The sequence below is a fragment of the Mesocricetus auratus genome, unplaced genomic scaffold (genome assembly GCF_017639785.1).
Source record: "Mesocricetus auratus isolate SY011 unplaced genomic scaffold, BCM_Maur_2.0 Super-Scaffold_100009, whole genome shotgun sequence".
Classification (NCBI taxonomy): Eukaryota; Metazoa; Chordata; class Mammalia; order Rodentia; family Cricetidae; genus Mesocricetus; species Mesocricetus auratus.
In genome coordinates this window covers 65,130,715-65,269,369 of record NW_024429193.1, presented here as the reverse complement: position 1 = coordinate 65,269,369, position 138,655 = coordinate 65,130,715, and the positions used below count along the sequence as shown (strand labels likewise).

General features: G+C 46.5%; 5 protein-coding genes across 24 annotated transcripts; 4 read left to right on the top strand and 1 right to left on the bottom strand.

Annotated features, from left to right (window-relative positions):
- Positions 1-1,536: 1,536 nt before the first annotated feature.
- Creb3l4 (cAMP responsive element binding protein 3 like 4) lies at positions 1,537-8,790 on the bottom strand. Of its 8 annotated transcripts, none has more exons than XM_040752335.1 (10): positions 8,644-8,662; positions 7,685-7,784; positions 7,152-7,386; positions 6,882-7,003; positions 2,890-2,982; positions 2,668-2,774; positions 2,484-2,552; positions 2,311-2,395; positions 2,051-2,147; positions 1,537-1,913 (listed from the first exon to the last, which is right to left on the bottom strand). In XM_040752335.1, exons 2-10 carry the CDS (start codon positions 7,778-7,780, stop codon positions 1,723-1,725), a joined length of 1,095 nt encoding a protein of 364 aa, XP_040608269.1. In that variant the 5' UTR covers positions 7,781-7,784; positions 8,644-8,662; the 3' UTR covers positions 1,537-1,722. The 8 variants fall into 8 exon arrangements, with proteins under 8 accessions (XP_040608269.1, XP_040608275.1, XP_040608272.1 ...); XM_040752341.1 differs by lacking the exon at positions 8,644-8,662 and adding an exon at positions 8,457-8,538 and having other exon boundaries at positions 7,152-7,377; XM_040752338.1 differs by lacking the exon at positions 8,644-8,662 and adding an exon at positions 8,457-8,537.
- Positions 8,791-15,106: 6,316 nt separating this feature from the next.
- Slc39a1 (solute carrier family 39 member 1) lies at positions 15,107-20,640 on the top strand. 2 transcript variants are annotated; one of them, XM_005080220.4, is made up of 4 exons: positions 15,107-15,181; positions 15,881-16,096; positions 16,236-16,366; positions 18,745-20,640. In XM_005080220.4, exons 2-4 carry the CDS (start codon positions 15,910-15,912, stop codon positions 19,399-19,401), a joined length of 975 nt encoding a protein of 324 aa, XP_005080277.1. In that variant the 5' UTR covers positions 15,107-15,181; positions 15,881-15,909; the 3' UTR covers positions 19,402-20,640. The 2 variants fall into 2 exon arrangements, with proteins under 2 accessions (XP_005080277.1, XP_012976000.1); XM_013120546.3 differs by lacking the exon at positions 15,107-15,181 and adding an exon at positions 15,333-15,630.
- Positions 20,641-21,095: 455 nt separating this feature from the next.
- On the top strand, positions 21,096-30,787 carry Crtc2 (CREB regulated transcription coactivator 2). Of its 7 annotated transcripts, XM_040752331.1 has the most exons (14): positions 21,102-21,372; positions 24,072-24,173; positions 24,248-24,364; positions 25,198-25,259; positions 25,852-25,920; positions 26,080-26,183; positions 26,274-26,303; positions 26,460-26,524; positions 26,629-26,675; positions 26,784-27,028; positions 27,338-27,744; positions 29,147-29,410; positions 29,830-30,016; positions 30,139-30,787. In XM_040752331.1, exons 1-14 carry the CDS (start codon positions 21,220-21,222, stop codon positions 30,363-30,365), a joined length of 2,079 nt encoding a protein of 692 aa, XP_040608265.1. In that variant the 5' UTR covers positions 21,102-21,219; the 3' UTR covers positions 30,366-30,787. The 7 variants fall into 7 exon arrangements, 6 of the variants coding, with proteins under 6 accessions (XP_040608264.1, XP_040608263.1, XP_040608265.1 ...); XR_005879444.1 differs by lacking the exon at positions 30,139-30,787 and adding an exon at positions 29,602-29,667 and having other exon boundaries at positions 21,096-21,372; positions 26,080-26,303; positions 29,830-29,972; XM_040752329.1 differs by having other exon boundaries at positions 21,101-21,372; positions 26,080-26,303.
- Positions 30,788-31,956: 1,169 nt separating this feature from the next.
- Positions 31,957-48,573, top strand: Dennd4b (DENN domain containing 4B). 5 transcript variants are annotated; one of them, XM_040752327.1, is made up of 28 exons: positions 31,957-31,974; positions 34,336-34,675; positions 35,203-35,455; positions 35,696-35,765; positions 35,962-36,131; positions 36,205-36,449; positions 37,445-37,511; positions 37,608-37,666; positions 37,812-37,956; positions 38,380-38,555; positions 38,690-38,790; positions 39,506-39,721; positions 40,152-40,297; positions 40,589-40,728; positions 40,814-40,940; positions 41,717-41,923; positions 42,269-42,397; positions 43,326-43,509; positions 44,031-44,198; positions 44,698-45,086; positions 45,239-45,361; positions 45,554-45,723; positions 45,806-45,947; positions 46,147-46,383; positions 47,082-47,208; positions 47,300-47,465; positions 47,538-47,602; positions 47,695-48,573. In XM_040752327.1, the coding sequence occupies exons 2-28, from the start codon at positions 34,359-34,361 to the stop codon at positions 47,838-47,840; spliced, it is 4,485 nt and encodes a 1,494-aa protein (XP_040608261.1). In that variant the 5' UTR covers positions 31,957-31,974; positions 34,336-34,358; the 3' UTR covers positions 47,841-48,573. The 5 variants fall into 5 exon arrangements, with proteins under 5 accessions (XP_040608261.1, XP_040608260.1, XP_040608262.1 ...); XM_040752326.1 differs by lacking the exon at positions 31,957-31,974 and adding an exon at positions 32,209-32,488; XM_040752325.1 differs by lacking the exon at positions 31,957-31,974 and adding an exon at positions 32,566-33,595.
- Positions 48,574-57,472: 8,899 nt separating this feature from the next.
- On the top strand, positions 57,473-120,676 carry Gatad2b (GATA zinc finger domain containing 2B). 2 transcript variants are annotated; one of them, XM_013120671.3, is made up of 11 exons: positions 57,473-57,616; positions 100,624-100,959; positions 104,877-105,006; positions 105,642-105,773; positions 107,159-107,290; positions 109,121-109,291; positions 110,041-110,353; positions 113,532-113,734; positions 114,906-115,016; positions 115,161-115,278; positions 116,495-120,676. In XM_013120671.3, exons 2-11 carry the CDS (start codon positions 100,625-100,627, stop codon positions 116,626-116,628), a joined length of 1,779 nt encoding a protein of 592 aa, XP_012976125.1. In that variant the 5' UTR covers positions 57,473-57,616; position 100,624; the 3' UTR covers positions 116,629-120,676. The 2 variants fall into 2 exon arrangements, with proteins under 2 accessions (XP_012976125.1, XP_005080278.1); XM_005080221.4 differs by having other exon boundaries at positions 110,038-110,353.
- Positions 120,677-138,655: the final 17,979 nt, after the last annotated feature.

Here is a 138,655-nt window from a genome sequence, read left to right as displayed (position 1 = left end):
CCAAAGTCACAGAGAAACCCTGTCTCAAAAAACCAAAAGGAAAAAAAAAAGATGTATTGGGAGGGAAGAATCCAGGGTGGCAGAGGACAGCCGGGCAGCCACAAGCTGAACAGACACGGGGTTTATATAGGGATTCTTGTAGGTGGGGATTGGTCAGATTTCAATCCCTGAGTTTAGGATGGCTAGATCTTCTGCTCAGGCACTGACTAATTTTCTGCACAGGGTTAGGGTCAGATTTGGCTCTGGTTTCAGGGCTAAAACGTGTTTCTTTTTTTTTTTTTTTTGTGGTTTTTTCGAGATAGGGTTTCCCTGTGGCTTTGGAGGCTGTCCTGGAACTCACTTGGTAGACCTTGGTCTCGAACTCACAGTGATTCCCCTGCCTCTGCCTCCCGAGTGCTGGGATTAAAGGCGTGTGCCACCACTGCCCGGCTTCTTTTACTCTTAAAACAAATTGTTTTCAGATTTGTTTATCCTTTATGTGTGTGAATGGTTTACCTTTGTCATGTGCATGCCTGATGCCCTCAGGTCAGAAGAGGATGTTGGGTCCCCTAGAATTCAACTTAAAGATGGCTGTGAGTTGCTGTGCGAGTGCTAGGAATCGAACTCCTGTCTTCTGCATGAACAACAAATGTTCTTAACCACCGAGCCATCTCTCCAGTCCCCCATCTTTTACTCGTATTTAAAATGTCTGGGCTGGCAGAGTGGCTCAGGTATTAAGGTGCTTGGTGAAGTGGTTATCGAGATGGCTCTGCTGTCAAGGGAGCTTGCTGCTTTTCCAGAGGATTTGTGTTGGGTTCCAGTACCTGTGTGTGGCAGAGTTCACAACTGCCAGTTCCAGAGATCCATTGCCCTCCATGAGCCTGGGCACACATATGGTATGTATTCACAGACACATATACATTTGGCAGAGGCGGTCCATTTATAGAGGTAGGTAGGTGGATCTCTGTGAGTTTGAGGTTAGCATAGTCTACAGAGCAAGTTCCAAAATAGACAGGGCTACAAAGAAAAACCCTGTCTCAACAACTTTAAGAAGTGTTTGTATAGCCTCCAAAACAATACAGAGAAGCCCTGTCTCGAAAAACCAAAAAAAGAAAAAAAAAATGTTTGCTTCAGCTGGGTGTTGGTGGCACACGCCTTTAATCCCAGCACTTGGGAGGCAGAGGCAGGCGGATCTCTGTGAGTTCAAGAGCAGCCTGGTCTACAGAGCACCAGGACAGCCTCAAAAACAATACAGAGAAACCCTGTCTGGAAAAAACAAACAAAAAAACAAGTGTTTGTCTCATAGGCATCATCACCCGAGTTTGATCCCTAGAATGCACACTGAAAGGAAAGAAGCTAACAGCTGTTCTTTACCTCCACACGTGTCTTATGCACACAATAACACACTTACACGTCATAAACAACAGTAATAACATTTCAAAGCTGAATGTGGTACGACACACTTGTAGTCCTGTCACTTGTAGGGGAATCAGGAGTTTGAGGCCAGCTTGGCTCTATAGTAAGAACTTGTCTGAAGTAACACAATTTTCTGGGATATAATTTTAGCTAGAAAGTTTATTTCTGTGTCAAAACTTGCTTTGATCCTATCCCCAAAGAAGAAATAAAATCACAAATATACGACAGAAGTACTTGAGGTGTCCTGCCGTATAAGCAAATTTGGCCTTTATGGACAGATCTAGGGTATCCTGAGTTAGGATTCTTGTGTAATTGAAAGTGTCCAGTTTACATCTCATCTGCATGCAACATTCCCCTGCTCTGCCCAGTGGGTCCAGCCTTAGTTCCCAGCTTTAACTGTGTCTTTGTTGAGCCGTTTGCAGTTGGGACTTCAGGTAGTGCCTTCAGTTTGGACTTTGCGGCTGGGATCTCTGGGCTTTCTGTCATGTCCTTATGAGTCAGGATATTTCTGGAAATCACTGAGGAGAAAGTGTAGTGGTATAGCATTTGCTTGGGTAGGAGACTAGCCAAGAACATTCCTATTTGATTGTTTTAGAGAATAGTTTTCTGGTTCATGGGGGTAAGGTGGGGTGGCTTCTATGCCCTTGCCTCTTACCTCCATGAGGCTGGTAACCTTTAGGCCTGGCTTCTGGTTGACCCTGAAAGGGACTGAAGCTGGGCAGGATGATGAGAGCCAGCGAAAAAAGAAGAATCTGAAAGGAGCAAGAAGGCATTTGAGCTTTGGGGACAGCAGAGGAGGAAGGCAGCATTAGCAGAGGGTCTCTACAGTTATCAGGGTTTGGAAAACCGGGCTGGGCAGTGGGGTGTTAAGTGGAAGTGTGCAGGATGGCAGAGGTGTGGGGACAGAGATGGTACCAGAACACAGGTACTGGTCTGGGCAGCTCTGCTGGAGGTCTGAGCAGTGAGCTTCTGTAACTGGAGGACCTGTGCAACCAAGGAGCTGGGAGAAGAACGGGGAGTCAGCCCAAGGACAGCTTGCCTGTGGCTGCATCCTCCCTCTCCTCCCTCTGGACACCGCTTCCACTCACGTGTTCTGCCTCTCGAGCTCCTGGACTTTTCTCTGTAGCTCCTGATTCTGTGAAGAACAGGCTGCCACTCTAGGGAGTATGGAGAAGCAGAGACGGCTTAGGAGGTGGTCCCTTAACATGCTTGCCCAGGTGAGGAAGGGGGCCCAGACACTCACAGGATGCAGAAAGGTGAGCCCAAACATACCTGCTCTCCAGCCCATCTATGTATTCTTTCTTCCGCCGCCGGCTGTCCTGAGCTGACTGTTTGTTGCGGATTTTCCTCCTGATCTTCTTGAGTACTCGCTCCTCTGCCTGGAGGACCAGGGTGTTCAGTGCTGGATCCTTAGCCTCCCACAACTCCCCAACATCGTCTGCAGTCCAGGTTCTTTAGAGGTGGGATGGAGCACCCTTTGGGGGCAGTTGTTACCTTAGTGAGGGGCAGGTGAGAGGGCAGAGAAACCCCTTCTTGTCCCAGCAGATGCTTCTCTTCATCTGTAAGGAACAGGCGCTGGCAGGACAGCTGGGCGGAGTGGCGGAAGATGAGCAGGATGGAGGTCACCTGCTTCCAGCACCCAGGCTGCCCATCCAGCCCCAGCCCACCCCCAGCCTGCTCTTAGGAGAGGGCTTTCTGCTTGCACTGAGTGGTGAAGTGAGGTCAGGGGCAGAAAGTTCATTCAGCAGGCTCTGTGACATGCCAATGGGCCTTCCTGAAGCTGAGGAGGGAGAGTGAGGTTTCTGTCCACACACGCGGAATCTTGACATTATGGCCAAGTTAGAGAGGGCCTGCTCTGGTCTGTCTTTTAGCTCTCAGGGCACTCGGAAGAGAACTTGTATGATCACTATGGTGGACTTTGTTGAATTTCCTTAACAGGCAAACAATTTGGCCATTAACTTTCATCTGGTAAAATATTTGATTGCACACCTTTAATCCCAGCACTCGGGAGGCAGAGGCAGGCGGATCTCTGTGAGTTCGAGGCCAGCCTGGTCTACAGAGCGAGTGCCAGGACAGTCTCCAAAACAATACAGAGAAACCCTGACTTGAAAAACAAAACAACAACAAAAAAAAATTGACTGCCTGTCAACCACAGGGACATATGACTCATCATGTGACCCCAGGTTCTAAACTGCACCTGTCAGGTCAAGCTGCCCACTCTCAGACAAGGAGTTTTATTTATTTATTTATTTGCTTTTTTTTTTTTTTTTTTTTTTTTTTTGGTTTTTTGAGACAGGGTTTCTTTGCAGCTTTTAGAGTCTATCCTGGAACTAGCTCTGTAGACCAGGCTGGCCTCAAACTCACAGGGATCCGCCTGCCTCTGCCTCCTGAGTGCTGGGACTAAAGGTGTGCGCCACCAACGCCTGACTAGACAAGGAGTTTCTCAGAGCAGCCAGGCTGACTTCGCAGGTGAAACGTATGGGATGCATAGATGGTGTCTGGTTAAGCTGAGCCCATCGGCTGAGGACCTTCTACTGCCATTTCGTTTGTTGTGTGCGTGTCTTTGTGTTGGTCTATGTGGGTATGCTTGTGTCACAGAGCATGCGTGGAAGTCAAAAGATAATTTTCAGGACTGAGCTTTTTTCCACCATGTAGGGTCTTGGGATCAAACTGAAGTGGAAAGGCTTGGCAGTTAGTGCCTTTATCCAATAAGCCATCTTGCTGATCCTAGTATTTCTTTTTGAAAGATTTTTACTTTGAAACTTTTCTTTGAGGGGTTGGTTTTTAGAGACAGGGTCTCTCTGTGTCGTCCTTGCTGTCCTGTAACTTGCTCTGTAGACCAGGCTGGCCTTGAACTCAAGAGATCAGCCTGGCCGGGCGTTGGTGGCGCACGCCTTTAATCCCAGCACTTGGGAGGCAGAGGCAGGCGGATCTCTGTGAGTTCGAGACCAGCCTGGACTACCAAGCAAGTTCCAGGACAGCCTCTAAAGCCACAGAGAAACCCTGTCTCGAAAAACCAAAAAAAAAAAAAAAAAAAAAACCAAAAAAAAAAAAAAAAAAGAGATCAGCCTGCCTCTGCCTCCCAAGTAAGGGATGTATTACCATATATGACAATTTTTTTAATGTTTCAGGGTTTTGTTATTATTTTTTATTTTATGTGTGTGAGTGTTTGCTTGCATGCCTGGTGCTCACAGAGGCCAGAAGATGTCGGATCCCTTGGAACTGGAGTTACAGACAATTGTGAGCTGGGACTTGAATTTGGGTCCCCTGTCAAAGCAGCCAGTGCTCTTAATCACTGGGCCACAATGTAGACCAGGCTAGCTTGCAATCTGTGGTACTCTTCCTGCCTCTGCCTCCCATATGCAGAGATTTTAAGTATGTGTCACCACACCCAGCTTATGCTTCACTTTGTAATTTAAGAATAACTTCGGGCCGGGCGATGGTGGCGCACGCCTTTAATCCCAGCACTTGGGAGGCAGAAGCAGGCAGATCTCTGTGAGTTCGAGGCCAGCCTGGTCTACAAGAGCTAGTTCTAGGACAGGCTCCAAAACAATTCAGAGAAACCCTGTCTCGAAAAACCAAAAAAACAAACAAACAAAAAAGAATAACTTCGCTTGTAGCTGGTAAGATGGTTCAGCAGATAAAGCACTCAGGCTGACAGTCTGAGTTTAATCCCTGGAACCCACGTAAAGGTGGAAGGAGGGAATCAGTGCTACAAACTTGTCCTCTGACCTCCATATAAGCCATGGCTTACTTGCACTGTCCTTCTCCCTCACATAATAAGAAGTAACTTTAAGAGAATAACTTAGTCTGGCTTTTTATTGTGTGTGTTTGTATGTGTGTGTGAGAAAGAGAGACAGAGAGATGTAGTGGTACATGTGTGTCCAGGTATGGCACATGTGACCAGAGGCCAAAGGAGTAATCCAGGGTTCTGCTCCACCTTATTCCTTTGAGACTGCATTTCTTACTAACCCTGGAGCTAGACTGGTGATCAGCAAACCTCAGTGACCCTCTTATTCTAAGCCCTCAGAGCAAGGGCCTTAAGGGAGTATGTAGCTATTTACGTGGGTGCTGGGATCTGAACTCCAGCTCAGCTCCTCATGCTCATATAGCAAGTGCTCCTCATGCTCACATAGCAAGTGCTCCTCGTGCTCACATAGCAAGTGCTCCTCATGCTCACATAGCAAGTGCTCCTCATGCTCACATAGCAAGTGCTCCTCGTGCTCACATAGCAAGTGCTCCTCATGCTCACATAGCAAGTGCTCCTCATGCTCACATAGCAAGTGCTCCTCATGCTCACATAGCAAGTGCTCCTCATGCTCACATAGCAAGTGCTCCTCGTGCTCACATAGCAAGTGCTCCTCATGCTCACATAGCAAGTGCTCCTCATGCTCACATAGCAAGTGCTCCTCATGCTCACATAGCAAGTGCTCCTCGTGCTCACATAGCAAGTGCTCCTCGTGCTCACATAGCAAGTGCTCCTCGTGCTCACATAGCAAGTGCTCCTCGTGCTCACATAGCAAGTGCTCCTCGTGCTCACATAGCAAGTGCTCCTTATGCTCACATAGCAAGTGCTCCTCATGCTCACATAGCAAGTGCTCCTCGTGCTCACATAGCAAGTGTTCCTCGTGCTCACATAGCAAGTGCTCCTCATGCTCACATAGCAAGTGCTCCTCACTGACTCATCTCTCAGCCTCTGGCTTTTGCTTTTTGATGGCCTCTGGCTCTTAACTAAACCATTTCCTAACTTCTTTCGGATGTCTTCTTTTTTTCTCCAAGCACTTTAGTGGGGAGTTTCTCCCAATCTCTCTAACTGAAATCTCTGAAAATGGAGCACAGAGGACTTTATCTAAAAGTAAAACAACCACAAATCCTGTGCTGATATGCAAACCTTTAGCATGGCTTCTGGTCCCAGCTTCAAGCACATTTTTACAGGACAGCTAGGACCTGTTCTCTGCCTTCAGACCCAGGCAAGGCATACATCCCAGGGCAGAGAGAGGAATATGGCCTAAGCTTGGCCTCTCTTGGTCAAGCGTCTAGCCCACCTGGGGGAGGAACATGATAGGGTACCCCACACATCACTGCAGCACTGGCCTCAGGACAATTGTTCTAGTGCAAACACTTGCTACTGTTTCTCTGTCACCCTGTCCTCCTTGTCCAGGTGGATTCCCAGGGGTCCCGTCCCGATTCCCTTTCCTGAGTCAGAGAGCAGCTCTGAATGACTGAATGCAGATGCACACTAGCTCTGGGCTCTGGCTGCAGTGCTCTCACCCCACCTGCAGTTAAGTAAGTCATTACCACGCTGGCCCCCAAGAGCTCTCTTCCCCATGCTCTCCTGCTCTTAGAGTGGCTTGTTTCTCCTGGGCCTTCAAACCACCACCAAAAGTGGGGCACACCAGTTCCTCATTAGCTTCCCCTCCCTTTCCCGTGCACTCCCATTTCTGTGTCCCCGGGGAACACCAGCTCTAGCTGGTCTCAGGACTCACCAGGGCAGCAGGAGGTGCTGGGGCTGCGGTGCTGGTTCTTGGCAGGATGTGTCTCGGAGCATCTGAGGACAGCCCGCTGACTGTGCAGGTACCAGGCACCATAAACGCAGGACTCCACTGATCTGAAGAAGACAGACTGGGGTGAAGGGGTCAGGAGATGGTGATGACAGCAGGGCGGGGGCAGTGGCACAGTAGAACCTTCTCCCTTAGACCACATGGTCAGGCTGGGCATGAAAAGGCCATTGCCTTCTTTCCAAAAAGAACACTGACCTATCTGGATGGAGATGAGTCCGAAGGTTGGCCCTGCTTCCCGCTGAGTACGCTGCAAGGCCCCTGCCTCATAGACAACCTCATAGAGGGCAGGGGTACCGGGTGCCTGTGGGGCTGGGGAGCTAGGGTCTTCAGAGACACCGTTGTCACTACCAGGAGATGTTTCTGAGCAGTATACCATATTGGGATCAATGAAGAGGTTCAGGAAGTCATCAGGCTCGCTCTTCTGAAGGCCCTAGATAGAAGGAGGTATGAGTGTCTGAAGAAGAATTTTGAAAGTCCTACCTGATGTCAGTCATACATCCTATGTGCTTTGATTTTGGTGGTTTTCCTTCTTGGACCTAGAAATCGTTACAGGTCGTGTCTGTTTTGTGGGCTCTGTTACCAGATCTCTTTCCTTGTGGGAACTGAAGCCTCTCAGGCTTCCAGTCAGAGTTGTCTGACCCTCACCCCACTTCCATTCACCAGACTCCCTCAGCCTCAGCCCCACTGGTCTCCCAGCCCTGCAGCCCTGCTCTTGAAGCCATGAGAACCTTAGATGGAGGACTGTTGAGTCCCAGCTCCAGGAAGGATCCTGTTGAGAAGATATCTTCCGGGGGCTCCAGCAACTCAGGGCACCCGGGCTCCATGCTTCTGTGGGAAGGTAGTGGAATAGTTACAGAAGGCAGGAGGCGGTTTGTTGCTTATACACGATAAAGAAGTCTTTTGCCATGTTCCCCTTTTGGCTGGGGTACTTAAGAACGTTGAAGAATAAACTTGGAGCGTCCATTATTCACTGGATTGCCCTCCTGACTCTAAAAACAAACAAACAAACAGAAGAAAACAACAAAAAAAGAAGTCCTCACGGCTTCTGGCTCCCCCGAATTCCCCTCTGCTCACATGCAGCAGCCCCTCGAAAGAAAATCCACTTCAGGCCTTATCTTTATATAAATAGCCCCCTTGGGTATTACCTGTTTTTGTTCGGAGAGCTTTACCTTGCCAAACCAACCGAGCCCGCTGAAGGCCCAAACACTACACCTTTTCTTTCCTCCAGGATCTTGTATCCTGGTCCTGCCCAGTCAAGCCCCGCCTATGCAGTCCATGGAGTTTGGGGGTGGGGTGGGGCTGGGTTGCACCTGACCAGGAGCCACTGTCTGGGCCTGCATCTGGGGGTAGGATTAAGGCGCTGCCCATATGCAAACTGAAATAAAACAATAGGTACCCCCCGCCCTTTCTGTCAGTTTCCCCAGTGCTAGTAGATACTGCTGAGAGCTTGGTGTCTCCTCAGCGAAGAGCTGAGGGGGCAGTGACCAGCACACGGGATACCTGAGCGCTCCATTTCGAAGTCACAGTCTTTACAAGAGGCAAACCATCTCAGGGGAGAAAACCAAGCTAATTTTTGGAGGCTCCCCCGCCCGGTCCACCCCCCCTAACCGCGTGGCACTCTTCCACTCGTGAATCCTAATTGGACGTTGAAGACTTAGGGCAGGGCTTCCAGCCAATGGCGGACTACCTCGAGGCCCACGCCCTCGCGATTGGCAACAATAGACCAACAGAGAGGGGTCGCAGAAGTAATTTGGCAGAGGCTCCGGGTTCCATCGAGAAGCCACTGTAGGAAAGTTGAGTGAAAACTTCCGGGTTGAGGGTAGGAGCCGCTGGGTTTGAGTTTGTTTATCTTGTGATTCCGAGGTTCCAAGTTATTACTTTCGCAGACAGCAAATAACATGTAGCCTGTGGACCAGGCCTCCACCAGTTGCGCAATCGCGGCTATGTGGATCTGAGAACGACGCCCCACCATTGCAGCACTGTCGGGGCCCTGCGAACCCACGCAGGGACACAGAGCAGGAAAACTGCCACGCATCATCCAAACGTTTGCTTTTGGCTTGAGGTCTTATTATTTCCATAAAACTACCAGTTATATGTTTAGTTTTGCGTTTTGAAATGGGAGTGAGGAAGTCACATTGCTCAGGGTGGCCTCCTGATGCTGGGGGGTGGGGGGATGGAGCTTGAAGGCTGTTTGAGAGCTTGGTGTGGGTGTTCACGCCTGCAATCTCAGTGCTTAAGAGGAAGGTGATACAGGAGTGTCCCTGAGGTTGAGGACAGCCTGGGCTGCATAAGATCCTGTCTCAAAAACAAAAACAGTAACAAAATGCAAGAACAGTGTATCTAGTGATACGTCCAATAAATTCTATTTGTCCTCACATCACCCTTAAAGCTGACTTCTTAGGAACAGGACCTATGAGATGGTAGAACAATATAAAAGGAGAATTGAGGGATCTGGGTGAGGAGTGGGCTTGAATTTAAAACTGTTACACATGGAAGTTATTTAGCAGGAACCACCAGTGCGTGCACAGTACACACAGCATGCTACAGAAACCTTTGGATGTGTCCCTGCCCTCCAGTCTTCAGGTATGAGGGTTTGGTTCACATTTGTTAACTTTGTTACATGGGCCATCTCCTGACAAGTTGTGAGATCTTGTTTGTATTTTGTTTGAGAAAGGGTCTCACTGTGTCTTCCTGGCTTGTTTATTTGTCCAGGCAGGGTCTCACTGAACTTGTGTTTTCTTTTCCTTCCTTCTCTTCCTATGAGGGCAGGCAATCACAGGGTTGGAGGGGAGAGGGATCCCATGCCCCTGCCCAGCTATGGAGGCCGGAGGACAGCAACAAGGAGTCCGCTCTCTCTCATGATCCTGTGGCTTGGGGCTGGTCAGTTTAGGTGGTTTTACCCACTTAGCTATGCTGCCATCTATCTATCGTTTTCTACTTGTTTATTTGGTTCTTTTTGTTTGTTTGTTTGTTTGTTTTTTTGTCTTTCGTTTTGAGACAGGGTTTCTTTGTGGCTTAGGTCTTACTCTGTTACCAAAGGTAGCCTCATTTTGAAAATTCTCCTGCTTCAGCCTCCCAAGTGCTGGAATGTAAGGAGTGAGTCGCCACACCTATCTGAGGAATTTGTTTTCGACAGTATTGTCTGTCTCTGTCACGCGATGAGCAACAGCTCTCAGGTTCACGGAGCAGAGAATATTTTGTCAGTTTGGCTGATAAAGTGTCAGGTACTCTGGCTAAAAAATAGTAATTTCAAAATGTCGGGGTTTATTTGGCCTTGATCTAGGGTCTGATGGCACAGGAGTGCACCTCAAGTGAAACTACGCTAACACAGGTGAATCCTCTGAAATTATGCTTACAGAAGTATGAATCCTGTGAACCTTCCTCTCAGCGCAGAAAAATCTGGGAGGTGCATCCAGAATGTGCTAATTTTCCTTATGAATATTTGACTAAGTCATTGGTACAAACTGGAAAGGAACTGGCAGAAATCAACAGCTAGAGCAACTATGATGTATAAGCATTTTCACATCTCATATTGGTCTCATAGCAACCCAGAGAGGACAAGTTAGCTTCTTTAAGATTACTCTGGGGGAGCCGGGCGTTGGTGGCGCACGCACGCCTTTAATCCCAGCACTCGGGAGGCAGAGGCAGGCGGATCTCTGTGAGTTCGAGGCCAGCCTGGTCTACAAGAGCTAGTTCCAGGACAGCCTCCAAAGCCACAGGGAAACCCTGTCTCGAAAAACCAAAAAAATAAAAAGATTACTCTGGGGGGCTGGAGAGATGGTTCAGAGCTTAAGAGCACTGACCACTCTTCCTGATGTCCTGAGTTCAATTCCCAGCAACCTCATGGTGGCTCACGTGGGATCTGATTCTCTCTTCTGATAAAGGTGTGCACAGATCAAGTACTCATAAGCACAAATAAATAAATAAATAAATCTTAAAAAAAAAAGATTACTCTGTACTCCAGTCTGGTGGCCATGCCTTTAATCCCAGCACTAGGGGAAGCAGAGGCAGATGGATCTCTGTGAGTTCCAGACTAGCCTGGGTTACATATTGAGTTCTAGGACAATAAGGACCATATAGGGAGATCTTTTCTCAAGAAAGAAAAGAAAGAAAAGATATTGATGTCTGAACCAACATTGACTTTTTTTTTGTTTTTTGTTTTGAGACAGGGTTTCTCTGTGTAATAGCCTTGGCTGTTCTGGGATTCACTTTGTAGACCAGGCTGGCCTTAAACATGCATACGTCTGACTCCTCTGTTTCCCTGATGCTGGGATTAAAGGCCTGTGCCACCATGGCCTGGTTGCCATTCTTTTTTTTTTTCCCCCAAGACATGGCTTTGAAGCCTGTCCTGGGACTTGCTCTGTAGACCAGTCTGGCCTCGAACTCACATAACTCACAAAGATCTGCCTGCCTCTGCCTCCCAAGGGCTTAAAGGACTGCACCACTACTGCTAGGTCCTGGCTTAACATTCTTTTTTTTTTTTTTTTTTTTGGTTTTTCGAGACAGGGTTTCTCTGTGGCTTTGGAGGCTGTCCTGGAACTAACTCTTGTAGACCAGGCTGGCCTCGAACTCACAGAGATCCACCTGCTTCTGCCTCCCAAGTGCTGGGGGCTTAACATTCTTTAAAAATTTTTTTTTGTTTTGATTTTTTAGAGGATTACACTGTGGGGCCCTGTCTGGCTGGCCCTAAACGTGCAGAGATCTGTCTGTCTCTGAGTCTAGAATACTAGGATTGAAGGCATGTGTCTCCATACCCCATCCAAGATTTATTTTTTTAATTGTGTGTGTACATAAACGTCAGATCACCTGGAGCCGGAGTTACAGGTGGTTGTGAGCCCCCCCCGTGGGAACTGACACCTGAACTCAGGTCCTTTCTAAGAGCAAGAAGCACTCTTATCCTCTCCAGCCCCAAATATAAGCCAAGCTGCCTGGCTGGGCTTTCTTGAATTTCCTAAGCCTGTCTCTCCTGCTCCTGCAGTAGCTTGATGAAAGCAGATTGCTTGGGTTACTGCAGGGCACAGAAAAAAGCAGAATTATTTTTGTTGACTTCTTTGGAGCCCAAGAAAGGTGGTTAAATGCACTTCAGGGGGCTTTCCAGCTGGCTGCTACATGCAGGGGTGATGGAATGGGAAAGAGTCAGCTGCTGTTTGCGCAAGACCTGGGAGGAACTTCTGCTTCATCTCCCTTCGCTTCCCTCTTCTCCCCCATGGACCAAGTTTTGCAGAGGAAAAAAGTAACTTCTTGGTCCCGTGTCAGATGAAGGTAAAGATCAGCAGATCTGCTGTTTAACGGGGTGACTAGAGCCAGTAATGATGGATGTGTTTGTTGTCCAGCTCAAAATCATTGCGCGGGTGTTGGGTGTTCTTCCCTGGGAGATCCTCCCACTCTCAGGAATTCTGCCCAACTTTCCCTTAATCTAGCTATGTTTGATCTACTTGAAATCAATTGCTCAAAGTGCATTTTAAGAGTTCTCATTATAAATTAATATAAGTTGATTAGCTTGAGCTAGCCATTTTGCAATATGTAGATATACAAACACCATATATTTCCAAGTATTGTGTTGTATACCATAAATACATTTTTTGTTTTGTTTTGTTTTCAAGAGGGAGTTTCTCGCCAGGCGGTGGTGGCGCAAGCCTTTAATCCCAGCACTCGGGAGGCAGAGGCAGGCGGATCTCTGTGAGTTCGAGGCCAGCCTGGTCTACAAAGTGAGTTCCAGGACAGCATCCAAAGCCACAGAGAAACCCTGTCTCGAAAAACCAAAAAAAAAAAAAAAAAAAAAAAAAGAGGGAGTTTCTCTGTGTATCCCTAGCTGACCTGGAACTCACTCTGTAGACCAGGCTGGCCTCAAATTCACAGATATCTGCCTGCCTCTGCCTCCTGAGTGCTGGGATTAAAGGCATGTGCCACCACTGTGAGACCAATACAAATTTTATTTGACTTTCTTTTGTGCGGGTGGGGGGGTGTTGAGACAGGGTTTCTCTGGGTAGCACTGGGTGTTCTGGAAATTGATCTGTGAACCAGGATGGCATCAAACTTACAGAGATCCACCTGCCCCTGCCTCTGCAGTACTGGGATAAAAGGCATGTGACATCAACACTTGGCACATTTAACTTTCAAGTAAAATTTGGGCAGCATTTGGGAGGCAGAGGCAGGTAGATCTCTGTGAGTTCAAGACCAACCTGGTCTACAAGAGCTAGTTTCAGGACTGGCTGTGAAACTACACAGAGAAACGTGTCTCGAAAAACCTAAATAAATAAATAAATAATAAAAAATGAAAACAAATAAATAAAATTTGTGGCTGGAGAAATGGCTCAGTGGTTAAGATCACTGTTTGCTCTTCCGAAGGACCCTGGTTTCATCCCACCTCCCATATGGCAGCTCACAAATGTCTGTAAACCCAGTTCCAGGGGTTCTGACACCTTCTTCTGCACTCTGCAGGCATTGCATTTACATGCTGCATCGATATACATGCAGGCAAAACACCTATACACATAAAATACCTAAATAAAATTACTTTTAGTTTTGTGTAGGTGTGTCTGTCTGCATGTGGGTATGTGCACATGCGTGTACAGAGGTCAGAGGTGTTGAATGCCCTGGAGCAGGGGTTGTAGACTGATTTGATTGCTGAAAATCAAATTTGGGTTCTCTGGAAGGACAGAAAACGCTCTTAAATATTGAGGTGCTATCTCTCCAGTCTCCTATTCAACTTTTAAAAGATTTATTTTATGTTAAATGATGTGTACATGCCTGTGTGGGTAAGTACACAGCCAACAGGAGGTCAGGTTCCTTTGCTCCCTGTGGAACCAAGGTTACAAGCAGTTGTGAGCTGCGAGGCATGTGTGCTGGTGCTGGGCAAGGTACTGCAAAGAGGCCCAAGCTGGCCTTGAACTCAGATTTTCACTTGTTTCTAGTGTGTGTGTGTGTGTGTGTGTGTCTGTCTGTCTGTCTGTCTGTTTTGCCACTGGACACATATGTGGAAGTCAGAGGATAATTTGTGGGAGTTGGACCTCTTCTTCTACCTTCTTAGTTGGGGACGGGTGGAATTCAATTAAAAACCTTAGGCTTGATGCCAAATCCCTGTAACAGCTGAGCCATCTCCTCATCGGCTCAGAAGGGGATTCATAGAACATGTGTTGTGGGATCGAGAGAACTGAGCAAACAGTGAAGGTATGGAGAGAAAAATACAATGGTGAGCGGGCACCGTGGTACATGCAGTTATCTCAGCACTTGGGAGGCTGAGGCATGATTGTTCTGAGCTGGGAACAGTTTGGCCACATAGTGATTTGCAGGCCAGTGTGAACTTTAAAGTGTGAAATCTAAGACAATAAATAAATAAGCAGAAGAAACAAAGAAAAGAGAGAAAACACTGTGCATGCAAGGAACAGAAAACAGATCTTTAGGACTAGGGGGTGGGAGAGCTGGAGAACACAAAATGAAGTTGGAGAAAATCTTGGCACGATGCCCAAAGGCATGATCAATAGGAAATTGACGTATGCTACTTGATGGGGTTTCGGCAACTCCTAAACTCAGTCCCAAAATTTCTCTGCAGACTCTGGGGAGGCAGGAGGCTGCTTAGAAGTCAAATGGGCCTTAGGCAGTCTAGAAAGGATTGTTTTATTTATTTATTTTAGTTAATTAATTTTTAGAAAGGATCGCTTTTAAATCATGCCCCCATTCTTTCCCAATTCTGTCTCATCTTTTTTTGTGGGGGCTGGCTAGGCAAGCCAGGCAAAGACATTTGTCCCAAAAAGGTAATGATCCCCTCTGGCCCAGTTAAGCACTAATGCACTATTAAGAGTCGGGGCCAAGGCCAGACAGATATCTTAAGAGATGTGGGGAGAGATACTTGAGAGTAAGGATAACAGGCCTTGCTCGCAGAGTTCCCACTTTTATCAAAGTCTCTGTGACTGGCCGGCTCTGGCGGCCAGCTCCTCCGAAGATGTGTGCCAGACCCACCGCCCTCGGGTCTTCCCGCTAGTCCCCTCCCGGCTTTGGCTCGGTCTCAGCTCGCCGCCCGCCTAGCCCTCTCCTGTTCCCAGATTCTAATTGCTCTTAACGCATGTCACTCCAGGATAGGCTCCTCCCACCGAGTGCAGTCATTGGCAGCCTGGTGCGGGTACGCGGAGGCGGTGGGGGGGGAGGGGAGAGGGGAGGGGAGGGGGCGGGAATTCCCGACGCGAGGCCGGAACCCAGCGTCTGCGATGGAGCGAGACCCTCGGGAGGTGAGTGCGGCCTCCCTGGGCTCGGGGGTCTAAGTCAGCTTCTAAGGCCTCCCAGGCTAGGAGCTGGGGGTCTCCATTTTAACATTTTTCATCTGCGTCCTGCGACGCTGGCGACCTCTGACCTCGCCTTCGAGACTTCCAGACACCGCCCTCAGCTTGGTGTTAGCCTTAGCCAGTCCCAAGCCCCTCTCCTTTGGCTGTCTGCCCTTTGGCTACCTGTTATTTGGCTCTGGGGAGTGGACAGTGAGAGAGTCATCCAGCACCCAAGTTCGTCCAGTTTCAGATCGTCCGTGAAAGCACCCGGGACTTCTCTCCAAGCTCCAACCTCTTTGCTACACGCTCATGGTGGACTATGTGTGAGAGAGTGGTCTCTACCTTCGTTAGGGGGCTCCAGCTCCAGGTCTAACCTGGAGTCTGTTCCTAGTTTTTTGCGGACTCCAAGTGAAGGGGTAATGACATATCTATATTGGCCTTCTTGTGCCTCAGTTTCCTCCTTGGTGGCTCCCAGAACTGCGAGAGATAAATTCGAAGGAGGAAATGCAATGCCCCTGGTGTTGGAGTGGATGAGTCACCCCAGCTGGGAAAGGCCACAAAGTGTCTGGGCTGAGGGAAGGACATTCTGCTGACCAGCCTTCCCTTTTCCTTGACCCCCTTTTTCCTATGTGACCCTTCTCACCCATGCTGGTATTTTCTTTATAGGTCTGAGAGTCATTGATCCCACAGCCACCATGGGGCCCTGGGGGGAGCCAGAGCTCCTGGTGTGGCGCCCAGAAGCAATAGCTTCCGAGCCCTCGGTGCCAGTGGGGCTGGAGGTGAAGCTGGGGGCTCTGGTTCTGCTGCTGCTCTTGACGCTTGTCTGCAGCTTGGTGCCTGTGTGTGTGCTTCGAAGGCCAGGCGCTAGCCATGAAGCCTCCGGTGAGTCTCTGCTACTCTGGAGGTGGGAGGGGTAGCTGCGGAGGAGGGGAAGGCGGGGGTGGCCGCTGCTTCTGTTGGAGTGGGACTTTGCAGGGCTTTGAGTTGGTTATAACCCCCTTTGTACTTCACTCTTGCTCAGCCTCAGGCCAGAAAACCCTAAGCCTCGTAAGCTGCTTCGCAGGAGGCGTGTTTTTGGCTACCTGTCTTCTGGACCTGCTGCCTGACTACCTAGCTGCCATAGATGAGGCGTTGGCGGCTCTGCATGTGACGGTGAGCACTGACCTCAGCATGTGACCCACAGAATTGCTGGACTAGCTAATAGAAAACGCGGTTATAGCTTTAGGGCTCGCCCCATGACTGTGAGCTTGTGAGTTATGATTTCAGCGACAGGGCGGCATACATTTCTGTGCATTCTTTCCTGGGTACTGGGCCTGGTACGACCCCAGTGTACTCTTTCAGATAGTGTGAGGAACCTTGTCAGGTGTGGGAACCACTCTGGATTTTAGTTGCAGTTACCAGAAAGTTAACAATGTTCTAAGAATAGTGTTTCACCCATTGTCCCTTTGTCCCTCCTCTTCCTCCTCCCTTTTCGTTTTCTCCTTTTCCTTCTTTGAGATAGGTTCTCACTGTGTATTCCTGGCTGGCCTGGTACTTGTTATGTAGACTTTTTTTTTGGGTTTTCTGAGACAGGGTTTCTCTGTATTGTTTTGGAGCCTGTCCTGGAACAGGATATCAGGCTGGCCTTGAACTCACAGAGATCCACTTGCCTCTGCCTCCCGAGTGCTGGAACTAAAGGTGTGCACCACCGCCTGGCTTTGTTATGTAGACTTGCCTCAAATTTGCAGTGATCTTCCTGTCTCTGTGTCCCAAATGCCACTTCACGAAGAATATTTTCTTTCCTTTATACCTTACTTCATTTTTTCAGGGCAGGGTCTCGATTATGTAGCTCTGGCTGTCCTGGAACGCACTCTGTCGACCAGGCTGGCCTTGAACTCAGAGGTCCACCTGCCTCTGCCTCGCAAGTACTGGGGTTAAAAGAGTGTACCACCGGCCGGGCGTTGGTGGCGCACGCCTTTAATTCCAGCACTCGGGAGGCAGAGGCAGGCGGATCTCTGTGAGTTCCAGGACAGCCTCCAAAGCCACAGAGAAACCCTGTCTCCAAAAACCAAAAAAAAAAAAAAAAAAAAAAGGTGTACCACCACCTCCTGGCTAGATTTTTTTTTCATTTGCATAAATTGTGCATAGTAATTGGTTTGATTATTACATTTTCATACATAAGGTATCTTGACTATATTCACCCCATTCTTGACTCCCTCCCACTGATAGTCTTTCCAGCTACCAACTAGCCCCCACTTCTATTTCCTGTGTGTCTATGTGTGAGCATGTTACCTTGACCCCATGAGTTTAATTAGTGAGGGCTCCTTTCTCTCTCTCTCTCTCTCTCTCTCTCTCTCTCTCTCTCTCTCTCTGTCTCTGTCTCTCTCTCTCTCTCTCTCTCTTTCTGTGTAGTCCTGACTACTGAAGCTTTCAGTTCTCCTGTCTCAATTTTATGGATATAGTGTGAACTAGCACAGCTGGTGGTTTAGCATCCCTTGGAGGGCTGGAGACAGATCCCTGTAGATCAGGGAGGGTAGGAAGCCGTTTCCAGGGGTCTGGTGTTCTCAAGGAAGCAGGACAGGCATGGAAAACTCACTATAAAACTGGAAGCAGAAGTTTCAGCACTTGAAGGCTGAGGCAGGAGGATCATGAGGATTTTGAGGTCAACTTGGACTGTATAGTATTTTCCAGGCCTTTTGAGCTTCAGAGTGAGACCTGTCTCAACCCCCTCCCTGCTTCCCAAACAAAAATATCTCCCAAAAAACACAGTATAGGAAAACCTGAGGCAGATAGGTTCAGCACAGTCATCCCAAGTTCTTCTCTTTTTTCCCTGTGACTGAGGAAGTAGGAATCGCTGCCAACCTCTGTATATCTGTGACTGAGTGACCTGTGTCTCCATATGACTGCATGTCCCTGTGACATGTATGTGAACATTTGGAAAGATGGGCTCAAATGTGATCCTTTGTTTTATTTGGTTTTTCGAGACAGGATTTCTCTGTGGCTTTGGAGGCTGTCCTGAACTAGCTCTTGTAGACCAGGCTGGTCTTGAACTCACAGAAATCTGCCTGTCTCTGCCTCCTAAGTGCTGGGACTAACGGTGTGCATCTGTGTCCATGACCCTCAACCAGGGAAAATTTTTGCCCCTTAGGAAACACTAACTGGAGACAGTCTTGGTTGTCACAGCTTAGTGGTGTTGGTGGTGGTGATGCTGTGCTTGCTGATGACATCTGGTGGGTAGAAGTCAGAGGAGCTGCTCACTTAGTGTGTATGACAGTGATGACAGAATTATTTATCCCAAAACGTTATTAGCGCCAAGGTTGAGACACTTTGGTCTGCATTTAGTATGGTGTGATACCATTTCTGTCCCATATGTGTTGCTCTGTGTCAGTGGCACCAAATGACTTCATCACTGTGTGACCAGTAGGCAGTAGGGACCCTGGGCCTATGTGGGACTTCAGGTGTGTATGACTGGGCCTCTACCAGGCTCTGCGTCTGACTCCTTCCCGTTCTTGTCCTGTTTCCTGAACTCCTGTTGCCACCTTTGTCCACAGCTTCAGTTCCCTCTGCAAGAGTTCATCCTGGCCATGGGCTTCTTCCTGGTTTTGGTGATGGAGCAGATCACACTGGCTTACAAGGAGCAGTCCAGTCCACCACATCCGGAAGAGACCAGGGCTCTGCTGGGAACAGTGAATGGCGGGCCTCAACACTGGCACGATGGACCAGGGGTCCCCCAGGCCAGCGGAACTCCAGCAGCTCCCTCCGCCCTGCGTGCCTGTGTTCTGGTCTTCTCCCTAGCCTTGCACTCAGTGTTTGAGGGCCTGGCTGTGGGGCTGCAACGAGACAGGGCTCGGGCAATGGAGTTGTGCCTAGCTTTGCTGCTCCACAAGGGTATCCTGGCAGTCAGCCTGTCCCTGAGGCTGCTACAGAGCCACCTGCGGGTACAGGTGGTGGCTGGCTGTGGGATCCTCTTCTCATGTATGACACCTCTGGGTATTGGGCTGGGTGCAGCTCTGTCAGAGTCAGCTGGGCCTCTGCACCAGCTGGCCCAGTCTGTGCTGGAGGGCATGGCAGCTGGCACCTTCCTGTATATCACCTTCCTGGAGATCTTACCCCAGGAGCTGGCCACTTCCGAGCAGAGGATCCTCAAGGTCATCCTGCTCCTAGCAGGCTTTGCCCTGCTCACTGGCCTGCTCTTCATCCAAATCTAAGGTGCTTAAAGAGAAAAGGCAGGGGAGGCATCCTGTTAGGTGCCTCTGTCCTCTCTATCCTCTCTGTGCTTCCCAGTTTGTAGGAAGTAGAAAGGAAGTAGTGAGGACCAGTGAGTTCTCTGAGAGGTAGGGATGGAGCATTTGGACTATGAATCATGAGAGGGAAGAGGGCAGGTAGGAGGCTAGCTGCAGGCCCAAAGAGCAAGAAATAGCCAAGTCACTAGATCGGGCGGCATCAAGAATCAGACCAGGCACTACATCTAGAGGCACACTGACAGAAGAACTGGAGATAGGCATCCAGTGGCTTGGAGATAAGACGCAGAGGGTGTAAGTCAGTCAGTGCCCTGCTGGCTCCAGCCCATTTCAGCTCTCTGCCAGTTGAAGTGGATCCTCTTACTTTCTTCTGTGTCTCTTCTCTACCAAGGGACTAGTGCCAAATGGTCTCTTTGCCAGTTTTTATAATTTATCTGGCCTCGAGTGTCCTGCTCACTTTTGTTTGTTTGTTTGTTTTCTTTTCTTTTGAGACATGGCTTCTCTGTATATCCCTGGCCGTCCTGGCACTTGCTCTGTAGACCAGGCTGACCTCCAATTCAGAGGTTTGCATGCCTCTGCCTCACCAGTGCTGGAGTTATAGGGGTGCTATGCCACCACACCCACTCACACCTCTATTTTTAAAGTGCCAAACACCCACCTGCCCCCTCCTTTTTTAGTTGTTTTTTTTTTTTTTTCCCGAGACAGGGTTTCTCTGTGTAGCCCTGGCTGTCCTGGACCTAGCTCTGTAGACCAGGCTGGCTTTGCACTCACAGAGATCCGCCTGCCTCTGCCTCCTGAGCACTGGGATTAAAGGCGTGCGCCAACATGTATGGCTCACCTGCTCCTTCTCTCAAAGCACAGTTAGGTGGCCCTGGGCCCTGCCCAGCACCTCAGTGGAGACCTATTTGCTCGAAATTTGAGCCCCACAATTTGGGTGGGGCAGAAATGTTTGCTGAACTGAACTGCAGTAAAGAGAAAGTAGGTACAACTTTTGACACCAACCACTACAGAAGGTGCCCCATACCTAGATAATAAACATTGACCTGCCAAAACTTTTTATATCTGGGGGGGGGTGCAGATCTCCCGACCCCGCCCCAGGATTATTTTGGGGGAGGGAGGGCTGTGCATAGGGGCTTACTGTGTAGAATCTATTTTACTAACTGACCTGTTTTGGGACATGTTACCCAAATAAAAGATATTTCTATACCCCTGTACGGTACCTGGTTCATTTGGTGGGTGGGTGGGTGGGGTGTGTTGTGGCCAGCCTGAGAGGACCTGAATTCCAGATGCTTACACTTGCTTGTTTTCACTCGCCCCACTTGTCGCTTTTCCTGAGGATGACCAACTTTTTCTTTTGTCTCTTCCTTCTTCCCTTTCTGTCTCCACCCCTTCCCTTCCTCTCTGTTTTCTCCAGCTTCCTTTGCGAATCCTTTGCCCCTTCCCGTTCGTAGGCTAGGGACTGTGGTAGAACTACCTTTCCCGGCTTGCGGCGCCGCCGGGAGTAGGTGAGGGGTGGTGCGCGTGCCGGCCTCCCGGGGTCGGAAGGACTGCTGGGAAATAGAGTCCGCTTCCTCCCCTCGCTGCGTGGCTGCGGGCGCGGAGGAGGCCCGTAAACAAACTACAAGTCCCGGCAGGCAGTGCATTGCGGGTCAGGACTAGGCTGGGGCCGAGCCGCCGGGCTCGCGGAGGCAGCGGCGGCTGCTGCTACGGCTGGAGGAGCCGGGCCGGGCCCGCGGAGGCCGTGGCTGGAACTGGGAAGGTGGCGGGGAGGGACGCGGGCGTAAGATGGCGACGTCGGGGGCGAACGGGCCGGGCTCCGCTACAGCCTCAGCGTCCAATCCACGCAAGTTTAGTGAGAAGATCGCGCTGCAGAAGCAGCGTCAGGCCGAGGAGACGGCGGCCTTCGAGGAGGTGATGATGGACATCGGCTCCACACGGGTAAGGGGCCGTGCCGGGGTGCCCGAGCACAGAGGAGCGGTCGCCAAGCGGATAGGCGGGGCGGGGGCGGGAGCCGCTGGGCAGGAGGCGGAACGCGGCTGGGGCAGCGGGCGCCGCCGTCTGGGTGGCACGGGGTGAGGGCCGGTGGATCAGCTAAACGAATTTTGCCGGGAAGTCAGGAACACCGGAGAGATTGGGGGAGTAATAAAGACTGGGTTCGAGTTATTTACGTGTGAGGCAGGACTGGCGGAAGAGGGAAGATGGTCTGCCCAAGTCCAGCGCCCATGGAACGGTTCTTGTGCATCTCTGGCCGAGTCCTTTCCACTGAAGCATCCTCAGTTGTGGATTATGGGTTAGGAGCATAGTCTACTTGTTCCTAATCTGGCCCTTTGTGAGCTTGTGATAGCCAGAGTAGTGCTTGTGCTCTGTTGGGACACTGACGGCGTCTGGGTTCCTAAGGGAAAGGGCCTCTCGAGTGGTTTGATCTAGCTGTGCTGGGTATATTGGGACAGGAAGTCCCCTCCTGTGTCCCGTCCCTTTGCTTCCTTTTTCAAATATTTCGTGTGGTTTCCTGACTTGAGTCAAGGTGAGGACCATTGCTCACAGAATGGTTCCTGCTGTCTGGCCCTGGCCGCTTGGGAGGAAAGGTAAGGCTTTGAATCACCAAATTGGGTAAAGGATCACCTATATCAGCGGCGATGTGCAGAACTTTCTAGGGAGATGGTGCTACCTGTGAGTCAGTTTCTGGAGTGCTTTCTAGAGTCCGCTGTGTGTGGCAAATCTTCATTCCTAGGAAGTTCCACAAGGAATTTTCAGAATTCTGCCAAGTTGTTTTGGAAACAGCCCCCCTCACCACTCTTGGTTTCTTGCTTTCCAGAGCTAGATTGAGAGGGGTGGGGTGGGCTGGCAGGAGTTTGCAGGTAAGCAGCCCTAACTTAGGGACACGGTTAGTTTTAAAATTGAAGTGAAGATGCGGGAACATAAATAACCATGTTCCAAGGTCCTTTGGTTCTGTGTATGACTGTGACTGATTGTGTTTTGTGTGTATCTCCCTTGACTATTTGAGGTATGTGTGTGTGTGTGTGTCTGTCTGTGTCCTCTGGTTTTCTAGGAACCACATGCTCTAGTTTGTGGGAGTTCAGGAAAGATAAGTGGGGAGGCAAATCTGGTATGTATATGTGTGTCGTGCACACACTTGTATAACCTGCTCTTAGCCACCACGAGGATTATGAGCCCTTGACTGCTCCCTGTAACAGCTTTTGATCATAGTGGGGGTCAGAGACAAGCTGGAAGAGAGACTTATTTCCAGTGGAGAGCTTGAGGCTCTGTCCTCTGGACCGTGTGTCTGTCAGAACTTGTGTGTGCAAGCCAGAGCTGTGAGGAATGAAAAGCTGGGGCTTCTGTTTTGTGATGCTTCGGTTATCAAAGGCCTTTCTACCTACTTTTCTTCTGCTGATTAGCTTCCCTGATACACAGCAGCCTATAGTGAGCATACACGGCCAGAGCCGGAGATCCAAGGGTCTTGAGCTTGGAGTGCAATGCTTAGTTTGTTACCTGGGTAGCTGGGAAGGCATAGACCACCAGAGGACTTGAAGTCTCTGTCCATTAAGTCCAGAGCTCAGCATCTCCCACTGGAATCCCTGAGCCGGTCTGGAACAGAAAGTGGGTCTGATTAGTTCTGACTCTGAGCTCTCCAAATCCTCCCTTCCTTGGTTGCTCTCCCCGTTTCCATGCCCTTATCCCAGCTCTACTTATTTGGCTACAGTCAGTGTCTGAGCCTTGGAAGTAGCTACTTATCTCTCACATAGAGGGACATGAGATATATAGAGAGACTAAAACTATGGCCAGCTGAGGGTTATTTTGTCTCACTTCCTTAGCAGACATCTCAACAAACTGGCAGGAGAAGGACTAGGCTACTGTGTCCCCTCCTCCTCTGCCATCTTAGCGTTCAGTAGAAGAATACTTGGTTTGGGCACCTCTCTTTCAGCAGAAGAGTCCTCACTTTTCAGATTATATGGTTTGGGACGTGCAGACTCCATGCAGCCTGGTTCTAAAGCTGGAAAAGCAGCAGGTCCCAGAAACATCTGCTCCTCAGAGTGTGAAGGGAAGAGGCAGGCAATAATGAATCTTTGGCATCAATTCTGGCCTTCCCCTCATCTTCTAATTAGTCTTGGAGACATCTGGAAATGAAGGCAGAGGTGCCTAATAGGCTACCATCCTATGACTTGCCTCAGTGGGGATACCAACAGACAGAGACAGAGAAACAGGCCTTGCACAGTGTGAGGCCCTGCCTAGCAGGGTTCTGTCAGGCAGTCCAGAGCTCATTGGTTAGAGAGCAGCAGAAGAGCTGGTCATTTGTACCAGGTCTTCCTGATGTTTCCCACCACTGTCTTTGTACTGGCTGATAATCCTGAAAGCAGTCGTATATTCTGATGACAGAAATGACAAAGACGGCCGGGCGTTGGTGGCGCACACCTTTAATCCCAGCACTCGGGAGGCAGAGGCAGGTGGATCTCTGTGAGTTCGAGGCCAGCCTGGTCTACAGAGCGAGTTCCAGGACAAGCTCCAAAACAATACAGAGAAACCTTGTCTCGAAAAACAAAAAAGAAATGACAAAGATAAAAGAAATGACAAAGATGGCCAAAAGGAACAGTGCTCAGGACCTTCCCTGACATACCCGTTTGTGTCTTTTATCTCAGTTACAGGCCCAAAAACTGCGACTGGCTTATACAAGGAGCTCCCATTATGGTGGTTCTCTGCCCAATGTTAACCAGATTGGCTGTGGCCTGGCTGAGTTCCAGGTGAGTGGACACCAGCCAAGGAGTGTAGGCTGTTGGGCTACTCCCCCTGCTGATTCACCTGTCCTTTTTGGCAGAGCCCCCTCCATTCACCTTTGGATTCATCTCGGAGCACTAGGCACCATGGGTTGGTGGAACGGGTACAGCGAGACCCCCGCAGGATGGTGTCCCCGCTTCGCCGATACCCCCGCCACATATCCTTCACGAACGACTTCAGGGCCAGGGCAGAGAGGAAGGGGCTCCTTAGAGACTGGCGGTGGGAAGGAGCTCTCAGCTTTGTATGCTCGGTTTTGTCCTTGTCCAGTTCTTTTTCCCAGCCTTCTTGACTGTCAGCACAAGCTCCTGTGACAGACAGTTTGTGTTCTTGTGGCTGTGTCCTTTTTAGTGCTGGTCCTGGCTGGCCTTACTTCTGCTCACTTTATTGTAAAGCAGGGCTGCCTGTTACCTGGGAAGGAGATTTGGTTCCTTTTCCCATTCTGTTGTGAACTTGTTCCTAGAGACTGCTGTCCGCCATGTTTGTCTACCTAACCCTACCCAGGCATTTGCTTAGGTTGTTTCAGCTCTACTAAGCTTGGCCTGTTTTTGTTTTGTTTTCATTGTTTTGTTTTCTGAGGGGGTCTCTATGTAGTCCTGGTTGCCCTGGAGTTTGCTTGTGTAGACCAGGCTGACCTGTGTATACCAGATAGATAGATACCTGCTTGACTCTGCTTCCTGAGTGCTGAGATGAAAGATCAGCGCCAGCACCAGTCCTATTGTGTGTGTGCGTGTATGCATGTGTGTGTGCACGTGTGCGTGTGTGTAGGATGGTGGGGCGGTCATCCTGTAGTATGGGCTTTTCGCACGAGAGTGCTCCTCACTATGTATCTCTGACAGGCCTAGAGCTGAGAACTCCCATGCTTCAACCTGCCAACTGTTGAGATTACAGACATGAGCCACCAATACCCGACTTACTTGTGTAACTATCTGCTGCCTCCCTTATTTCTCCCATCCGTTCTCTCTCCTTTTTTCCTTAACCACAGCTATTTACATTGACAGTTCTCCCTATAGCCCTGCCTACTTGTCTCCTCCCCCGGAATCTGGCTGGCGAAGGTGAGTCCAGTGCAGGTGGAATTTCTCACCCATCTGGTGTTCTCGAGGGGCTGAGGTCGGCTAGGGATAGGTACTGGACTGAGTTTTCAGCAGTACCTCCTCTCCTAAGGGCCAAGCTGGGAGGGTGGGGCAGCTGGGTAGGTGGTCAGAGTCCAGTCTTGGCCATGTTGACACGAGTGGCCAAGCCTCCTAGTCCATGTAGCAGAACCAATGGAACTATAGCCAAGCTGGGCGTGTGTAAGTGAGGGGGAGGGGAGGATGGCTCCTTTCTCGTAGCAGTGGGTGCCGGGTGTAGTGCTGTAACTGTTAGATCTTTGAGCCCTCCTCTCTCTGTCTCAACTCCAATACTTGTATCCAGAGAACTTGCTAGGCTTAGCATTTCCACTCAGCTTATCTTGGCAGAGGCGTTTCTGTTTCCAGATCTCTTAGAGTGAGGAGGGATCACAGGCATTGGAAGAACCAGAAAGAAAGAGCATGATACTGTGTACCAAGGCCTTTTCATGATAGCCCTTGCTGCCATACATTGACCACCCCATGCCTTTCTTGTCCATTGCCAGCCACCTCCTTCCTCCTCATGACTTTTCTGTCCTAGGATGATGCCCTGGGGCACCCTCCCAGCTGAGAAGGGGCAGTTGTTTCGACTGCCATCTGCACTTAACAGGTGATGGTCCCTGACTTCTTTAGTCCGCATCTCTTTCCTGTACTCTCTGGGGGTCTACTCTACTTCCTCTTCTTTGCTAGCCCAGCTTCAATATCCCTCTGCTGGGCTGTTTGGTACCTAGAAGACTATTACTGCTACTCATCTCTGCTCTCCCAATAGGACGAGTTCTGACTCTGCTCTTCACACAAGTGTGATGAACCCCAACCCCCAAGACACTTATTCAGGCCCCACACCTCCCAGTGTCCTGCCCAGTCGCCGAGGAGGTAGGTGGTCCCAGGAAGTAGCCATGGAGCTTTTTACTAAAGCAGGCAAACATGTAGGCACTGCAACCAACTGCATTGCATCCTGTGCAGGTTTCCTGGATGGTGAGATAGATGCTAAAGGTATGTGCTCTTTATCAGTTGTGGGTAATGAAGGCCAAGTGTTGGGGACTTCGTATGGGGTCAAAGAATAGGAATTTCCTCTTGCTTGCCTCTGTTTCTTGTCCTGCCTACTGGCTCCTCCTCCAGCCTTCCCATCACCAGTCTTTCTCTTTCAAGTTCCTGCTATTGAGGAGAACTTGGTGGATGACAAGCATTTGCTGAAACCTTGGGATGCTAAGAAGGTAAGTAAGGGCCACTGGTTGTCTTCCAGTGTCCCTGGGACAGTCCTTCCAGGGTTCCTACTGAGATCTGTCCTTGTGTCTAAGCCTCTTCCTTCTGTCCTCAGATGTCCTCATCCTCTCGACCTCGGTCCTGTGAAGTCCCTGGAATTAAGTAAGTACCATTGCAGAGCCAGAGTGAAATTGAGGGAGGGAAGGACAGAGAGATGATTTTTGTTCCTCCCTGACCACTTTCTCTTTACATGTCTTCTGTTCCCTGTAGCATCTTTCCATCTCCTGACCAGCCTGCCAATGTGCCTATCCTCCCGCCTGCCATGAACACGGGGGGCTCCCTGCCTGACCTCACCAACCTGCACTTCCCCCCTCCGTTGCCCACTCCCTTGGACCCTGAAGAGACAGTCTACCCCAGCCTGAGCGGGGGCAACAGTACCTCCAATTTGACCCATACTATGACCCATTTGGGCATCAGTGGAGGTCTGGGTTTGGGACCCAGCTATGATGTACCAGGTAAGTGTCCTGTCTAGAAGGGTGAAGGGGAAGGAGGCTTGATCTGGGATCCCCTGACTGCCCACCAACCCCAGCACTGCGTACCCCCTCCTTGTAATCCTCATCTAGCAAGAATGGATAGGCCTGGCTTTTCCTAGGAAAAAGATGGAGATTAACCCCCAAATGGGTAGTGCCAGTCTCACTGTCAGGGACAGAGTAGGGAGGACCTTGTGTCGCCATAGTCTGGTCACTGCCACCCATTCTGGGTGGAAAGGGGCCCAGTTCCCATCAGTAATGTTGGCACCTCTGGTTTTTTGTCTGTGTCTGCAGGACTTCACTCACCTCTTAGCCACCCGTCCCTGCAGTCCTCCCTAAGTAATCCCAACCTCCAGGCTTCCCTCAACAGTCCTCAACCCCAGCTCCAGGGCTCCCATAGTCACCCATCACTGCCTGCCTCCTCCTTGGCCCACCACGCACTGCCCGCCGCCTCCCTGGGCCACCCGTCACTTAGTGCCCCAGCCCTCTCCTCCTCCTCTTCCTCTCCATCCACTTCATCTCCTGTCCTGAGCGCCCCCCCTTACCCAGCTTCTACTCCTGGGGCCTCTCCCCGCCACCGCCGTGTGCCCCTCAGCCCCCTGAGTTTGCCCGCGGGCCCAGCCGACGCCAGAAGGTCCCAACAGCAGCTGCCCAAACAGTTTTCGCCAACAATGTCACCCACCTTGTCTTCCATCACTCAGGTATGCGTGGCCACCTTCCCTCCATTTGTTTCCCTTCTTCTCCTTCCTGTCGCATCCATCCCCTTCCGTCCTCTGTCCTATCCCAATCCATCTTTTATCTATCTTGTCCCCTCTTTGCTTAAGAGTACCAACTCTGGCATTAAACCCTTTGAGTTCACATCATAGTTCTGCCTCTTGATGCTTGTCTCCATTCACAAGCTACTGAACGTCTGTGAGCCTCAGCATCTCCCTGAAAAACAAAGTTGGTTTTGTGAGCAGCAGAGACAGTGACGTACACCAAGTATTGAGCGTCCCTCCTCGCACAGGCACCAGTGTAGCTAACCCATTTGCCTTTCTCCTTTCCTTGTTCTAATCCTCCCTTTGCTAGCTCACCTTAACCCCATCACTTCTGTCCTGTGCCTTCCTTCTCCCATCCCCCTTCTTCCTTTCTAGAATTCCAAGTCCAAGAATCCCAGGCCACAAAGCCCAGTCCTTTCTCACTGTTGAGATGAAAACCTGGTGCCCGGAGTGAAAATGACATTACACAGCAAGTGAGGAAGAGGTGGCTGAGATAGGGTCTCACGTAGCTCATCTGGCCGTGAACTCGCTAAATAGTTGAGGTTGGCCTGGAGCATCTGATCCTCCGTGCCTCTGCCTCCTAAGGGCTTCGATCACAGGCATGACTACCATGCCCAGCTTTCTTTTCTTCTTTTCTTCTTTTCAGGCTTGCCTCTGTGCTAAGGGAGATCTTCCTTCCCTTTCCATCTTAAAAAAAATACCTACCCACTTTCCTTCATCCTATTCCTTCCCCCTCTGTCCTCTGTCCTGCTCCATTGCTGCCTCCTGGATGTATGTTCTGTGTTCCATCTTTACCCTTCCTATAGGGAAAGACTCTGAGCCAGCGAGGGCAGTTTGCCCTCTACATCTCTTCTCCTTCATTCCTCCCGTTCCCCGGCCTCTTCCGGGCTCTGAAGAGCAGTGCTCATCCACACTGTGGTATTAACAGTCAGTCACTTGTGAGGTGTCTTAGTACTCAGTTATTGATAGTCAAGTACCAGGGTTTAACATTGATCACTTGGGGAGTGAATTTGAGTTAACCTGCTGTTAGCCTCATTTAGCACCCACATTTTGATATGCATTTTGTGTAATTTCCACCAACTCCCAGAGTGCCCATGAAGCATAGGGTGCTCTTTTTTGGGGGAGAGTGGGGAGATAGCTCTCACTTTTAGCCTGGCAGATCCAGACTCACAGTGTCCATGCCTCAAGCTCCTGCGTGCTGAGTTTACAGACATTGCACCACTACACCGGGCTCGGAGCAATGTCATGTTTGAATTGAGGACAAGTGTAGCTTAGAGGGTGTGAAACTCTAAGAATTGTTTTGAGGAGTCACAGTAAAGAATAAATTTCCCCCCTTTTTTTTCAGGGCGTCCCCTTGGATACCAGTAAACTACCTACTGACCAGCGATTGCCCCCATACCCATATAGCCCTCCAAGTCTGGTTATACCCACCCATCCATCCACCCCAAAATCTCTACAGCAGTTGCCCTCTCAGGCCTGCTTAGTGCAGCCCTCAGGTGGACAGCCCCCGGGCAGGCCACCACACTATGGGGCACTGTACCCATCTGGGTCCAGTGGGCATGGGCAACAGCCTTACCACCGGCCAATAAATGACTTCAGCCTGGGGAACGTGAGTACACAGACTCATAGCTCTGAAGTGGGGGGGACTGAGGGTGAGCCAGGTACTTGCGTGGTGGGGGGTCCGCTGAATTGGGAGATAGGGGGTGGGGACCTCCTTTTCCCCCAGGTATCATAGCACTGCCAGCTTGGGGCTCCTGTCTTCCTGTGTTTGACCTACTCCTGCCCTCTGTTTCCGCTCAGCTTGCTCTTTGATGATCCCGCCTTGACCCGTTCTCTTCCTGGCATGCACATGCTCTGGCCCAGCAGGTACGGTGCCCACACTTAATCCGGGCCCCGTGCTCGCTTCTGTTGCTCTGCTTGCTGTCACCTCCCTCTGTCTTTGCTTCTCTTTCTGGGGTGGATGGGGCTTGCTAGGCAGGACACCTGTTCTCAAGCCCAGCTCCTCAAGGTCTGTCTGTGTGTCCCTAGCTGGAGCAGTTCAACATGGAGAGCCCATCAACCAGCCTGGTGCTGGATCCCCCGGCCTTTCCTGAAGGGCCTGGATTTTTAGGGGGTGAGGGATCAGTTAGTGGTCCCCAGGATCCTCATGTCCTCAACCACCAGAACTTGACCCACTGTTCCCGCCATGGCTCAGGACCCAATATCATACTCACAGGTGAGGGGTGTGGGTGGTGGTGGAGATTGGGGGGAAGCATTGGCAGCTTCACTGATGTCCTAGGAGACTGGGGGTTTGGAGGTGTGTGGCATGGAACCCTTACCTACCTCTTGTACACACAGGAGACTCCTCCCCAGGTTTCTCTAAGGAGATTGCAGCAGCCTTGGCTGGAGTACCTGGCTTTGAGGTGTCAGCATCTGGGTTGGAGCTGGGGCTGGGGCTGGGGCTGGAAGATGAGCTGCGCATGGAGCCGCTGGGCCTGGAAGGACTAACCATGCTGAGTGACCCCGGTGCCCTGCTGCCTGACCCTGCTGTGGAGGATTCATTCCGTAGTGACCGGCTGCAGTGAGGGGCTGCACTGCCATCCTTCTTCATGGTCCTGCCCTCGTCACTGTCCTGTCCACCCCTCCCCTGCCTAGGAGAGACTGCTCTCTGCCCCCAGATCCTTTTTCTAATATGAATGAAGGATCCTAAAAATGAGGAAATGGAAGGGGCGTGGCCCGGTGGCCCCTGAATACTGTACATCTGGTGGGCCTGGAGGAGCTCAAGGGAGGGCCTAAAGCACTTGTAACTTTGAAATGTTCCGTCTGGAGGTCAGAGCCTGTTGGGAAGCAAGGTGTAGAGGGGAATCTTGGAGGTAGGGCTTGTCCAGATAAGGGTGGGCATTATCAACCCCTCCCTATCTCTCTTCCCCTTGCAATGGAGGAGAGAGCCAGAGTGGATATTATTTTTTATTAAATATATTATATGTTAATAAAAAATCCTAACAAACCTTTTGTGTGGTTGGCTGTTTGGTAGATGACTGGGGACCTAAGGGGGTTGGGGTCCCCTGGGACCCCAAGCAGGAACAAGAAATTATAGACAGTTGTGAGGTGCTATGTGGGCACTGGGAATTGCAGTCAGTGGACTTAACCACTGAGCCATCTCTCCAGCGCCGTCCCGTGCCCCTGCTCTTTTTTTTTGGAGATAGTTTCTCTGACCAGGTTGGCCTGGAACTCAAGAGATCTACCTGCCTCTGCCTCCTGAGTGCTGGAAGTAAAGGCGTGTGCCACAACCCTGCTATTTTTTTATTTTTTGAGGCAGAATTTCTTTTGCATATTCCAGGCTACCTAGAAGTTTTATGCCTGATTTTTTCACCTGTTTCCTGAGTGCTGGCATTGTAAGCTTGTTTTCATCTTTTTGGCATTGTTATGGTTTGTGGATGGCCACCAGGCTCAGATTTGAGCCACAAATTGGACATGTCCTAGAGCCAATAAAGACTTCACCAATGGCAGCAGGAAGTCGCCTCATGTGCCCTCATGTTTGTCTAAGGCTCGGCTGCAGCATCAGGGGAGGGGGCACCCTGACTGGCCAGACAAGTTACTCTTCCTCACCCTGAGGCCTCGAGTAAGGAGATAGCTGTTGGCCCAGGTCACAGATGTTTCTGGTAGAATAACCTCAGCTCCCCTGGGGGTAGCTATTCCCAGTATTGGGGCTTCTGACCACAGAGGATTTGGTAACTATGAACTCCAAGTGAGTATCAGGTCTAGCTGTCTCCTCTGGTCATGTAAGCTTGCAGGGCCTATGCAACTCCGTGTACCTAGGATATTACTATTGTATATGAGTTTGCCCCCTTCTCTGCTCCATTTGAGTTTAACTCAACAGATCCTTGGGAGACTGCCATGTTCCACATAGGTTTTTCAGCTTTCACCCAGCACGGTAAAGGAGCGCTGCTCCTCCCCACCTCCACCATTCGGCTTTAAGCCTCTCTTCCTCTTTTTCAATGCTCTTGTCATTTTTCGAAAGGAGAACTGAGAACTTCTGGCTCCGGCGAGTGTGTTCTAAACCTGGAAGTGGGGAGTCACCTGGGCTTTCCAAGTCTAGGTCTTCAGGGCCTTCACCGTGGCACAGCGACCACATCTGACTGTAGGACGGAGGGCAGGACAGGAGCACCGGCTCTGATTTCGGGGCCACCTGGGGTCAGTGTCTCGCTCGTCCGCTGGGTGGTGGGAATTCTGCTTGGTTGCAGGGGGCCCTCCCAGCCACCAGGGGTCGCGCTGCAGGCGGCAGGGTTCTGGGCCAGCGCTAGCCAGGGTCACGGCTGCAAGCCCGGGTTGTGGGGGGGGGCGGTGAAATAGCGGCGGCGCCCGCGGCTCTTGGGGGGGGTGGGGGGGTGAGTGGAGAAAGCAGGGCGCGCAGAAGAACGCGGGGGCCCCAGCACCGCGGGAGCCGGAGGACCGCGCGCTCGGAGCTAGCGGCTCGGCAGCAGTCCCCGCGTGGCGCAGCGCGGGGACGCTGGGACCGCCCAGATCTCTCTCCACAGTGCCCGGAGCCCTCGGCCGCCTCTTCTTCCTTCAGCCCGCGGCGCGAGCGGCTCCTAAGTAGAGCGCGCCATGTCCGGGGCTGGATAGCAGCCCGGCCGCCCGCCGGCCCGCCAGCCCGCCCTCCAAGCCACCCGCCAGCGGGCCGGCTGGGGAGTCCCAGGGCAGGCAGGTAGGGGCCGGACCGGGCGGGGCGGCAGGCGGGGAAGGGCGGGCGGAGGGCGGGCGGGAGGCGCGAGGGACTGTCCCCAGCTGTTCTTCTGCGCTGCGCATCTGGTTCCGCTTCCTCCCTCCCAGGGAAGTGAAAGTGGAGGAGAGGGCGCTACACGAAGCTAGCTAGCTGTGCCCGGCACCCTACACCCTGGAGCTCCCACGGGCGCCCAAGTCAGAGCACCCTTCCTTCCTGCTACGGTCACGCGGCTGCTGGCGCTGCTGCCGTCACGTTCTCGGCAGTCTGTGCGCGCGCCTCTCTCGGCCCTCTGGCCCTTTGCTCAGCCACCTCCCCCGCGGCGCGTCCTCTGCCCCAGCCCCGACTTCCCGTCCTCCGGCATGTGGGCGTTGGGACCCAGGGTGGCTCCAGTGCCGGCGTTTTCTCCAAGGGAGAAGGGGCTTTATTCGATAGGCCTCTACTCGGACTGGGTGAGGGTAGGCCTGGATGCACAAGTTCTGCTGATCCGGAGCCAGCCACTTGCCTGTAGAGGGTGTCATCTAACGGCTTTTGCCTGTAGCCTTGGGGCACAGAGCTCCTATTGGCCTGCAGTGGATGAGAGAGGGAGATGTGTCCTGGAGTTAAATCAGGAGGCTGACGCCGACTCCTGGCTTCACCTCTCAGATGTGGAGAAGCTCAAGCTAAATATAGCTTGAGTTGGAGCATGTGTGTCCAGAGGCCAGGTTAAGAAGACAGCCCGCCTGGCTCCAGGTCTCTGAGGAACAGTGGGAGGTTAAATAGACTGTGCATCCTGGAGACATTGGGAGTTTCCCCTGCTTTGCCCAGGATCCTTAGTGTGAGGCTTGTCTTGATCTGATACAGTGCTGGCACCTTCCGACAGCGCGGCCCCCTCCCATCGCTACCGCACACTCATAGGCTGACTTATGCTGAGCGGGCAGCAGCTTCCCCTTCGCAGCCCTTTCAGGAAGTAACCTCCCTTCCCCTCTGAAGCGCTCTCCCAGCCTCCAGCCCCTTGCAAGCCACCCACCAGGCTTCTTCCCACCTGCAGCACTCTGGGCTACCTCAGGACTCTTGGGGTGCCCACTCCCCAGGGTCAGGCCATGGAGGCAGGTGAGAAAAGTTACCAACAGACTGTTGTGGGCCTGATACTGTCTGGGTCTGGGTGGCATGGGCACGGAATGGCTGGAGCTCTCTCAGCGTCCCTAAACTACAAACACCTAAAGATTCTGGAGATGGGAGAGCCCTGGTTGCTTGGCCAAGTAGGTAAAGCTAAGCTAGAGAAAAAAAAAGTTACTCGAAGTCTGAGCAGAAACTAAATATTGGGTTTTGCGGGCCTTCCCAGAAACCTGTGGGGTCTTCTAAAAATGATTTAAGAGCATTAACTGTTTCAGAAGGTTCTTGTGGTGTTGCTACTGTCAGAGCAGGAAGGTCAGAGACCTGTGAGAATGCTAAGGCTTGTATGGTGTGAATGATGACATTGCAGGCCTTTATAGAAAATACTGTGTTCTCTGAGATGTAATTGTAGAGGGTGGAGAGGGGCAGGCCTTTAAAGGAATGGGTGAGCAATGTGTCAGATGTGTGTTGTGAGTTTGGGCTCTTTGGGAAGAGAGGGCTGATATCACTAAGAAGGAGGGACCTAGTGGTCTCTAAGGAGCTATAGTGGGATCTTGAGAGTCTGGTGATGTCACAGGCAGGAGAGTTCAGGATTGGCTGATCATTTATCCTTTCCTTAGAAGAACTAGGAAGAGAAAAGAAGAGGGGTTCATGGGAACCATGGGAACACTAGCCTCCGGTTGCCATGGGAATACTAGCCTCTCTTGCTTCATCTTTTTCTCAATTAACCATTCCAGATGCCGTGAGTGAAGGGGGGGCCATGGCGGATGAGCGGCCTCCCCGGTTGGTGGATTACTTTGTGGTGGCTGGGCTTGCAGGAAATGGAGCCCCTATACCTGAGGAGACGTGGGTTCCTGAACCTACTGGGCCCCTGCGCCCTCCCCGGCCAGCTGAACCTATTACAGACGTGGCAGTCATCGCCAGAGCACTGGGCGAGGAAGTGCCCCAGGGTTATACATGCATCCAGACTTCTGCTGGTGGCCACCCCTTGGAGCTCAGTGCTGGGCTCCTGGGTGGAACTCAACCAGCCATCTGCTACCGTAGGGGGCGTGACAAGCCCCCCCTCGTTGAGCTGGGGTGTGTACCCCTGTCAGTGCTGGCGCTAGGGGAAGGTGGGAGGGACTTTTGAGTGAGCTGAGAAGAGGGGAGGATATGGGTTGAGAGGAAGAACATGGGAACGGTAGCAGAATGGACTAGAGGTCGGGGGGAGGGACATGCTGCCTGTGCTGCTGCTTTACCAGCCAGTGAATGTTTCTCCACCTGTAAAAGGGGGATAGCGACTCCTCACCGGCTGCTTCAGGACATCAAATGGGATAAGCCATGTGGGGAACTCAGCGAAGAGTCAGTCTGTTGGTTCTTGGTGCTTACTCTTGAGAACTGCGGAGGGCATGGCTTGCAGAAATGATTACTGCCTGAGAGGTAGAGCCAAGGGCAGATGAGGGCAAGGATCCTGAAGGACAGGGCTAAGCAGGAAGTGGTGGGCTGTCCTCCCAGAGTCTGACAAAGCTAAGAGAAGGTGGCCGGGTTAGGAGACCAGGTAGGCAGATCCGGTAGGACCACGTCTTTTGTGCTGACCCCTTGACGTCTTCGCTCCCTGTGCCCAGGGTGTTATATGAAGGGAAGGAACGGCCCAAACCTGGCTTCCAAGTGCTTGACACAACACCATATAGTCACTCAGCCAACCTGGCCCCTCCAGGCCCTGGACACCCCCGCACCTACCTCATGTACCGGCGGGCCGCAGACGGGGCAGGGTTGCATGCCCTGGGCATCACTGACCTTTGCCTGGTTCTGCCCAGCAAGGGTGAGGGCACTCCTCACACTTACTGCCGGCTGCCCCGCAACCTCAACCCTGGCATGGTGAGTGGTATTGAGAGCTACAGCCTGGGCCATCGGTGTGAGGGTGTAGACACGGGGAACAAAGTATATTGGGGACCGAGGCCGCTGACACAAGTGCCAGATGAGGTGGCTTGGCTGGGAGGACTGGGATCAGGGGCAGCTCTGAAGACAAAAGGCAACTGCAGGGTGGTGGAAGGAAGATGGCCCCCAGAAACCTTTGTTAGTGATGTGTCTGCCTATCTCTTGTCATTCCTGGGGCAGTGGGGCCCAGCAGTGTACCTGTGCTACAAGGTGGGCCTGGCCAAAGCCAACACACTGGTGTATGAGGCAGGTGAGTGATCCCTTTGCCCTTCCTATCCTTTGACCCTCCGTCCCTCTGCTCGGTACGTCTTGGTAACTTCAGTGATGATCCCAGAACTTATTTCCCTTCACCATCTAGCCCTTCTCTGGGATCCTCTAGTTTCTTTATCTGGAATCTAACGGACCTCTTTACTCTAATGGGTGCTTTTGATTCTACTGGAGTATAGAGCTGCTGGGCCGCTACCCAGAGGAAGACAACGAGGCATTCCCACTGCCCGAGTCAGTGCCGGTCTTCTGCCTGCCCATGGGAGCCACCATCGAGTGCTGGCCTGCTCAGACCAAGTACCCGGTGCCCGTCTTCTCCACCTTCGTGCTCACGGGTGCTGCTGGAGATAAGGTGGGCATGTGGAGTGTGGTAAGGGGGTCCACGCAATGCAGAGCCCATCTGATCAACCCTATGCCCCTGCCAGGTGTATGGTGCCGCCTTGCAGTTCTATGAAGCGTTCCCGAGGGCCAGGCTGTCAGAGAGGCAGGCACGGGCACTGGGCCTGCTGAGTGCCGTGGAACGGGGCCGGGCACTGGGGGGCCGAGCGGTGCGCAGCCGGCGAGCCATTGCTGTGCTGTCCCGCTGGCCGGCTTTCCCAGCCTTCAGAGCCTTCCTCACCTTCCTTTACCGCTACTCCGTCTCAGGCCCCCATCGTCTGCCCTTGGAAGCGTGAGCACGGCTCTCCTGACCCCGGGGAGTTACGGAGGCATTAGGGAGGATAAATGGGCGATGTCAGAATGGGATTGGGGGAGGGGCACGTACACTGAGCACCCAGAGGACGGGACTTCGGTGTATGGTTATAAAGCTTGTCCATTAAGAAAGCTACTGGCTAGCCGGGCGTTGGTGGCGCACACCTTTAATCCCAGCACTCGGAAGGCAGAGGCAGGCGGATTGCTGTGAGTTCGAGACCAGCCTGGAATACCAAGCGAGTTCCAGGACAGCCTCCAAAGCCACAGAGAAACCCTGTCTCGAAAAACCAAAAAAAAAAAAAAAAAAAAAAAAAGAAAGCTACTGGCTAGGCTGGGCGGTGGTGGCGCACGCCTTTAATCCCAGCACTCGGGAGGCAGAGGCAGGCGGATCGCTGTGAGTTCGAGGCCGGGCTGGCCTCCAAAACAATACAGAGAAACCCTGTCTCGTAAAAAAAAAAAAAAAAGCTACTGGCTAGAGGTAAGTGGATCCTGGAATCTAGCCTGCGCTTGTTAATTGGGTCTTGGCTAGGTCTATGTATGCCCAGCACAGATCTGTTTCTTATTTTTATTTGTTTATTTATTTACTTATGAGACAGGGTTTACTATATAGCCCTGGGTGGCCTAGAACTCTCCACATAGACCAGGCTGGCCTCAAAATGACAGAGGTGACTTCCTTAGTATTGGGATTAAAGGCATGTGCCACCATGCCCAGTTTTGTTATTATTATTTCTTTTAGAGAAGTTCTTATGGTAGCCTCGGTTGGCCTGGAGCTCATTGTGTAGATGAGGGGATTTCAGGCCAGGGGATCTCTTTTCTAATATATATAAGATGTGTATATAAAGCTGATCTGAGTCAAGGGGCAGGGTTCAGGGAGGAAGGAGGTTTTTGAGGCTCGGGTAAAGAGATGGGGATGTGTGGAGGGATAGGACGGGGACAGGCTGGAGAGTCTGCACCAACTTCCTCCTCTCTCCCTAGGCACATCTCCCACTTCATTCACAACGTCCCGTTCCCTTCCCCACAGAGACCGCGCATCCTAGTGCAGGTGAGAGGTGAGCCTGGGGCTGGGCTGGGCTGGATGAAAGGAGAGGAGTCGGCAGGGGCTAGCCTTGAGCATCCTGACCTGTGGTTCCTCTCTCAGATGTCTCCCTATGACAACCTGCTCCTCTGTCAACCTGTCTCCTCACCCCTGCCCCTCAGGTATGTGCCTGAATGGGGGGGTGGGACCTCGATGACATGGGGTAGGAGGTATGAGTCAGATGAGCACCTTTGCCGACTGGCCCGGTGGTGACTGTGTCCAGCTCCCAAGTCTACTGCTGACCCTGTTTTCCTTTTACGCCCTCAGTGGTGCTAGCTTTCTGCAGCTGCTGCAGAACCTGGGCCCCGAATTGGCTATTACATTGCTGCTGGCTGTGCTCACAGAGCACAAACTTCTGGTCCACTCACTGCGGCCAGATCTGCTCACCAGTGTCTGTGAGGCCCTTGTCTCCGTGAGTACTGCCTTATCTAGTCTACTTCTTCCAGGACTGCTGTCTTTTCTGGTACCTCTCCATCCAGAACTGGAGTCCTCTGCTTTTCCTTCCTTAGGAAGAGGGTCTTCAGTCTCTCTGCCTGGGTTTAGTTGTTAGAGAAAGGGTTTTTCTTCAAGCTTAGTTCGATAGCTTCTTTCTTTTCTTTTTTAAGACTTATTTATTATTTATGCAGTGTTCTTGCATGTAAACATAACAATCTCATTATAGATGGTTGTGAGCCATGTGGTTGCTGGGAATTGGACTTAGGTCCTCTGAAAGAACAGACAGTGCTCTTAACCTCTGAGCTGTCTCTCCAGTCCCCCCAATAGCTTCTTTCAATAGGCCCGCCCTCCCCAAGGCCAGGGCCCCTGTGTTCACTGGTGCTCACTCCTTGGTCTGTAGATGATCTTCCCTCTGCACTGGCAGTGCCCCTACATTCCGCTGTGCCCGCTGGTGCTGGCGGATGTGCTGAACGCCCCTGTGCCCTTCATTGTGGGTATCCACTCCAGTTATTTCGATCTGCATGATCCACCTGCTGATGTCATCTGTGTTGATCTTGATACCAACACACTCTTCCAGTACGAGGCTAAGTATCATTTGAGGGCTAGGGAGGGAAACCTGCAAGGGCTGGTGTGTGGGTTTATTATCTACTCAAAGGGATTTTAGACTTCGTAGAAGCCCTGACATCCTTTCTCCTTATGTCATCTCTTAGAACGGAGGAGAAGAAGCCCCTCTCTGCTAGGACCCTGCCCCGCAGACCATACAAGCTTTTGCTGGCCACACTGACAAATCTGTACCAGCAGCTGGATCAGAGTGAGAAGGCTGTGGGCTTGGGAGGCTGGGAGCTGTTGTTGGCCTCAAATATCCAGTTTGAGGGGAGGCCCAAGGGGCAATAGATATTCTCTGAAGTGCTTAGAGGAGTTTGGATTTGATGGAATTGAAATGAAACTAGAGGCAGGGCCAGGGGAACAGCATTCCTGAGCCTATCAAGAAAGTTGAGGGGCTGGAGAGATGGCTCAGGGGTTAAGAGCACTGGCTGCTCTTCCAGAGGATCAGGGTTCAATTCCAAGCATTCACATGGCAGCTCATAACTGTCTATAACTCTAGCTCCAGGGAATCTGACACCTTTATACAATGACAATAAAATTAATTATTTAGAAAGAAAGGAAGAAAGAAAGTTGAGCCTGGCCTGGTATTGGTGGTGCATGCCTTTAATCCCAGCACTCGTGAGGCAGAGGCAGGTGGATCTCTGTGAGTTCGAGGCCAGCCTGGTCTACAAAGCAAGTTCCAGGACAGCCAGAGCTGTTACACAGAGAAAAATCTTGTATCAAACAAAAACAAAATCAAAAAACCTGTTGAGCCTGTCACTGGAGAGGCATGGAACTGATGCCCAAATGTATGCTTTTGGTCACTCCTCATGCAAGATCTGTCAGAGGCAGATTTTGGAGATGGAGACATTTGTGTGAAAAACAGGGTGAGACAAGCCCTGTGAGTGCTAAGCTTGACTCTCAGACATATTGATTCCCAGCTTACACTGGACCAGAAGAGGAGGCCTCCCTGGAGTTCCTGCTGACAGACTACGAGGCTGTATGTGGCCGCAGGACGCGCCTGGAGCGGGAAGTCCAGGGAGCCTTCCTGCGCTTCATGGCTTGTCTGCTCAAAGGCTACAGGGACTTCCTGCGCCCTCTCACCCAGGCCCCATCTGAGGGGTCTCGAGATGTAGACAACCTCTTCAACCTTCAGGGTAAGTAACGAGGGTAAGTACTTGTAAAAGGTTTTGAGGGAGGGCATGGTTAGGGGTTTGGGCTTCATGGGGAAGAAGAGGCACTGGCTGGCAGTGGAGAGACTGCTTATAACGCCACTCTTCTGGTCTTGGAGGCAATAAGGGTACAGAGGTGAATGTGCCCTGCTATCCAGGAGCCCTTGGCATAAGGTGAACAGCACAGGGGTACAGGCCTATTGAGGGGCCTGCCTTTGGGAAATTCCCAGTCTGCAGCAGTAGACACAAGCAGATAAACGGGAGGCACTGCAGGGCTGTGGTGTTGGAGAGCTGAACTGCTCTGTGGGAAAGGCATGACTGAGAGCTGTATATCCGAATGGCGAGAGCTAAGAACTGGGTACAGATAGATGGAGAATTATGGTAACCCCCTTCTGACCCATCCTTACCCCCTCAGGTTTCCTCAAGTCTCGGGAACGCTCTAGCCACAAGCTGTACTCCCAGCTGCTGCACACGCAGATGTTCTCACAGTTCATCGAGGAATGCTCTTTTGGCTCTGCCCGGCATGCTGCCCTTGAATTCTTTGACTCTTGTGTCGATAAGGTATCGGGCATTGTCCCTTCTGTATGTACCCACTGACCACTGAGTTGCTCCTGGTCGCCTCTGTTGTCCCGAGGCGCGCCTGTGGTGGACTGACTGATGGAGTTAGACAAAGCATCGCTCGGGCAGCGATACGTGGCCAGCTTCATTTGTTTTACCGCCCCTTCATTCTTGACTCCTCCCCTCCAGATGGATCTCCAGGACTCCTCCCCCGTGAAATTGTTTTTCTGGGAAAGGCCATCTTCTGGGGACCCTGGCTCTGTTAACTCTTACTCTTTTATCATCCCGTTCCAGGTTCACCCAGAGCAGGAGAAACCTGAGCCAACGCCCTTAGTGGAGCTGGAGGAGCTATCAGGAAGTGAGCTCACTGTCTTCATCACCCCACCAGAGGAGCCCCCGCTACTAGAAGGCAGTGAATCTACTCCCCAGTACTGGTAAGAGTGATTTTTCCTTTCGCCTGTCCCAAGGCACATGCTCAGCCCTGTGGTAACTGCCTCCGTGTTGTCTCTGTCTCCCCAGTTATGATGGGTTTCCAGAGCTAAGAGCTGAACTGTTCGAGTCTCCTCAGGAACAACAGGGAGCCCTGCCTGTGCCGGGCCCATCACGGAGTGCCCCCAGCAGTCCTGCTCCTCGTCGTACCAAGCAGGTAAGCAGCAGTGGCCCCTGGGGGAACCTGGCACGCTGCTTATTGCTTAATGATCAAATGAGGATATTAATGGTGCTCATCTCATAAAGCTGCTGGGAGGTTTCATAAAAAAACCAAACAAAACAAAAAACCAAAACGTACAGCCAGACATAGTGATGCATGCTTTTGATTTCAATACTTGGGAGGCAGAGGCAGGCAGATGTCTTGAGTTCAAGGTCAGCCTGATCTATATAGTGAATTCCAGGACAGCCAAAGCTGTATAGTGAGACCCTGTCTCAAAAAAACCAAACAACAAAATGCTGCGTAAACATTAGCTTTTGTCATTTACCATCGTCTCCTGAGGTGGAGCTGAGCCGCCTCTTGCAAGGTGCCCACCTATGCTCCAGAGGCTACTCCGTCCCACTGAGGCTCCCGGGAGGGTTGTAGCTTAGGCAGTAGTGCCTCAGCCCTCGTGAGTCCCTGGAACACAGACCCTGTCTCAGGAAAAGTGTTACTTTTCACACTGTCCTATACTCAGGAGGCTGAGGCAAGATCTGGTATTTGAGTCTGGCCTCAGACTTCATCTCAGAAAAATATTTAAAAAAAGCCATCCCAGCACTCAGGAGGCAGAGGCAGGTGGATCTCTGTGAGTTCGAGGCTAGCCTGGTCTACAGAGCGAGTTCCAGGACAGCCCCCGAAACAATACAGAGAAACCCTGTCTTGAAAAAAAAGAAAAGAAAAGATCAATACTGGCCTTGGCATTGTGTTTACCTTGGTGTGTCCCTTGCCCCACCTAGGAGATGAAGGTTGCGCAGCGAATGGCACAGAAGTCAGCCACTGTGCCTGAGCTGTGGGCCCGGTGCCTACTGGGTCACTGTTATGGACTGTGGTTCCTGTGCCTGCCTGCCTATGTGCGTGCAGCACCCTCCCGAGTGCGAGCACTGCATAAAGCCTACCATGTGTTGCGTGAGATGGAGAGCCGCAAGGTGGTGCTCCCTGATGAGGTAGGCATTCACTACCCACCACCCCTAATCCCAGCGAGGATGTGCAGCTCATACCCACCCCTAATCCCAGCGAGGATGTGCAGCTCTAGGGACTATGACAGGGGAACTTGGTGGAGACCAGGTAAAGTGAATGGGCAGCCCAGAGTTGAGTAGCTGCTCCATCAACGATCACAAATCGCATGAGCATGTGCAGGGTAAAAGTGGAGACTGCAGGGCATCGGGAGCAGCAGGAAGGAACCGCCAGGAGCCAGTACGTCCTCTGAGAATTAGGAGGCTGGTGCTTGCTGAGACTTGGGGATTTGGGTCGGAGTGAATCCTTTACGTCCTGTGAATCTCTTGGCCTAGGTATGTTACCGGGTGTTAATGCAGCTCTGCTCACACTATGGGCAGCCTGTGCTGTCTGTACGAGTCATGCTGGAGATGCGGCGGGCAGGCATTGTGCCCAACACCATCACCTACGGTTACTACAACAAGGTACTTCATTTGGGGCAAGAGCAGGATGGGAGTCTGTGCTGAGGCCTGGTGCAGGGAGAATGCTGTTCTTTGACAGCTGCTGCTGTTCCTATTCCTTGGTCCTGTAGTCATTTTGTGCTTCTGAACTGTTGCTTTTGTACAGATAGAAGGTCTTTTCCTTTTGTTTGGTTTTTGTTTTTTCAGACTTAGCTACTTTGATTCTCTCTTTTTTTTTTTTTTTTGCTACTTTGCTACTTATTTATAACAACCTTAAGCTCCATGCCTGACACTGTCCTAGATACATTATACATTTTAAATCATTTTGTCTCCACTGTGCCCCATGGCATAGAATGGTCATACCCTGTATTATAGGAATTGAGGATGCAGAGAATTTGTAACTTGCCCCAGGTCCCACAGTAAGCAAGTTAGGGAGTCAGAATATAAGCAAAATTATATTTAGAATTCAGCATCTTAACCATAATACTAAACTGTCTCCTGTTTTTCAGATAAGAAAACTAAATAGTCAAGCAGTTGAGATTATTTCTTCAAAGACATTCAGTTTATCAATAGAGTCTAGCTGGGCATGACGATGCACAATTTTAACCCCAGCACTCAGGAGGCAGAAGCAGGAGGATCTCTGTGAGGTCAAGGCCATTCTGGTCTACCGAGTGAGTTCCAGGCCAGCCAGGGCTACATAGTGAGATCCTATATCAATGGATGGATGGATGGATGGATGGATGGATGGATGGATGGATGGATGGATGGATGGTAGAAGCTAGATACACTTTTCTCTATTACCCCATTATTACTGACAATGCCTCTTTGGGGCTCCTGTTTCTGGGAGAGCTATTGGCTAGATAGTCCTAGCCAGCATGTTTGGAGAAGAAGGTCATCCCTGGGGTTCAGGACAGGAGGTAAGGCATCACTAGACCAGCACTGTGATTGACAGGCTGTGCTGGAAAGCAAATGGCCATCTGGTACACCGGGTGGACGCCTACGCTGGGCCAAGCTCCGGAATGTTGTCTTGGGGGCCGCTCAGTTCCGCCAACCTTTGAAGGACAGACGGCAGCAACAGCAGCAGTGGCAGCAGCAACAGGTGGCTGTGCATCAAGAGTCGGGCAGCTCTCAGACAGGTGGGTAGGGAATGGCAAGATAGCTGTGTGCCAGACACGATGGCTCACACCTACAGTCCCAGCACTTGGGAAGCTAAGACAGGGTGAGTGCTTGTTGCAAATTCAAGGCTACCTTGAATTTAGTGAGTTCCAGGCCAGATTGGAATACATAGTGAGAATTTGTATCAAAAGAAAAAGAAGGAGAGGGGTGGTGGTGGCCCAAGCCTTTATCCCAGCACTCAAAAGGCAGAGGCAGAGGGGGGCAGATCTCTGTGCATTCTTGGCCAGCCTTGTCTACATGGTGAGTTCCAGGACAGCCAAGGCTACACAGAGAAACCCTGTCTCGAAAAACGACAAAAAAGACAGGGCTGGATAAGGTGGTTGGGTTCAGATGGGAAGAGACCCAGAAAACTAGGACTGGCAGGCCTTTCTGTGGGTAAACTGCATTTGTTGTAGCGAGGTGTAAAGTTCCACCTAGGAGAAACCCTGCAAAACCCAAGGGGCCGTTTCGGTCCGTGGCTAAATTCTTGTGCTTTCAACAGAGCCCTGTCTCGAGCGCCCCTCCCCAACACGCCCTCTTCAGCGCCAGACTACTTGGGCAGGGCGAAGCCTTCGGGAACCATCCTCACCAACTGGACGCCTGGTCAAGAGTGGCAGCCTGGGCAGTGCCCGAGGGGCACAGCCCACTGTGGAGGCTGGTGTGGCTCACAGTGAGTACCTTACCTGACCTTCCCTCCCTCTTCCTCCCATTGAGCTTTCCTGACAGCTTTTCAGCTAGAGATGGGCAGACTAGGGCCATGATCTGGTTAGCTCCATGTAATGGTTAGTGGTCCTGTAGGCCCCTGAGGCAATCTTGTTATGGTGAGTTGTGATGTTAGAGTTTGTTGGTTTATACAGTTTGCGTTCTAAAAATTTTATTTAATGTGTCTGGGTGTTTTGCCTGCATGTATGGTAGTGTATCACCTGTACCCCTGGTGCTCACGGAGGCCAGAAGAGGCTATCAGATCCCCTGAAACTGGAGTTCCACGAAGTTGTGAGCTGCCATGTGGGTGCTGGGGGTTGAACCAGATCTCAGGAAGAGCAGTGCACCTAACTGCTGAGCCATCTTTCCTGTCACTGACAGTTTTTGCTGCAAGAATTGTGTTTACTCAGGAGAAGAACACCTGGAAGAGTGCACGGCTCATCTTTCAATTCTCTTTTGACCTGCAGTGATAGAGGCCTTGGGGGTCCTCGAACCCCGTGGCTCAGCTGTGCCTTGGCAGGATGGAAGTCTCTCAGACCTGAGTCTCACAGGGGAAGAACTGGCATCTGGAGGGAGCCCAGGGGGCTCAGGCTCAGCCCTGAGTGCCCAGTCCACGGAGGCTCTAGAAGGGATAAGTGGGCGGGGTCCCAAAACTAGTGGATATCAGGAGGAGGTGGGCACCCCCAGAAAAGGGCTTGGTGCCCGCCTCCAACAGCTGCTCACCCCTTCCCGCCGCTCCTCTACCTCCCGCATCCCCCAACCTGAGTTGCCCCCTGACCTGCCTCCTGCGGCCCGCCGGAGTCCCATGGATAGCCTGCTGTGGCCCCGAGAACGGCCTGGATCTACTGCTTCTGAGGTACCCAGTGAGAGAGGGGATACCTTCCTATCAGGAGGGGAGGGGCTGCTGCCTGGGAGACGCCCCAAAGGTGACTCTGAGAGTGACTGAAACCAGCATTCTAAGTGAGAGGGACAAAGGACCAGCAGACTGTGCTTTCTCTTGTAATGCAGAGTTCTGCTTCTCTGGGCAGTGAGTGGGATCTCTCAGAGTCTTCTCTCAGTAGCCTGAGTCTTCGCCGTTCCTCCGAGCGCCTCAGTGACACCCCTGGACCTTTCCAACCACCCTCCCTGGAAGTGAGCACGCCCTCATCTGCACGATTGTGCTGGAACACACACAGCTCGTATCTCCTCCTGGAAAAGCAGGGGAAGGGGGGAGGTGAAAGGAGGTCTGGCTGGGTTTTAGAGATGGCAGGGATAAGAAAGGGCGTGGGCTTTGGGGCCCTGGAACCAGATGAGGCTCATTTCCTGGGGTCTCGTTGCCTGCAGATTCTGCTGTCCAGCTGCTCCCTGTGCCGCGCCTGCGATTCTCTGGTGTATGACGAGGAAATCATGGCTGGCTGGGCACCTGATGACTCTAACCTCAATACAACGTGCCCCTTCTGCTCCTGTCCCTTTGTGCCCCTGCTCAGTGTCCAGACCCTTGATTCTCGACCCAGGTGCTCAAAGCAGGAAAAGTGCTATGGGAGGGACAAGCAGATGGTACTCCAAGAGCTGACGCCTCCTGCTGTTCTCCTGCAGTGCCCCTAGCCCAAAGTCTGCCCTTGCTGGTGCCAGCGGCAGCAAAGATGCTCCCGTTCCCGGGGGTCCTGGCCCTGTGCTCAGTGACCGGAGGCTCTGCCTTGCCCTGGATGAACCCCAGCTCTGCAATGGGCATATGGGGGTAAGGGCTGGGCCAGAGGGATGTGAGGAAGTGGGCGTGTGTTGTCTGTTGAGGGCAGGTCAAGAGGTGCCAGGTAGATGGGCATTGGGGATGAGGGGCATGCAAGAGGCTTTGGGACTTGCTGCGTTACGGGAAGGCAAGTCTCTGGGTGGGAGCCTCTAGTGTATCTGTACCAACTCTTTCTTACTTGTGCCTATAGAGTGCTCTCCGGAGAGTTGAGAACGGGGCATGGGCATACCTGAGCCCTCTGGTGCTTCGGAAGGAGCTGGAGTCTCTGGTAGACAATGAGGGCAGCGAGGTGTTGGCATTGCCTGAGCTGCCAGCTGCCCACCCCATCATCTTCTGGAACCTCCTGTGGTATTTCCAACGGCTGCGCCTGCCCAGTATTCTGCCAGGCTTGATGTTGGCCTCCTATGATGGGCCTTCACCCCGCCAGGTCAGGGCCCTGTGTTGTCCGTCCTCGCCTCTCAGGTCTTCGTCTCCTAGTCCTCTCTGCCCTTAGCAGCGTAGAAAAGCCATTTTACCAGGCACATTTGCTACTCGGACCCTCCATTCCATCATCTCTCAGATGGCGTAAACAGTAACCTAACAGGATAGGTACTTGATTTAGTGACTAGTACCTAAAAATCGTTCATGCTTTTCTGTTTATTCTGCCAATATTTATTGCATACATTCTAGGGTCCAGGTGCTAGGTACGTAACAAAGTAAAACAGAATTCTTATTCATAAGAACTGGGAGCTCGGGAGGCAGAGGCAGGCAGATCTCTGTGAGTTTGAGGCCAACCTGGTCTACAAGAGCAAGTTCCAGGACAGCCTCCAAAACAATTCAAAGAAACCCTGTCTCAAAAAACCAAAAAAAAAAAAAAAAAAAAAAAAAAAACCAAACTGGGAGAAGAGAATTTCTTTCCTTAGGACATAGTGGCTCTAGTCTTTAATCCCAACATTTGGGAGGAGGCATGCAGGTAGATCTCTGTGAGTTCAAGGCCTGCCAATCTACATAGTGAGACCCTACAGCTAAAATAAGTTCTTTCCCTTTCTCTTTTATCATGTCCTGTAATGTCCCCTGTTTCTCTGAACATTGTCTGTCCTTCTCTTGTCCTCTGCCTCTCATTCTGAATTTTTCTTCTTATCTCAGTCCTCCCAGGGACCATCTCCTTGGCTCACCCCTGATCCAGCCTCTGTGCATGTGCGTCTGCTATGGGATGTCCTGAGCCCTGATCCCCACAGCTGCCCACCGCTCTATGTGCTCTGGAGGGTCCACAGTGAGTTGGTACTTGATCTAGGAGTGGAAGGGTTGGGCTCCTCATCTAGAGAATTTGGTGATCCTGGTAAGCCTTCTTTCCTTTCATCCAGGCCAGATCCCACAGCGAGTAGTATGGCCAGGCCCAGTACCCTCTTGTCTTAGCCTGGCATTACTGGAGTCAGTGCTGCGCCATGTTGGACTCAATGAGGTTCATAAAGCTGTCGGGCTCCTGCTGGAAACTCTAGGGCCTCCTCCCGCTGGCCTGCACCTGCAGAGGTACGATGCTCTCACCTAGGTGGCCTGTCCCTTGCACCTCTTTTCTTTGACCCTCTTCTATGTTTACTACAGGGGGATCTACCGTGAGATCTTATTCTTGACGATGGCTGCTCTGGGCAAGGACCACGTGGACATAGGTAAGGATGCAATCAGGTGCTGAAGGGATAAAGGACACGGGACCAGACATGAAAGGAGGTCCTAATGCATCAATTTCCATCCTCTCCCCTAGTGGCTTTCGACAAGAAGTACAAGTCTGCCTTTAACAAGCTGGCCAGCAGCATGGGCAAGGAGGAACTGAGGCGGCGGCGGGCGCAGATGCCTACTCCCAAGGCCATTGACTGCCGAAAATGTTTTGGAGCACCTCTGGAATGCTAGGGACCCTAAAGTTTTCCTCTCCTGCCTTGGGTAGACAGGCGAGGAAGAGTGGATTCTAGACATAGCTTGGCTCCCTATTCCCTTCATAGAGGAACTGGAAACAGGCTGTTCAGCCATAGGCTCCAAGTGGAAATAGCAGGAAGATGAACTCACTGTTAGCAAAAGTCACAATTCCCGCAGCTCCCACCTGCCCAGTTTGTTCATGCTGATGTTGGGGAGAGCTGGGGAAGTTGGCACAACTCCATTCTTTCTCCGTCCTATTCCAGGGTACCCTCAGATCTGCAGCACCCTGGTAGAATTAGAAGTTTTTGTTTTAAAAAACAACTGGAAAGATTTAGAGTTCCTGAGCCTTTGCCCTGAATGGGAGGGAGGAATTTCACTCCCCACCTCTCTTCCCTGACATTGCTAAAGGAGCCCAAGGCAATCTTAGTGTTGTATTTTATTTAGTTATTTATTCTGAGGCCACAGCTCCTATACTTATGAGATTCTCAAGGAGCACAAGAAAGAGAAGGGAATTAGGTTTGTAGCTCCTTGAGAGCCATGCACTGGGACTTAGAGGAGTCCCAAGCTTCCCTTGGGAAGAATTGGTGCCTCTTCTAGTCCCGATCCTTCTTGTCCACTCTACCTTGGGGAATGCCTCTCCTGTTCATGGCCTTGACCTGTGCAATAAGGATTGTTCTCTGCAAAGTGTTGTTGTATGTAAATATAGTAAAAGCTGCTTCTGTCTTTTTTCCTTATGCCTCCTGTTCTCTGGATTTGGGGTGATGCCTTATGTTTCCTGAGTGCACATTCTCTTTGCTGCCTTCCCATTCTTTGTAACCATCAGGTGCATCCCAGCCACTTGGTGTATAGGGAGTTGCTGGAGCAGAAGGGTGAATCCAGTGCTCGTTATGGTGGTGCCAGTCTTCGGGGCACTTCCGGCCCTCCCACACAATCACCCCCTTGTCCCTCATTTGTACCCCACACAAAGGCTCCATTCTCTGGGGGCCCTGAGCTCATCTTTGCCTTATTTCCTCTCCTCCTGTCCCCTCCCTGACCCCAGCTTCTTCTGCACCTTCACAAAGAAGATAGCTCTCCTCACTCGCTGCCATTTCCAGCCCTCTTGCATATCAGAAGCTCCGGCTATCATCCCAGCTCTCCTTAGTTGCTCAGCTCCAGACAGTGCTCCTCACTGTGATCTAAACTTGGAGGCAGCAATGGAAAGCAAGGAGTAACGGTCTCCTTGCGAATGCCAGGGAGATGGGCATCATTCTTCTCTATTTTATTTTTTAGATTATTTTTATGGGTGTGTGTGTGTGTGTTAAGAGTATATATATTGGGCTTGGGAGATGGCTCAGAGGTTAAGAGCACTGACTGCTCTTCCAGAGGTCCTGAGTTCAATTCCCAGCAACCACAAGGTGGTTTACAACCATCTATAATGAGATCTGGTGCCCTCTTCTGGTGTGGAGGAATACATTCAGGCAAAAGGCTGTATACACTCGGGAGGCAGAGGCAGGCGGATCTCTGGGAGTTAGAGACCAGCCTGGTCTACAGAGTGAGTTCCAGAACAGCCTCCAAAGCCACAGAGAAAGCCTGTCTTGAAAAAAAAAAAGTATATATGTGCACCGCATGTATGCAGTACCAACAGAAGCCAAAACAGGGTGTTGGATATTCTGGAACTGCAGTCACCATGTTGATGCTAGGAACAGAACCCAGATCCTCTGCAAGAGAAGCAAGAAGCAAGTGCTTTTAACTGATGAGCTGTATTTCTCTAGTCTCCTACTCCTTTTAAAATTGTGTGTGTGTGTGTGTGTGTGTGTGTGTGTGTGTGTGTGTGTGTGTATGCAAGTGCACCAACCAAATATACAGGTTCACACAGCAGCCAGAACAGAGGGTTGGGTCCCTTGGAGCAGGCAGTTGTGAGTTGCTGGATGTGGGTGCTGGGAACTGAATCTGAGTTCTGAAAGACCTGTAAGCACTTTTTTTTTTTTTTTGGGTTTTTCGAGACAGGGTTTCTCTGTGGTTTTGGAGGCTGTCCTGGCACTCGCTCTGTAGACCAGGCTGGCCTCGAACTCACAGAGATCCGCCTGCCTCTGCCTCCCGAGGGCTGGGATTAAAGGCGTGCGCCACCAGCGCCCGGCTGACCTGTAAGCACTCTTAACTGCTGAGTTATCTATGTCACTCCCCAGGCATCATTTTTCTAATCTCAGGCCCATCTGGAATTTTCTCTCCTTTTCTTTTATAATGAAATAAACACAGGAAACGACTCCTAGCAGAGCTACAAAACCAATTACTAAGGGGAATCAACTAACACAAATGCCTTGGGGAAGAAAGGCAGGGGTATTCATGAAGGACATGATTTACACAGAACATTAGAGCAGATTCCTAGGAGGTGGCAATCGATGGATGAAAACAATGCAGGCTAGGGGTGGTGGCACACCCTTTAATCCCAGCAAGCTGGTTAGAGGCGAGTGGTCTGTGAGCTCTGGGCCAGCTAGTCTGGTCTATATTAGGAATTATAGGCTAGCTAGGGCACTTCAGTGAGACCATGTCTTAAAAAAAATGTTACTTTTAATTATTAAGACCTTAAGACCTGAAGCAACACACCTTTAATCCCATTAAAGAAGAATTTTATAATTTGCATGAAAGCTGGACCTGGTGGTATAGACCTGTAATCTCAGCTACCCCAGAGGCTTGGTACGATTGCTAGTTTTTTTTTTTTTTTTGGTTTTTGGTTTTTTGAGACAGGGTTTCTCTGTGGCTTTGGAGGCTGTCCTGGAACTCACTTGGTAGTCCAGGCTGGTCTCGAACTCACAGAGATCCGCCTGCCTCTGCCTCCCGAGTGCTGGGATTAAAGGCGTGCGCCACCAACGCCCGGCCGCTAGTTGTTTTTTTTTTAAGATTTATTTATTTCTTATGAACACAACACCCTGCCTCCATGTACGTCTACACACCAGCAGAGGGCACCAGATCTCATTACAGATGGTTGTGAGCCACCATGTGGTTGCTGGGAATTGAACTCAGGACACCTGGAAGAGCAGTCAGTGCTCTTAACTTCTGAGCCATCTCTCCAGCCCCCGATTGCTAGTTTTTAGGGGCCTGCCTAGGCTAGTACCAGGCTAGTCTGGGCATCTTATTACCATTCCTGTCTCAAAATAAAATAAATCCATATAACAACTTTTGAGAGTTATGGCTATAGCTTAGTTCAATTCACTGTAATACAGATAATCTATATGAAATGCTAAGCGTGCTCAATAATGTTGGCTTCCTGGGGTGTAGAGATGGCATAGTGATTAAGAACACCTGCTGAGCCTGGCTGTGGTGGTGCATACCTGTAATGCCAGCAGAGGCAGGTGGATCTCAGTGAGTTCGAGGCCAGCCTGGTCTACAGAGCAAGTGCTAGAGTGAGTGCTAGGATAGGCTCCAAAGTTACACAGAGAAACTCTGTTTTGAAAAACAAAACAACAACAAAAAAATGGGCGTTGGTGGTGTATGCTTTTAATCCCAGCACTCAGGAGGCAGAGGCAGGTGGATCTCTGTGAGTTTGAGACCAGCCTGGTCTACAAGAGCTAGTTCAGGACAGCCTCCAAAGCCACAGAGAAACCCTGTCTGGAACACACACACACACACACACACACACACACACACACACACACACACACACACAAAACTTACATTTTTTTCTAGATTACAAAAAAAAAGTTGGCTTTAGGGCCTGGAGATGGTCCAGTGATTGTTGGCACTGGGCAGAGCCTGGCAAACCTGGTGGAGGAAGCGAGGAAGGGATTGCAAGAGCCCAGGGGTCCAGGGCACCACCCACAGAGTCCACTAGGCAGGGCTCATGGCAGTCATGGAGACTGAAGGGACAATCAAGGACCCTGTGTGGGTCTGGGCTGGGTCCTTTGCATTTTCTTTGTGGTTGTATAGCTGAATGGTTTGTGGGGCTCCTGGCAGTGGGAGTTGGGGGTGTTGGTAAATACCAGAACCACACCCTTTCCAGAAACATATGCTCCTCCAGCCAGCCTCAGGCAACTCAGCTCCAGCAGTCACATCATCCCCTGGAGTTGGCGGCTCTTATTTTCCAATCTTCGGGTGCCCACTACTCAGCCCCCAAATAAATACATGGAGACTTATTCTTCGTTTGTTTTTGAGACAGGATTTCTCTTTTTTAGAGGGGGTTTCCAAGACAGGGTTTTTCTGTGGCTTTGGAGGCTGTCCTAGAACTCCCTCTGTAAACCAGGTTAGTGTCAAACTCACAGAGATCCACCTGCCTCTGCCTCCTGAGTACTGGGACTAATGGCATGAGCCACCACCACCCAGTCACATATTTTTTTAAAAACTATTTTTGAAAAAGTTGTTATGCCAGCTAAGGATCTCTGTGAACTCAAGGCCAGTCTGGTCTACATAGTGAGTTCCAGACCAGCCAAACTTGCATAGTGAGACTCTTTTTAGAAAAAAGAAAAGTTGATCTCCAACAGTCTCAGGTCACAGGCAGGCCCTGTGCCCAACAGCCACAAAATGAATTCAATGATATTATTGAAGTTTTTGTTTTGTTTTGTTGTTTTTCTTATAATGCTTTGTCTGGTCATCTTCCTTCCTTCCTTCCTTTTTTTTTTTTTTTTTTTTTTTTTTTTGAGACAGGGTTTCTGTGTGTAGTCCTGGCAGTTCTAGAACTCACTATGTAGACCATGCTAGCCTTGAACTCAGAGATCTGCCTGCTTCTGCCTCTGGAGTGCTGGAATTAAAGGTGAGTGCCACCCCTGCCCAACTGCCCAGCATTTTTTAAAAACCTTTTATCTTTTGCTTATATGTTGTGATTTCTGATTTTGTGTTTTTCTGGGATTTGTGTGTGTGGGAGTGTGTTTCTTGTGTTTTCCCTTTGATTCTTTCTTTTCTGTTTGTTTGTTTTGTGCTATTCTGGCTTGTTTTTATTTTTAGATGCTTGTTTTCTAATGAGAGGAAAAGAAAGGGTGTGGATTTAGGCAAGTAGGAAGGATCTGGGAGGAGTTGGGGAAGGGGAAACCACAATTAGAATATATTGCATGAAAAAAATCTTTTTTTTTTCCAAAACAGGGTTTCTCTGTAGCCCTGGCTGTCCTGGAACTATAGAGACCAGGCTGGCCTGGAATTCAGAGATCCTTCTTCCTCTACCTCCTGAGTGCTAGAATTAGAGTGTATACCACCACTGCCTGGCCAAAAAAAAAAAAAAAAGTGTCTAGATTCAATTAAAAAAAAAAAGTCAGTTTCACAGAGAAAATAGATGTAGGCACTGGGGAAGCAGAGGCAGGAGGCTGACCACAACTCCAAGGCTAAACGGAAATATGTAAGAAGATCAAAAACAAAAACCGAAAAACTACCAAACCAAATCAAAGTCAGAGTTTATGTACAGTGTTCTGTTTGCATTATCAGAACCAGATTGCTTATAGATGGTTGTGAGCCACCTTGTGGTTGCTGGGAATTGAACTCAGGACCTCTGGAAGAGCAGTCAGTGCTCTTAACCTCTGAGCCATCTCTCCAATTTTTCAAAGTCAGAGTTTATACAGGACCATTTTGTGTCCACTACAATTACAGTTGTGGCCTCACTTACTTTTCTTCCTCAGAGCTTGATTGCTTCTACTACAAAGCCCATGGCCTGATTTTTATTTTGTTGGAAAGCATTTTCTTAGTGTTTGTGTTCCCTTCTTTAGGTTGTATCATATTCTACCATGTTTCACATGTTTTTTCAAAGCCTTAGAGGATAGCCCTTCAGACAGCAGTTAGTGATTATGAATAAAGTTTGTACTTAGCAAGTTACTCTGGATGGGGAACCTACATAAGATCAAACTAGACTCCCTTAATATAGGTGACAATGGTATGACTGGGACAATATATGAGGTCACTGGCAGTGGGTCCAAGATCTAACACTAATGCACAAACTGACTTAGTGCAGCCTCTTCTATATGGAGAGATATCTTGCTCAGCCTAGACACAGGGGAGTGGGGGATGAAGAGATGCCTTGGTCCTGCCTCAACAAGATGATGGGGCAGACTTAGTAGACTTCCTGGGGGAGGCCTTGCCCACTCTGAGGAGTAGACGGGAGGAGGGGGAGTGGAGAGAGTGAGTGGAGAGGAGGGAGGGGGAACTGGGATTGGAATGTAAAAAATAAAAAAAAAGTTCATGCCGGGCATTGGTGGCACAAGCCTTTAGTCCCAGCACTCGGATCTCTGTGAGTTCGAGGCCAGCCTGGTCTACAGCTTGAGTTCCAGGACAGGCTCCAAAACAATACAGAGAAACCCTGACTTGCAAACCGCCCCCCCCCAAAAAAAGCTCACTCTGGGTGGCAAGATGGCCCGCAGGATGAGGCCCTTGATACCAGCCTGAGGGCCTAAGTTTGATGCCCAGGATCCACATGGTAGAAGGAGGGAGTCGACTCCCAGAGTCTTCTGACCATCACATATATACTGTGACATGTTTGCCCCACCACCTATAAATTAGTAAAGAATTTACTGTGTAAGAACAATGGATTTATCTCATTTCCTGCAATACCCCCACCAGATGGAATGGCAGGAATAAGTGCCCGGCTTAGTGTAGTGTAGGACTCTCCTTTAACAACAAACACAAGATCTACAATAGGTGCCTTATCACATATGTTCAGTGACTCAAGTCAGCAAAGTCTGAAGATGATGGAGAATGTAAGCAAGCTGAATTTGGAGCTAAGATTATGAAATTGTTGAAACATTAGAAAAATTCTCCTAGTTGTCATTTACTATGAATGTCAAATATTACATTCTTTGTTGTTGGTTTTTTTCCATAAAATTTGTGTGTATGGGTGTTTTGCCTGCATGTGTGTCTGTACCATTTGTGTGTCTGGTGCCTGAGGAGGCCAGAAGAGGGCATCAGACCCCTGGATTACAGATGGTCCTGAGCAGCCATGTGGGGGCTAGGAAGTGGGTCCTCTGGAAGAACAGCCAGTGTCAACTGCTGAGCCATCTCTTCAGTCCCAAATACTACATTCTTGTTCCTGGCACTGCTCTGAACATTTAAGATGTGTTATTTTATAATCCCAACAATAACCATATGAGTTATATTCAGCATTCTTCATTGTACGGCTGGGCAAATAGGGCATACATTTTTAAAAAAGTAATTTCTACACATACAACAATCATAAAACTGGTAAGATGTAGAGCGGAGATCTAAACCTAAGGACTTTAACTCAAGGTCATATTATTTATTCATTTGGATTTCTTTGTGTAGCTTTGGAGTCTGTCCTGGAACTTGCTCTGTAGACCAGGCTGGTCTCGAATTCACAGAGATCTGCCTGCCTCTGCCTCCCGAGTGCTGGGATTAAAGGCATGTGCCCCCACCATCCAGCTCACAATTTTTAAACTATATATCCATATATTGCAGTACTACGGTTTGAACATAGTAACTAGTATTCTACCATTTAGCTATATTACCCAGTCCAACTAAAAAAATAGAAATTTTTAGGTATTTAAAAAATTATTTTGAGGTTAGGAGGTGGTGGTGCACACCTTTAATCCCAGCACTCAGGAGGCAGAGGCAGTCGGATCTCAGAGTTCAAGGCCAGCCTGGTCTACAGTGTGTGTTCCAGGACAGTCAGGGGTATACAGAGAAACTGTCTCAAAAACCAAAACAAGCCGAGCGTTGGTGGCGCACGCCTTTAATCCCAGCACTCGGGAGGCAGAGGCAGGTGGATCTCTGTGAGTTCGAGGCCAGCCTGGTCTACAAAGTGAGTTCCAGGATAGCCTCCAAAGCTACAGAGAAACCCTGTCTCGAAAAACAAAAAAAAACCAGAACAAAACAAAAAACCCAAAACAATTTTTTAAAAAGTGATTTTATGCATGCTTTTGCTTGCATGTATGTATATGCACCTGAGTGTCTGGTTCTCCGGGAAGTCCGAGGAGTGCTGTGGATCTCCTGGAACTGGAGTTAACAAACGATTGTCAGCTGCCATGTGGGTGCAGGGAACCTGGGTCTGCTGGAAGAGCAACAAGGGTTTAACCACTGAGCTGTCCCTTCAGTACCCATTTAAAGAAAGTTTGGAAACAGCATCTTCCTATCTAGCCTAGGCTAATCTGAAACCTCAGTCCCAAATCTTGTGGTTCCTCTTGTGTACGACCATGTCAGCCTTACAATTTCATTTCCACATTGATTTGAAAAATGTGTTCTAACCAGGTGGTGGTGATGATGGTGATGTTTGTCTTTAATCCCAGCACTTGGGAGGCAGAAGCAGGCAGATCTTTGAGGTCGAGGCCAACCTGTCTACAGAGCAAGTTCCAGGACAGCCAGGGCTACACAGAGAAATCCTGTCTCAAAAAGCCAAAAACAACAGCAAAAAGCTTCTACTGTCTCGGTATCTCTGGAACGAGTTATTTCTGGCTTTTAACTACTGCTTGCTTGTTAGCAGTCCACCTTTGGCAAGTTGCTTAATCTCGCTGACCCTGTTCTTTAACACACCTAGGTTTAAATGTCAACTCTGCCACAAGTGTAGTTTTGGGATGTCTTTTGATCTACACCTCATTTTCTTCTGTAAGATAGGATGACCAGTACCTACCTATCTCACCTCACAGAGAGTAAGAACTCATCTAAAGGTCTTAGCACAGTCTCTTGTTCCCCTGAAATGTTATTCCTTCAACGTGTTTATTTTTGTGATAATTAGTTCTCATCTCTAAGGCGCTCAGAAAGAATACTTATGGTTAAGTGCTCTAGAAACACTGACTGTAGGCGGGCTTAACTGCTTCGAGGAAGTAGGAGGAGGTCGCCAGGCCAGCAAGAGAAGCTGGGCCCTGACTTGGCTAGTGCAATCGGGTGGGGTGGGAAACTGTTTCCTCACCGTGAACAGAAAAAGACCAGATCCCAGAGAAGACTCCATGAACACCGTAACTTATCAGTAAATTTAACTAATTGGTAGGATTTTTTTCCCCTGCTGTTATGGTACGGTCAATTAAGGACCGACCAGGAGTAAATTAACACCAGGAGCCCAAGGCCTTTGGCAGAACCAGGCAGGCCACACCCCAGAGAGACAACAAGGCCCAAGCCCCTAAAGCTAGTTTTCCTTAAATTCATGGATTCTGTCGCGATGAAACACCACCCACCCAAACGCAGAGCCCAGCACCATTCCCAGTCTCCATCTTTAGACGTGAAAGAATGAGAGCTGGCCAAAGGAGAATCCCGGTTTTTGAGAGACTAGGTGGTACGGCGGCTGCCTGGGGACCAAAACGTCTCCAAGGTAAAGTTGCAGCCTGAAGCGATTTTTTGACCCCCGACACTTAATGGGCTGTCGAAGACCCGGATGTGTCTGGGACTGGCCGAGGTACCCATTAACGCGCCCCCGCTAGACCATCCCCCTTCTCCATATATAATTGGGTCCTCTCGACGCCAATCACTACTTCTCCAGCCACCCACTCCTCAAGGGTGGGGTGAAGTCTCGGTATCCCGCTTTCTATTGGTAGGAGCAAGAGGAGGAGGGCGGGCAGCCGGCTAAAGTCCTCCAATGGGCGTCGTGGCGTGTGGTTAAGGCGGAGTCGAGGCGCTTGGCAGCTGCCCAATCAGCGTCCTTGTTTGTGTGGTGCCGCCGCCGCCGGTGCAGCCGCCGCCGCCGCTGCTGCCCCTGTCTGTACCGCAGTGTCTGCTCCGCCCGCCCGCCCTCCCCGACCCGGCCCGCCCCCTCCCCCACCCCCGTTCCTGGACCCGCCGGTGGGCTCTGGATCCCACTGTGCCGCCGCCGCCTCTGTTTTCGACGCCTTCGCCGCCGCCTGAGGAGGCGACCTAGTCGGGAGTTCCGCCGCCGCTGCCAGGTGAGGAGCTCTGGCCTAGGCCAGCCTGGACGCCAGCCCGCCCGGGGGCGGTGAGGAGCGACGGAGGGAGCGAGGCTGCGAGGAAGCAGCGGTGGGGGAAGGGAAAGGTGGAGGGCGGGGGGAGGGGAAGCGCCCGCGAGCCGACGCCCGCCCGCGCGCCCCCGCCTGGCGTCCCCTCCCCCAGCCCGGCCCGCGCGCCCCCGCCTCGCGCTCCCCTTCACCTCTTCCCCTCCCCCTCCGCGCGCGCGCCCGGGTCTTTCACTTAGGCCTCGCGCGACCCGGCTGCTGTCCCTTCGTGTCTCCTTTTTTACTCGTCCTCCCCTCCCTCGCTCCCCGGCTCCCTCGCCATCCCCCTTTTCACTCCGTACCTCATGCCCGCCATGCTCCCCTCTTTTCCACCCGAGCGTCTTTCCCTCCGTGTTTGTAACTCTCCACCCCCCAGTGGTGCCCTCAGGGTGCGGGGGCCGCTCCCAGCGCTGTCTTGTGTTTGGCGGCGGGTAGGACGAAAGGGGGAATCCTTGAGGGTGAAGGGAACACAGGAGAATTGATCTTTATGTGGGGGAAAGGATCAGGAGTGCAGAACCTTAGCCCTTTATTTCTTCGTCCACCGTTCCCCTGCCCTCCGTAAGAAAAGGGAATTGTCTTGACTTGTGTGGGTTACTTACCTCGTAGAGCAACTAAACTGTCCATTTTCTCAGCTGGGCTTCTTGGACACAACTGGATTTGTTACCCAGTTCCGTTCCTAAGAGTTGATGGAACTAGAACTTACCTTTCCCGACCAAACCAGAACTTTGCGCCTCCTTGGCCTCAGTTTCTGAAGAAGCTCGTCACTCCTGTAACGCAGACAGAGATTTAGTGTTAACCGCTGTCCCAGGCCAGCTTCCCCACTTTATAAAGGTGTGGTGCTCTCTTTGAGTTCATCCCCGGCTCTGAATTCCCTCCAGACATGAGATGTTAGCTCCCAAGGACCGGCGCTGAGGTGGAGATGGAGGGTAGCTCGTGGATGCTGGAGTTAACAGTGTTTCTCTGTTCTCTTCTGGAGAGTGAGGTTGCTCTGAGACGCAGTTTTCTCATCTGGTAAATGATTACTTGAAGGGCTTTTGTGTGCGAGTTGGAGGTGGGAATAATAGAAATTAAAACCTGTTTTAGCAAAGAGGCAGTGTTTCCATGCCAGTGTGCAAAAGATTTGAATTCGTGCTTGATGCTGGAGTAAAAGTAGGTTTTACAAACCGTGTGGATTGGAGAAGAGTACTTTTATGACATTTTCTTTTCCAGAAATTTGTAATTTGGATAGCAAGGGATGAATGTGGTACAAAGTGGAAAGCAATGGTCTCCTCCCGTCTGCCCTTCAACCATCCAGTGTCCCTCCCACAACACATGGTGATGTTCTTTTTGGCATGTATATAGTGTCACTCGCTCCTGGCCGCCCCGAGCCAGCCTGTATATAGTGTCTATATGTAGTTGGAGCTTATCCTGTTTCAGAATTGAGTGATTTCTATATTGCTCTTTCTTTGGTACATGGACTTAAATTCTTCCTTGAATAACCACTGTGATTTATATTTTTGGTGCGGGAGAAGTGTTGGTAAGAATTGTCCCAGGAGCTCAGAGGATAAGAGTACTGGCTGCTTTTTCCAGAGGACCCAATTTCCAGCACCCACATGACTGTCTTAACTTCAGTTCCAGAGTATCTGACACGCTAAAGGAGTGAGAGAGACAGAGAATATTGTCCTAGAGAGTAACAACTTCTGGTGATAGTGAAGATAGTGGTATGGAGGGGTTAAGCTCATTTTGAGGGAAGGCTTCTATCTGTTGCCAGTGTAACTGTTGGTCCACCACAAATGCTGGGCTGGGTCAGGCATAGACTTGTCTTGGGCTTGTAAGAAGATAAGTTTATATAAATAGTTCATGGTTGTGACTATTGGTCTGGTATGACTGGTGACAGACTTTTCAGTCAGGTAGTAATGAAAGTCATCATGGAAAGAGGTAAGTATTAATCAACAGGAATCAGAAAGCTGGACCTGTGGGTTGAATGACCTAGTTTGAGAAAAGATGAGGTTTATAGACGTTTATGCTACCTATTCTTTAGTTTAGAACATTTTTAATGAGATGAGTGATTTGTGCTTGACAGCAGCATCCATCTTTATGGCACTGTGGTGTGCTTCCTCTGACTATGTCATGTCTGTTCACTTCCTGTTTAGATATTTTCTCAACAGGGTCTGAATAGAAGCTGCATAAAAACTTGTCTTAGAAAGAAAGTTATCCTGGATCCCTGAATAGCCCTTAAAAAATAAGTCCTGGAAGTAACTTTTTAATCATTTATTTGTATATATTTTGTGTGCATTGGTGTTTTGCCTGCATGTGTCTGTGTGAGGGTGTGGATCCTGGAGTTACAGAAAGTTGTGAGCTGCTATGTGTGCTGGGAAGAGCCCTCTGGAAGAGCAGTCAATGGTCTTAACTTCTGAGCCGTCTCTCCAGCCACTCATGGCAGTAACTTAAACTGTGTTTAAGGGCCACAGGGAGAGAGATGTGTGAGGAATTTTTTTCTGATCCTTGCAGCTCTAAACTTTCTAACATCTGTGTTCCCTGGGTTTATGACTGTAATCCCAACCCCTAGGAAACAGAGAGGACTGTGACAATTTGAGGCAGAATGGAGTACAAAGTAAGTTCACGGTAGTTCGGGATAGCTAGAGCTACTGAGTTAAGACCCTTTCTTTTCTTTCTTTTTTTCTGAAGTAGGGTTTCTGAACTCATCTCTGTAGATGAGGCTGGCCTGGAACTCACAGAGATCTGCCTGCCTCTGCTTCCCATGTGCTGGGATTAAAGGCGTGTGCCACCACTGCCTGACTAATACCCTTTCTTAAAAGTAGTTCAGGCCTTTTATCCTGAGCAAGGGATCAGGAGTTCAAGGTTATCCCCTGTTTCTATCAAATTGGAGACTTTGAGCTCCACCCCCCAAAATAAGGTCTGCATATGCTTTCTGAGTGCTGGGATTAAAAGCCTATGTCATCATGCCTGGCCATTTTTTTTTTCCTGTGGTATGAAATGTTCAAATTCAAGATATAAAAGAGTCATAGTAATTGTACATCTTTGATATATGAACTTTTGGGACATATGTTTTGTTTTTCCAGATAGTGTTTCTCTGTAGCTTTGGAGCCTGTCTTGGATATTACTCTATAGATCAGGGCTGGCCTCGAAATCACAGAGATCCACCTGCCTCTGCCTCCCAAGTGCTGGGATTAAAGGCATGTGCCACCAATGTCCAAGAAACCCCATCTTGAAAATACAAGAACATAAACAGAAAAAGACTGTGTAGGGAAGAGTAAAATTCATAATCTTCCAAAATGGATGGGACATGAGAAGAATTTGTATTCGGCATCAGGAATAATAAATTCTTAGTGTAATTGTGAGGGATTGCAAGTGTTAACTGGAGGGCTTATTATAGTGAACCTTTTGAGAATATACAGATGTAGAATTGTGGAAGAAGGGAATAGACTAGTAAGTGACAAAGTGATAATACTGAAGAATAAGTGTAGAGCTTTTTTTCTTAGACGAGATTTCAGAGGACCACTTGTATCTGCCTCAGCCTCCCGAATTCTGGGACTATAGGCATGCTTTTTTCCCCCCTTCTTTCTTTTTTGAAGGTATTTGGGGTAGAACTCAGGCCTGTCCCATGTTAGAGCCTACAACTGAGCTAAATCTCTAGCCTCTTACACTGTTCATCTATATGTATTTTTTATTTTTTGGTTTCTCAAGACAGGGTTTCTCTGTGTAGCTTTGGAGCCTATCCTGGAACTTGGTAGATCAGGCTGGCCTCAAATTAACTGATCTGCCTTTCTCTGCCTCCCTAGTGCTGGGATCAAAGGTGTGCATCACCACCTCTCAGCCTGTTTATCTTCTTTGCATAAACTATGGTTTGTTTATGACTTGCCACATAGTTCAGGATGACCTGTAATTCCTGATCTTCCTGCCTCAGCCTCCCAAGTGCTAAGATAAAACATTGCTGGTTTTCTACACTGAGATAATACAGCTGATTGCACATCTCTTTCAAATAATTGCTTCAATGTCATGTTTTCTTTTTATATGTGTGGGTGTCTTGCCTGCACAAATGTCTGTGTATCATTTATATGCCTGGTGCCCTTGGAGGCCAGAAGAGAGTGTCAGACCCCCCCGGAACTGGAGTTAGACAGTTGTTAGCTGCCATGTGAGTGCTAGGAATTGATAGCTTTTTTTTTTTTTTTTTTTTTTTTGGTTTTTCGTGACAGGGTTTCTCTGTGGCTTTGGAGGCTGTCCTGGAACTAGCTCTTGTAGACCAGGCTGGTCTCTGAACTCACAGAGATCCGCCTGAGTGCTAGGAATTGAACCTGGGCCCCATGCAACAAGCAGCCAGTGTTTGCAACCACTGAGCCATTTCTCTAGTCCCTTGTTTTATTTATTATTTTTGAGGCAAGCTTTCACTCTGTAACCCAAATTCACTATGTTGCCTGAGGTAGCCTTGAACTTACGATCCTATGGCTTCAGCCTCTGAGGTACTGGTATTACAGGCATGTGCCTGACTAAATGTCATCTTTTCAGTGAGGCCTATTTCAATTATTCTTATTTTTACCTTTTATTTTATGTATTTAAGTGTTTCGTCTCTTGTGTATTATTGTGAACTATGTGTACCTGATGTCTGTGGAGGCCAGACAAAGCCGTTGGGTCCCCCAAAACTAGAGTTAACAGTTAGGAGCCACAATGTAGGTGATAGGAACTGAATGCAGGTCCCCTGGAAGAACAGCCAGTGCTCATAAGTTTTGAGTTCTGTCTCTCAAACGCCTTTACTTACTGAGCCATCTCACTAGCCCATTCATTTATTTATTCGTTCTTTCATTCATTCTTGACAGGGTCTTAGCTCTCTTGGACTGGCCTTAAACTTATGGAATTGAGGATGTCCTTGGAGTTCTGATTCTCTTGACTCTATCTTGCAAATGCTGAGCTAAAATTATAGACATGCACCACCACATCAAGTTTTTCTAACTTTTGTTTGTTTGGTTTTTTTCAAGACAGGGTTTCTCTGTTCAGGATAGCTAGAGCTACTGGATTAAGACCCTTTCTTTTCTTTCTTTTTTTCCAAAATAGGGTTTCTCTGTGTAACAGCCTTAGCTATACTGGAACTTGCTCTGTAGACCAGGCTATCCTTGAACTCACAGAGATTGCTTGTCTTTGCATCTCAATTGCTGGGCTTAAAAAATTGTGCCACCATGCCCAACCTAAATATTTGTTGATCAAATTGGAATAATAAAACCTCTCTTCTTAACTAAATATAAACTTCATTTACAACAAAGCATGAAATTTCATAAATATGGAATTGCAAAATGTTTTCAAATTTTATTTTTAAAAAATGTTTATTTGTGCACCTGTGATATGCATGCAATGCCCAGAAAGACTAGAAGAGATCGTTGGATTCCGCTGGAAGGAGAGTTACAGAGTGGTTGCACAATGCCAGATGTGCGTACTGGTAACTGAATTCAGTCCTCTGGAAGAGCTGTACATGCATGTAGCCATTGAGTCATCTCTAGCTCTTGTAAAATGTTTTATAAACTTAAAGAATTAATATAGTGACAAAATGATTGCCTTCCCATTGAAATAAGTGGTTTAATCACTAAGAAAACTATTATTTATTCATATATATCATCACATCCCACCTAAAGCTATCCATATCCTGTTATTCCAAATACAATACTCCCATCAACATTATTTCCCTTTTGTAAATCATCTAAGCCAGAAATGTGAGCATCATTGTCACTTCCTTTTTTTTTTTTTTTTTTTTTGGTTTTTCGAGACAGGGTTTCTCTGTGGCTTTGGAGGCTGTCCTGGAACTCACTTTGTAGACCAGGCTGGCCTCGAACTCACAGAGATCCGCCTGCCTCTGCCTCCCGAGTGCTGGGATTAAAGGCGTGCGCCACCAACGCCCGGCGCTTTAGCCTCTTAAATGCCAGGATTGTTTAGTTTACATGTGCCCATTACTTTTATTTGTTGTTTTGTGTTTATTTCTCTATCTTTGGTTTCTTTTGAATCTTCACTGCTGGTTCACTAATTCATGTCCATCTGGCCATGCCCATCATCTGATATAGAATATTGTCACAAAGTCTTTGGTTTATGTGTGGATTTTTTTTTTTTTGAGCAGGTTTTTGAGGCATGGTTTTTCTGTGTAGACCTGGCTGTTCTGGAACTCAGATCTGCCTGCCTCTGCCTCTTCAGTGCTGGGATTAAAGGAATGAGTGTATCCACCTGTTGTCTGTCTTTTGCAAGCCCCACTGTTGTTTGTTTTTGAGACAGTCTTAACTGTGTAGCTTTGGGCCTAGAACACCTAGATATCCACCTGTCCCTGTCTCCCAAGTGTTAGGACTAAAGTCATGTACCACCATGTCTGGCCTGTTTGTGTGTGTGTGTGTGGTTGTTGGTTTTTTTGTTTGTTTGTTTGTTTTTATTTTTTGAGACAGGATTTCTGTGTAACAGCCCTGCCCTGGTTGTCCTGGAACTCACTTTGTAGCTCAGGCTGGCCTCTAACTCACAGAGATCTGCTTGCCTCTGCCTCCGGAGTGAGTGCTGGGATTAAAGGTGTGTGCCACTACTGCCGGGCAAAATTTAAATGTATTTGATCTCACTATACTTTATAGTCTCTCAGTACTCTGTTAGTATCCTAAACGCAAAATACAGTGACTGTAAAGAAGTGGTTAAAGTATTGGCAGCATTTACAGAGCACCTGAGTTTAATTGTCAGAACTCTTTTTTTTTTTTTTTTTTTGAGACATGGGTTCTCTCTGTGGCTTTGGAGGCTGTCCTGGAACTCACTCTGTAGACCAGGCTGGTCTCGAACTCACAGAGATCCTCCTGCCTCTGCCTCCCAAGTGCTGGGATTAAAGGCGTGCGCCACCAACGCCCGGCAATTGTCAACTCTTAAGGTGGTTCAGCACTGTCTGTAACTACAGTCTCAGGGTATCTGATGCCCTCTTTTGGTTTCTATGGGCACTGCATGCACAGGGAGCACAGAAGTTCATGTCCACAAAACATCCATATACATAAAATAATAAAATACAAAAATTAAAAAGCAATGTATCTTCAGTGCCTAAAATACTGTTTTCTAAAAGGATACTCAGGAACATTTGTTGCATAAATGAACATCTCTGTAGGTTTAGAACATGCTACATAAATTTAGAACATGCCCCTTCTAAAAGTGGAATATTGGTTCATCTACAATCTGTATGATCTTAGTTGAGTCACTTGATAACTTTAAGTCTTAATCTCTTCTCTTCCTTTCCCTTCCCTCCCTCCCTTCACTCCCCCCCCCCTCTTTTTCCAAGACAGGGTTTCTCTGTACCTTTAGAGGCTGTCTTGGAGTCTTGGAACTCACTCTGTAGACCGGACTGGCCTCAAACTCACAGAGGTCTGCCTGCCTCTGCCTCCCGAGTGTTGGAATTAAAGGCGTGCACCACCACCACTCAGCTAAGCCTTAATTTCTTAAATTTAGAAATTACTTTGTCTATTTTACTAAGTTTCTGTGTTAATAAAAAAGATTATGCATGTAGAGTTGTTTTGTAAACTATAACTATTTTTAGTTATATGTGTATGGTGATGGAGAAATGACTTAGCAGTTAAGAGCATTTGCTGCTCTTCCAGAGGGCCTGTGTTTGGTTCTCAGCACCTGTATTAGGTGTCTTATCATCTATAATTCAACACCAGGGGATCTGACACCTTCTTCTGACCTCTGCATATATGTGCATAAACACACATACAAACATCTTTGTTGAGAGAGAGAGAGAGAGAGAGAGAGAGAGAGAGAGAGAGAGAGAGAGAGAGAGAGAGAGAATATGTCTGTGTCTCTGTCTGCTTGTCTGCATGGGTACAGGTACCTGTGGAGGCCAGAGATGTCAAATCTCTCTGTAGCTGGAATTACAGGCACTTGTAAACTGCCTGATAGAAGTATTAGGAATCAAACTCAGGTAAGAGCAATATGAGCTGAGCCATCTCTCCAGCCTTACTTAGAACTTTTTTTGGGGGGGGGGAGCAGTTAGACAGAGTTTCTCTGTATAGGCCTGGCTGTCCCGGAACTCTCTGTAGACCAGACTGACCTCAAACTCAACAGGGATCTGCCTCCTGAGTACTGGGATTAAAGGTGTACAGTACCAAGCCTGGTATTACTTAGAACTTTTGAGTCCTTTTTTTTGTTATACATATTAAAGGTACCTTTGTGTTTGTGTATCTAGTGTATGTGTTGGTGCAGGTCTGCACATGTGTATGGTGTGGGTATGTATAACCCAGAGATCTACATTGACTGTCTTTCTCTATTGCTCTTCATGTTTTTTTCTGTTAAAAAATTTAATTAAAATTTAAAAATTTATCTCTCTTCCTGTTCCTTCCCCCCACCTCCTTTCTTTCTTTTTCTTTCTTTCTTTTTTTTTTTTCTGGTTTTTCGAGACAGGGTTTCTCTGTGGCTTTGGAGGCTGTCCTGGAACTCGCTCGGTAGACCAGGCTGGCCTCGAACTCACAGAGATCCACCTGCCTCTGCCTCCGGAGTGCTGGGATTAAAGGCGTGCGCCACCAACGCCTGGCTCCCCCCACCTCCTTTCTACCCCTTTTCCCATCCACTCCTCAGAAAGGCCTCCCTGCTCTTCATGATTTTGAGATAGGGTCTCTCATTGAACCTGCCTGGCCGATCTCCAGGGATCCCATCTATCTGTCTCACATCTTTGTTCTATGTTTCTCCCAGCCTTTCACCACCATTACTACCACGGCTAGAGTTACATATTTATATGGCAACTTCTGACCCAACTTTTAAGTTGGTGCTGTGGATCTGAACACTGGTCTTCATGTGTGTATAGTGGATGCTTAATGGTCTGTCTCTCCCCACCCCCAAAGAGAAATCCCCCTTTTTCCATGGGAATGTAGCTCAGTTAATAGAATGCTTATGTGGTGTGTTGACTAGTTTTATGTCAACTTGACACAAGCTAAAATATCTGAGAGGAGGGAACCTTGTTTGAGGAGATGCCTCCATAAGATTGGGCTGCTTACAAGCCTGTAAAACGTTTTCTTAATTAGTAATTGGTGGAGGAGGGCCCAGCTCATTGTGGGTGGTACCCCCTCTGGTTCTGTAAGAAAGCAGGTTGAGCATGCCACGAGGAGTAAGCCCGTAAGCAATAGTCCTATTTGAGTTTCTGCCCTGACTTCAATGATGAACAGTAATGTTGGAAATATAAGCCAAATAAATCCTTTTCTCTTCAACTTACTTTTGGTCATGGAGTTTCATCACAGCAATAGTAACCCTAACTAGGACAGATACTGGTACCAGGATGGTGGAGTGTTGCTGTCGAAGACCATGTGTTTTTGGAAGGACTGTGGAAGGACTTTGGAATGACTTTGGAACTTTGGCTTAAAAAAGCCATTGAGTGTTCAAAGCTTGGTGAGTTGTTCTGTGGGAGCTTGGGAGATATGAATGTTGAGAGAAATAAATGTAGTGGATGAACACCTGGCTTGGACATTTTAGAGGGAAGCAAAGGCTCTATCTGCCAAGTTATTTCTGTGAAGACTTTGTCTCTGGTCAGCAGCTGAAGACTCAGCTCTGATTAACAAGAGATCAGCATCGTTTAAGTAAAACTTGTGTTACTGGGACAATTAATGCCAGTCAGCTGGGGCTGAGACATCAACAGCGATTAAGAAGAGACCAACTTGGAAGTGTCTCCTTAGAACACAAGCTGTGTTTCAGAGGCGGCCAAGGTTGTAACTCACCTGGCAGTGGAGCTTGGTACTGTAAGAGTTACCCAGGTGGTACTGGTTTTGAAAACATAGACAGGTCATGGAGAACAGCTGAGGCTTGGCCCTGTGTGAGGCCAGGAAAGACCAGGTAAAATTTTCAGTAGCAGTCAAAGGCCCAGGATTGAAGGGATCATGTAGAGAATTTGAGATTTGGCATCATGAAAAGAGCCCAGGAGAGGCTATTGGTGAAAGTGCAGCCCATTTACTGTAAAAAAAAAAAAAAACCCAGCATTTTAGAGATGGCAGTACCACTGAATGGCTACCAAGAAAAGTGTCAGTGGTGGAGTGGAGCCTACCTGAGCTTCGAAGACAAAAGTTGTGTGTGCATCAGAGGGCAGGCAGAGCCTGGCGAGAATTTAAACTTTTAAAAAAGAGATTTAGAGATTTTGTAGTTTTACAGAGTCTCAGTCTGTCTGTCTCCCTCCCTCCCTCCCTCCTCCCTCTCTCCCCCTCTCCCCCTCTCCCCTAGTTGTCCTGGATTCTATAATAGAGCAGGCTGAGCAGGCCAGTAAGCAGCACCCCTCCATGGCCTCTGCACTAGCTCCTGCCTCCAGGTTCCTACCCTTTTTGAGTACCTGCCCTGACTTTTTTCAATGATGAACTGTGAAGTGTAAATCAAATACATCCTTTCCTCCTCAACTTGCTTTTGGCCATGCATTTTATCATAGTAATAGTAAACCTTAGGGCATCTAGCATGCATGAAGCTCTGGGTTCAATCCCCCCTATAGTGAGTGCACTTTATCAATGGAGCTGTCTCATCTCCCCATCCCTGATTCTTCCATGATTTTGTAATTTTTAAATAGGTGTCAATCTGGCCTCCACCTGTGCATATGTACTCTACTCTATAGTTTCAAAAAATAAAAGATGAATCCCATGCTGGCTGAGGATAACACTGAACTTCTGATCCTCTTGCCTCTACTTTACTTACAGAACCTTGGAATTTGCCACTTCTGCTGAGCTGGGGATGGAACCTAAACTTTTGTACGTGCTAGGCAAGTGTTCTATCATCTGACCTATATCCATAGCCCTTGGCTATGACATAATTTTACCTTTCTCCAGACCTATTGTTTGGAATGATATGAAATAAAGTTTGCATAGAAGAGCTACATGTGATTTCTTAATACACAATGCCATTATCACTAGTAACAATATTAAATACAAATGAAAGTTAAACTTTGATATAAAAAGAAAATGAGGCCAGGCCTTTACTCCCAGCACTTAGGGAGGCAGAGGCAGGTGGATCTCTGTGAGTTCAAGGTCATCTAGGACTAAAAGAGCATTTCAGGACAGCCAAGGCTACACAGAGAAACCCTGTCTTGAAAAAAATAAAAAGAAGAGCCAGGCGGTGGTGGCGCAAGCCTTTAATCCCAGCACTCGAGAGGCAGAGGATCTCTGTGAGTTCGAGGCCAGCCTGGTCTACAGAGCGAGTTCCAGGACAGCCTCCAAAGCCACAGAGAAACCCTGTCTTGAAAAACCAAAATAAATAAATAGATAAAAAGAAAATGAGGTAGCAAAAAGGAATCTTAGCAGAGTTATTTTGGATATAAAAAGCGGTAAACAGGGCTGGAGATGTAGGATTGAAATACAAAGCATATGTAAAATGTAATTTATTTTTAAAGACTTAATTTAATTATTATGTGTACATTGTTCTGCCTGCATTTATACTGCAGACCAAATGAGGGCATCAGATCTCATTATAGATGGATGTAAGTTACCATGTGGTTGCTGGATTTTGAACACAGGACCTGTGGAAGAGCAACCAGTGCTCTTAACCTCTGAGTCATCTCTTCAGCCCCATATAATTTATTTTTATTTTATGCACATTGGTATTTTGCCTATAAGTATGTCTGTACTAAGGTGTCAGATGCCCTGGGACAGGAGTTACAGACAGGCGTGAGCTGCCATGTAGGTGCTGGGAATCAAACCCTGGTCCTTTGGAAGAGCAACCAGTGCTCTTAACCACTGAGCCATTTTTCTAGCTCAAATACAAGGCAATTTTTAAAAAAATTTTTTCAAGACAGGGTTTCTCTGTGGCTTTGTAGGCTGTCCTGGAACTGGCTCTCACAGAGATCCTCCTGCCTCTGCCTCCTTAGTGCCACAACCGCCTGGCACAAAGCAATTTTTTTTCCGAGACAGGGTTTCCCAGTATTGTTTTGGAGGCTGTCCTGGAACTGCTTGTTGTAGGCCAAGCTGGCCTTGAACTCACAGAGTGCTGGGACACAAAGCAATTTTTATGTCAAGGCCAATGCTTTTGTTCTTTTGCTTAAGAAATTATGGGTGTTTGGAATTTTTTTTTTGAGAAGGGTCTATGTATCTTTGGCTGGCTTAGAACTCACAGAGATAGATCCTCCTGCCTCCACTTCCTCAGTGCAGGGATTAAAGGCATGCGTGTCACTATGCTTGGCATGAAATTTATGAATGTATAGATAGAACAACGTGATTCTTCTGAGTTCCTCAAAAGTTAATATTTCAGTTGCTGTTGGGAGTTTATGAGGATAAGGTCTTTGCATAGTCTGTTTTCCTTTTTAGTTTCCGTTTTTTGTTTTAGATTGGTGGTTCTCAACCTGTGGATCTCGACCCCTTTGATGGTCTAAATATCAGATATCCTGCCTATCAGGTATATTTACATGGGGATTCATAACAGTAGCAAAGTTGCAGTTATGAAGTAACAATAGAATCATTTTATGGTTGTGGTTATGAGGAACTGTGTTAAAGGTTTAACTGTGTTAAAGTTGAGAACCACTGTTTTTATATTGTCCTCTTTGTTTTACTTTGCTGTTAGAATGTAGACTCTCTTGTTTTGAGAGGGTTTTTTTAGAATTAGTTTTAAATCCCCCCCCCAAATTATCTCAACCAATTAGCATTCCTTCCCTCTCCTTTCTTTTCATTTTTATTTTTATTTTTATTGGTTTTTCGAGACAGGGTTTTTCTGTGGCTTTGGAGGCTGTCCTGGAACTCGCTCGGTAGTCCAGGCTGGTCTGGAACTCACAGAGATCCGCCTGCCTCTGCCTCCCGAGTGCTGGGATTAAAGGTGTGCGCCACCAACGCCCGGCCCCTATCCTTTCTTTTTAAAGACAAGCAAGATACTTGATACTGACTGATGAGATCATCAAGGTTAAAAAACTTTTTTTGTTTTTTTTGAAGTCTGTCTTGGAACTTAGCTCTTATAGACCAGGCTGTCCTCAAACTCATAGAGATCTGCCTGTCTCTGCCTCCCGAGTGTTGTGATTAAAGGCATGCGTCACCACTGTTCAGCTAAAAACTTCTTGTATAAAAAAGAGTAGGTAACTGGAGCTGTAGATAAAGAAAGGGAGAACCAGAATACTGCCATTGTCTTGAATTTTAAGGGTAAACATTAAGAGATTTTAGTGATGGATAGCCCCCCTGCTTTTTAGGTTCCTCACTTCTATACTTCTGCCAGGCTCTGGAGACTGGGGTTTCACATATAGTTCTGATTGTCCTGGAACTCATTATGTAGACCAGGCTGGCTTTGTATTCACAGAGATCATCCTGCCTCCTCCTGGATTAAGGATGTGCACTACATTGCCCAGCTTAAATTTTGTTAAAAACAGCCCCTGATGTATAATGTACATACAGAAAAAATATTGCCTAGATAGAGAGACTATTACCTCTCCCCAGGAATCTTTTTGGTTTTTACGAGACAGGGTTTCTCTGTATTGTTTTAGAGGCTGCCGGTCCGGAATCTTTTTTTTTAATTACACTTATTCATTTTGTGTGGTAGGCATGTATAAATGCCATGTTATGCCTGTGGAGGTTAGAGGACAACTTGTGGGAATGGAGTCTCTCCTTCTGGGATTGAATTTGGATCATCAGGCTTGTCAGCAAGTTCATTTACCTGCTGAGCTGTCTCACTGAACCCAGATATCTCTTTATGTTTCCTGTCTTGTCATTCTTGTATCTCCAGAAGGGAACCACTGTTTTAATTTGCTGTGGTGTGTAAATACCAGGTGCTAACCATTTGTTCCTGCGGAGTGCTTCCTCTGGATAATATTCATGTTCATTTATAAGGTTGAGATTGTTGAACAAAATATCCACAGATTTCTTGAGCAGAATGATGTTGAGCAGAGGCTGTTCTGGAACTTGCTCTGTAGACCAGGCTGGTCTCAAACTCACAGAGATCCACTTGCCTCTGCCTCCCAAGTGCTGGGATTAAAGGTGTGAGCCACCAATGCCTGTCGATGATTTTTTTAAGACTTATTTTTATGTTTGTAAGGAGCTGTATGTATGTATGTGCACCACTTGTACATTGAGGAGCATCTACATCATTTTTTTCTTAAAGTGTGTGTGTGTGTGTGTGTGAGAGAGAGAGAGAGAGACAGAGACAGAGACAGAGACAGAGACAAAGACAGAGAAGAGAGAGACAGAGACAGACTATGTATTACATGTCTGCCATAGCCTGCTTGTGGAGGGAGGCCAGAGGACAGTTTTTAGAAGTCTATTTTCTCCTTCCAACATGTAGATTTCAGAGATCAAGATCTGATTAGGCCTGGTGGTAAAGTGTGTTTCTCACGTAGCCATCTTTCTGACCCTATGCTCTCACATCTTATTTTAAATGTTTTGATCACTTACAAGTTAATTGTTGTAAATAGAATTTATTATAGTCTGTCCTTAGACTTTGAATTAGGTGATTGATGCTGCTTTGACCCAAAAACCCTTTATTATTGTATTTAATTTTTGAAATTTGTTTTATTGTGTTTGTATGTTTTACCTGCATGTATGTATGAGCATCACAAGTGTGCCTGGTTTTTACAGAGGGCAGAAAAAGGCATTGGATCCTCTGGAAATAAAGTTATGGGTGATTGTGAGTCACCATGTGGGTTTTAGGACACAAACCTAGGTCCACTGTTAAGAGCAGTCCTGGAATTAAAGACATGTGCTGCCATGCTCGGCCTAGGCCTCTCATCTTTTATCTTCAGATGTCTTTACTGAACTAAGTCTTATTAATTTATCCTGTTGGGTCATTCTGATGATTTATGCCCTTCCTGGCTAGGCTTGGAAACTGACTGCTTTCAGAGTATGTGTGTTTGTGTGCGTGCATTTGAACACTCCTCCAGACGGGATTTCTCTGTAAACGAGGTTGACCTTGGACTCAGAGATCCACCTGCTTCTGCTTCCCCAGTGTTGGGATTAAAGCTGTGCACCACCATGCTTGACTAGTTAAACATCATTTTCACTGTTTTTGTTGTTGTTTGTTTTGTTTTTTGAGACAGAGTTTCTCTGTAACAGCTCTGGCTGCCCTGGAAACCAGGCTGGCGTGGAACTCATAGAGATTATCCACCTGCCTCTGCCTCCTGAGTGCTGGGATTAAGGGCATGTGCTACCACCTCCCGGCTTTCACTGTAAATTTTATTGGTTCGTCTGTCTGTCTGTCTGTCTGTCTGTCTGTCTGTCTGTCTGTCTTGTCTGTCTATTGTTTTTTCAAGACAGGGTTTCTCTATAACTTTGGAGGCTGTCATGGTACTAGCTCTTGTAGACCAGGCTGGTCTCGAACTCACAAGAGATCTGCCTGCCTCTCCCTCCCGTGTGCTGGGATTAAGGGTGTGTGCCACCACCACCTGGCCTTTTATTTATCTATCTATTTATTTATTTAACCTTTTTATTTTTTGTGTGTTTGTGTTCAGTGTATATGTGTGGTGTGTATGTGTAGAGGCTTTCATGCCACAGCAAGCGTAGAGGTCAGAGGACAACCTTGTGGTTGTTACCTTTTTCGGGGTCAAGTGCCACAGAGTCTTTTTGTTGTTTTGTCACTGTGTTTGCCAGGCTAGCTGGCTAGTGAGCTTCTACGGATCCTTCTGCCTTTGCTTCTCATTTTGATGATAGATGCATTTCACTCACTGTACCTGGGTTTTACATGTTCTGGGGATTTAAGTTCAGATTTTAATGGTTATGTGTAGTTGAACTTTCTTTGGACTGCCAGCCCCCAGATAATAACACAGAAACTAATTATGAAAGCTTGGCCTTGTCTTAGGCTTGTTCCAACTAGCTCTTATAATTTATGTTATGTTTCTATTAATTGGTTCTGCCATGAGGCTCTTTACAACTTATCCATTCTGTATATCTGACTCCCTCTGTGTCTGGCTGGAGAAATCTGTGCACCTCAGATTCTTCCTAAGTTCCTCTCTCTCCCTGGAGTTCCTGCCTATTCTCTCCTGCCTAGCTATTGACCATTCAGCTCTTTATTAAACCATAGGCAGAGACACATTTTCAAAGTGCACAAAAAGATTATTATGGGGCTAGTGTATTGCTCCTTGAGCAGTTTACCCATCCCTGATTATTTTAAGGTGGGCTTCACTCTGTAACCTTTGCTGGCCTGGAACTCACTATGTAGACCAGGCTTATTTGTAATTCAGTGATCCACCTGCCTCTGCTTTACTCAGTTAAAGTAAGAGAAAGTGCATGTGTTCGTGTGTGTACATGTATGTAAAATATTTTTTATTTTACATATATGGAAATTTTTTTCTGTGTGTATGTCTGTGTACTACTGTGTTCCTGGCTGCAGGGACCAGAAAGAGGGTATTGAATCCCCTGCAACTGGAGTTACAGATGGTGAGTTGCCATGTGAGTGCTAGGAATTGAATCCAGGTTCTCTGGAAGATCAGTGGTTTCTCCAGCATCCTTACTCGGTTTTTTTTTTTTTAAGATTTATTTATTTATTATGTATACAGTGTTCTGTCTGCATGTCTGCCTGCAGGCCAGAAAAGGGCACCAGATCTCATTACAGATGGTTGTGAGCCACCATGTGGTTGCTGGGAATTGAACTCAGGACCCCAGGAAGAGCAGTCAGTGCTCTTAACCTCTGAGCCATCTCTCCAGCCCCCCTTACTCGGTTTTTAATAGGTGTTATATATGGTAGAAAATTCACAACTCGAACATAGGTTTACAGTGGAAATAAAAAGACACCTCTGTGGAGGCAGAATATTTGTTTTGGAATTTTTTTACAGATAGTATGACCCCACAAACACTTTTTTTTTAACTTTATGCTTTAAAGAGCTTTCAATTATACATCCAAATCTAGAATACAATTTTCATGTACCTACCATCAAGTTTCAAAATTATCATTCTTTATAAAGAATTTTAGTGATAAATATTTTTAAAAGTATATTTTGAAGGCATACAAGTTTAGTAGCATACGTTTTTATTTTCTCTGATACTGCATATGTACCAGTGCCTCATTCATACTAGGCGAATGTTATATCAATGACCTTTGCCCTTGGCTCTTTGTTTTGCCCTCCCTCCCTTCCTCCCTCCCAGGGGCTCAGTAATTACATAGGCTGGCCTTGAATTCACTCTGTAATTTAGGCAGGCCCTTAATCTATGATTTTCCTACTTTCAGTCTCTCAAGTTGCTAAGAGGACAGGCCTATGCCACTAGGCCTTGTGAGTTTATCTTGTAATATTTGTGTGTGTGTGTGTGTGTCTGTCTGTCTGTCTGTGTGTGTTCATGCTGTGTCCACTACATCAGAGGGAAGTTTCTCCTCCGCTCAGTCCCTGCAGTCGTTCAGTCCCAAATAAGCACACAGAGGCTCATATTAATTATAAACTGCTTGACTGATGGCTCAGGCTTCTTACTGGCTAGTTCTCTCTTAATTATTATCCCATTTCTATTAATCTGTGTATCACCATGTGGTCTTGGCCTACTGGTGGTGTCCAGGCTCTTGCTTCCTTGGCAGCTACATGGTGTCTCCCTGACTCCGCCTACTACCTTTCCCTATCCCTGTTTGGATTTTCTGCCTGGCTAAATCCTGCCCGTTCGTTGATCAAAACAGCTTTATTCAATAGCCAATAAGAGAAACATATTTTCATAGCATACAGAAGGACATTCCCCATCAACATAGTTTGTCAGAGCTGGTTTTCCTTTTACCATGAGAGATCCAAGGATTGAACCCATACTTGGTGGCAAATGCCTTTACCCACTAAACCATCTTGCTTGCTTTTAAATTTTATTACGGGGTGGTGGTAGTAGCGGCAAGGGTGCACACCTTTAATCCCAGCACTTGGGAGGCAGAGGCAGGTGGATCTCTGTGAGTTCAAGGCCAGCCTGATCTACAAGAGCTAGTTCCAGGACAGCTTTCAAAGTCATAAAGAAACCCTGTCTCGAAACCGCCCCCCCCAAAAGGCCCAGAACCTGATAATTGGGGTTCAGACTTAAAAGTTGAAGTTCAGAAAAGCAAAGTAGAGGGCCACCAACTCTTACCACTAACTCAGGCTGAATGGGCTAATCCTGCTACCTCTTCTCAGCGTGGCTGGAGAATGAATGCTGCTCTATACTGAGACCTTGCTTCTGTCTTATATACTTCCCTAATGCTGGGATTAAAAGCGTGGGATCCCAGGTGCTGATGCCATCTGTGTGAGCTGTTTCTCTTTAGGACTGGATCAATTGTTTTGTAGATCTGGGTGGCCTTGGACTCTGAGAGATCTGTCTACCTCTTAAGGATTAAAGGTGTGTGGCTGGCTTCTATGGCTTATGACTGACTTTGCTTTCTGAATCATCAGGCAAGCTTTAATAAATCATAAATAATATATCACTATATTCACAAGTGAAAATTGAGAGAAGTTAAGGTATAGAGTACAGTGTCTGAAGCTCTAACTCAAGGTGTTCATAGAACTCAAAAAGTTGTTCTCAGGAGATACACTCTCACTGTAGAGTGCAATAGAAGAATGCCACACCAAAGTAAAATTGACGTTTTAAAAGATGTGGTGATAATGTGACTACTAAAAGTACCTTTTTTAACTTCCTTTTCTTAGGTGGTACTTAGTTGATGACAAACAGGCATTAATAGAACATTCAGGTGTTTGGGTTGAGTTGGGTTTTTTTGTTGTTGTTTGGGGAGGTTGATGTTTAGATTTATTTTTCATTTATATATGTCTGTATTTGAGAATGTGCTCATGAGTGCTGGTGTTCATGGAGACCAGAGGAGTTTTGAATCCCTGTGGAGCTGGCTGGGAACTAGACTTAGATCTTCTAGTAAGAGAGGCAAGTACTCTTTAACTGCTGAAACATCTCTCTGGTCCTTGAGAGGGAGTGAAAGGGGAAAGGAGAGAGAGGGGGGGGGAGGGAGGGAGAGAGAGAGAGGGAGAGAGGGAGAGAGGGAGAGAGAGGAGAGAGAGGAGAGGGAGGAGAGAGGGAGAGGGGAGAGAGAGAGAGGAGAGAGAGGAGAGAATGGTGAGTGTGTGTGCACACACACCTGCTACAACACGAGAGAGAGAGAGAGAGAGGGAGGGAGAGAGAGAGAGAGAGAGAGAGAGAGAGAGAGAGAGAGAGAGAGAGGTGAGTGTGTGTGCACACACACCTGCTACAACATGCATGGACATCTGAGGACAACATGAAGGAATCTGTTCTCCTTCTGTCATATGGATTTGAGTGATAAAACTTAGGTTATCAGGTTTGTGGCAAGAACCCTTTACTCACGCAGCCATCTCACTGGACTCTCTTGATTTTTGGAGATGAGTCTCACTGTGAAGGTCTGATTTGTCTGGAAGGTGCTTTGTAGGTGAAACTGGTTTGGTACATTAGGCAGCCCTTACCTCTGTCAGTTGCTGGAATTATGGATATTTATTATCCCAATCAGCCAAGGGCTGAATTCTGTTGTCAGATAAGTGCAAGCATTTGTGACTTGCCTAAAATAGAACTTGATGCCTTTACAAAGATAAGAGGACAAGAAGTAGAGAATGACACCAAATCATTAATTATTAAGAAATTAGGTGTTCATGCTCTTAGTTACCCATAACTAATAGTATGCTGTGAATATAAGGATAAGACTAGAAAAGGGATTTAGGACTGCCCTAGTTAGGTGTCTTATGGACTCTGTTAGAGTTGTTTTGCCTCCTGAGAAGATTAATTATAATTTTTGTTTGTTTGTTTTCGAGACAGGGTTTCTCTGTATTGTTTTGGAGGCTGTCCTGGAACTCTGTCTGTAGACCAGGCTGGCCTCGAACTCACAGAGATCCACCTGCCTCTGCCTCCTGAGTGCTGGGACTGAAGGCATGTGCCACCAATACCCGGCCCTCTGGGCCATCTTGTTAGCTCTGTAAACCCTTTTGTTGTTTTCAGTGAGGGTTCCTTTTAGCTCAGGCTGTCCTCAAGCTCATTATATAGAAGGATGACCATCTACTTAGTAGGTGCTGGAACTCAGGTGTGCATAGTTTTCATGGTGCTGGGGATTGAACCACAACTTTGAGCATGTTAGGCAAGTACTCTGCTAGCTGCTGAGCTATAACCCTAGCTGCACGTTAAGGCTTATTGAGTGAGCACATTAAGGAGACCACTTTTTAAAAAAGTGCTATGCTGTTTTTTGTTTATTTACTTAAGTAGTCAGAATGCTGGGGTTACAATAAGGGCCTGTCTGGGTGGTGGTAGCGGCTGCTGCGGTGGCAGCGCACGCCTTAATCCTAGCACTCGGAGGCAGAGGCAGGCAGATCTCTGTGAGTTCAAGACCAGCCTGGTCTACAAGAGCTAGTTCCAGGACAGCCTTCAAAGCCACAGAGAAACCCTGTCTCAACCCCCCCAACAACAACAACAAAAAAATTGAAATGAGGCAAGCTCTTGAGGTGGTGTAATGATGGTATGTATCAGTTAAAAAGCACCCCCCTCTCCCTTGTTTCTTGTTGCAGTTTGTAAAAGTCTCAGTTCCTAGGTAGATAAAGATCTTAGAACAAACACGCTCAGCTAAGTGACAGCTTCATCGAAGTGGTGCTTGTCTTTATCCAAGCACTCCAGAGCTGGAACAGGGCAGCCAGGGCTACACCCTGTCTTGAGGTTGTTTTGTAGATAAGACTAGCCTCTTAACTCCCTGTATAGGGACCTTGGATTTTGTTTTGTTTTTCGAGACAAGATTTCTCTGTAGCTTTGGAGCTTGTCCTGGAACTCATTCTATAAGCCAGGCTTTTAACTGCTGAGCCATTGCTCCATCCCCTGGCACAAACTTTTTCCTTTTTAAAAAATTTATATGCATTGGTGTTTTGTCTGCATGAGGGTGTAAGGTACCCTGGGACTGCAGTTACAGACAGCTGTAAGTTGCCATATGGGTGCTGGGAATTGAGCCTGGGTCCTCTGTATGAACAGCCAGTGCTCTTAACCGCTGAGCTATCTCTCCAGCCCCAGCATAAGCCGTTTTTAAAGTATATGCATGGGGCGTTGGAGAAATGGTTCAGTGGTTAAATGCTCCTACTGTTCTGCAGAGGACCCACATCAGATAGGCAGCTCACAATGGCCTGTAACTGTAGCTCCAGGGGAATCCATGCCTTCTGGCCTTGACACAAATTCATGCAGGCACACATACATACTTATACATAAAAATAATCTTTCTATTTTAGCCATTCCGATCAGTGTAAGATGGAATCTCAGTGGTTTTGAGTTACTAAGGATGTTGAGCATTTCCTTAAGCCATTTGAGATTGTTCTGTTGAGAATTCTCTATTTAGATCTATACCCCATTTTTAATGGGATTATTTGGTACTTTGATTTCTTGTTTCTTGAGTTCTTTGTATATTTTGTATATTTTGAAGATCAGCCCTCTGTCAGATGTGGAGTTAGTGAAGGTCTTTTCCCATTCTGTAGGGAGCCGTTTTGTCTTGTTGACTGTGTCCTTTGCTTTACATAAGCTTCTCGGTTTCAGGAGGACCCTTTTTTTGGCTTTTCGAGACAGAGTTTCTCTGTATTGTTTTGGAGGCTGTCTGTCCAGCCCAGCCTCGAACTCACAGAGATCTGCTTGCCTCTGCCTCCCGAGTGCTGGGATTAAAGGCGTGCGCCACCACCGCCCGGTGTGGAGGACCCATTTATTAATTGTCTGTGCTACTGGTGTTCTATTTAGGAAGTGGTCTCCTGTACCTATGTGTTCAAGTGTATTTCCCACTTTCTCTTCTATGAGATTCAGTGTGGATGGATTTATATTGAGGCATTTGAGGTCTGACAAATGGGAAACCTGCATAAGACCAAATTGGACTTCCTTAATATAGGTGACAGTGGTGTGACTGGGACAATATATGAGGCCACTGGCAGTGGTTCCAAGATCTAACACTAGTGAACAAACTTAGTGGAGGCCATTCTATATGGAGAGATACCTTGCCCAGCCTAGACACAAGGATGTGGGGATGGAGAGATGCCTTGGTCCTGCCTTAACTAGATGATGGGACAGACTTAGACTTCCTAAGGGAGGCCTTACTCTCTCCGTGAAGCAGATGGGAGGAGGGGTGTGTATGGAGGGAGTGGGAGGAGAGGAGGGGGAGGGAATTGGGATTGGAATGCAAAAATAAATGAATAAAAAAGCTAAAAAAGCAAAAAAAGTTTCTAAAAAGTGTTCATATAACTGAAGGTGTGTTTTCACTCTCCAGCACACTACCACCAATATGCACACAAACACAGAAACACAAAGGGATGAGGGTATAGCTCAGTGGCAGGGTACTTTTCTAGCGGTTATGGCATTTATGTCACATCAACTCTGCTAAAAGTACAACTCAAAACTCAAAGTGTGATTGTGCATGTGCTCTTATACTATTTTGCTGTAGAACTCTGCTGTGATTGTGTTAGATCTGACTTAATTGTCCCAAATGATATCAGTTGATAGGACAGCTTCACAGAAAAAAATATTGATGAAGCTAACATCTGTGATTCTAACTTTTGGGATGCTAAGGCTGATAGAGGATTGCTGCCAGTTCAAGGTCAGTTTGGACTACAGTGTGGCTTTGTCTTAAATTTAAGATAGATATGATGGCATGTGCATTTAATCCCAGCTCTGAGAGGCAGAGGCAGGCTAATCTTTATGAGTTTGAGGCTAGCCTGTTTTGTATAGTGTGTTCAGGATAGCTAGAGCTACATAGTGAAACTCTATCTCATACAAACCAAGTTTGATGACTATGTCAACTGCTTTTATTAGTACCTGTCATGCATACAGTATTTCAAGTAAGGATGAAGAAAATTAGCTTGAGTCTCACTTGAGGGCACACTGCTGCAAACTAGTACTCAAAAGAGCTGTCAGGAAGATTCTGAGTTTGAGGGTTTGTAGTGGGGTGGTGGTGCTAAGGGGGACTTAAATAAGGAGGTTGACAGTATGTCTTTGCTTTGTATTTGGGGGCATACTTTGATACCGATTTTGTGGGCTTTTGTTTTTGTTTTTTTGTAGCCTTAGGTGTTGACTCTGGAAACTAAACAGTTAAAGCATCATGATTTGAGAGGGAACTAGCTCTCATGAATGAAAGCAAACTTTGGCAGTAGGCCAAAATAATGGGGGGAAAGGAGTTAGGGTGGGAAAAATAACTGACTTTTGTTTCACAAACGACTTCTTAAAATTAAGAAATAATCCCATGTCTTGAGGTTATAAACCAGCTACAGCTGGCTCCCCCCACCCCTGCTAGGCATCATGGGTAAAAGTAAGCATCCCCCTGTTTCTTTTGTTTAATATAACTGTGCGCCATGTGATTGGCAGAGCATTGTACCCGACTGGAGATCAGGTTTGTGCAGGTCTCTCATAGAGGCTGCTTTGCATGGGGCCACTTCTGAGAGCTTCTCTTACTCTAGGAAAGACACACAATAGGAAGGAGAACGAGGAACCCCCCCCCCCATACACACACACACCAGGAGGGACAGGAAACATGCAGTCTAAATCCACCTCTTCTTTTCTTCCTTTTATGTTTGTATATCCCTCTTTTTTGTCTCCAGTTTTCTTGGCAGGGGAGAGAGTAGAAATTATATAAGTACCTTAACTGTCTTTCCACCCCCCACCATACCTTTCTTTATCTAAAAGTAGAAACTCAATTGTTTTGAGATCTTCACAACAGTTTCCTGACTGTGGTTTCTGGTAGAATTGAAGTAATAAAACATTGCTGCTTTTTAAAGTCTGTTATGGAATAATTATTTCTCATACAAATATCTTTTGTGTTCAGATCCTCTTCCCTTCTGCCTTATCCATTTGCTGTAATGGTAAGGGTTTTTGTCTCAGTATTGAGGATAATGCTATAAGCAGAATGTTGTTAAGGTTCGTTTTCTCTTGAGCCTACTGCCTCTCTTCTTAACTCTTTTCTTCTCCTCCCCCCTTTCATTTAAAAAAATGTCTTTTGTCTGTAGCAGGATGGGTCTAGCTCCCCTTACCCTGCTACTCCCCCTTACATGTTAGCTTCAATCCTGCTCTGTGAATGGAATCAACCAGCTGACTGAGTGCTGGCATCATGCCAGGGGGTTGTGAGAAGAAATGAGAATGTGCGCGTTCTCGTTTGTGTAAGCATATACAGAACACAAAGGGAAAGGCCTGCAGTCTAGGAAATCACAGGCTCTTATATAAGGAAGTCTACGTCATCTCTGCTTGCTTGTGCTGTGCGCAAGGAGATGGAGGAGAGAGTTAGAGCATAGAAAGATAGCTTTTTGACACACATTCACATATTCATGTTTTCTTTGTGTCTTAAAATAGCTGATATTTGTATTGAAGCAAATGAGAGAGAATGTGCTGCTATGTACAGATAGTAGTAACCATATGTTCATGGGGCCAGTAGTAACTTTAAGAAGGTGAAGCAGAACTGGTCAGTAGTAGCAAATGCTTTCAATCCTAGCATTCAGGAGGCAGAAGCAGGAGGATCTCTGTGAGTTCAAGGCCAACTTGATCTATAAAAGGAGTTTCAGGGCAGCCAGATCTGTTACACAGAGAAATGGTGTCTTGAAAGACAAAGCAAAACTAAAAACAAAAAAGGGGGGATGGGGAATAAGGGTGAGGCAGTTTTAGGGTGAGGCAGTTTGTTCTGGACCTCTTTCTGCTCTTATTCCGAGGTGTTTTTATGAGACTGAACAGGTGTAATTTGTTTAGATACTTTTGGGGAATTGGTACGGTTTTTAATTGAGAATTCCCATAGGTTCCTGGAGGGGTGGGTGAAAGAGATTGCACTTTAACCAAGAAGTAAAAAAGCCAAGTTACGAAGCCATTAATATCTATAAGCTATTCCTTTGAATTTTTTTTATCTTGTATTTAACATGGTGTTTTTGGTGTCTGCTATAGGATTATACACAAGGAAATACAGTATGTGGAAGAAAGGATAAATTTGAAATTGTCCTAAGTATCTAAACATTTCAGTATTCCAACTTTGGAATACATTTGAAATGAATGTATCTTTCTCTGACTGTAAAGATCTACATTCATTTAAAAATTATAGTTCTGTCATTTAATTTGTTGTTCTTTTGCTTATGCTCTACTGTGTTTTCTTCCTAGATGTAGTATGAAGTAGCTTTATGTTTGGAAATGAGAAAGTGTGTTCCCAAATAAAAAGGTTACACTATTACAGTTGGTTTTCATGTGAGTTTATTATTGTTCCCATCTAATTTTTCAGAATAATGACACTGATATACAAGGATTGGGAGACTTTTAGTGGGAGGAAATGTAAACTAGTTTATCCTGCAATAAGGGTTTGTTAGATTGCTGTGCAGGAGCTCCTTAATTGAATGAGAACTCTTGTACCTTTTTGTTTAAAAAAAAAATTACTCCCTGTCCCCAGGTAAAGGTCTCATCACTCTATAGCCTAGGCTAAACTCAAACTCACTGTTTCATAGGCGAGACTTGAATTTGTGATCATTTTGCTTCTGTCTTTCAAATATTGGGATTACATGTATGTACTACTGGTTCTGGTTTTACAAATCTCCATTCTTGACAAAGATTTAAATAAATGTCTGTTTAGTGTCTTGAGTTTTGGCATAAAAATCTTTTCTTTTGTTAGGAAGGTAATGTGAAGTTGTACTTTTTGGCACCCAATCCCTTTTGTTTTTTGTTAGTATTGGTGATCAAACAGGGCTTTGTGCATGGTAGGTAAGAACGCTACAACTGAGTTACATGCCTGGTCTGAAGTTAAACTTCTAGGATTTTAGCACAGGTTGACTTGAATGGCTGCCTGCTCATTCTCTGGGCTGTCCAGTTAGTTATTCTCCCACCCCAGTTTACTAGAGCTCAATTTCCCAAGTTCCATTGCATATGTGTGGAGGTCAGAAGACAACTCAGAGAACTTAGTTCTCTCCTTGGGTCCCTGGGGATCAAACTTAGTCTTCAGACTGGACAGCAAGCATCTTTATTCACTGAGCCATCTCTTTTACCCTCCCTTCCTTTTTGGTTAAGCTTCTGGTATTGGTACCAGGATAATACTGGTTTTGAAGAATGGCTTCTTTTTAATTTTATGGAACAATTTGAGAATTGCTACTGTTAATCACTCTTCAAAGATCTAGTAGATGCCTGGCCTGGTGGCACACGCCTTTAATCCCAGCACTCAGGTGGCAGAGGCAGGCAGATCTCTGACTTTGAAGCAAGCCTGGTCTACAGAGTGAGTTCCGGGACAGCCTGGGCTACACAGAGAAACCCTGTCTTGAAAAAGCAAAAACAAGGGGCTGGAGAGATGACTAAGCGATTTTAGTTCCCAGCACCCACATGGCAGCTGACAACTGTCTATAATTCCGAGATCTGACACCTCACACAGACATACATGCAGGCAAAACACTGTTGCAAAGAAAATAAAATTTTTTATTTCTGTTTTTTTTTTTTTGTCCTGGAACTTATTCTGTAGATCAGGCTGGCCACGAATTCACAGAGATCCATCTGCCCCTGCCTCCCAAGTGTTGGGATTAAAAGTATGAGCCAGCAACTGCCTGAAAATATTTAAATTGTTTAAAAAGAAAGGAAAACAAAAAATTTCTATTTGATTCTTTTTCTAACTTTCTGGTTATTTTTGCTATGGCATACAAACACAATCTATTTGTGGGTCTCCTGGTGCTGGGAATTGGCTCTAGGACCTTGTGCATGTCAGACACACAAGTACAGAGCCATGTCTCTAGCCTGGAGTGTGGGGGTGCTCCTTGATGTTGTAAATGACTTTTTAAAAAATTATTAATTTTTTATGTGTATGAATGTTTTGTCTGCCCACATGTATGTGTACCAGGATCCCCTGGAACTAGGGTTAACTGATGGTTGTAAACCACCATGGTGGCGCTGAGAATTAAACTGTGGTTCTCTGCAAGAGTAGCCACTGCTCTTAACTGCTGATCCATCTCTCCAACTGCCACTCGTCATATGGCCTTTAATTCCTGATCCCTCCTGCTTATACCTCCCAAGTGTATAACTAAAAAATGTATGTGTGCATGGCTGTTGTAATTTTTAAAATGTTAATTATTTTAGATTTGCTTATTTTTGTGTATGAATGTTTTGCCCTCATGTTTGTATTCAACCACATTTGTGTCTGGTGCCTGTGTAGGTCAAAAGAGGATGTCCAGTTTCACAGATTGGAGTTAAGACAGATCAGATGGAAACCACCATGTAGATGGGAACCAAACGTGGGTCCCCTGCAAGAGCAAAAAGTGCTCTTAACCACTGAGCCATCTCTCCAGCTCCACTCACTCATTCATTCATTCATTCAGTCAGTCAGTCAGTCATTTTTGTTTTTCGAGACAGGGTTTCTCTGTGGTTTTGGAGGCTGTCCTGGAACTCACTCTGTAGACCAGGCTGGGGATTGAGCACAGGTCATCATCAATCAGGCTTGCTTGGCAAGAGTCTTTACTGAATAAATCATCTCAATGACCCTCATTGGTCTTTTTTTTTGCCCTCCCCCCCCATGGAGGTCTCATTACTTTTCCCAGGTCCTTGAACTCCAGTGATACTTGTGCTATCTCCTCCCAAGTAGTTGGTATTACAGGTGCTTGCCACTATGCCTGATACATCCATTATACTCTCCTCTCTCTCTCTCTCTCTCTCTCTCTCTCTCTCTCTCTCTCTCTCTCTCTCTCTCTCTCTCTCTCTCTCTCTCTCTCTCGCTCTCTCTCTCGCTCTCTCTCTCGCTCTCTCTCTCGCTCTCTCTCTCGCTCTCTCTCTCGCTCGCTCTCTCGCTCTCTCGCTCGCTCTCTCTCTCGCTCTCTCTCTCGCTCTCTCTCTCTCTCGCTCGCTCTCTCTCTCGCTCTGTAGACCAGGCTGGCCTCGAACTCACAGAGATCCTCCTGCCTCTGCCTCCCAAGTGCTGGGATTAGAGGCGTGTGCCACCACCACCTGGCATCCATTATAATCTCTTATACAGTGTTTGTGGCTTAACATTAGGTGCTGTGAGTTTCTATTACTGTGAAGAGACACCATGACCTTGACAACTTTTACAAAGGAAAACATTTAACTGGGGTTGGCTTATAGTTTCAGAGGTTCATTATCTTTGTGACATCATGCAGGCAGGCGTGGTGCTGGAGAAAGCTGAGATTACTACATCTTGTTTCACAGGCAACAGAAAGTAAGTGTCATGAAGCCTACCTTGAGCACCCACCTCCACAATGATACACTTCCTCTAACAAGGCCACATCTAATAGTGCCACTCCATATGGACCAAACATTCACACACATGAATCTAAGGGGGTCATACCTTTTCAAATTTACCACACTGTGTATCATTAACTAAAGTGTGGTGTGTGGCTTTACTGTTGTTACTTTGAATCGTGTTGAGGGTACAATATGTGTGTGTGGTGGGGATGGTGCATGAAACCAAGCACTTCCTAATAGGTTTTCCATACCTCAGTAATAGGTTTCTTCACTGACTAGTAAGCCAGATCAAGTTGAGTTGAAAAAGTAAGAGAACAGGTTTATTTTGAGCAAAGCAATTCCTGGGTGAGTCCTTAAGCCCCAGAAATTAAGGCTGGAGAGGGAGCAGAAGAAATCACATGTCTGAACTAAAGCAGGGAGTTTAAATACCCTGTAGGTGAGGGGTAAATGACATGTCCTCCATAAACTGGGTTTGTGCTTTAGTCCAGGTCTTGGGTTGCTGGCAACTCCAGGGGAGGAGCAGCTATCAAGAATGTGCAACTAGCCGGGCATTGGTGGCTCACACCTTTAATCCCAGCACTTGGGAGGCAGAGGCAGGAGGATCTCTGTGAGTTCGAGGCCAGCCTGGTCTACAGAGCAAGTTCCAGGACAGCCTCCAAAACAATACAGAGAAACCCTGTCTTGAAAAACCAAAATAATAATAACAATAATAATAATAATAACAACAACAACAATGTGGAACTGGGCTTTTGGCGCCTTTTCTTTGTCAGAGACGGTGGGGTTTAGATCAAGCTAGAAGTTCCAGTCAAACACTTCCTTCTTGCTAAACTCCTGAGCATGTACTCTATTACCAAGCTGTAGCCCCAGCCTTTGAATAGAGTATTCTTTCTTTGATTTGTTGAGAAGAGTTAGGAGTGACAGGAGATACGGTCTGATGTAGCCCTAGCTGTCCTCGAACTTACTATATAGTTAGGGCTGACTTTGAACTCCTGATCTACTTACCTCCACCTCTCAGGTGCCATGATTACAGTTGAGTGCTGCTTTTCTTTGACCTCTCAGTATTCTGTTAAAGATAATTTTAAAGATACCCTGAGATCAGAGATTCAGAAATGCCATGACTCAAACGAGAAAGACGTATTTCACTGGGCGGTGGTGGGGCATAACTTTAATTCTAGCACTTGGGAGGCAGAGGCAGGCAGTTCTCTGAGGTTGAGAATTGCCGGGGCTACTTAGAGAAACTCTGTCTTAAAAAACCAAAACCAGCCGGGCGTTGGTGGCGCATGCCTTTAATCCCAGCACTCGGGAGGCAGAGGCAGGCAGATCTCTGTGAGTTCGAGACCAGCCTGAACTACCAAGCGAGTTCCAGGACAGCCTCCAAAGCCACAGAGAAACCCTGTCTCGAAAAACCAAAAAAAAAAAAAAAAAAAAAAAAAAAAAAACCAAAACCAAGCAAAAGTATTTTTCTTGTAATTGTCCAGGTTGAGTCATCCTGTTACTTTGTTTTTCTTTACAGTAATCTATAGATGTCAGTGACTTTTACATTTTTTCTGTTGATCCTGAGAACCACGTGTTTCTGGCACTAGTGTTTATCAGAATAACCTGGAATTTTTTCCCAGCTGTTTCTATTTTTTAAAATTTGTTTGTTTGTTTGTTTATTTATTTATTTATTTTAACGTTCCAATCCTAATTCTCCTTCCCTCCTCTCCTCCTGTTCTCCCCACTCCCATCCCGCCTCACATCTGCTCCTTGGAAAGGGTAAGGTCATCCCTAGGAAGTCTACTAAGTCTGTCCCATCATCTCCTTAGCATATTTTTCCCTTAGATTTTTATGGAGTTTTAATGGCCAGTTTAGTTGGAGGAGAGGTAAGGTAACAACATGTCAGAGGACAGCACGATGAGTTGTTTCTCCTACCACATGAGTCCTGGGAATCACCAAGCAGTCCTAAGTACATTTCCCTCCTACTGTACCATCTTGTTGGCCCAGAAAGTTAATTATGATAGAGGCAGTATCATTAAGAAATTTGGTGACTATACATTTTATTAGGATTGTGTTTTATCAGATGGTGTTTATATAGAAGAATTTTAAGGAATCATGGGTGGTAGTGGTAGTATATGCAAATATAGGAGTAAGGCTACTTTACAGAAGATTGGAAAGGTAAGTTTGGTTACAAGAGTTAAATGGAGGTTAGGCAATAAGTTATAATGAAAATAGTAAAAACCTTGAAAGAGGACCTAGGGAGGGGCAGGAGAAAAATTTTTTTTTAATTCTGAAGAGAAGTCTTAGTTTTACTAAACTGAAACAGCAAGGAAAAAACCACCGAGAAGCTGTTCTGTGCTTCTTTAAGGTCTTGAGGTTCTTTATGGTACTATTCTGAATAATTATTTTCTCCCTTAAGTCATATCACAAAAGCCATTTAGGGGTCTGGAGAAACAGCTCAGTGGTTACTAACATGTACTGCTCTTCCAGAGGGCTCAAGTTCAGTTCTTAGCACCCACACAAGTGCCTCACAGTCTCCTGTAACTCCAACTCAGGGGTATCCAATGCCCTGTTTTGACTTTCATGGGCACTTGCATTTATGCACACATACACCCACATGGATACAGGCATATACATGTAACTAAAAGTAAAACCCTCTAGGGGCTCTTAATGCCTTGGTGTTAGTTGTCCAAATATGGATGTTTGATGCATACTCAGTTCAAGCATATATATATATAGATATAGATATAGTGGGGAAAAAGGAGTTGGGGTGGGGAGTAGGTTTTTGTGAACCATTATTTTTAGTGTGCTTCAGTTTAAATAGGACCATTGATAGTCTTCATGAGAACCTAAGACAAATTGATTCTAAAATAGCTTCTTATATGTCCACTTAATTTTGGAGAAGGATTATTTCTCTCAGAAGAGAGTTAATACATTGTACTTCTTTAGAATTATTGCTTAAACTTGATACCTTATAGCAACTATGGTGATTTTGTAACAATCTGCCAATATCTTCCATACTTGTGCCAGGTTATCCCCCCCCCATTTGTCAAATCTCTCTCTCTCTCTCTTTTTAATTTTTAAAGATTTATTATGTATGCAGTGTTTTGCCTGTTTGAACACCAGAAGGCAGCACATCTGATTACAGATGGTTGTGAGACATCTGTGGTGATTGAACTCACGACCTCTGGGAAAGCAGCCAGTGCTCTTAACCTCTGAACTATCTCTCCAGCCCTTGTCAAATCTTTTTTCCTCCCTTTTCTCTCTTCTATTGTGCCAAGAATCAAAACAAAGGTATTAGATATGTATGTACTCTACCACTGAACTACTACAATTCAGCTTACCTTGGTTGATATATGTCTTAGTAACTGGGTTTTTTTTTTTTTTTTTTTTTTTGGTTTTTTGAGACAGGGTTTCTCTGTATTGTTTTTTAGAGGCTGTCCTAGAACTCGCTCTGTAGACCAGGCTGGCCTCGAACTCACAAAGATCCGCCTGCCTCTGCCTCCCGCATGCTGGGATTAAAGGTGTGAGCCACCAACGCCCGGCCATCTTAGTAACTGTTTTATTGTTAAGAAGAGACACCATGACCACAGCAACTCTTATAAAGGAAAGCATTTAATTGGAGCTGGGTTATAATTCAGAGGGTTAGTCCATCTTCATAATGGCAGGGAGGACAGGGAGGATGGCGACATGGAGGTAGACATGGTGCTGTAGAAGTAGCTTGATGTTTCTACATCTAGAGCTGTAGGTAGCAGGAAGAGAGATCTGCTGGGCCTAGTTTGGCTTCTGAAACCTCAAAGTCTACCACCATTGACAGTTTGCCTCCAACAAGGCCACACCCCCTAATCCTTTCAAATAAGCTCATATTCTGGTGACCAAGAATTGAAATCTGTGAGCCTATGGGGACCTTTTTGTTTGTTTAATGGGGGCCACTCTTTTTTGTTGTTGTTGTTTTTCGAGACAGGGTTTCCTCTGTGGCTTTGAAGGCTGTCCTGGAACTGCTCTATAGACCAGGCTGGTCTCGAACTCACAGAGATCCACCTGCCTCTGCCTCCCGAGTGCTGGGATTAAAGGCGCACACCGCCACCACCTGGCGAATGGGGGCCATTCTTAATTCAAACCACCACAATATCATTGCCACATAATGGTGTTAGGTTGTGTTTTTGAGACACAGCTTATTCTGGCCAAGAATTTAACAGCAATCCCCTTGGCTTAGCTTCCCTAGTGCTAGGTTTACAGGCATGAGCCACCATGCCCAATTCCTTGCCAATTATGTAAGCAGCACTTTGGGCTTATGTCCTTTGTATTATTATCTTGTAGAGAGACCAGGGTAATTTCTTCTGTTTTCTTGTTGAGTAAATCTCTTCTTAATGAGAAACAGTAGCACTCATAGACCCACATTTGGTACCATCCTTTTCTCAGGGGATTGTCAATATTTCACTCTGACAATTGCTAAATTCCAGAGATTACTACTTCTAGGATGGTATAGAAGCAACCTTTAAAGTCATCTCATTAAAATGGTACATTTAGAGATAATTTCATTCCTTGTAGACTCTGAAATGAAACTTGTTCTTTCTCTAGTTTACTTTCTGTTAGTGGTTTTATAGCTCTATTTGAGGAATTTGTTCTGCAGTTTTGTTTATGTATGTTTAAGCTCCTTTAGGGAAATGAAATGGAGAGATTATATTCCTGGGAATTACATAGTTAATTTCTGGGAATGGTTGGCAATGTGGAACATAAGCTTGGAAGGAGTTCAACTATCTGGTCTGCATTAGAGTAGGTGGGAAATGGTGCAGGATGGTATCCATTGTTCTGTAGTCTTTGCCAGGACATGAAAAATACAGAAACATGGTCTTTCATTTAACTGAAGGGTCTTGTTGTTCTCTCTGTCTCTGTCTCTCTGTCTCTCTATCTCTCTGTCTGTCTGTCTGTCTGTCTCTCTCTCTCTCTCTCTCTCTCTCTCTCTCTCTCTCTCTCTCTCTCTCTCTCTCTCTCTCTCTCTCTGTTTGTTTATGCGTGTGTGTAGCTGAGCCACACCCAAGTTCTTTACCTGGAAGTTTGGAAGTAGAGGTCTCAAGAACAATTGAGACACATTATTTGGGTAATTACTACATTCATCCCTTTAAGATATGTGAATTGGCCAGTTGTAATTAAACAGCCGTCAAATTCTAGCCCTTGTGAAGCAGAAGTTTCTAACTAGTATGGGCTACAGAATGAATTCCACATAGGCAGAGCATGGTGACCCATCCCTTTAATCCCAGCATTTGTGAGGTTGAGGTAGGCATTTTCTCTGTGAGTTCAAGGCCAGCCTGATCTACATAGGGAATTCCAGGTAGGCCAGAGGCACACTGTGATATCCTCTCTCGAGAAAAAGAAGAGTTCCATGTCAATCTGGGTGACATAGCAGTGAGACCCTATTTGAAAACAAAAACAGGTTGTTGGATAATAGCTCAGTCTGTAGAAGGATCTGACTTCAGTCTCCAGGACTCATGTGAAAATGCTGGGCATGGTAGTTCCCACTAGAAACTCTAGCACTGGGAGACAAGGACAGGCAGATTCCTGGGGCTTGCTGGCCAGCTAGCCTAGCCTACTTGGCTAAGTCCAGCCAGGGAGAGACTGTCTCAAAAAGCGTGGTGAATAACACTCAAGGAATGACACCTGAAGCTGAGCTTTCACTTTCACAAGCACATATGTACATGCATGCATATACATATGTTTTATACAGATCTTGGAATGATGGTGCACACTTGTTTTTTGCTTGTTTTTCGAGACAGTTTCTCTGTTTGGCCCTGCCTGTCCTGGAACTCACACAGAGAAACCCTGTCTCAAAAAAAAAAAAAAATTGTGTTTGAGTGAGTGTGTGCCATTATGTATGTGCTGGTGTCTGGAGGCCCAAAGAAGGTATTGGATCCTCTGGAGTTAAAGGCAGTTGTGAACCATCAGACTTGGCCACCTGATTGGAAGTAAACTCGGCCCTCTAACCACTGGGCCACTTCTCCAGCCCTGCAAATTTTTTGTTGCACTGTGTGTGTGTGTGGAGAGAGAGAGAGGGAGGGAGGGAGGGAGGGAGGGAGGGAGGGAGGGAGGGAGGGAGGGAGGGAGGGAGGAGAGAGAGAGAACGGACATGTACATACCTGTGACTACCAGAGCATATGAAGATGGGGTGACCATTTTGAGATTTGCTTCTCTTTCCATTACATAGTTCCTAAGGATTGAACTCCGGTCATCAGGGTTCACAGCAGGCACCTTTACCCACTGAGCCATCTGGCTGGGCGTTGTTGTTTTTAACTTTTTCTTTTATTTTTTGAGGTGTTAATAAAATTATATCATTTCCCCCTTTCCTTTCTTTGCTGTGTGTTTTGTTGTAAAGAATTTAAATAATTATCTTTGTTTTTCCATTTTGTGAGGATGGTTGTGTGCATGGCTTTTTGTGTGTGGGGTGTCAGAAAACAACTTGAGAATTGTTTGCTTGGTTTGGTTTTTTGAGAGGGTTTCTCTGTGTAGTTTTGGCTGTGCTAGAGCTCTGTAGACCAGCATGACCTTGAACTCAGTAGATTGGCCATCTACTGTATCCCTAGTGCTGGGATTAAAGGTGTGTGCCACCACTGCCTGGCTGATCCTTTTGTTTGTTTATTCATTCATTGTTTAGAGACAGGGTCTCACCATAGGTGGGAATTTGCAGCAGTCCTCCTGACTCTGCCCCTGCCTCCCAAATGCTGGGATAATAGGCATGTGTCATCATCACCAGTCCTAGTTTATTCTTGAGAGCTTTTTTTTTTTAAACTTTATAATAACTTTTAGAGGTCCAAGATTGATCAACTTGAGGCTGGAGAGATGACTCAGAGGTTAAGAGCCCTGGCTGCTCTTCCAGAGGTCCTGAATTCGATCCCCAGCAACCACATGGTGGCTCACAACCATCTATCAATCTGGTGCCCTCTTCTGGCCTGCAGAGCACTCATATAAAAATATAAATAAAGTTTAGAAAATATCTTTTAAAGATACATTTAAAGACTCCATCTAGTGACAGTCTGCTTGTTGGCCTCTTGGTTACCTGTTGGTCAAAATTAGTTCAGGGCTTCCATGGAAGGAAAGAGGGATAGGGTAGGTGTGGGATGGATGGAAGGAAGGAGAAGAGAACAGAAAGGGAATGAATGTCAGGGAACCACTGAGTTTTTTGTTTACTTGTTTATTTTTGGGTTTTTGTTTTTGTCTGAGACAAGGTTTCTGTATAATAGCCCTGGCTATCCTGGAATTTGCTCTGTAGACCAGGCTGCCTCTTAAGTCACAGAGAATGAGTCTAAGAATGAATTTTTTTTTTGTGTATGAGACTTTCTAAGATTTAAATTATTTCCTTTTCCCTGGCACAACCACTTCCCAGCATATTTTTCCAAAGACTATGGTTTTCAAGTCCCTGGCATTATTAGTCTGATTACGAGAGTAAATTTGGGGAATGTATGGTTTATAATAACACGTTCCTGCCTTCATATATTCTATCTATAGCAAATAAGACTTAATTTTTTACTGTCAAAGCAGAATATACAGAAGAACACTCTCTTTAACATGGATATCATTGGCTGAGAGTTGAAACCAATTTACAGCCTTGATGTGGGAGAGGAGGGACAGTGCTTTGGTTGTTAGAAGTACATACAGACTTTACTCATCACTCCTTTGTTGTGTGCTCTTAGGTCAGGTGTTTTCTGTTTTTTGGGTTTTTTTTTGTCACATTTTCACACAATGAGAATAATTCGAACTCTATAGGAATGTGAGAATGAAATGAATTGATTTGTGTGTGTGTGCTTCTTAGCCCATTCTAGCATTTGCTCAAATGTTGATCCCTTCTCTCTTGTCCCTGCTGTCCTTAGTCACATACCTGCTACTTTTGTTTTTGATAGAGTGTGCTTTCTTGCATCTATGTGTGGATGTGGCAACATGCCACTTGGAAGGTACTTTATCTGAGAAGTTTTTCTTGTGTATGTATTAGGAGAAAGTTATTTCCAGGAGTAGGCCGAAAGATTTTCCTATGATTTTTTTTCACCTAGTGCTCATTGTTATTAATGCTGTGGTATGAAATATTGAAGAATTTCTTGTTTTCCTTTTATTTAAAAATAATATTTAGGGGCTGGAGAGATGGCTCAGAGTTTAAGAACACTGGCTGCTTTTCCGGAGGTCCTGATTTCAGTTCCCAGCAACCACATGGTGCCTCACAACCATCTATAATGAGATCTGGTGCCTTCTTCCGGTGTGTGAGCAGAACTCTGTATACATAATAAATAAATCTTTAAAAAAATAATATTTAGCTGAGTATGGTATTAGGAGTCTGAGACAGGAGAATCACAATTTCCAGGCCATCCTGAGGGAGACCTTTTATTTTTATACAATTCAGCTACTTGTGTGCTTCTTATGTGAAAGTTTAATGATTAAACTAATAATTATTTGGAGAAGCTGGACATTGTTTAAGAGGCTGAAGTACCGACAGCCTCCAAAACGATACAGAGAAACCTTGTCTCGTAAAACCAAAAAAAAAAAAAAAGAGGCTGAAGTATAAGAATGGAGAATTCAAAACTAGTTTGGATTATATAGGAAGTTCTAGTTCAGTTTGGTCTGCCTAGACAGACCTCCACCCCATCCTCCAAAAAAAAACCAAACTGGAGACTGGAGAAATGGTTCTGCAGTTAAGAGCACCTTATACTCTTCCCTACAGGACCTGCTTTTGATTTCCAGAACTCATGTGGGGGCTCATAATTGTCTATACCTCCAGTTCCAGGGGATCTGGTGCCCTTTCTGTTGTTTTAGATTTATGTATTTTGTGTATCACTCAGGTCCATGCTGTGCCTGCAGAGGTCAGAAGAGAGCCATAGTACTGGAGTTACAGTTGGTTGGTTGTGAGCCACCAAACGGGTTCTGGGAATCAAACTCAGGTCCTCTGGAAGAGCAGCTGGTGCTCTTAATTGCTGAGCCATCTCTACATTCCCCAGAAAACAGTTTTGAAGTCAGAAATTAAATCAAGGAAAAAAATGACTTTGAGTACCTCTTGTGTACAGGATTAGATTCAAAAGTAAGAAAATGAATTATGGGACTGGAGAGATGGCTCAGAGGTTAAGAGCACTGACTAGTTCCAGGATAGGCTCCAAAGCTACACAGGGAAACGCTGTCTCAGAAAACAAACACCCCCCCCAAAAAAAAAACCCCAAAAATGGCACCATGAAATCAAGGTGAACATATTAAAAACCACTACATATGTGGCACACAAACAAAACACTCAGCTCAGGCCAGCATACATATTTGAACAGGCAAAAGAAGCCATTGAAGAAATGTGCAAAGATGAGTCAGAGTACTGAGAAAGAAAGAACATATAGTTATAAAGAAAGGAGCTAGGCTAGAACTTCAACTTAAGGGTAAACTAAGTCAGAAAGCACAGAAGAAGCCTAGAAAAGCATGTCACATTAACAGATTAAAGTGACAAAGGAAAACAATGTATGGTATCAAACAAATGCAACAGAAGGACCAGAGAGACAACTCTGAGGCAGGGTTCATAGGTAAGCCTGTATCACCACCCTTGGCTGTAATTCATTTTCTTCCTTTTTTTTAATGATTTATTTATTTATTATATACACAGTGTTCTGCCTACAGACCAGAAGAGGGCACCAGATTGAATTGTAGATGGTTGTGAGCCACCATGTGGTTGCTGGGACTTGAACTTGGGACCTCTGGAAGAACAGTCAGTGCTCTTAACTGCTGAGCCATCTCTCCAGCCCCATGGTGCCATTTTTTAAAAGGTTTATTTATTATGTATCCAGAGGCACCAGAACTCATTACAGATGGTTGTGAGCCACCATGTAGGTGCTGGGAATTGAACTCAGAACCTCTGGAAGAAGAACAGTCAGTGCTCTTAACTGTTGAGCTATATTTCTCCAGCCCCATCATGGTGCCATTTTTAACAGATGCCTCGGTTAGAGAGTTCTTGGTCAGTTGGTTGTGGTGCACACACCTTTAGTCCTAGTACTTATGAGGCAAAGGCAGGAGGATCTCTGAATTTGAGGCCAGCCTGGTGTACAGAGTTTAGAGAAACCCTGTCTCAAAAAAGAGAGAGGGAGAGGGAGAGAGGAAAAAAGTAAAAAAAGAATGTTATTGGTTTTGGTACAGAAAACCCAACTTACAGTAGCTTAAACATAATGACCAATGGAATCAGAGTGTGCAGACTAGCTGCAGGGTACTTTGACATATGACACAGCTCTGTAATTAGCTCCAATCACTGTGTTCTGTAATGCACAGTGTCTACTTTATCGTTGACAGGCTGCTTTCTCTTGGTCACAAGATGGCTGCTGGCAATAATACATCAAAGATGATATTTTCTCATTCAAGTTAGTAGAAGAAAATAAATTCATAGTGTTTAGTGACTTAGGTATTGTTTCAGTTTTCATTGTTCATATTTGTTTTACATAGTACTGTCTTAGGGTTTCTATTGCTGTGATAAAACATTGTGATCAATAGGAAGAAAGGGTTTTGTTTTGTGGTTTTTGTTTTTGGAGACAGGATTTCTCTAATAGTCATGGCTGTCCTGGAACTTGCTTTGTAGACCAGACTAGCATTGAACTCACTGAGATCCACCTGCCTCTGCCTCCCAAGTGCTGCTATTAAAGGTGTGAGCCACCAACACCCAGCTGAGGAAAGGGTTTTGGTTTTTAACATTTATTGGTTGATTGATTAATATATACAGTGTTCTGCCTGCATGTGTCCCTGCAGGCCAGGAGAGGGCACCAGATCTCATTACAGATGGTTGTGAGCCACCATGTGGTTGCTTGGACTTGAACTCAGGATTTCTGGAAGACTAGCTAGTGTTCTTAACCACCAAGCCATCTCTCCAGTCATGAAGAAAAGGGTTTTTTGTTTTTTGTTTTTGTTTTTTTAAACTTTATGTGCATTGGTGAAGGTGTCATATCCCTAGGCACTGGAGTTACAGACAGTTGTGAGCTGCTAGGAACTGAACCTAGTTCCTTTGGAAGAGCAGCCAGTGCTCTTAACCACTGAGTCATCTCTCAAGCCCAGAAAGGGTTTTTAAGATCCAGGAAAGTCAAACAAAAAAATTGTGTTTTTGTCTTTAGATAGTTCTCAATCTGAATTAGGAAGAAAAGCAGTATATAGATTATATCTTAACTTTTGATGGCTTAAACAACAGGTTTTTTTTTTTTTCCTTGGTTTTTCAAGACAGGGTTTCTGTATTGTTTTGGAGGCTGTCCTGGAACTGGCTCTGTAGACCAGGCTGGCCTCAAAAATCACAGAGATCCACCTGCCTCTGCCTCACCGAGTGCTAGGATCAAAGGTGTGCGCCACCAACGCCCAGCTAAACAACAGTTTTTATACATTATTTTTTTTAAAACTGTGTAGTCAGTAAAAATCCTGATTGAACTTTGGAGTTTTGATCTTTATTGATGGCTAACAACTTGTAATTCTGGTAGTTGCTGGAGAATGGTAGCAGCAAGCCCCAGCTCCCAAACAGACGAGATTATAGAGGAGACAGCTGATAGTTTAACAGCATAATAGAATATAAAGTAAGGTAATTAAGTAGGTGAAATGCAATTCTGCCCTGTGATTTTGATTTGTTTGTTTGTTTTTGAGACAGGGATTTTATGCTGGCTGTCTTGAAACTTGCTTTGTAGACCAGGCTAGTCTCAAACTCACTGAGATCTGCCTGCTTCTGACTCCCCTGGGATTAAAGATGTGCCCCACCGGCCGGGCGTTGGTGGCTCACGCCTTTAATCCCAGCACTCGGGAGGCAGAGGCAGGCAGATCTCTGTGAGTTTGAGGCCAGCCTGGTCTACAAAGTGAGTTCCAGGACAGCCTCCAAAGCTACAGAGAAACCCTGTCTCAAAAACCAAAAAAAAAAAAAAAAGATGTGCCCTACCAACAACCAGCCAATTGATTCTGCTTGTTTGTTTGTTTGTTTGTTTCTCTGTGTAGCTTAAGAACATGTCCTGGAACTTGCTCTGTAAGACCAAGCTGGCCTTAAACTCAGAGATCAGATTGCCTCTGCCTCCAGAGTGCTAGGATTAAAGGTGTGTGGTACCACCCCCTGATCTCTGTATAATTATTTATTGTAGGATTGGGAAGTGTTTTTGTGACAAACGTATCCTGAGGAGATGTAACATACATCTCTACTCATCCCCGATAAGGAGCCTATTGACAGACCAAAGTCTACCATAGTGAGGTTACTTATCGGAATATGGGTGAGGGGTTAGTTATAGTAGCATAAATGACTCAAAGACAGCTACATCACCAAAGCATGGTGACAATTCACAAAGCTAGAAACATGAACACAGTGCACAACCTGCAGCAGCTCAGTATGTTGGAAGTGTCTTTTCAGATGGCTCATTTGGTCTGACCCTCTTTCAGGCAGCTTAGCTGGTCTTTGTTTCGTCTAGGCCAGTGGTTCTCAACCTGTGGGTGGGTTGTGGCCCCTTTGGGGATGGAACAATCCTTTCATGGGTCACCTAAAACTATCAGAAAACTCAGATATTTACATTATGATTCATAACAACAAAATTACAGTTAATGAAGTAGCAGTGAAGATCATTTTATGGTTGGGGTCATCACAATATGAGGAACTGTATTAAAGGGTCTCAGCATTGGGATGATTGAGAACCACTGTTCTTTGCAGTTCTTTTGGTCTCTGCTTCCAGGATGTTTGGCTGCTTTGGAAGTGAAGAGACTCTCTGTAGTCTTTACTGCTTATATACTCTGGCAAAGGAGGAAAAGGGGTTTTTGTGATAGTAGTAGAGATATATAGGAGGAAAGTCTCAGGATTTTTAAAAGTTTTAAGATTTTGGGGGCTGGAGAGATGGTTCAGAGGTTAAGAACACTGGCTGATCTTCCAGGGACCCAGGCTCAATTCTCAGCATCCACATGGCAATTCACAATTGTCTGTAACTCCAGTTTCAGGGAATCTGACACCTTCATACCAAATGCAAATTAAGTTAAATAAATTACTTTTTAAGTTTTTTTATTTTATATTTATGTAGAATTGAGGGTAGACAACAAGGCTTATCTGTATAATGTTACTTGAATGTACATTTTAGGGATTGACCATTTGGTATTGGATAACCAATAGGTATGCTCTTTCCAGGGTAAGACTATTTTATCTCTGGCCTGCAGCATCCCTTAGTTGCCTGTAGTTGTTTGTATAGGTTTGAGGCCTCCTGGACTTTCCCTAGTCTACGTTAGCATATCTTGTTATCCTTGTTCAGCTCTTTTTTAAAGCAGTCCTGCTGGTAAGACTATGGGTGTAGTTTCTGGTGTTTCTAGGAGACATAATCTCATAGCAAAACTCATTGTTTTCCTGGCTTTTAAGTTTTTGTCTGCCTCAGTCTCTGAGCCTTAGGCATGGGGAATTGTGTTGTAGATGGGGTCTGCAACTCTGCATTTTGATAGAGTGTGGTTTTTCTGAAATGGTTACTCTGTGTTGCAGAGAGAATTTTCCTTGATGAAGGGTGAGGGCCATACTTATCTGTGGATAGAAGGACAATATTTAAAATGTAGGATAATGCTAGCTTAGTAAAGTAATTTAACCCTGGCACTTGGAAAGGCATAGGCAGACAGATCTCTGAATCCAAGTGCCCCCTACCCGCCAGTGAGTTCCAGGACTATGTAGAAAGACTCTGTCTCAAAAATATATATATTACAATCATTTATTTATGGGGGTGCATATGTCATAGTATTTATTTGGATGTCAGAGGTCAACTTTCAGGAATCGATTATTCTTTCCACCATGTGTGCTATGGGATAGAACTCAGGTTTGGCAGCAAGCACCTTTGTCTACTGAGCTTCCATACTGGCTCTATTTGTTGTTTCAGTTTAATTTTTAAAAAATTTGTGTGCATGTGTTTTGGCTGCAAAGATACCAGAGAAGGCTCTGGATTCCCTGAACCTTGAGTTTTACTGGTGCTTATAGGCTGCCATGTGGGTTCTGGGAGCTGAACCCCAGTCTTCTGCAAGAGCAGCAAATGTTCTTAATCACTTCTCCAGCCCTGTTGGTGTTTTTTGTTTGTTAACAGGATATGGCACTGTAGCTGACCTTAAATTCTAGATCTGATTCAGACTCCCAAGTGTTGGGATTACAGGCAAGTTCTATCACCCCCAGCTTGAATGTTTTTGTTTTTGCTTTTAATTTTTGCTGTTTTTTTTTTTTTCATGATAATGTTTCTCTGTTTATCCCTGACTGTCTTGGAACTCTCTGTAGACTAGGCTGGCCTGGATCCAATTGCCTCAGCCTCCTGAGTGCTGGGAATAAAGGTGTGCACCACCATGGTTTTGTTTGTTTTTAAAAAACCATCTACATGGGACTGGAGAGATGGCTCAGAGGTTAAGAGCACTGGCTGCTCTTCCAGAGGTCCTGAGTTCAATTCCCAGCAACCACATGGTAGCTCACAACCATCTGGAACGAGATTTGGTGCCCTCTTCTGGCGTGCAGGCAGAACACTGTATACTTAATAATAAATAAAATTAAAAAAAAACCATCTATATGAGAATAGTGTTTGATCTCACATACTTTTATAATTAAAGGCCTTGGTGACTATAGTGTGTTTGAAGTTTATTTTCACTGCTGAAGTTGATGGGAGAAATAATTTAGATGTTGTAGGACAATAACAGCATTGGAAGTTAACTCTGTCATCTGTAACTTTAAACGTACATTACATGAAATTTCTTTTTCTTTTTTTTTTTTTTTAAAGATTTATTTATTACATATTCAGTGTTCTGCCTACATGCCAGAAGAGGGCACCAGATCTCATTACAGATGTTTGTGAGCCACCATGTGGTTGCTGAGAACTGAACTCAGGACCCCTGGAAGAGCAGTCAGTGCTCTTAACCTCTGAGCCATCTCTTCACCCTCCGAAATTTCTTTTTCTTAATAATTCACACTCATGCCTTTTGGCCTACATAAGGAACTTTATCCTGATCTTTCTTGTGTGTTTCTTCCCATAGGATGGATAGAATGACAGAAGATGCTCTTCGCCTGAATCTTTTGAAGAGGAGTTTGGACCCAGCAGATGAGCGAGATGATGTCTTGGCAAAACGACTCAAAATGGAGGGGCATGAGGCCATGGAACGTCTAAAAATGTTGGCACTGCTCAAAAGGAAAGATTTGGCAAATCTCGAGGTGTCACATGAGTTACCTACCAAACAAGATGGCAGTGGTGTTAAGGGTTATGAAGAGAAACTCAATGGAAATCTCAGGCCTCATGGAGACAACAGGACTGCTGGAAGGCCAGGCAAAGAAAACATCAATGATGAGCCTGTGGATATGAGTGCTAGACGGAGGTATGGTGCACTTCAGCTGCCTCCAGAAATAGGGTCTTCTTTAAAATAAATTTGTGAAAATGGGATGAATTCCAATGAAAGGAGGGTGCTTTTCATCCTGAAGTGCTTTCTTTTTGTATTTTGTTGTTTTGCAACAGGGCCACACACTATAGCCATGCTGGTCTTCATACTCTTGCCCCAGTATCTCAGTGTTGGGATTACTTGTGTGAGCTACCACATGACATCCTAAAGCTTCTTGAAAGAGGATCTGTGTCCTCTCCCTTGAATTGACCATGAATTCCTCTCATTTCCAGAAGAAGCTACATGGAGAGTCATAATTCCTACCTAAGATAAAATGATTATTTCTGGGGGCCAGAGATGTAACAAAGTAATTAATAGTGTTTGCTACTCAGCCATGAGGATTGGAGTTCAAATCCTAGCTCCCACATTAAATAGTCCACAGCTACCTATCCAGTTCAAGAGATCCAACACCCTCTTCTAGCCTCTGTGGGTACCTGCACAGATTGCTCTCCCTCCCTCCCTCTCTATTTCTGGTTTTTCAAGAGAGGGTTTCTAAGTGTAATAGTCTTGGCTGTCCGGAAATTCTTCTGTAGACTCAAAAAAAACAAACAAACAAACAAAAAAAACTTAAAGAATTAGGAGCCTTATAACCTCTGGGAATATGCCAGATTGAAACACAAGTGGTTTTGGTTTTGGTTTTTTGAGACAGGGTTTCTTTGAGGCTTTGGAAGCTGTCCTGGAACTAGCTCTTGTAGACCAGGATTGTCTCAAACTCACAGATCTGTCCTCCTCTGCCTCCCAAGTGCTGGAACTAAAGGCACGTGTGCTACCACCGCCCAGATCTTAAACACAAGTGGTGTTTAGCTTTAAATAATCTCTTAACGGATAAAAGTTTCATACTTAAAAACCTCCAATAGTGGCCGGGCAGTGGTGGCGCACGCCTTTAATCCCAGCACTCGGGAGGCAGAGGCAGGCAGATCTCTGTGAGTTCGAGGCCAGGCTGGACCGACAGCCTCCAAAACAATACAGAGAAACCTTGTCTCGTAAAACCAAAAAAAAAAAAAAACCTCCAATAGTGACTTTAAAAATGCTGGACACCAGGCAATGGTGGAACATATCTTTAGTCCCAGCATTTGGGAAGCAGAGGCAGTAGATCTCTCAGTTTGAGGCCAGTATGGTCTACAGAGTGAGTTCAAGACAGCCAGAGCTATAAATTCCATTGGAAAAACCAAAACAAACAAACTGGGATGAAAATTTGATTTAGGCTTTGTCTTATCTATGCCATCTGTCTAATATGTGTCTGGTTGTATCTAAGCATAAAATACTGTTTAGTGTTTCTAGTGTAAGTTACTGATAATGTTAACAGTTCCAAAATGTTCATTCAGGAATATTTCTGCTCAACATGGTATTGAGTCGTCTCTAAGCAATAAGTGGCAATCATTTGTATAGGGAATAATGTTTTACCTTAGAAATAGTCTTCTTACAGAATATACTTACCTAACCAGGACTAGAATTTCATAAAGCTGCTGATGGGCGAATCAAGGAGAGAATTGCCTTACCTCATAAGTGCTCACTATGACACTATTAGTGTGAGAGGATTAAAGAATGAGAAATGGCAAGTAAAACATGAAAACAAAATTAAATTCAGGCACTTTATTTAGTTTGTTTGGTCTAGAGAACTAAAAGCTCTTTCTCCTCTAGTGGCATTTTTTCCTCTGTACCTCCATATTCTCCGCTTGTTGTCTGACTTGTGGCTACAGTGCAACCCAGACACATATACTAGTCCACAAGGTAGTCATTTTCTTTCTTTTTTTTAAGATTTATTTTATTGATTTATCCCAGTGTTCTGCCTACATGCCAGAAGAGGGCACCAAATTGAATTGTAGATGGTTGTGAGCCACCATGTGGTTGCTGGGAATTGAACCCTGGAAGAGCCTTCAGTGCTCTTAACCTCTGAGCCATCTCTCCAGCCCCCGGTAGTCATTTTCTTTACTCCCTCTCCTGTTTTCTTTTTCTCAGCCAAACTTATTAGTAACTCAGATTTACCCTATTGAGAAAAGTAAAGATTTATCTTAGTGATCAGAGATACCTTGTTCAAAAGACTTCTTTAGATAAAGCTAGGTATAGTAGTACACTATTCTTCCAGTTCTATTCATTAGGAAGCAGAAGCAGGTGGTACTCACTGTAAATTCAATGACATAAAAGCTTCATGGGACTAGAAATGTTACTTGATGGTAGACTACTTATCTAGCATGTATAGGGTCCTTGTGTCCCAAAAGGACCTGAGACCCCAAAAAAAAAAAAAGCCTTGAGAAAATAATGGATAAAGTCTTCAAACTAATGGCCTGTGAGCTTTTAGGCTTTAAGCTCCACGTTAAATAAGACCTACCACTACATCAACCTAACCTAGCCCTATGTGCTATTTTACCACAGAAAGCTGAAGCTGTGTCTTAGTGATAGAAGGCATGCTTAGGTATCTGTGACACCTGGATTTCTGTTTCCAGTTCTTTCTAACCATAAAAGAAATGGGGAAAGTAACTTCAGCCGGGCATGGTGTTGCATTCTTGAGATCATAGAGCTTGGGAAGTAGAGGCAGGGAGGTCTTAAGACCATTCAATTGCACAAGACTGTCTCACAGACAAACATTTAAAAATTGGGAGAGGTAGAAGATATATAAAAACAAGGGTTATCTAATGAGTAGATGTGGAAGGAACAGAAGTCCGTGTGAAGGATTTTAGATGTCAAATTAGTTCCTGGGTTAGTTTCTTTTCAGGGAAGGTGTAAGATTCTCTGGCTAGTGTGTCTTTGGTTTAGTCCTTTTCCAAGAAGCTGTATACTTTATAGTTGATACTATTCATATTCTCAAAATATTGTTCATACCTTCTTTTGCCTTTTCTTTATGATTCACTCTTGACAGGATACACTATCGCTTACCAGAACCATGTTATAGTGTTAAGAGTGAGCTATTTCCTTTTTGTCAATCAGTAGATGACTAGATTCTAGTGACTTTACTCTTTCTCCAGGCCTCTAGATAACTAATAACATAATTAATGCCAGCTCAATGATGTGCAAATAGGGAAAACAGTTATAATTGAAATATGGTATTAGAGGACATACCTCAGTTTTTTTTGTTTGTTTGTTTGTTTGTTTTTTTCGAGACAGGGTTTCTCTATGGCTTTGGAGGCTGTCCTGGAACTAGCTCTTGTAGACCAGTCTGGCCTCGAACTCACAGAGATCCGCCTGCCTCTGCCTCCCGAGTGCTGGGATTAAAGGTGTGCGCCACCAACGCCCGGCATACCTCAGTTTTTTAATTTTATTTTTAAAACAGGACTCATTATGTAGCCCTTCTGGCCTGGAACTCACTATGTAGACTAGATTTTACTTGAGTGCTGGGATTAACGGTGTGAACCAGTACACTAAGCATCTCATTATTTTTTATTATTATTATTTTTTATGTGTCTGGGTGTTTTGCTTGCATAACTGACTGTGGTACTATGTGCATATAGTGCCTGTGGTAGCCAGAAGAAAATGTCAGATTCCTGGGACTGGAGTTAAAGACTATTGTAAGCCACCATGTGGGAGCTGGGAATTGAACCTGGGTCCTCTGGAAGAGCTAATTCTCTAGCCAGCCCTTCTCTTCATCCCCCAGTTCTAAAAGCGTCTCATCACTTTATATCTTTGTGCCTACATATTGAGCCTGACAGATTGAGATTAGAAAAGTATTTTGCTAGGGTTTTGCCCTCACATATATCTTGGTGTCTTTATTCTGGGAATTGTCTCTATTTTTCTCTTGGCTGAGTCAGGACAGACCTAAGTTCCTTTGGATTTCTTTCTTTGTTGTACTAAAGAAGTTTTCTTAACTTTTTAAGTACTTTTCACTGTTGGAAATACTGTAATTTTTTGCTTTTCTCATCCAGTGAGCCAGACCGAGGAAGGCTAACTCCTTCCCCAGACATAATAGTTTTGTCTGATAATGAGGCTTCCAGTCCCCGGTCCAGCTCCCGGATGGAAGAAAGACTCAAAGCAGCCAACCTAGAGATGTTTAAGGTAAAACAGAAATGAAGTTGTTTTCTTCCTTTTTTTTTTAATCTCATATTCATTATATTCTATCTAATTCCCTAGTTTGGTTTTGTATTATTGTTTTAATTTGCTTTTGGATCTCAATAGCCACCTAGTTGATAAGTTCTTCATACTGATTCTCCACAGTGTGTACTTTTGAGAGGTTGTTCAACCGAACAGAAGAGATAGTTTGCTAAAGCACGTTGTATCCAATATCTTTAGAAAATGACATAGAACTTCATAATTTAAGTCACATTAAATAAACCCTTAAGTATGACAATATCCTTTATACTATCCAGAGTCTCAGAATATAGAGGAATTCTTACTTGTTTATTATATCTACATCAAATATGATTTTTTTTAAAGATTTAGAGGCCATATTAAAAGAAAACATAGCTTTCTTTTTGTCAGTCATCTGATTGGCATTTATATATAGTCTATAAGTACTTTTTGATTACTCCTGAATGCCACTCTGAAGGGCTACAAAGATCTACTCACATCTTCACTTCTGCTTCTTATAAAAGAAGAATGTTTCAGAAGAGAAATATAGATCATTTCTTGCAGAAAGGGATTCTGGGTACTTGTTGCTGTTTGCTGACCTGCAGTCTTCCCTGTTTCCTTAGGGGAAAGGCATTGAGGAACGTCAGCAGCTTATCAAGCAACTGAGGGATGAACTACGATTGGAAGAAGCTCGGCTGGTGCTGTTAAAGAAACTGAGACAGAGTCAGCTACAGAAAGAGAATGTGGTCCAAAAGGTAGCATTTCAGGGTAGAGAGATGGCTCAGAGGTTAAGAGCACTGGCTGCTCTTCCAAAGGACCCAGGTTCAATTCTCAGAACCTACATGGCAGCTCACAACTGTCTATAGTTCAGTTCCAATGGATCTGACACCCTTACACAGACATACAGGCAGGCAGAACACTAATGTACATACAATAAAACAAATCATTTTTTGAGAAAAAACTTTTAAAAAATAGTATTTCTGGGGCTGGAGAAGATGGCTCAGAGGTTAAGAGCACTGGCTGCTCTTCCAGAAGTTCTGAATTCAATTCCCAGCAACCACATGGTGGCTCACAGCCATCTGTAATGAGATCTGGTGCCCTCTTCTGGCCTGCAGGCATATGCAGACAGAATGCTGTACATGTAATAAATACATAAATCTTTAAAAAAAAAAAAGAGTAGTATTTCTAGAAAGAGGGAAAAAGTCTAGTTTATGATTGGACTACCCCAGGTAGATTAAGCTTTGTGGACCATTCTTCTATGGTTCTGTAGTTAATTAGTCTCTACAAGTAGAGTGATTAAAAAATAGTAGTATTTTTGTTTTGTTTTAACTTTAGATATTAATCAAGAAAAACATTAAATTGGCATGGTGGTGTACATCTCTTATGCCAGCACTTGGAAAGTAGAGTTAAATTCATGCCAGGCATGATGGCACAGGCTTTTAATCCCAGCACTTGGGAGGCAGAGGCAGGTGAATCTCTGAGGTCAAGGCCAGCCTGATCTACAGTGAATTCCAGGACAGCCAGGAATACACAGAGAAACGCTGTCTTGAGGAAGCTGGAGAGGTAACTCAGCAGTTAAGAGCACTTACTGCTCTTGTAGATGACCTGGCTCTGGTTCTCAACGCCCACATTAACTCACAACCATTAGTGCAGTGCAGTGCAGTTTCAAGGGATATGATGCCCTCTTCTGCCCTTTTGGCCCTCTGCAGCCACCAGGTGATACACACATGCTACATAAGACATAAATAAAACAATCATATACAAAAGTGAGTGAGAGAGAGAGAGAGAGAAAGAGAGAGAGAGAGAGAACGCACTTGGGAGCCAGAGCCGAGTGGATCTCTGTGAATTTGAGGCTAGCCTGGTATACATATTGGTATCCAGGTCAGCCCAGGCTACACATAACACGACCAAGTCTCAAAGAAACAAAAACAAAAATATCAAAATGCCGTAATCTCAATTCTCTCATCTTTCTTTCTGTCAATAGGTACTTTGTACCTATTGTTCTTTGTACATAAGGAAATTTTAAAAGCCTTGAACTTGACTGAATTCTACCTCTGGTTTTTGGGTTTGCTTGTTTTGGTGGAGGTAATTGCCCTTTTTTTTTTCCCTCCATGGTCTTATTTTCTATTTCTCCTCCCAGACTCCAGTTGTACAGAATGCAGCATCTATTGTTCAGCCATCTCCTGCACATGTGGGACAGCAAGGCTTATCTAAGCTTCCCTCCCGGCCTGGGGCTCAAGGAATTGAACCTCAAAATTTGAGAACATTACAGGTAGGTGACCCATGGTAGGATCTTGCTGTTTGAGCAGTCTGTTTCTCCTGTCTTTATTGGAACTTTTGTGAAGATTATAGAAGAATCTGAATATGGGGCCATTCTGATCTACATTAAAAAAAAAAAAAAGAGGGAGGGATTGTGTCTTGGAGATTGAGAAATGGTTTAGCTCAGTTTGCAGTACCCATTTCAGTGGCTAGTAAATTTCAGCACTAAGGAATCCAACATTCTTCTGGCTTTTTCAGGTGTGACATTCACATGCATTTACATACATAGAGAGACACACATAAATAATAAAATAAATCTTTAAAGAAAAATTGGAGGGGCTGGGGAGATGGTTCAGCGGTTAAGAGCATTGCTTGTTCTTCCAGAAGTCCTGAGTTCAGTTCCCAGCAACTACATAGTGTCTTACAACCATCTGTAATGAGATCTGATACCCTCTTCTGGCATGCAGGCATACGTTCCAACAGAACATTATATACATAATAAATAAATATTTTAAAGAAAAGAAAAATTGAAGATGGCTTAGTGATTAAGAGCACTAGCTGCTCTTCCATAAGATCTGGATTTAATTACTAGCACCTACAAGCGGCTTACTTCTTTCTGTAACTCCAGTCTCAAGAGATCTAAGGTGTCTCCAAGGGCACTAGGTATGAACATAGTGCATAGATAATACATGTAGGCAAAACATTCATACACATTTTAAAAAGTAAGGTATTTTTTAAAAGGCAAAAACTTTCTAGCAACTGATCAGCATTTAGAGTAATGGTAGAGGTTCTGGAGAGAGGCATCAGAGGTTAAAAGCACTTACTGATCTTGCAGATGACCTGTTCCTACCACCCTCATGGTAACTCACAACCATCTAAACTAGTTGTAGGGAATCTGGCATCTTCTTCTGACTGTAACAGTGCAGAAATGTGGTACACACCTAAATGTAGGTAAAATAATTGTCCGAGCCGGGCGGTGGTGGCACACGCCTTTAATCCCAGCACTCGGGAGGCAGAGGCAGGCGGATCTCTGTGAGTTCGAGGCTGGGCTGGACCAACAGCCTCGAAAACAATACAGAGAAACCCTGTCTCGTAAAAACAAACAAACAAACAAAAAAAAATATATATATATGTATGCCCGTGTAAAATGAGAATTAAGTAAATCTAAAAAAATTGGGGCTGGAGAGATGACTCAGAGGTTAAGAGCACTGGCTGTACTTCCAGAGGTCCTAAATTCAATTCCCAGCAACCATGTGGTGGCTTACAACCTGTTGTGAGATCTGATGCCCTATTCTGGTGTGCAGGCATACATGCAGATAAAGCATTAGTATACATAAAATAAATCTTTGCCAGCTGCTGGTGGCCCACACCTTTAATCTCTATACTTGGGAGGCATAAGCAGATGCAGCTCATTGATTTCAAGGCCAGCGTAGTCTACAAAGTGAGTTCCAGGACAGCTAGGAGTATAACACAGAGAAATCCTGTCTCAAAAAAACAAAGAAAAAAAAGCCGGGCATTGGTGGCGACCGCCTTTAGTCCCAGCACTCGGGAGGCAGAGGCAGGCAGATCTCTGTGAGGTCAGCCTGGTCTACAGGATGAGTTCCAGGATAGCCTCCAAAACAATACAGAGAAACCCTGTCTCAAAAAAACAAAAAGAAAAAGAAAAAAGTTTTTAACTAGAGTAATGGTAGATTTATTCCATTGATTGTTAGACAAAATTATCAAATGCATGTTCCCATGGGTTCTATTTGCTGTCCATTGTAAGTATTATAAGTGGTACTTTCCTTTTGCATTGCATGGATATTATGCTATCTGTGAGTACATTCCTGTTCTTCCCCTATAGGGTCATAGTGTCATTCGTTCGGCAACCAATACCACTCTTCCACACATGTTGATGTCTCAACGTGTTATTGCACCAAATCCAGCCCAACTTCAGAGTCAACGGGGGCCACCGAAACCTGGCATTGTACGCACCACAACACCTAACATGAATCCCGCCATCAGTTACCAACCAGTAAGAGCAAGCACTGGTATAGAAATAGAAAAATCCTTTATTTGTTTTTCTTATTGATGAAAGAGCCACAGGTTTAAGGTTTTTGTATCTAGAGAAACTAGGACAAAAGAGTGATTTGAATAGAGAGCATTCCCCCAAAAGGGATAATTTAAGGAATTTTATAAAAATGGTGGTAGAAAAAGTAGTATGTTGTAAAGCAGAGGTAAATAGCTAAAATCTGCCTTAAGAAAAAGAGATCTTAACCTAGCAGGGAGAGTGGGATGGACATGACATGAATATAGTGTTCATGTATGAAATTCTCAAGGAGAAATGTAGACATGAAAAAGAGAAGGAGATGGAAGTGTGTGTTTTAAAGCATAGGTACAAGACAGAAAGCATCCCTGGCTGGGTGGTGGTGGTGGCGGCGGCGGCGCACGCCTTTAATCCCAGCACGCAGGAGGCAGAGGCCTGGTCTACCTGCTAGTTCCAGGACAGCCTCCAAAGCCACAGAGAAACCCTGTCTCAAAAAACCAAAAAGAAAAAAGAAAGCATCCCTGGTCTCTCCTTTTTCAAGTAGATTTAGCTTACAGGTACCATCATTCTTTTTTCTTATGTGCCAGGGTTATCTTTCAGTGGTGAATACAAAGTTTGCTAATTTGAAGAAGCTAAGCAGCCCAGACTAGGATCATATAGTATCTGCTTAATATTAAAAATTAAGAATCGGTCTTCTCACACTTACCAGCCACCTGTTCTCTGTTCCCTTTCAGCAGTCAAGTTCTTCTGTTCCCTGTCAGCGCACAACATCATCTGCCATCTACATGAACCTAGCCTCCCATATCCAGCCAGGGACTGTGAACAGAGTGTCCTCACCACTTCCTAGCCCCAGTGCCATGAGTGATGCTGCCAATTCACAGGCTGCAGCCAAACTGGCTCTTCGAAAACAGCTGGAAAAGACACTCTTGGAGATACCGCCTCCGAAACCTCCTGCTCCCTTGCTTCACTTCCTGCCTAGTGCAGCCAATAGCGAGTTCATCTACATGGTAGGCTTGGAAGAAGTCGTGCAGAGTGTCATTGACAGCCAAGGTAACCCTCCTTCTCCTTAAGTCTCTACGCAAGCCTCTGGCAGAGAATCAATTGTTGCAGGGAACTACACAGTATTAAATAGCTGCTCTTAAAGCCAGGCCATAGTGGCACCCACACCTTTAATCCCAGCACTTGGGAGACAGAGGTCAGCCTGGTTTACAGAGAAGTTCCAGGACTACACAGAGAAACTCTATCTCAAAAATAAAACAAGCAAAAAACTACTCTTATCCAGGCCTGATATCTTACTGCTTATAATCCTACCACTTTGTAGGAGAAAGCAGGAGGATTGCTCTAAGTCCAAGGCCAACCTGGGCTACAGACTTAGCCAGGTCTTGAATTTTTTTTCTCCCAAGACAGGGTTTCTCTGTGTAGCTTTGCAGACCATGCTGGCTTGGAACTCATAGAGATCCACTTGCCTCTGCTTCCCGAGTGCTGGAATTAAAGGCACATGCCACCACCACCTGGCCCTGTCTTGAAATTTTAAAAATTTAGTACTCCTAAACAGGGTGTAGTGGCACATGCTTTTATAGCCTCAGCACTGAGACTGCAGTGGGAGAATACTGAGAGTTTGACGCTAGCCTGAGTGACATAACAAGACACTGTCTCACAAAGAAAATTGGAAGTATGCATAAGTAACTGTCGTATTCAGGAGTCTGGGACTGGAGGAGTTCAGGTTTTAGACTACAGTTTCCTAATGAGACTTTGTCTCTAAAAAAATTAAATCTGCCCAATTATTATTACTGCCAAACCATCTCCTATCACTTAGTTATGCAAGCTATTGGGGAGCAATATGTCAAAAAAGAGGGCTAGAGAGATGGCTCAGTGGCTAAGAGCGCTGGCTGCTCTTTCAGCAGACCTGGGCTTAGTTCCCAGCACCCAGGTGGGTGGCTCACCACCATCCAAAACCCCAGAGGATCTAATGCCTTCTTCTGGCATGACACCAAGCACACATGGTAGACAGACAGACATGCAGGCAAAACACCCATACACATAAAGTCTTAAAAAATGTAGAGTTTAGAGATGTAGTTCACTTGGTAGAATTTGTTTGTGTTGGGATGTAGAGATAAGAGGATTGTACGTTCAGGGCCATCCTCAGATACATACTCAATTTCTAGATCACCCTGGAATACATAGAATCCTACACAGACACACACACCCTCCCCAGGAAAAAATAAGGGGAGGGAGGTGTCTGTTTTGTTGTAGCTGTTTGTTTGTTTCTTCAATATATTGTTTAGTTGTTCTGCTCACATCTTTGGAGTGTTGTAATACATCATAATAGGCAAGTCAGAGGCATTAGGAGCTTGAAGCAACTAGTCAACATCCCATCCACGGTCAGGAAACAGAACACTGAATACATCTTGTTTAGTTCCTTTTTGTTTTGTTTTGTTGAAACAGGATCTCACTATATAATTCTGGCTAGTCTGGAGCTATGTGTATACCAAGCTGACCTTGAACTCATAATGGATCTGCCCTGGCTTGGCCTCCATGGAGTGTTGCTTTTAAAAGCACATTATCGCTATGCCTGCTCTTTTTTTTTTTTTTTTTTTTTTTAGATTTTATTTATTTATTTATTGTGTATAGAGTGTTCTATCTGTATGTTTGTCTGCACACCAGAAGCAGGCATCTGATCTCATTATAGATGGTTGTAAGCTATCATGTGGTTACTGGGAATTGAACTCAGGACCTCTGGAAGAACAGGCAGTGCTCTTAACCTCTGAGCCATCTCTTCAGTCTCTGTGCTGAGTTATTATATTCAGTCGCTGTCCTTTTAATGCTTCTGTTTGAAAAAGTGTACATACTAATATAAAAATAACCAAGCATCATCACATGAAAGTTGCAACCCAATACTGAGCGTGATGTTCATACCATGCAGTGTTATGTTAACAGCCATTATTAATCTTAAATTTCCAAAAAGTATTGTAAAGTTCCTAGAGGACTTACTAAACATTAGCTGTAAACATCAGAGTGCTTTAAGTTTAGCCAGGTAAGGTGACTTATACCTATAATTCCAGCACTTGGATTACTGAGTTGGACTGAGTGTTATGAGTTCTAGACCAGACTGAGCTACAATGTAAAGCCTTATCTCAAAAAAGTCTTCACAGCTGGGCAGTGGTGGCGTACACCTTTAATCCCAGCACTTGGGAGACAGAAGCAGGCAGATCTCTGTGAATTTCTAGGCCAGCTTGATCTGCAGAGTGAGTTCCAGGACAGACTCCAAAGCTACAGAGAAATCCTGTCTCAAAAAAACCAAAGTAACTATTTAGACCCTGATAACTGAGTATTATAAGTATGATTTCTGTACAGTGATGTTAAAAACAGAAAACAGCTGGGCAGAACTCAGGAAGCAGAGGCAGCAGGCATGTCTCTGAATTCAAAGCTAGCAGAGTTCCAGGACTACATAATGAGTTACAGGACAACCCGGGATACATAGTAAGACCCTGTCTTAAAACAAGACAATAAGTTTTAGATTCATTTTATTTATTTAATTTCAATGAATGTTTTTCTTAAGTGTATGTGTATGTAATATCTACCACACATTTGCCTGGTGCCCTCACTTCAGAACAGTGCATCAGAGTTTCTGAACTGAAGTTACGGGTGGTTGTAAGCTACTGTGCATGCCAGGAGCCATGCTCCTGTCCTCTGTAAGGGCAACAAAGGACTTTTAATTGCTGAACTCCAGTCCCCTGAATTGTCTTGGTTTGTTTTTGTATGGTTTATTCGAGACAGGGTTTCTGTATGTAGTTTTGGAGGCTATCCAGGAACTTACCTTGTAGACTAGGCTGGCCTCGAACTCACAGAGATCCTCCTGCCTCTGCCTCCCGAGTGCTGGGATTAAAGGCGTGCACCACCACTGCCTAGCTGATTTTTTTGTTTTGTTTTTCAATTTTGTTGGTGGGGAGAAAAGAGAACAGGTTGGAGGGTACCAACAAATACATTGGTAGGGCAGGGACAGCTTTGTGAAGTCATTTCTTTCCTTCTACCTTTACATTGGGTTTCAAAGATGGAGCTTTGTTCCTTTAGGATTGCCAAGGAAGCACTTTTGGACTCTGAGCCATCTCACTGACCCGTGTAGTCTCTGAGTTAACAGAATTAACTTGTGGGAGAGTTACTTAAATGAAGAGAAACAGAAGAGCCAGGAGATGTGGCACCATTAACTGTTCTTTTTATTGGTATCTAGGGAAAAACTGTGCCTCACTTCTGAGGGTCGAACCCTTTGTATGTGCTCAGTGCCGCACAGATTTCACTCCTCACTGGAAGCAAGAAAAGAATGGTAAGATCCTCTGTGAGCAGTGTATGACTTCCAACCAGAAGAAGGCTCTAAAAGCTGAACACACCAACCGGCTGAAAAACGCTTTTGTTAAAGCCCTACAGCAGGAACAGGTGAGAATTCTGGCTCCTACTCCACAGTCATCTGAACCGGGTTGGTTTTCTCAGAAGGTTACCCATGTAGTCCATAGACCTCTGGGTCTGGAACCTAGGTTTCTTTATTTAAAAACAAAAACAAAACAAAAACAAAAAAGCCAGGTGTGTGTCAAATACCTTTTTAATCCCAAAACTTGGGAGACAGAAACAGGTGGATCTTTGTGAGTTTGAGGCCAGGGTGTCTATATATAGAGAGAGTTCTAGGGCAGTTAGAGCTACACAAAGAAACCAGGGGTGGGGGGTCAGAACAATAGTAACAAAAAAGCACACCTTCTTTTGCCAAGTGTGGTGGTGTGCCTTTTAGTCTCAGCACTCTAAAGATTGAAACTTGACTTTTCCATAGCTTTGAAGAAAGTCTCACCATTAGCTCTGAATGGCCTGTGTTTCTCCCATCTTTTCCTCTTGAGAGTTGGGATTACTGACGTGCGCCACAACATCCGGGCCCTCTATTCTTCACTTTCTTTTCTTGTCAAACAAATGATTTTGGGGGAATTTGCTGCATACTTTCAAGTCTGTAGCTAAATGGCAAAGGAAAGAATAGATGCTCAAGTGACCCAGTGAGGACCAGGGTTATAGAAGTCTGTAAGCATTCCTTGATACTAGGTGTAGAATTAGGTTCTTCAAAGGGAAGGGTGTGTTAAGATCCTTTTCTCTGTCCCATTTCCCACTCCACTAACCACAGAGTCTTTAGGTAGTCATGAGCCTTGTGGAAAATGGATAGGCAGGAATCAAAACTAAGATCCTAGTTTAATGGTAGAACACTTGCTTCCATATCTGAGGCTTTAGTTTGACTCCAGCACTCCACAGTAGTTATATGCAGACATGAATACATGAATGAATCTCTTTAAAAAATTAAAGAGATAAATAGGACCTCAATGATTCATTAGCTTTAATTGCATTACCATCCATCGTCCCCCCAGTTATCCTCATGAGAGCCATCTTTCTGGAGAGAAGTAAATGCTTTTAACCAATAAAACATGCTGACTGCTTATACGTGGAGATCTCAGTGTAGCCATCTCACCATTACTGTAACTAGCTAGCTAGCATCATTAGAGAGATAAGACCCTTGGTTTTCTAGTCAGAAAATCAGGTGCTGTCTTGTCCAATCTCATCTGATAACTCCCAACAGGAAATTGAACAGCGATTACAACAGCAGGCAGCACTCTCCCCTACTACAGCTCCAGCTGTATCCAGTGTCAGTAAACAGGAGACCATCATGAGACATCATACACTTCGGCAGGTAAGGACCTTTTCCCCAACCCTACTTTCTCTTGGGGGCGCACTTCTGTGGGAAATGGTTCTGTTCTCTTTTACTCCTGTGCCTTTGTCTTCTACTTGAACTTCTGTAATGGCAAAGTTTTATCAACTATCCCCCTTGTTACAGGCTCCTCAACCTCAGAGCAGCCTCCAGCGTGGTATACCCACATCTGCCCGTTCCATGCTTTCAAACTTTGCACAGGCACCCCAGTTGTCTGTGCCAGGTGGCCTCCTTGGTATGCCAGGTAAGATATCTCACCGGGTTGACTAGTGAAAGAAGTCTTTGCTTTAAGGATTTTGTATAGCTCAGGCTGACTCTGAGCTTACTGTGTAACCAAGGCTGTCCTACTTCTAACATTCCCCTACCCCAAGTGCTGAAATTACAGGCCGAACATGTAGTATAGGTGCATGTATAGAGGGTAGAAGTCAATCTTGAGTGTCATGCCTCGGGAACTAGCCACTTGTTTTTTGAGATAGGGTGTCTTATTGGCCTCCAACTCGGAGTAGGTTTGCTGGCCAACAGGCTCTAGAGATCTGCCTCTCATTGCTACGATTATGAGCATGCATCACCAAACCCAGCTAATTTTGTGGCTGTTGGGGATCAAGCTCAGGTACTCATAGTTGCATGGCAGCCACTTTGCTGACTGAGTTTTCTGTCTAGCGTACAATTCTTTTCTTTCTTTTTAGTGTATATGAGTATTTCACTGCATGTATGTCTGTGTACCACTTGAATACCTAGTGCCCATAGAAACCACGATAGGGTGTCCGATCGCCTAGAACTGGAATTTCATACATTTGTGAGCCATCATGTAGGTGCTGGGAATCCAACCTTAGACCTCTGAAAGAGCAGCCCATGCTCTTAATTGCTGGGCCGTCTTCAGCCGCATGTACAATTCTTTAGCAGTCCCTTTGGCCCGTTTTCCTTTGCTTTCTGTTTTCACCTCAGGGTATAAGTATTCTTGTTATTCTGCAAATAAAATTTTACTAAGTCATATGAGTGTACTAGGACTTTGGTGGTGAGAACAGCAGGGTCACCACCATTTTATATACTTAATTCTAATGTGCTTTCATTGTAATGTTTTTATTTCTGTAGGCTAAACAGCAGTGTGTACTGTCCAGCATGAATGATCTAGGATTTTTCTCCACACTTAGTTGTCCTCAAACCAGAGCAGATCATTGATTCTTTCTCTTCCTTTCAATCATTTCTTTCTCAGCACTGTTTGACCTTTCTTCCATACTGTACTGTAAAGACTGTTCATTATTCCTGGTAGGGCTAACATTTCTCCTGAAGCTTGGGAGTAAGAGTGTAGCCGCTGCTGAAACAAAACTAGCTGGGGTTAGACAAGTGCAGCCCAGTACAGATGTTTCCTCCCCATCTCTACCTCTACAATTGGCTAGGACAGAAGGCGGTGTCATTTCTTCTCTTAATACCTGTCCTCTTCTTTTGTCTCCTGAATCTAGGTGTCAACATTGCATATTTGAACACTGGCATCGGAGGACATAAAGCCCCCAGTTTGGCAGACCGGCAGCGTGAATACCTTTTAGACATGATCCCTCCCCGGTCTATATCTCAGTCCATCAGTGGACAGAAATAACGCCTGTTCCACTTGTACTGCCCATCTTGAATCCTTTACCCATTTCCTATTGCCCCCAACTTCCGTCGCATGCAGTGCCTGTACTGGTGCCTACCATACACGGAAAGCAAAACCGAAAAAAACAGAAGACAAAAATAGACATCAACAAGAAAATACACACCCTGCCACCTCCCCTTTATTTCACACTGCTGCGATCTGTTCTCCTGCTGCTCTGTCTTCTCTCTTCGATTTTCTTTAACAGTGAGGTGGATCTTTGCCTCTGATAGAGGTCAGAATGAGGTCCTGGGGAGAATCCAAGCCCTTTGATGTGTGTTTCTAAAGTTTGTTTATGCTATAATTATTATCATTTTTAATTATATTGTGTGTTTTCCCTTTGTTCTCTGGACGGTTAACACCCCCCATCTTCTGTTTTCTTTTCTTCCCTATCTCCCTTCTGCTAATACTCCCTCTTTAAAAAAAAAATACAAATGCTATACAGTTCAATGATCACATGTAGATTGCAGTGGATCCTCAGCTGTCAAATAGGACATAACTGAGAATGTTAGGGACAGAGATTTTGAATGCACTTAACCTGAGTTATGGAGTGGGTATCATCAAGCAAATAGGAATAGCAGCATCCCAGCTATGGTTGGTCAGGATCTGGACAGTTTGGGAGGCAATGCTTTAGTAATAAAGTTGGGCTCTTTAAGAATAAGGAAAAGAGCTTGGAGGGAGAAACTTAAAACAAAAAACTACCTGTAGGGAGATGGGGAAAGAGGTGTGACACAAATTTAATAGTGTCCCAGAGAGGAGTACAATCAGGTCCTGGCTAGTTGCTGGGGGAAAAGATTGGTCTCCTAACCCCAGTGAGGACACGGAAGTCTGTTCCAGGCTAACCATCCCAAGATTGTTTATTGTATTTTCTTTGTAAAAACTGTCTCACATCACATCTTCATACCCTATTAACAAATGTGAATCTTTCTTCTAACTATAGTCCCAGAGGAATGACTATTTCCAGGCTGCAGGTGGCTGGGTATCCTAGAAGTTGGAATAGATATAAGTGAATCACGTGACAGAAAGAGAAACTAGACATAGAGAAAGAGGAGGTTTCTCCCAGCAGTCAAGATCCTTGAATTTTTCTATCCCTATGCCCTCTTGAGTGCAGAGAAATAAGGTATAGGCCCCTAATCAGGTTGGTGTCCTGCTCGACCTCTGCTACGCTGACTGTAGATCCAACTCCTCAGAACCAAGCAACTCTTGTCAAACCAGCTTTAGACCTCATCTATATAAGTATTGTCTTCCCCAAGCTCCTCTCCCCAAAATTTTATTAATTTTGCCTTTTTTTTTTTTTCCCCTTAGGCGCTACTAGTATAGAGAATGAATTGAATTGTGCAATGTTGCTGTTCTGGGATTAGGGAGGTTAGCATCCTATTTGCCCACAGCGTGGCAAGGAGGAGGGGACCCAGCTGTTTTTGAGGTAAGGGAAGCCTGAAAGTGAAGGGTTTCTGCTCTCCTCAGAGTGTCCATGCACCTGCCTCCGCAGCTCTAGAAGCCCTCAAGAGTGAACGGGGACACTCTGAGCAGATGTATGACGAGCTGTGTGATATTTTGTCCTTGATAGCCACCTGAGGAAATGCCCTCATTTTTATTTTTAAAAACTAAATAATTTTTTTAAAGTAAGAAGGCACTTTTAAAATTATTCACACAAACTGCACACCTTTCCCATAAAATTTGGGGGTGGGGTGGAAAAAAGCTGAAATCAAGCTTGATTTCCCTACTTTGGTCTCTTTCCCAATACTCCAGTGCCACTGTGGGTGATTATACTGGCCCTACGGGCCTTCCAGGCTTTTTTCTTTCCTCCCTTTCCTTCAAATTCATTGAGCACTTAATAAAGGAGCAGAGATACAGCTGTGTCTGGGCTCCCCGAGTGGTGAAGTGACCTGGAATCTAGATGCTAGTAACAAGTAGTTTGAGCAGGTCATTTCAAGTATTTTTCTGGGGAATGTGGTGTCCCTGACTGTAAGTGGTGGGGAGGGAGGGGGGTAATGGAGCTGGGTGGGGATTATTTTAAAATTATATACATATATATATATATAAAGATATATTCTTACATCTTTTCTTTGCCCTCTGTGCTTTGAAAGCACTGGATAAATTGATTTTGTTTTTCTCTTCCACAAAATGGAAAGATTTTTTTTTTTTGCTCCATTTTTTTTATATGTTTTTCTTAGCAGTCATTTTGCCTTGTGGCATGTCTAACCTCTCCCTACCCCGTGATGAAGTGCCATTTCTGTTAAGTCTCCCTGACCCCCAGCTCAGAGGTGCTCAGAGGTACAAGGTGCCCAAGTTTGTCAGTTGAGATTAAAAGGAACAGAGAATGTGCAATACTGTCCAGCTGGGGCCTGTCCCTGCCCTGAGCTAGGTTCTCTCCATGGGAGCCAGGTCACTTGGATAGGGTTTGGAAGTAAGATGTATAGAAATGGGGAATGGTGGGGAAGGAAAGCCCATATAGTACAGTGCCTGTGTAGGTGCTGAGGCCATAGGGGAGAGAGTAGAATCTTCCCTGTTTTTATCCCTTCAGGGTCAATTACATAGAAGCTGCTTATTAACTAGTATAGCTCTGTGGCCCTTTGCTCAGTCGCTGAGGTTTGATTTCTCCTCCTCTTTTTCCCCATCTTCATGTCCTTCCCAGGAATTAGTGAGAAGGGTGAGATCTTTCTTAATCATGGTAAAGTGTTAGCCTTCGTCTCCTCCCTTACTCCCTGCCTGTCTCCCTTTCTTCAAGTCTCTAGATTTTATATCATTGATTACCTTGTGTTCTTCCAAGTCTTTTTTCTTTTCTTTTCTTTTTTAAGCTCTCATCCTCAGGCCATGGGCCTTAGACACTAACCCTCATGCCCTAAGGATAGGAGAAAAGGCCCTGAGCTCAACTGTCCTTTATCATTGGACTCTGACTCAGGTGTCAGTAGTGAGGATCCAACCAGTACACTCTGGCTTCCTCTAGACCCTGAGGCACTAAAAGCAGTCATTCATGAATGGTGTCTTACTCTGTAGAAACCTGAAATGGGTGGATTAGTGGGAAGGCTGGGGTGGAATTAGGAGACAGAGGTCCTTATTTGTCAGTTTTATTTTGTTACTGACCATAGCATCTGAACTCCCCCCATTGCTGAATAAGTATTTTTCCTGCATTTTGGGATATTTGTATGGTAGACATTTCTTTTTAAAGACACCGAGATAAATGTTTTCCTGCCTTGGTTACCTTCCCTTGCCCCTTTCAAAGGTATTAGCTATAGAACTGCTTTGTAAAGATGCTTCCTGATATTTACTTTTTGTTCCTTTCCCCAAACCATTCCCATTTCTCCCTGTTTTCTAGAAGGCGTAACCCTTCTCTCCACAGTCCCTTCCCCCCACTCATCCTAGGCTCCCTTCCTTTCCATCAAGATCTTCATTAGCTTATGGTATTTGCTGCCGAGATGTTATAACAAGGACTCATTCGTGTATATAAGCTATTTCTTGATCCATTTAAAAGGAATTGTACATTGTGTAGAAAAAAAAAAACCTGAAAAAGAGAAAAAAAAAAAAGCCCTAGCCATGGATATTGTGAACTGTGTTATGTCATTTTGTAATGTGCCCGTTTGTGTATGATCCGTGCAAAAGGGTTTCTGGGGAAGGGGAGGGTGTAGGGAGGCAGGGCTGTGGAGGGTGGGAGAGGAGTGGGCCGGACCCAGCACACTGAGACTGGCAGCTGCTCCAACCCCATCCCTCCTTAAAGATGCCACCTCCCCCACCACCCACCCCTCATTTGTGCCTTGCCCTCCCCACCCTGGAGTAATCCCTCCAGGTCACCAGCACTGCCTTGGCAGAGCCCACTCCCTACCCTAACCTGCCCACTCTTCCTACCCCCAGCATTAGGTTGATACTGTGGGGAAGTGCTGGAGGTTGGGAGGTAGCTGAGGAATGGGGCAGTTCCTGGGGGCATCGAAACCAAGTATTATTATGAATTGTAATTGTATTTGCACTGTTTTCCCCTCTGATTGCATCAGCATATATACAATATACCTATATAACAAAATCCAGTGTCAAAGCTTTCTTATGCAAGAGATTCCCCACCCTTCAGAAAAAGAACCTCATGGACCTCTGAAAGGGTGGACTGTCAGGAGATAGTAGTAGAAAGGAAGGATTCTAGTCATCCTCAGGAAGTTACTGCACCATTGTAGGCTGTGTGGATTGAGGTGAGGCTGTCTCTTAGGAATTACAGGGCTCCAGGAGTGTAGCAAAGTAAGAATTCCAGGACAGGGAGGCACAATGTGGATGCCTGGGGCCTGCTGACTTGCTGTGTGATCTTTGGTGGAACTCAGTGTCTTCAGCCTGTGGAGTGAGGGAGGAGACCACTGGCCTCTGTTAAAATTCCCAATTCTTCCCTGTCTGCCAGCAAACAAAAGCACCTTGATGTGGGAAGTGCGTGACTGAGGACCAGGAGGAAGCACAGATGACTTGTTAGTGCTGCTTGTGTTGACGGCGTCCTTGCAAAGTTGCCAGTCCCCTGCTTCCTTAGTGTTGATCTAGGAGAGGTGGCAGTGATGTGTGTGATGTTAGACCAGTGACATCTTAACCCTTGTGTCCTAGCCATGTCATACAGGAGCCATACTCCAAGCCCCACCTCGCAATCTCAGAGTCCCTGAGGATGGTTAACCACTGAAGCCCCCAGACTGGCAGTCTAGTTGCTGAATTTGTGAGCTATAGGATGTGGAATTTCCCTCATGGTGACAAGGAGAGCTCAGATGGAGCCAACTTCTTTCCTTCTCTCAGATCTCGTCTGAACCCCGAAGGCAACTGTTGACAGTCTGTCTCCTTCAGAGGCCCAATTCCCTCATTTCCTAGGCTGAGTGTTTCCACTCTTAAGTTATTGACTCTAAAGCCTGGAGAGAGCATAGGTTGATGGGTGAGGCCTTGGTGAAGGTGGAGGATAGATTGGGGTGGGGGTGGGGAGCAGGGAGGTGGGATGGGCATCAGCCTTCCCTGAATAGGGTGGGTGGGAGGGAACAAGACCCTTTTGCACAACTCTCTTTTAAGTTTCCTTTTTTTCTTTTTTCTTTTTTTAAATAACATTCTAATTTTTCTGCATTGTGTTTGGGAAATAAAATGGAAAAACTAAGACCAATAGGAACTGGTTTTCAAAGGTAAATACACTCCCATCTGTTTCAGAGGCTGCTGCACATTTCAGCAGTGAAGATTCAAATAATAAGCTAATTTTTGGAGAAAGGATTAAAAGAAAAAACTTTGTAATATTTATCACTTGCAAGCTATGTTTAATAAAGAAAGGAATGGTTTCTAAGCTTTCCTTGGCTTGTACTTCAGTTGTGGCTGTGGTGGGAGTGGTTGGTGGGAGAATCTGGGGATGAGCTATGGCTTGTGCTCCTGTAGTCCCACTGTGATGTCTTTGGCTCCTACCTTTTTTTTTTTTTATACTCACGACTATTAAAACCCTTGCCCACCTCTGCTGTTGTTCCTTTTCACCTCAAGGACCCTACTTCAACTGTCTGACTTAGAGTCCAAAGGCATTGGGAGTAAGAGTCGAGCTTGGCATATGTGCGCTGACTGGCCCTACCCATCCCACACACACACACTTGAACTAGTCTAGAAGAGTATGACTGGGAGCTGGTTTCTCTGTACAGTGATCTTAGCACCAAAGATTAACACCAAACCTTAACATTCGCAATGCATCTTCTCCAGAAAGGCCTAGAATTGCTGTCTCTCAACACAAAGCATTAATCGCTTTGGCTTCATTTTGTGTTTTCTTTTGTTTGTTAATTATTTAATTTTGTTTTGGTGTGAAGGTATCAGATCCCCTAGAACTGGAGTTACAGACAGTTCTAAACTGCCATGTGGGTGCTAGAAATTGAATCCAGGTCCCTAGATGAGCTGCCAGTGCCCTTAACTACAGAGCCCTGTGTTTTATTACTAACAAAACTTTTTAGATGACTCTCAACCAAAGAAGAGGGTGTCATTTCCTGGAATACTTGTATGTCAGGACTGTGTCTAGCACCTTAATGGTCTGCTATTTTAGAGGAGCTGATGTGGAAAAGCAGAGCCCAGCCTTACTGGAAGCTTGTAACGTTCCTAGTGTTAATGCTACATGAGCACAAAAGAAACAGTATTTGTGGTTCCGTAAGCCATGGGCTTTTCCTTCCACCAGACCCTTTTGGGTTACACTCGGACAAAGGGAAAGGTACTGGCTAGGGTTTTGTCTTTACAAAGGATGACAGAGCCAGGTGACAAGTGACCATTTGATGTTGAGTGCCAGAGGCTGGAAAAGGAAGGCGTCAAAATTTTGAGGTGCGGGGACTGGAGAGATGGCTCAGTGGTTAAGAACACTGCCTGCTCTTCCAAAGGTCCTGAGTTCAATTCCCAGCACCCACATGGTGGCTCATATAGTGGGATCTGGTGCTCTCTTCTGGCCTGCAGGCATACATACAGGCAGAACACTGTATATATAATAAATTTTTTTAAAAAATTTTGGGGGCAGGAGAGATGGCTCAGAGGTTAAGAGCACTGACTGTTCTTCCAGAGGTCCTGAGTTCAATTCCCAGAAACCACATGGTGGCTCACAACCATCTGCAATTCAATCTGGTGTCCTCTTCTGGCATGTAGGCAGAACACTGTATATGTAATAAATAAATCTTTTTAAATTTTTTTTGAAGTGCCTAAAGCTTCTGCTTATTCTAACAAGGGATTCTAGGACTGAAACCCTCAGACTATTCCCTTTAGAAATAGAAATCAACCCACCTGACTTGGTGGTGTACACCTTTAATCCCAGCAGTTGGAAGGCAGAGACAGGTGGATCTCTGAGCCAGCCTGGTCTACAGAATGATTTCCAGGAAAACAAAAAAACATTTCGGAAAAACAAAAAGAAGAGAAGCAAACAGCCAAAACTCACAGGCTAAAGGATAAAGCTGAGACCTCAGAGAAAGAAGGGCACAATACTTGTGTGGAGCAGTAACTAGTACAGCGGGCAGTGGGGCAGAGCCAATGGGGTGTGAATGTGTGTGTGTACGTACTGGGCATAGAGTAGACACTTAGGGAGAGAGAGTACCACTTGCGACTTGGGTACCTGATAAGAGTTAGCTTGGTTTTATTCCTCAGGCAGCACCTTTTCCACTCTCTAAGCAAACCAGTCTAGGGTCAGTGAAGCCCTAAGACCCACAGGACTGTGACCACTAAACAAACTAGGGAAGCTAGGCAGGCAAGGAAGAGGGGAAAGCACCTTGAGACTCAGATTTTGGGTTACATACCCTGAGACTTCCTACTATCTGGGTCATCTGCAGGCTCACCGTGTACACAAAGAGTACCTTGTACTCTTGTGCTGGACATGGGTGTTTGACTACTGATTAGGGGCACAGACATAGACCTCCAAGTGCTGGACAGATATGTCAGAAATAACCCGGAAATTGGATGCCCTCTGTGCTTGAGGTAGCAGCCATCTGTGGGAAAGCATGAAGGTAAGGACAGTGGCCTGGGTAGTGGGGAAGAAGGGTGACTCTATGCCCAGGAGGCTCAGAAAACAAGTGGCCATGGGTGGAAGAGTGGACTAGGTCAGATTCTAACACCCAGATCTGGCGCACTATGGGAGTTAGGTATTGAGGCCAGGCAGAAACCCACTGAGGCAGAAACAGGCGGACACATAGGAGGGGAGAACCTTTACGGCCTCCCACATGGCTTGTTCCATCAGGTAATAGAGGGACCTGCACAGAAGTCATGATGATGCATGGCTGTGGTCTCTGGAGGCTAGTCTGGGTCACGGCAAGTTTAAAGCCAGCTGGGGTTATGTTGTGAGGGAGAAAGAACTAGTAGAGGCTGAGCATGCATCCATGTGTCAAAACCTTAGCTAGCCCTACCTTCCCTAGGTGCCTCCCTGGGGCTCTGGAAGAGTCAGAGACTATCCTTGGGACCAGTGTCAGAGGATATTTAGACCAGAGAAAACCGTTTTCCAAAAACACTTTTACCTAGAACACACGTTCATTATGTGACTGCTCCCCCCCAATTTATATGGAAGGAAAATGAAAACCATCATGGACGCTACTGTGTGCCTGGCACTATCCTCAGCCTAGGGCACTGGTTCTCAACCTTCCCAATACTGCAACCCTTTAATACTGTTCCTCATGTTGTGGTGACCCCCAACCATGAAATTATTTCATTGCTACTTCATAACTGTGATTTTGTTTTGTTTTGGTTTTTTGAGACAGCATTTCTCTGTGTAGCTTTGAAACTTGCTCTGTAGACCAGGCTGGCCTCAACCTCACAGAGATCCGCCTGCCTCTGCCTCCCAAGTATAGATGGAGTTTCTTTCCCGCCAGGTCCCAAAGCCATTCAGTCCCAAATAAACACACTGAGGCTTATATTGATCATAACTGTTTGGCTGATGGCTTAGGCTTCTTAACGGCTAGCTCTCTCTTAAATTTTTTTTGGGGGGTTTTTTGAGACAGGGTTTTTCTGTGGCTTTGGAGGCTGTCCTGGAACTCGCTTTGTAGACCAGGCTGGCCTCGAACTCACAGAGATCCGCCTGCTTCTGCCTCCTGAGTGCTGGGATTAAAGGCGTGCGCCACCAACGCCCGGCTAGCTCTCTCTTAATTATAACCTATTTCCATGTATTTCTTACTGGAGAAAGCCCAGGCGTCCTGCCTTCCCAGTAGCTATATGGCATCTTCCTGCCTTGCTACTGGCCAATGTTTTATTATTCATCAGCCAATAAGAGAAACATTACCAGCATACAGAAGGACATCCTTCATCACCCGAGTGCTGGGATTAAAGGTGTATGCCATCACCACCCAGCTCTCATAGCTGCAATTTTGCTACTGATACGAATCATAATGTAAATATCTGATATGGGACCCCAACGGGGTCCTGACCCACAGGTTGAGAACTACTGGCTTAGGGTGGAAACTAGCCTTGGCTTATTTTCCCCTGTCACTCTCACTTACCTTTTTAAACCTTGTATTTTCTGGTCCTTTCTATCAGGAACTTTTCATAAGTGCCCTTCGATTAGAACTATACAGATCTGACTTTTGTTTGTTTTTCAAGACAGGGTTTCTCTGTGTAGCACTGGCTGTCCTGGAACTCACTTTGTAGACCAGTCTGGCCTTAAACTCACAGAGATCCTCCTGCCCCTGCTTCCCAAGTGCTGGGATTAAAGGTGTGCACCACCAACACCACCCGGACCAGATTCGACTCTGGAGTCTTTAGCATGGAAATTTTAGCAGGGTCTTAAGGTTCAGGCCTGTAAATTCTAGTTTCTTAAGAGGCTGAAGCAGGAGGATCCCAAGTCTCAAGTCTGTCTAGGGGCTGGTGCTATAGCTCCGAGTGATAGAGCATGTAAGAGGCCCTAGACTAAATTCCCAGCACCATAAGACATAGCAGTACAAGTGAGTACATTAGATACTCCTGCGATCTCAATGCATGAGAGGTAGAGGCAAAAAGGATGAGGAGCTTGAGGCCAGGCTGGGCTGCTCTTCCAGAGAACCCACGTTCTGTTCCTAGCATTCATGTCAAGCAGCTCACAACCACCTGAGACTCCAGCTCTGGGGGCCCTTATACCCTGTTCTGGTTTCATGAGTGCCCGCTCTGCCTCCCTTCCTCCCTGCTTCCCTCTCCCTCTTTCCCTCCCTCCCTCTCCCTCCCTCCCAGGAGGTGCTCACTAATGCTTGCAGATGCTGACTGAGCCGTCTCTCTGTCTCACAGAGTCCCTACTGACCTCCCTACTGAATGAGCCCCATCCTTGGCCTTGCCACATACTGTTCTGTCCTGGGCATTTGCCTTCTGTCTGTCCTCCTCCTGACTCTGCTCACCCTCCACCACTTAGTGTCACCAGCCCAGCCCAGGAAGCCCCTGGCCATCCCGAGCCCAGGCCTGCTTCCCACTGCGCTCCTCGAAGGCACTGAGCTCACGAAGGACAGGGTCCCTCTGGCCTGTGGAGAAAGTCAGACACTCAGAATTCCAATGCATCCTATCATGGGCTCAGAGTCCACACAGGTTCTTGTTTGTTTGTTTTGTTTTTCGAGACAGGGTTTCTCTGTATTGTTTTGGAGGCTGTCCTGGAACTCACTCTGTAGACCAGGCTGGCCTCGAACTCACAGAGATCCGCCTGCCTCTGCCTCCCGAGTGCCTGGATTAAAGGTGTGTGCCACCAACGCCCGGCCCCACACAGGTTCTTAGTCAGGGCTAGCTGGGCACTCGGGCTATGGCAGCTCCTGGCCACATTTTACGCCCTACAGTGGGAGGGTGATGACATCAGCCTGGCTCACACGGGAAACGTGGAGGATCCCACCAGACAGCAGTGTGACCCAGAGGATGTGGAGGTCACAAATCCACAGTCTGCACCCTGCCCTCAGCCTACCAAACAGCACACTCCTGGCTCCTGCTCGCCAGTGGCCAGTGATGGCCAGGGCCACATGGCTGCTGCAGGAAATGGCCCATTAGGCAGGCATTTGAAGCAGCCAGTACCACCCGGCTCCACCTTGGGCACCCTGGACAGTGGTGGAAGTGGGGTAGACATAGGGGTGGGTGGCATGTGAGCTCTGCCCACACCTGCCACTTCCTGTTGACATCGCACTACCCAGTCACCTTTCTGTGACTTTGGTGAACTCTAAACACTTTGTTTTCCTTCATTAAAATTCCTTGGTTTGTAGCCAAGACAACTGGAGTTGAATTACTTCCTCAACCTCCAGGATCCTGGGATTATAGCCATTCCTTGCTGTGTGTGTGTGTGTGTGTGTGTGTGTGTGTGTGTGTGTGTGTGTGTGTGTGTGTGTGTGTGTTTTAATACATATTATGGGCTGGAGAGATGGCTCAGCAGTTAAGAGCATTGACTGCTCTTCCAAAGGTCCTGAGTTCAATTCCCAGCAACCATATGGTGACTCACAACCATCTGTAATGAGATCTGGTGTCCTCCTCTGGCCTACAGTGTGCATGCAGGCAGAGCACTGTATACATAGCAAATCTTTAAATTAAAAATACACATTACAATTGTGTTGGTATCGAGTCAAATGTTATCTAAGTTGGACACATTACATATCCATTATTCTTTTCTGTCCAATTCTTTGAATGAAATTATGGAGCTTGGGGATGTGGAGTTGGTAGAGTGCTGTGCTTGCCTAGCTTGAACAGAGCTCTAAGTTCAGTCTTCACTATTACATAAACCAGATGTGGTGGCGCACACCTGCAACATACCAGATGTGGTGGCGCACACACACCTGTAACATACCAGATGTGGTGGTGCACACACACCTGTAACATACCAGATGTGGTGGCGCACACACACCTGTAACATACCAGATGTGGTGGTGCGCACACACCTGTAACATACAGATGTGACACACACCTGTAACCCAGCACCCTGGGGGTGGAAGCAGGGAGGGTCAGAAGTGCAGGACCATTCTCAGCCACACGTGATTGTGAGGCCAGGGGCTCTGTGTGAGTGGCTTGACGCAGGTACTGGGCACTGAACTCAGGTTCTCTGGATTACAGAGTGCTCAAAAGCACAGGCCCAGGGCACTATACATGGGAGTCTAGTGGCTGAGCTATTCCTGTCCAGGTCTACTGTGGGTACTCTTGGGTGCTGCTGTGTTTTCTCATCCTCTGTCCCCATGGCAGCCCTGTCGCTTTCCAACTGGTGGTGGCTCAGGGTTATATATAAAGTGGGTGTTCACGGGAGGGCAGGGTATCCATGTGCAAGCCGTCATTTGACGTCACAGTGGCATTGCTGTCATTGGCCAAGGCCAGCCCATTCTATTGTCATGAGACGGCTACAGGCAGCTCCTGCTACCCAGCAGGGCAGCACTAGTGGGTGTTCCCCATGGCCACTGAGTCCCTCGAGTCCCGAGTGAAGGCCAGTGTGGAACCTGTGGTTCAGCCTGTGGGGACTCAGAGCCTCCTCTATCTTCAGTCTCCTCTTTGGCTTATTCTGGGCTTGAGGATGGAACAAAGGGACAGAACTTGACTTTGAGGGATCTAGGTACCAAGGGACGGACGAGCTAGGAGGGAGAGCATGGCCTGGCTGTCATCAGAACTGGCTGCTGCTGTCCTGCAGATAGATCACCAGAATGAGCTCTGACAGGCCTGATTGATGGCCTCATTCAGCTGAGCCCTGGCAACAGGCCAGGGGCCAGGGCAGATACAATAGAGAGGTTAGAGACTGGGCCTTGGGCATTGTGCTCCCCGGGAGACAATGGAGTCACCTCCTCCTTTCCCCGGGGCCCCATGAGGTCAGCTTCCCAGGACTCCTGGCTTTCCTTCTGCCCCTCCTGACACTAGCATCAGCCTCTGAATAGGGAAGGAGCACACTCAGGCTCACACAAGTACACACCTGTAGCAGGCTGTCTCAGACTGCCGGCCCCCAAATCATGACAGAGGCTTATTCGTTCTGAATGCCCTGCCTTAACTTTTGCTCTTCTGACTAGCTTTTTTTCTTTAACTTAAATTAACCTGCTTCTCTTCATCTATGTTTTGCCCCAGGGATTTTTACCTTTCTTTCATTCTATATATCCTACTCCTTGTCTGGCTGACAGGGGCTACCTGGCTGGCTAGCCCAAGGCATCTCCATCTCTTTCTCCCTCATCCTCTCTCTCTCTCTTTCTCTCTCTCTCTCTCTCTCCTCTCTGCGTTGTAGCCCCCACCTGTCCCCCTACTGCCTAACTATTGGCCGTTCAGCCTTTTATTAATCAGGTGCCTTAGGCAGGCAAGGTGAAACAGATGCAACACATCTTTATATGATTAAACAATGCAGCACAAACAAAAGCAGCACGTCTTCACATAGCTAAACAAATACAATACATCTTTACATAGTTAAACAATTATTCTGCAACACAAACAAATGTAACACATCTTTACATAGCTAAAGTATTAGTCCACAGCACACACCTGTGCTAGAAATTACAACCTTACAGCCCATCTGACCCCAGGGCACAGATAGCATACCACCAGTCAAAGAAGGCACAGATATATGTCACCGGGGGGATGCTCCTACAGATTCAAAGCACAGAAGTCCAGGGCCACAGTCACCCACATCAGAAGCCCAGGGGCATAACGCAGCAGTGACGTCTTGTGCACAGACACCCTTCTGCAAACATCACAAACCATTACCCAGCCTGTGAGTGGGGCAGTACAGCACTAATAGACGGGACAGATGTGGGGGGGGGGGGCGGTGGCCCTCCAGTGGCCTACAGGTCTGCGTCTCTGCCAGGAATATTCTTCCCCATTTTAGGCCCCAGGTGCTGACCCTATGACCCTTCCGCTCACCTCCCAGCATCTGGGCCCCAAGAATGTCTCTGATTTCATGCTTCCAGAAGGCCCTGGTCCCTAGCTCCCTGCTGCGGCCCCTGTGTGCGCCGTCCTCAGGGCGCCCCACTTGAGCCGCTCCTTCCTGCCTCCTGCCCCACCTCTCTGCCTCTCCTTCCCCCTGCTTCACCCGACTTGCTTCACCAGACCCAGCTAGATCCGGTTTGCCGGGATCCCTAGTGCCTCCCCCAACACCCAGCCTTATAGTAGACAGCAGCGGGAGGGGGGGGAGCCCCACCAACGCCCGGCTCCTTCCTTCCTTCCGTCCGTCCTTCCTTCCTTTCTTTATTTATTTAGCTGAGTGGTGGAGGTGGCAGTGGCATCGTTGGTGGTGCACGCCTTTAATCCCAGCACTGGGGAGGCAGAGGCAGGCGGATCTCTGTGAGTTTGAAGCCAGCCTGGTCTACAAAGTGAGTTCCAGGACAGGCTCCAAAGCTACAGAGAAACCCTGTCTCAAAAAGCCAAAATAATAATAATAATAATAATAATAATAATAATAATAATAGATTTGTTATGTATACAGTGTTCTGCCTATGTGTATGCTTGCTGGCCAGAAGAGGGCACCAGACCTAACTATAGATGGTTATGAGCCACCACGTGGTTGCTAGGAATGAACTCAGAAGAGCAGCCTGCGCTCTTAATCTCTGAGCCATCTCTCTAGGCATCTCAGTCTTTCTAATAGTGCCCAGGGCCACCAGCCCAGGGGTGACATTGCCCACAGTAAGCTGGGTCCCCCCAAAGAAATGTTAAGCATAGTGGCTCACATTTTTAATCCCAGCACTTAGGAGGCAGAGGCAGACAGAGATCTCTAAGACTTTGAGGCCAGTCTGGTCTACAGATACATAGAAAGACCCTGTCTCAAAGAAGGAGAAGGAGAAGGCGGAGGAGGAGGAGGAGGAGGAGGAGGAGGGGGAGGAGGAGAAGGAGAAGAAGAAGAAGAAGAAGAAGAAGAAGAAGAAGAAGAAGAAGAAGAAGAAGAAGAAGAAGAAGAAGAAGAAGAAGAAAATGATGTAATGATGTGTATGGATGTTTTGCCTGTATTATGTCTGTACACCACTTGGATGCCTGGTGCCCACCGAGACCAGAAGAGAACACTGGATCCCCTGAAAGTAGAGTTACAGGTGGTCGTGAGCCACCACGCAATCAGAATTGAACCCAGCTCCTCTAAGGGCAGTCAGTGCTTTTAACTACTGAGGGTTATCCCTTCAGTCCTTACTTAACTGGGATTCATCCATAAATGAGAACGTTCCAGGTCCAGGGAGACGGCATGCTGTACAGCCTGAGAACCCAAGCTTGACCTCCAGCACTCATCCAGCCAGCGCTGTGGCTCCTATACTCCCGGAAACAGGAGGCGATCTGGGGCTCATTGGTCAACCAGTCTAGTGGAATGTGTGAGCTCCAGTGAGAAACCCTGTTTCCAAAAAAAGGAAAGTGGAGACAGATTGAGGAATACACCCTGTGTCGACCTCTAACCTCCACATATGTACACACACACACACACACACACACACACACACACGCTCACTCAACTAGAGAACTTTCCAAAAAGAAATGGAAAAAAAAGAACAGCTGGGCTGTGGTTAATCAGAACACTTCAGAAGTGGAGGCAGGTGGATCTCTGAGTTTGAGGCCATTCTGGTTCTCAGACTGAGTTCCAGGACACCTAGGGCTAAACGGAGAAACCCTATCTTGAAAAAAGAAAGAAAGAAAGAAAGAAAGAAAGAAAGAAAGAAAGAAAGAAAGAAAGAAGCCTGTGGTGGTGCACTCCTTTAATCCCAGCACTGGGGAGGCAGAGACAGGCGGATCTCTGTGAGTTTGAGGCCAGCCTGGTCTACTGAGTGAGTTCCAGGACAGCTTCCAAAGTCACAGAGAAACCCTTTCTCGAAAAACAAACAAACAAAAAAATGAAAGGAAGGAAGAAAGAAAGAAAGAAGGAAGGAAAGAAAGGAAGACAGAAGGAAGGAAGGAAGGAAGGGAGAGAGAGACAGAGAGAGAGTGACAGACAGACAGACACAGAGACAGAAAAGAAGCCAGGGAAGAATGGTCTCTTATCAGCTAGGACAGCCTGGTGACAGCAGGTTTACATAGCAGGGACAAAGGCTTTGTTCTTTCTTAGCTGCTCTTGTCTCTGTTTCCCCTTCCATTTCCGTCTCACTCTCAGAGGACACTCAACGTTTCCAGCACCTTCACTAATCAAACGGCCAAACTGCCCCTGGCAGGCCGACGGGAGCCCTGCTGGTTTTTGTTGTTGTTAATCTGAGAGAACAGTTTGTTATAATGAACCAGAAATACAAGATTCCACTGAAACTGAACAGCTGACAAAGTATGAACTTAAACCTTCAAGAGGGTCAAATAAAGCCAGTTATGTGGATTAGACCGAGACTGGCCGACAAACACAGGTAACTGCATTTCAGCATGAGCAGCACACGACCCTTCCCAGCAGCGAGCTTGTAAACAGTCTCCCACCCTTGTTTCTTCTGACACATGCGCCACACCAAATGGCTTCTTCCATACCGGATGTGGGCAAGCCTCTTGGACATGACACAAAACCAAAAAGAAAGCTAAAAAATCTTATTTTAGTGTGGGAGTTGTGCATATCTAACATATCAGCGTGTCAGCTACCATTTATGTAATGTCCACGGAGGCAGCACCAACTTTGACCAGATCAAAGTTGCTACCATGTATAAGCCATTCCTGGCCCAGCAACAATACCAGCATTTCCAGTTTACTACCTTCACCATCAACAGAGCAGACACACCTATAGTTTTAGTTATCAACAGGAAGTCTGTAAGGAAGATGTAGAACTCTATCCCAGTGACCACACAGGCTCCTTCTGGGAACCTTTTTTTGGGATCATAAAGATGAACAGAGGAAATAGTAAAACGTCAGAGTGTATGACAGGTGAGGCAGAGGCTGGAAAAATGTTCACTCACAAGGCCAATGCATTCCTGCTCAAACAGAAGTCTGGGTGACTGGATAAACAACAAAACAAACTCAACCAAATCAAAGGAAAACAGGGTTTCATATAACACAGTATCAAAAAGTAGAGGAACAGACTAGATGTGCCAACTGGTGGCAGCTAAGTCCACAGCCTATGTGATAGGTCCTTCCAGCGTCAGTCAGGGTTCTTCTCGTGTTTTCTCATCCTTCAGGAGCCCTGTTGTTTACGTCACCCGCTCTTTGCTCTCTGTTTCCTGGCACCTATTTCCCAGACCTGGGAATCAACCCTTCCTCCACGGAGCTGAGTTCTCAGAGCAATCTGAAGGTCTTCGCTTGTTGGCCTGCTCAGTGATATCTGCGGGGACACCCTACCACCACCACACCCTTGCTAGGGCCTCGGCTAAGCAAGAATTCTGTCTTTTCTCCTTTTTGGGCTGTATGTCTCCACGTTTGCACATCACATGTGTGCCTAGTGCACAGAGACCAGATGAGGACATTGGATCCTCTGGAAACTAGAGTTACAGATGATGTGTGTGTGTGTGTGTGTGTGTGTGAGTGTGTGTGTGTGTGTATGTGAGTGTGTGTGTGGTATAGTGTGTGTGTATATGTGAGTGTGTGTGGTATAGTGTGTGTGTAAGTGTGTGTGTGTGGTATAGTGTGTGTGTATGTGTGTGTGTGGTGTAGTGTGTGTGTATATGTGAGTGTGTGTGGTATAGTGTGTGTGTGTGGTATAGTGTGTGTGTGTGTATGTGAGTGTGTGTGTGGTATAGTGTGTGTGTATATGTGAGTGTGTGTGTAAGTGTGTGTGTGTGGTATAGTGTGTGTGTGGTATAGTGTGTGTGTAAGTGTGTGTGTGTGGTATAGTGTGTGTGTGTGTGTGTGTGTGTGTGTGTGTGTGTGTGTGTGGACTGAAATCAGGTCAGCAAACCTCAGGATCTGTTTGCATCTGCCTCTGCAGAGATGGAATTACAAGGACTCAGCTTCCTTGCTTTCTTTTTCTTTTCCTCCTACTTTTTGTTTATCTGTCTATGAGACAGCGAGACAGGGTTTCTCTATAGCTTTTGGAGCCTGTCCTGGAACTCCCTCTGTAGACCAGGCTGGTCTCAGACTCAGAGGGATTTATCTGTCTTTGCCTCCTGAGTCCTGGGACTAAAGCATTTGCCACCATATCCAGACGCCCCCACACCTTTTTTTTTTTTTTTGGTTTTTCGAGACAGGGTTTCCCTGTGGCTTTGGAGGCTGTCCTGGAACTCGCTCGGTAGACCAGGCTGGTCTCGAACTCACAGTGATCCGCCTGCCTCTGCCTCCCGAGTGCTGGGATTAAAGGCGTGCGCCACCAACGCCCAGCTCCCACACCTTTTTTTAAAAGACATGTCTCACTATGTAACACTGGCTGGCCTAAAACTTGCTATGCTGTAGAACAGGTTGGCCTCAAACTCAGTGGGCTGCCTGCTTCTGCCCCCTGAATGCTAAGATTAGGGGCAAGTGCCATTCTGCTGTCACTCCTGGTCAGGCTCTGGTTTCTGTGTGGGAGCTGGGTACAGAACTCAGGCCTCTAAGATTTAATGACAAGCATTTCATTGTCCATTCTCTCTCCAGTCCCTGTTTTTGCTTCTTTTGAAGTATCTCAGGCTGGCCTTGAACTCTTGATGCTTCTGTCTTCAATTCCTAAGTGCTAGGATTACAGTATGCACCATCTTGGCTGATGTTCCTTCCTTCCTTTCTTCCTCCCTCCCTCCCACCATCCCTTTTTTCCTAATTTATTGTGATGATATATTTTTTAATATTTTATTTTATTAAAGATTTATTTATTTATTACATATACAGTGCTCTGCCCACATACCCGCAGAGGGCACCAGATTGAATTGTAGATGGTTGTGAGCCACCCTGTGGGTGCTGGGAATTGAACTCAGGTTCTTTGGAAAAGCAGTCAGCACTCTTAACCTCTGAGTCATCTCTCCAGCCCAAATAAATTATATTTTTTGAAGATTTATTAATTTTTTGTATGTGATGCATTACACCTGCATGCCAGAAGAGGGCATCAGATCCCATCATAAATGGTCTTGAGCCACCATGTGGTTGCTAGGATTTGAGCTCAGGACCTCTGGAAGAGCAGCCAGTGCTCTCAACCTCTGAACCATCTCTCTGGCCAATAATCTGTTTTTTTTTTTCTTTCTTTCTTTTTTTTTTTTTTATTTTCCAGTTTAAATTTAGATAAGAAACAAGGTTGCTTCACAAGTCAGTTCCAGGTCTCTCTCCCTTTCCCTCCCCTCCTCCCGTGCCCTCCCCCCAGTCCCCCCATTACCCCCTCATTTCTCCAGGGAGGGTGAGGCCCTCCATGGGGTGTCCATAGTCTGTCATTTCACATAGGGCAGGGCCTAGACCCTTCCCCAAGAGTTCAGGGTGAGAGTGCACCTCACATTGTTCTATGGGAGTCCAAAGTCCGTGTGTATACTTGGGATGGGTACTGATCTGCTGCCCAAGGCTCAATAGATTACCTAGGCCTCACTGACACTCACATTCAGGGGGTCTTCATCAGTCCCATGCTGGATTCCCAGGCTGATGCCTGGCAATAATCTGTTTTTTTAAAATCACAATTTGAAACATTTATGCTTCAAAGGGCACTTCCAGGCTGTAGGGACAGGTCAGTGGTTAAGAGCTCTGGCTGCTCTTCCAGAGGGCCCAGGTTTGATTCTCAGTGCTCACATGACATCTTACAACTGCCTGTAATTCCAGTCCCAGGAGATCCCCCACTCCAGAGGCACCAGGCATGCAAATGGTGCCCAAAAATACACTCAGGCAAAACACCATACATATGAAGATAAATAAAATATAAACACCAAATACTTATGGTTAAGGGGACAGCATTTTCAAAAGGAGGGTGTGGTGGTGCCATTGGTCCCAGAGTCGGGAGGCAGAGGCAGGCAGATCTCTGAGTTCAAGGTCAGCCCTGGTCTACAGAGTGAGCTCCAGGACAGTCAGAGCTACATAGAGAAACCCTGTTTCAAAAAACCAATAATAATAATAATAATAAATGATAATAGCAAGTAAATAAAGTAAAATGTAGCTTTCCCACTGCTCCTCTGAAGGGGCAGGCAGGACTTGTCTGTCTCTCTCTCTCTCTCTCTGCCTCTCTCTTTTTCCCTTCTCTCTCCCATCTCCCTTCTCCCAATCCCTTTCCTTTCCACCAATAAAACTTCCCACTTAAAAAATAAAAAACAAGCTGGGCAGTGGTGGCGCACGCCTTTAATCCCAGCACTCAGGAGGCAGAGGCAGGCAGATCTCTGTGAGTTCGAGGCCAGCCTGGTCTACAAGAGCTAGTTCCAGGACAGCCTCCAAAGCCACAGAGAAACCCTGTCTCGAAAAAAAAAAAATGTAAAATACCACATAGTCTATGGTCTCACTTATATAATATGTCTAAGATGGGTGTGCTAGCTGATGCCTGTTCTACACCAGCTTGGACTACAAGTGACTTCCTGAGTGAGGATATCCCGTCAGTAACTTACTAACTAATTAAAACAAACACAAGTATCTAGAATGCACAAATCTACACAGACAGACAGCAGGGGTGTGACTTTCAGGTCAGCATGAAGGAAGACTAGGTAATGACTGGTAATCGATAGGTTGTTCTCTTTGGGATGATGAAAACATTCTGAAGAGTTCGCATTCTTTATTTTGTTTTGAGATGGGGTACTGTTAAGTCCTGCATCTGGAGTACCTAGGACAGATGTGCCACAGTGCCCTGCTTGAAGGGTAAACTGTAGCACTGTGAGGCATCCAGCGTCCCCTGTGCTGGGAACAGAGCTCTGCGAACACGTGCACATTCCTGGGGCGGGGGGGGGGGGGGTGCCACCTCATTCCCATGAAGACAAGTCTGCATCTTTAGTCCCTAAAGACCGAGGGGCGGCCGAGTGCTTGGGTCCCGCCCCTCCATTCACCTCTCAGCTTGAGGGCGGGCTCGGGGAGGGAGGCTCCGCCGTCAGGTGAGTAGCTTGCCCCGTCAATCGCAGAGCAAGATGACTCCTCTAGGATTCCTGGCACTGTGCAAGCTTGCACAGTGAGCCCGGGCTTGCATTGTGCGGGTCGGACTAGGAGGAGTCTCAGGGCTGTCGTCTCCGGTGACCGAAATCTTCCTGAGAGATGAGGCCCAGGTGTTGGAAAATGTCAAGGCCACTTCCAAATGGTGAGGCTTTGCAGGCCCTGAGGTCTTATCATGCTTGGCACAGATGCTTTCGCAGGCAATTACGAAGTCGTGGAGGTGTCTTTGCTTAGAGACACAGAAAATCAACTCCTAGAACCTTACACTTCTCTTGATTCTTCTCAAGCATCTAAAAATATAAAAACTTTTTGTGTGCATTCTGTACAGAAACAGAGGTCACAGTTTTTGGATTCTTGCCTTGAGATGCGGTGCCCGTCCTCCGGCCTCAAGTGTTCCAGCAAAGACTTCACAGGCACGCCGCTGGGAGGCTGGGGAGATGGCTGGGTTGATAAAGGCGCCAGGTGCCTAGCTGGATGGGTCCAATTTGATCCCTAAGACCTACATGGAGGGAGGAGAAAACCGACAGTGGGCCCCAGCAGGTTGTCCTTTGACCTCCATATGTGCACTGTGGCCTTGCTTCCGTCCCAGTAAATAATTAAAAAGAAAAGGTCTTGGAGGACACTGTGAGCTGACTCTTTCCACTGTGGCTTCCCAGGGCCGTCGGCCATCCTGATAAAAGAGCAGCAGCCAGCAAACTTTGCAGTTATCTCACGGTCCTACTCAATTTTGTATCAACTTTACTTATTTTGTAGGAAAACCTAATTCTTTTGAATTAAATCAGCCGGAGGCAGGCAAGTTCAAGGCCAGTCTGGACTACACAGTGAGTTTAAGGCCAACTGAGTTAAACATTAGAGTCTGTATGGAAGGCTGCTCCCACTAAAAAATCAGTAGGCCTTACTTGCAAGACCTCCTTCCCCACCTGCCCGCCCTTTTTTGTTGTTTGATTTCCAGACAGGGTTTCTCTGTGTAGCTTTGGAGGCTGTCCTGGAACTCACTTTGCAAGACCAGGCTGGCCTCAAACTCACAGATATCTGCCTGCCTCTGGGATTAAAGGTGTGTGCCACCACTGCCCAGCTAAACTCTCCCCTTTATCACTAGTTGCAGCCTCTGAGATAGGGCTGAGCAATAGCTGGTCCCAGGACTCAGGCCTGGAGTGCTGAGTCCCCCTCCTCCCAGGCTGTGGGTAAACGCAGACATCCTGCCTTCACAGCTGATGTTTTACTACAGAGGGAAGTTTGAAAGCAGCATTTAGGCCAGCACTGTGCAGCAGAAATGTGGGAGCCACAACCAGAAAAACAGTGAATAATAAACTGAATGACTTGGAAGACGGAGAAAGAGCAAACGAACCATGTAATCCTAAAGTAGCATCGATTTCCCAATGCAATGTTAAGGCTTTGACTCCATAAACTCCAGATTCTGTCTCATCATCTAAGTAATATATAATGCAAAAGCATTCTATTCATTTTTTTGAAGAAGGCTCTTATATAGCCTAAGCTGGACTCAAACTCACTCTGTAGCCAAGGATGACTGACTTCCGATCTTGCCTCTGCCTCCTGCGTGCTGGGATTACAGGCGTGTGCTACCGTGCCAGGCTTTATGGTTTTATGTCACCATGAGCATCGCCTGGGCTTCCTGCAGGCAAACACTGTACTGGCTGAACCAGCTGTACCCCCAGCCTCCTACTGGTTTTGAGATAGGTTTCTGCTCTTTGTCAAGCTGACCTCAGACTCCTGGGCTCGAGTA

Excerpts from the sequence above, each read along its gene's own strand:
- Slc39a1 (XM_005080220.4), top strand. The coding sequence starts at position 15,910 with ATGGGGCCCTGGGGGGAGCCAGAGCTCCTGGTGTGGCGCCCAGAAGCA. Across the intron at positions 16,097-16,235 it reads CGCTAGCCATGAAGCCTCCG|CCTCAGGCCAGAAAACCCTA; the intron begins GTGAGTCTCTGC and ends ACTCTTGCTCAG. Across the intron at positions 16,367-18,744 it reads TGGCGGCTCTGCATGTGACG|CTTCAGTTCCCTCTGCAAGA; the intron begins GTGAGCACTGAC and ends CTTTGTCCACAG.
- Crtc2 (XM_040752329.1), top strand. The coding sequence starts at position 21,220 with ATGGCGACGTCGGGGGCGAACGGGCCGGGCTCCGCTACAGCCTCAGCG. Across the intron at positions 21,373-24,071 it reads TGGACATCGGCTCCACACGG|TTACAGGCCCAAAAACTGCG; the intron begins GTAAGGGGCCGT and ends CTTTTATCTCAG. Across the intron at positions 27,745-29,146 it reads CCTTGTCTTCCATCACTCAG|GGCGTCCCCTTGGATACCAG; the intron begins GTATGCGTGGCC and ends CTTTTTTTTCAG.
- Dennd4b (XM_040752324.1), top strand. The coding sequence starts at position 34,284 with ATGGGAATACTAGCCTCTCTTGCTTCATCTTTTTCTCAATTAACCATT. Across the intron at positions 35,766-35,961 it reads CACACTGGTGTATGAGGCAG|AGCTGCTGGGCCGCTACCCA; the intron begins GTGAGTGATCCC and ends ACTGGAGTATAG. Across the intron at positions 47,466-47,537 it reads GCTGGCCTGCACCTGCAGAG|GGGGATCTACCGTGAGATCT; the intron begins GTACGATGCTCT and ends TGTTTACTACAG.
- Gatad2b (XM_005080221.4), top strand. The coding sequence starts at position 100,625 with ATGGATAGAATGACAGAAGATGCTCTTCGCCTGAATCTTTTGAAGAGG. Across the intron at positions 107,291-109,120 it reads AAAATTTGAGAACATTACAG|GGTCATAGTGTCATTCGTTC; the intron begins GTAGGTGACCCA and ends CTTCCCCTATAG. Across the intron at positions 115,279-116,494 it reads TGGCCTCCTTGGTATGCCAG|GTGTCAACATTGCATATTTG; the intron begins GTAAGATATCTC and ends TCCTGAATCTAG.
- Creb3l4 (XM_040752335.1), bottom strand. The coding sequence starts at position 7,780 with ATGGAGCCCGGGTGCCCTGAGTTGCTGGAGCCCCCGGAAGATATCTTC. Across the intron at positions 2,775-2,889 it reads CTCACCTGCCCCTCACTAAG|GCAGAGGAGCGAGTACTCAA; the intron begins GTAACAACTGCC and ends CTGGTCCTCCAG. Across the intron at positions 2,553-2,667 it reads ATAGATGGGCTGGAGAGCAG|AGTGGCAGCCTGTTCTTCAC; the intron begins GTATGTTTGGGC and ends CATACTCCCTAG.